The sequence below is a fragment of the Adiantum capillus-veneris genome, chromosome 19 (assembly GCF_014529385.1).
Source record: "Adiantum capillus-veneris isolate H3 chromosome 19, ASM1452938v2, whole genome shotgun sequence".
Classification (NCBI taxonomy): Eukaryota; Viridiplantae; Streptophyta; class Polypodiopsida; order Polypodiales; family Pteridaceae; genus Adiantum; species Adiantum capillus-veneris.
In genome coordinates, this window is record NC_140949.1 from 95,464,344 (window position 1) to 95,608,522 (window position 144,179).

At 43.9% G+C, this 144,179-nt stretch overlaps 1 protein-coding gene and 1 pseudogene across 1 annotated transcript; both read left to right on the top strand.

Moving 5' to 3' along the window:
• The first annotated feature begins 14,544 nt into the window (after nt 1-14,544).
• Nucleotides 14,545-15,495, top strand: LOC147434500 (GCN5-related N-acetyltransferase 4, chloroplastic-like; annotated as a pseudogene).
• Nucleotides 15,496-42,872: 27,377 nt separating this feature from the next.
• On the top strand, nt 42,873-116,664 carry ATE1 (ATPase E1). The gene is made up of 6 exons (XM_086490949.1): nt 42,873-43,049; nt 43,136-43,340; nt 45,846-45,914; nt 45,990-46,124; nt 115,651-115,914; nt 116,005-116,664. The coding sequence occupies exons 1-6, from the start codon at nt 42,873-42,875 to the stop codon at nt 116,211-116,213; spliced, it is 1,059 nt and encodes a 352-aa protein (XP_086347075.1). The 3' UTR covers nt 116,214-116,664.
• The last annotated feature ends 27,515 nt before the right edge of the window (nt 116,665-144,179 follow it).

Sequence of the window (144,179 nt, forward strand, 5' to 3'; positions counted from 1 at the left end):
TGCTCACACTCGTAAACCATTGTCTCCTTCGTTTAGGGTTCAAAGATAACATTTGGCCAAAAGTTATGTTAGCCTTTTGGTTTTGCACATCACTTACCAAATCATATTCTGGGTAGCCACGTAGTAGCTGAAAATCTGCTTGCTTGATCTTACGATGCCATCTTTTCTTGCTAGTTTTTGGTTGCTCCCTGGCCTCGTACACCTTCTCTTCACCTTTACGGGCCCTAATTTCTCACTTGGTTGATGTTTCCCTTTTCATTCTTGCCCTTTTGTTGGCCAAAACTTCAACGTCCTACTTATCCACACCAAAGATGTTCACCTTAGGGACTTCACCGCCATCCGGAGGAGCTGGCTACACTGGATTCTTGACCACCTATTCTCTCGGGCCATAAGGTTTTGCTTGACCTCTTCCTCTACCAAATAGAGTGTAGATACCACCTCTTTCCCTCAGCGGATGAGGACAATCTGGCACATAGTGCCCTTCTTCATCGCAATTATAGCAACCTGCTAGGCAACGGCGTTGCCTTGCCCTGCCCCTTGCCCCTCTTGGCTATCCTCTATCCATCACATTTAGCCATAATTCTTGCATTTGCTCGGACAAATCCTGTACAATTCACACCCAATTATGCAACATGATCACTATACCTCGGGTCCCATGGTTCTCCCCATGAGCAACATCCCTCAAACCCTGTGGTTGAGTAGGAACCACCACTTCATAGTCTGACACTCCCTGCTCAATATTCTTCTTGATTGTCTTGCTCTTTTCCTTTGCAATTTCCATTGCACCATTATAGTCTTTTGGGCTTTCAAAATCTACCTTTGATCTCACTTTAGGATGTAGGCATGCCATGAATTTGTCCAGCTTAAAGTAGTCGTCGTTAACCAACTGCATGGCTGCCGCTAACTTTACCCAACAAGGTTCAAAACGATCCAAAAACAAGCCAAACTCCTCACTTACATCTTGCATTAGTGCCTTAAGTTTGGCATCCATTTTGATTGGGGACGCTTGTTTACAAAATTCATGTAAGAACCGCGCCCATAGAGCCAGCACTTTGCCGCACATCACAAACGAAAAAGTTTGCATCTTGCTGTTCGTGTTCGACATCCGTAGTGAAAACATATACAACTCAAAATGCGCAATCCACTTGTCTGGACTCTATTCACCTGTGAAAATCAGACCATATCTTCGAGACGCCATCTTTATCAATGCAAAAAAACTGCTTTTCTTCATTGAATCGGGAGCAATCAGTGTGCTGCTCCATGGGTCACCAGAAGATGGAAAGGGGATACACACTCAGAACACACAATATGCACCTCTCTATAGCTCAGGGCAAACACGACACCCCAATCCACTAGATTCACCTTCAAAATTCACAAAATTTCACTTGTATACACTTCTTTTGTTGCACCAACACACACACACACACTTTACGGGAAGCTCTAGCACCTGTCACACACCCATGCCTTTATTCCACACCGTTCATCACACAAAACCTCTCTCTCTCTCTCTCTCTCTCTCTCTCTCTCTCTCTCTCTCTCTCTCTCTCTCTCTCTCTCTCTCTCTCTCTCTCTCTCTCTCTCTCTCTCTCTCTCTCTCTCTCACACACACACACACACACACACACACACATTTAGAGATCTCTCTTCAAGTTCATTTTGGTTGTCACGGCACCGTGAAAACCATTTTGGACTTGGGCTCCCCTTGGGCTCGTGGACACCGCCACATACCATCGGTCGCCAGCACCGCCAGAAATATACACGCCGCCGACATGCACTCGCACATAACACCCACAAAGGTTGCACCACCGACGACCATAGTCGTTCACCAAGAAAGCTCCCCTCTCTCTCTACTCGTTGCCAATGAAGGATGCATGCCTTTGTATAAATACCCACCCTCCTTCTCTACGTGCCCACATGTAGATTTATGGCCCCACCACATGGCGGCCCTCCCTTGACTGCACTCTCTAGGGGCCGTCAACCTCCAAAAAATTTCCCTAACTCTATACAAAAGAGCCTTTGTCCCTCCCCTATTTCCCCTGCTCACCAATTATTGCCTTGAGCTCCGATCCTCAAGCCGTAAAGCCATGCCCGTAAACCCAGTCCTCGACTTTAGTTTGTGCAAACCATGGCTCAATTCGATCTCCATGGTCCTATTAATCGAGGCCGTAAAAAAAAAACTCATCTGGCATTGCATGGCCGCCAACTGGACCAAATTCCATATGGCCATACCTCTCTGACCACGCATCCAGCTACTGAGCAGTCACTTTTTGCTAATTCCTCATGTTGAGCATTAGCCCGCAAACCTTGTCGAGCTTCAAAAACCAATTGATGGCACACTTTCCAAAGCATGCGAGTTGGCCCATAACTGGCCCCTAGCAAATACTCAATTGACCATATCTTTCCCCATGGAGCTTTGATTGACAATCTGAGAAGACCCGCATGCTCTACAACTCAGGCTCTTCAGTCTTATCTATTGGCACCGGCTCTGCCCACCTGTCCCCATCTGCCCTGCTCGTCGAGGATCTGCAAAGCCTTCTAACTTTGAACCCCAATATATTTTACACCGAGGCTCCATTTGAGGAGCCGTCGTGAGTAGCATCTAGAGAACTTTGAACACTACATTCTCAGGCATTAGAATGGCCCTTATTTCCCAATTGACCTTTCTCAAAGCCTTTTTGGCCCAAAAAACCCTTGCCTGCCTAGGCCTTACATACTAGCTTTAACACTTGGTCCCACACCTGTAGGCACCCTTTCCACTGCTTAGCACCACTTTTAGCTCGGACCAACTTTGCTTGCACCAACGGCGACCCGCCTTGCACCACGCCTTGATCAACATTCATTCACCTTGCAGGTCCCATGCTCTATAGCTATAGTGATGAAGAAGCTCATGGTATAGAAAGAGAAGGATATCACTTGATGGATCAATTAAATGTACCTGCAAAAAGCTCTAGTACTTTTAGGAGTTCACCGTTACTTAGTGAGAGAAAAAGAAGAAGAAGTAAAAGATGAGGGAAGCCATGGATGCTCTAGATGCCAACCTTGTGAAGTTAGAAGTGGACATTGAGAGGGTCAAAGGGAAAATTTTCCATGCACCAAGGCAATATGAGGAAGCTTGAACACACACACACACACACACACACACACACAGATGTGGGGTTCAATGCAGCGATAACTCAGAGAGAGAGTGATATGTGGGCTTCAATGGAGTAATAACTCAGAGAGAAAAAGATCATCAAGGAGCAAAGCAGCACCAAGAAAGCAACAATATCTTCTATGCAAGAAAACATGGAGACGAAGAGGTAAGCACACTCAAAGCCTGTGCTAAGAAGTAGGATACATGTGGATTGCAGGATATACTTAATACGGGTAGGGAAAAAAATCTTCGGGTTGTTTTCAATGGATGCAAGTGAAGCATTAATCTACATGCAATCACCTATGCTTGCATCTTGGAGGCATATGGCACTATGAAGAACACCCATATGGGCAATATAATTCATGATGGTATTGTTATTCAAGGATTGTTGAAACAAAATGTTGTGCATGGCACTGCCTTCGTTGACATGTATGCCAAATGTGGTGTACTTTAGAAAGTATGCTTCTTAACAAGCTTCTTGTCCGAAACATCATCTCTTGGAGCACACTAGAGCTTCTCTTTCGGAATGTCATCTCTTGGAGTGCATTGATTGGGTGATATGCTCAACAAGGACAAGGCCAAGAAAATCAGGGTTGTTTTTAGCAGATGCGAATAGTGGCACTGCCATGTTTGACATGTATGCCAAATGTGGTGTAATTTAGAAAGCACCTATGCTTCTTGTCCGAAACTTCATCTCTTGGAGCACACTACTGCAACGAATGAGCAACAAGGATCATGAAGCTGCAAAGCTCGCAAAATAGGATGGCTTCAATTGGCTATGGGGTCTGCACTATTTGCATATTTATGGAGTACATTGGTGAGTGTGTATGCCCAATGTGGTACTCTCACAAAAATACATGCAAGAAGTTCTCGATGGGCTTCTTTTCAGAATATCATCACTTCGAATGCCTTGATTACATTATATACTCAACATGGCTCCGGCAAGAAAGCACACATGGTACAAAGGAAAGGTCTCCCTCCAAATGCAGCTATGGCCTTATGCAAGGCGTTAACATGGGTAAGGAAATTCACGATGAGATTGCTAGTCAAGGTCTGTTGGAGATAGATGTCATGCTCGATGGAGCTTTGGTTGCTCGCGTAAGGGCATGGGTGACAATGCAACAACTAAAAGTCTTGGTTTACCTATATCAATTTCTACTTATAGAGTTTTGAAGCTCTCATTGCTCATCCTGAGGGGTAGATGGAAGACTCCATAAAGAGAAAACTAATCGATCGTAGACTCTTCGACGTGAAAATATGTAATTGTTGATGTGATGCACATATGTGTTATTGAGGCATAGGGGAGTGGGAATGAGAACTAAATTAATAATTAAAGCATTACATCATCATCCTGCAAAATCAAAACAATTTCAGTACTTGAACGGGTTCAAAACAGAATTAGGGAATTGAAGGAAAACTGAAGACTGAATACACAGAGAAGCATAGATTCTTAATGGCCATAGCCTTGCATTCATCACCCTTTTCCATACAACACGCTACCATTAGGTGCGAGGATAACTACTTAGGAAGAATGAAGAGGCACATAGCTCTTCCCCAATTACAAACTGAAAGTAAAACTACTAAGGTTCAAGAACAATTTACTGAAAGAATATGCAAGGCTAACACCTGGCACAGCCCGATGGCAAAAAAATTTTCAAAACCAAAAAAAAGACTTTTGACTTGTTTCCGAGCAATCCCTTGTTAATCAAAATCTAGTGCTCACAAGATAAAATAAAACAAAGTGTAGTGCCTGGAACCAAATCCAAGGTACACAAATGTATTACTATATCCAATGTAACACCACCCTTTCCCACCTACTGTTGAAAAACACTGTTGATCATTTAAACATCAGTTTCCCTTGGTAACTCCCTATTGGGCTCCTCCAAGGTAACTGTCTCATGATTCAATTCTGCAGAAATTGTTAAATCTGCAATGCCTTCTTCCACTTTTTGCTGATGATCAAGCATTGCCTCCTCTTTGTTGAAACCTGGAAATTCCTCAATGAATTCCTTGGTGCTCATGATCTCCCCCACAATTTCTGTCACTGCACCTGCTTCAGTTTGTTCAGATTCCAAATTCTGAAATGAATCATTTTTACTTCCAAGTACAGTATCTCCTACATCCATTGCCTCATGAGTTTCCATAGCACTAACCAAGGTATGAAAATCAGTATTGGATTTAGGATCAACTTCAGGACCTGTGACCATCTTTCCTTTATTGCCTTGTTCAGTTTTATATCCCTGAGTAAACCCTAAACTCTGCTGCATCTTCAACTGCTCAAAATCCTCCTTCAAGTCATCAAATTGCTTTTGCAAAAGAACATAATCTTCATTCTGCTCCTCCTTTGCATAGCTTTGATAGGGAATATTTACTAGGGAAAACACCGCAGCTGGTCACCCTGCTTTTTGACTTCATTCTTTAGAATTTCTACATCACGTGGTAAGAGGTACCAGCCATTCAATTCAAGGTCCTCCTCAGACATATCCCTGATCTTTGCTTCAAGCTCTTGACAAGCCTGGACTCTACTCAAGAGTACACTATTCTCTGACTGCAGTTTAGAATAGTCATGAGCTATGAATTCCATTTGAGTATTCAAACAAGACATCCACTGCTCTTTCCAAATCTGAATCTGTTCTGAAGACTTCTCCTTTCTCTCCAACTGTGATCTGTAAAAGTCAACAGAGTTTTTAACAGTAGCTAATTCGTCTCTGAGTTCATGAATGATTCCCTCCTGTTCCTCAATCAACTTGTTGTCATCTTCACTTCTTTTTGCAACATTTTGTAACTAAACCACTTGAGTTTGTAACTGAGATTTTTCCCGCTGTAGTACTGAACTATTCAGTTGTGACTGAGATGAAAAATTTCTCACTAGTTCAAGAGCTTTATAAACATCAGAGATTGCAATTTGCTCACCAAATTTACCAAATTGGATTCCCTCCTGCAAAATTGTTGTGACCTCTGCTATTGGGCTACTGAACTTCTTTCTTTTGAGTTTCAAAGAAGATTTAGGGGAAAACATTGTAGTAGTCTCAGCTTTCAATGTTGGCTTGGGAGTTTCAATGAAAGACTCCAGATCAGTTTCAAACTGATCACCCAAATTTCTCCATAGGTCTTCCTCCTCCTGTTCTATTGGGTTAGATTTCATGTCCTTCTCCTAAGGATCTGCTACCTTCTTCCTTCTGTTCTCTGCCTGAGAACTGCCTGCTTCATTGTCTTTGTTTCCCTCAAGATGACCTCCAAAAATAGAAACTTTTGGGGAAATTGTACCTAAGGTTGTCATACTCATTGCATGGATTTGTAAAGCAATCGAGAATGCTCCAATCTTGGTAGACCTATCCTTCCTCTTTTTCTTCTGAATTTTTTTTGAATAAGCCTTTGAGAAAGTAGCTTTGCCCAACCAATTGTTATACCACACTCTGCAGCATGCAAGAGTGCAAAATTCTCCTTTGAAATATATTCCAGCTTTACAAGAACACATACCTTCTCTAAAAACCATTTCACTTGTTGAAATCTAAAAGGATTCTGAAGTTTGCAGATGGGATAATATCCTCTTTCACCCTGAGCTGGACCAAATTCTTTGTTCATCAGGGCCTCAGAAGCTCTGCCAATTGAATTATCTTCCTCCAATTGAAGATAAAAAACTGTAGAGATCAGTTCAGGGCTCAGGGCTCAGCCAGTAATTACCAAAGATATTCCCCTTTGTGTCCTATACATGACTGAGCAAGGTCATAAGGGAATCATTGTTCCTCCAGTGTTTCCATGGAAGTCTTGCAAACTGAAGAAGGTTGATCTTCTGTAACCACTCCTGATGTGCCAACACATACTCTTGTCTCATCTCCAAAAAGGTGTAGCTAACAGGACCAGTAAAAATGTTGAATCTCCTATTTCTTTTGCTATCTGAAAAGGCCCCAAGTACCTTAACTTGAGTTTACCAGGTCTTTTGCCAAGTCTGTTGTTGTACATAAGTACCCAATCACCTTGTGCAAAGGATTTGTACTTAATGTTCCTGTCCACCCAAGCTTGTCTTCTTCTTTGAATTGCTTCTGTGATATATGCTGCCTAAATTCTACTCTCCTCTAATTTCAGTAATTGTTCCTACCTGTAAACTGAAGACTCGTCTTCTGACAATTTATACTGAAGTGCAATCCTCAAACTTGGAACAACAAATTCCATAGGGACTATGGCTTCCAGACCATACACCATCTTAAATGGTGTCATCCCTGTGCTAACTTTAAATGCTGTTCTGAATGCCCACAATGCTGAATCTAGTTTGGTATCCCAATCCTTCTTGTTTTCTGAAACAATCCTCCTCAGGATCCTCACTAGAGTTTTGTTGGTAGACTCTGCCTGACCATTAGCTTGTGGATAGTAAATTGTGGACTTCTTGTGGATAATCAGGTGATATTCAATAAGCTTCCTGATTACTTTATTGATGAAATGTCCACCCTGATTTGAAACTAATTCAGCTGGACATCCAAATCTGGTCATTATGTTTCTGTAAAGGAACTTGGCCACACTCTCTGCCTTGTTATCCTTCATTGGCTGTGCTTCTACCCACTTGGTACAGTAATTTGTTGCCACAAGAATATACTTATTACCTGTAAATTTTGTTGTTGGCTTCACAGGGCCCACAAAGTCTAATCCCCACTTCTGAAAAGGTTCAAGTGGTAGAATAGGCTGTAAAGGCATCCTATCAGCATTGAGAGGTCTATCATCCCTCTGACAAGTTAAACAGGAATTCACAAACTCGTGGGAATCCTTAAAAACTGAGGGCGCCCACAAACCTGCTTGTAATATTTTCTTTGCAGTAATCTCTCTTGAAAAGTGACCACCTGCATCACCTAAATGAGCTTCATTTAAAACTGCATATTGTCAAACTACTCAACACATATTCTGAGTAACTAATCAATTTCCTTATTGTACAAGACCCCCATAATTACTGTGAAGGACCTGCTTTGCCATGCAAGTTTCTTCCTCTGGGTAACCACCATCTGTCTTGGTAAAACACCATCAAGAAGAAAGTATAACATATCCACATACCATGAATCTTTGTCTTGAATGACCTTAACTGGAAACAGGTGTGCATCAAGTAATTCATCAATTTCCTGAGTGGGAACTTCACCTGTAGCCAATCTGCTTAGATAATTTGCAATAACCTGTTCTTGGCGTGGTTTATGAATGACTGAATAATCAAATTCCTGCATCAACAATACCCATCTTGCTAGTCTCCCTGACAAATGAGGTTGATTTACCAAGTAAACCAATGCTTGATGATCTACATGAATTGTCACCTGATTAGCTAACAAATAATGCCTAAACTTCTGTAGTCCAAAGATCATCCCAAGGCATTCCCTTTCAGTTACTGAATAGTTCCTCTCTGCAAAAGATAAAACCCTGCTCGCAGAATAGATTGGTTTGAACCAACCCTTCTTAGCTTCTTGCATCAAAACTGCACCAATAGCTGAATGAGAGGCATCCACAAACAAGTGGAATGGTTTTTTCCAGTCAAGAGGAATCAAGATAGGGGCAATTACTAGCATTTTCTTCAACAATGTAAAAGCCCTTTCCTGCTCTTCTTCCCATGCAAACTCCAATTCCTTTTTGTTAAGTGTGTCAAGGGTAAACACACATGAGCCAGATATCTGACAAACCTGGTGTGCCATTTAACCTGTCCAATGAACCTCATCAATTGCTTAACAGTTTTAGGAGCATGTGCTTTCAAAATAGCTTCCACTTTCTTAGGATCAATGGCAATGCCCTCTCTACTGATGATGCGTCCCAACAAAATACCCCTTTTCACTGCAAATGCACATTTTGCAGGGTTGAGTGACATCCTGAACTCCCTGCATTTCTGAAAACATAATCTCAAATGATGCAAATGTGCAGTCTTACTTCTTGACACACTGAAATCCAGAAAAACCTTCAGAAATGTTGTCAGGTAAGGAGCAAAAACTTCCATCACCCATTTCTGAAATGTTGGTGGTGCATTTTTAAGGCCAAAGTTCATAACTGCGGAAGCATAGACTCCCCATTCTGTTATGAATGTTTTTTTATCCCTGTCTTCCAAAGCCATACCAACCTAATTGTATCCACTAAATTATCCAAAAAGCTGTAAATCTCCTTCCCTGCAACTGCATCCAACATTGTGTCACAGTAAGGTAATGGGAATGGATCAGTAATGGTGGCAGCATTCAGTTTCCTATAATCCACACAAATTCTGATCTTGCCATTCTTTTTGATACCACCACAATGGGTGACAACTAGATTACTTTATCCACTGGATAAATGAAACCTACTTCTAGAAGTTTATCAATCTCCTCCTTCACCTGTTTTGCATAATTCGGGTTCATTCTATACCTTTGTTGCTTAAGTGGAACTGCATCAAGTTTCAAATTGATCCTATGCTGGCACACTGCTGGGTTTGCTCCCTTCATATCAGTGTAAGACCAAGCAAAAACATCTTTAAACTCTTTTAACAAGGTTTTTAATGATTCTTTGAAGCTCGGGTCCAACTTAGTGGACACTTTAACTATTCTGGGATCTCTGTCCTCTCCCAGGTTCATGTCTTCCAAATCATCTTCCCTAACTCTTGAGCTCTTTACCATTTGCTCATAAAAGATCTGCTATGCATGTTTAAGTGCTTCTAATGCTTCCTGCTCCTCTTGGGACTTTTTGTTGGAAGCTGAAATCCCTGAAACATTTCGCATGTTTATCAGTTTTGGATTTGGTGACTGGTCCTGATTCTGAACTGTGTCTGTAATTTTTTGAAAATCAACCTCAAAAATAGAAATAACTGTCTGATTCCTTTGAAGAAACTCTTCTTCCTCATCTTCTTCAACTGCCTCCCCCATATTAATACCCTCTGCATACAAAGGTCTAAAACCTAGTGGGATTGTTTTCCTGGGTATCATCTGCATCCTAACCTTTTTCTTACCCTGTTTGATCACAATGGTGTCTGCACCCCAAAGTTGCTGACTTTAGCTGCTCTTAACCATGGTCTTCCCAGGATCATTGGGTAGGAGCAGGTTGTTTCTTCAAGTCTGAGAATCACAAAGTTCACCACAAAAATTAATCCTGCAACACTGATGGTTTGATTCCTAAGAATCCCCAAAGGTTGTACTCTCCTCTGATCTGCCATTTTCACTTGAAATGGTGCAGGTGCCCAATTGGTTAATTTCAGTTTCTTACACACTGATTCAGAAAGAATGTTAACTCCTGAACCTCCATCCACTAACACATGTGACAAGTACACCTTCCCAATGGAAATGTTGATCACTGGAACTTTGTAGTCTACATCTATTGGTGCTACATCTCCAAGATCAATATGTGCTAGATGGATATGTCCCATTTCTTGCTGTGGTAGTGTCTTTCCTTTAGTTTCATCTGTCAGTTTCCTGAGGAACACTTGACTGAAGTCAGGGACCAATTTCAGGAGTTGTCCCACTTTGACTGAAATTGGGGCATCCATAAGAGCTTCATAAAGATCATCAGATAATCCTTTAGTAGAAGTTTGCACTAAATTATCTGGCGTCAAGAAATTTGGCAGTGATGCAGAATCTGACTACTTACTGTCCATCTTCTCCCAGATTTTTTTAATTGAATCTGTGGGCCAAAGATCTGCTTCTTTGTCAGGTTTTGATTATATTGGATCTCTTGTAAGACTCCTCTCCTGATCTTTTCCTGAGCTCTCCAATCAATAGGGTCCTTAGCATCTTTTCCTTGCTCCTTTTCCTGCAGTGGTGACTTTCCCTTGGATCGTGTGATGGCTAAAGTTTGTACTTCTTGTAGTTTGTCAAACACTTCCTCGATTTGAATACAATGAGAGCAATCACACTGAGAAGTGTGTATAGAATCAGTACATGGTTTGGGTAACTTTCCTCTTGTTTCCTCAGTAGACAGTCTGTCGTCAGGTTCTGATTATTGACTGCCCTGTTTTTCATCTGAAGTGTTAATTTCTTCCAAAAACACTGCATTTACCTGAGCTGGTGACTTCATTCTAGCATCATTGGAAGAACTAGTGCCGGCATTTGGGGAATTAAAATTCACAATTGGAATACCTCTCTCATTCCTATGCTTACACCACAGCTCACATGGAGGTCCTTGCATGTGTCCCATTGTACCACAATAGGTACATGGTTGCATGGAATTGGTAGTTTGCTAAAACCTTGGCCCATTTTGCCAACTCCCTTGCTGGAATTTCCTTTGTTGATTTGAATTCTGAAATCTACCCCTGAAGGGTTGTGGTGCAACCACATTAGCACATGATTCCATCTTTGCTAAAATATGTGCCGGCCTTCTGCCTCTAAAATTGGGATTATAATAGCAATTATCATACTCATGTCCAGGTCTTTGGCATACCTGACAAAATGGTGATCTAGCAGGGCTAGAAAATGATTGTGGCTGCATCTCCTTCAATTTATCCAAAATCTGTTTACTGATATCATTGGGTTCCTTAGATTCAGACTTACCATGCTTGGCTTTGCCTTTGCTTTTGTGTTTCTTTCCTTTCTTCTTGGACTTCTTCTTCTTGGCACTCCATGTGTCCTTTTTCTCATCCTCAAAATCTTCGTCCTGATCGGAATCTAAATCTATTTCTTCATCACCATCTGAATCTGAATCTGAATCCTCGTTTTCTAAATCAGAGTCTTGTTGGGACTTCTTCTTCTTACTCTTCTTTTGTTCGTTGGTGCCATATCTTCTTTCAGCTCTCATTGCTGCATCCACAATGTTTCTAAAATCTTGAGGTTGGGTAAGAGGAGCATGACCTGCAATGGCACTCTTCAATTGTTCCCTCAAACCTCTACAGGAATAGTCACCCAATTGTTCCCAAGAGGGTCTTTGATTGGCTTGCAACCTGTTCATCAAGTTCCTAAATTGTTGGGCAGAGTCTTCCACAAACAAATCCTTTTGCTTTATATTTCTGATTTTCCTTAGAACATCTTCAGGGGTTTTCTCTACCCTGAACCTGGTCAGAAATCTGATCTTTAAGTTATCATAATCAGGGAATGTTGTAGTACCATACCGCATGAACCAAGACATGGCTTTTCCCTGTAATGTTGCTGCAAAATGCTCTTTTTTGATAGAATCATTATAAAGGACATCATACGCAATAGCAGACCATCTTGTCTCAAACTGTCCTACATGACTGTCAGCATCCTTGGAGTCTTTCCCACTGAATTTAATTGCCCCTATTTTGGGGTTGAGTGGTGGTTGTGCCATAATGGGTACTTGTTGAATTGGTGGACCCCCCAAAGGGTTGAAGTTCAACAATGGTAAAAGTGGTGGTTTAGGAAATTGCAGTTGCCTCCTTGCCCTCAAAAATTGCTGGATTGTCTGGATACCAACTAACTGATGGATGACTCTTTTAGGAGTTGGGTTGCTTCCCTGCACTATTGGCTTAGGTGAAGATGTTTCCCCTTCCTCCTCTTGTTGGTCTCCACTTATGTTGCTGGTCTCTTCAGGTCCTGTTCCTTCAAGAATTGGTGGCAAACCTATAACTGCTCCTACTTCGGGAATTTCTTCTTCTGCATGACCCCCTGATCTTTGAAGTTGAGATTCCAGCCATGATTCATATCTTCTTCTTTGGAACCTGGTGCCATAGGAGAGTTTTGGTGGTTCATCCCCTGAATCACTCATACATGTCTCCTTCTACTTGTGATTTTGAGGAAAATCCTGAGTTGTCTACTAGTGCAGTTAACCAAACTGATTAGACCATTCAACCAACCCAAAAGGCAAAAATTGTGCCTTGTAAAATTGAAAAACCTTGGAAACAACCTAAAGCTTTAAATCACCGGGCAATTTGGGAAAATACTCCTGAAGGAAAATCAGGTTGTAATCTTCCTGTTCCTCCTCCTCTGACTTCCAATTAGAGAATGCGTGCAGGAAATTATCAGGTTCACAATCCCATATGCCCCAACTAGACCCCATTGCCCATTAAGGCCTTGATCAAAGTTTGCTCCACAATCAGCAGGATCGCCAAGTGTTATTGAGGCATAGGGGAGGGGGAATAATAACTAAATTAACCATTAAAGCATTACATCATCATCCCACAGAATCAAAACAGTTTCAGTACTTGAATAGGTTCAAGACAGAATCAAGGAATTGAAGCAAAACTGAAGACTGAATACACAAAGAAGCGTACAGTCTTAATGGCCATAGCCTTGCATTCATCACCCTTCTTCCATACAACGCGCTACTATCAGATGCGAGGATAACTACTTAGGAAGAATGAAGAGGCACATAGCTCTTCCCCAATTACAAACTGAAAGTAAAACTACTAAGGTTCAAGAACACTTTACTGAAAGAATATGCAAGGCTAACAATATGCAACAAGCTTTCCAACATGCATAGATCACAATGTACAACGGCTATGTCATGCTAAGGGTTTTTGTAGTACTACTTGTATGGTATTCTTGAGAAGTTGTGGCTAACCTCTGCTTTACAAAGTCATTCTGAGAAAGGCTTCTATGCCTGTCCTTGTCCAAATCCTAGAGCTTGCAAATTGTAGGATATGCCCAAAATGGTTGCGACAAATCTAGAACCCCTTGCTCTACAGATAGATAGTAGAAAATTCATTTAGGATGTCAGCCTGAGCCCAAAACTCTATGATTGAAGATCGGGTTAGACGTGATTGACATGACATAAGTATAAAAGACAAAGAAACCATGACAGAGAGGATGATAGTTACTCGTTGATTGCCTCCTTAGATACCAAAACAGACCAGTTTGAAAGACCATCTCATGTTTGAACCACAGTCATATACAAAGTTAATATTTCTTTAAATGGTTTAAATTTTTCATTTAAACAATATAAAGTAGATTCAAAACAACAAAATGAGGTGTGTCCCATGTCAATATATGCAGCCTGCTAATTGAGTCATTCTACTGTAATGATTGCAATGCCCACATTTATGAATTGAGAACTCATCACTATAGTAAACCCTACACCATCCCTAATATAGAACATAAATTTATATGTGCTCATCTTTAAGTTTAATATATCTCCTAGATCTTTTGTGTTTGTATTAACTCCTGTTTTGTGTGTCACAGAAAGAACATGTATTCACAACAGTGGACGTTTTGACTGCACAAGCACGACTTCGCCTCGACAACATTGTAAAGTCCATTATTTGCATCCAATTCCCTATGCCTATATGCTTGCTTGGTGCAACACATAAATGCTACGGGGCAAGGCACGACTTTCGTTTCTTATTATTTTTTGAGAGACCATAGTGCCAACTCTCCACCATACTTTTGTATGGCACTTCTGCATGACGTGCACTGTATACTTAGCATTTTCAATCTGTGTGTGGCGCTTCATTGCAAGATGAAATGTTTAACTTTACAAATTGGTTTTATGTAGCTCGACACAAACATTGTCCTCCGGCTTGGACAATTGGACGACACTCGTTCATGATGATCAGGTCGGTAGTGCAATTTAGCTACATGTTTTCCATACTAGTACATGCTCAATCTTGATCATCATATCAATATATCAAGTAGATACACACTACCTTTCTCATAGATGCTTGAATATTAGATGTTCTACAACAATGCTCACACTAGTTACTTTGTTAGCGTAGGAGGAAAAATTAAAATTCTGGCCGGAGGTTCTCCACGTGGCGACACTTTTTAACGGGAAAATGTTTATCAACTATCAGCTATTTTCATCTCCCCTTGGGTAGCCCTTCTGCACGCTTCTACTCGAGTACTCTCTCTCTCTCTCTCTCTCTCTCTCTCTCTCACACACACACACACACACACATACACACCCATTGATGCCCATCCACCTGCTAAGGGGCAGTGATCTGAACAGGGTTTAGCAGGAGCCATGGAGGCTTTGCCACGACCAGCAACTTGGTCGAGGTGATCTCACATGGTCGACCTACAGCTGTCATCAGCAATACTGTGCCATATGATACGGAGCATCCTCTCCAAATTGCAGTGAGAGAGGCAACTATTGCAGACTTCTGGGAGGTTGCAGATACACACTGTGGTGCTTTCCTTCCGGAGCTGGTTTTTCCTATGGATGCACTTATGCGATTGGACAAGTAGAAGCTCCTGTAGATGCGTCAAACTGTGACTATTACGTTAAAATCTTGATCATGGATTTAACAGCTTTGCGTACAGATTTGTGGCAATGGTTGGAGGTTTGACGGTGCCTCCAGGTTGTAGAAGAAATTTTCTGGTTGCAGTAAGTGATTGCTGGCATTCTAACCTAGTACATCGTGAGCAGCCTTTGGAGAATGAACCTCTAGCTGGTCTGGAGCTGAGCAGTGTTCGGGGGTACTAACTGTTGACACATTAGTAGACTTTCTACCCTGAAGGAAGTCAACTAGCATGCATCGTGTAGCAAGGTCGTAGTCTGTTTTCAACAGATGCCAAGCGAGGGCCTCTCTCCAGATGCAATCACCTACGTACTCCAACTGTAATCAACTGGCGTGCATCATGTAGCAAGGTCGTAGTCTGTTTTCAACAGATGCTAAGCGAGGGCCTCTCTCTAGATGCAATCACCTACGTACTCCAACTGCAATCCCCTATGTAGCATGGTGAAGGGCATGTGGCTCTACGCATGCATCTTGAAGGCATGTGGTTCTACACAAGATGCTGATATGGGCACAAAAAATTACAATTATATTGTTAATGAAAGGTTGTTGAAAAAAGAAGTCATTCTTGGCACTATCTTGGTCAATATGTATGCCAAATGTGGTGCGCTTGAGAAAACAAAAAAAGTGCTTGAAGAGCTTCCTATCCAGAACGTCGCCTCTTGGAATGCATTGATTGTAGGACGTGCTCAACGAGAGCAGGGCTAGAAAGCTCTAGGATGTTTTCAGCAGATGCAAAGCGAGGGCCTCTCTCCAGGTGCAATCACTACGCATGACTCTTGAAGGCATGTGGCTCTACTCAAGATGCTGATATGGACAGAAAACGTCACAATTAGTCCGAGACTGTTGAAAAAAGATGTTGTGCTTATTAAAGCCTTGGTCAATATGTATGTCAAATGTGGTGCACTTGAGAAAGCACAAATAGTGCTTGAGGAGCTCCCTGTCCAAAATGCCACCACTTCCAATGAATGCTATGATTCCGGGATGTGCACAACAAGAGCATGGCGAGCATCCATGTGGTTGTGCTCTTTTTTAATGTTTATCAGCTATCAGCTATTTTCATCTGCGCGCTCAACTTTTGCTTCCTGTTGATGAACGTCATGTGGCATGGACAAACAGTGCTTGAGGAGCTCCTTGTCCGGAATGCCACCACTTCCAATGAATCCAATGATTACGGAATGTGCACAACGAGAGCAAGGTGAGCTTCCATCTAGCTGTCCTCTTTTTCAACGTTTATTAGCTATAGCTATTTTCATCTGCTCACTCAACTTTTTCTTCCTGGTTGATGAACATCATGTGGTGCGCTTGAGAAAGCACAAAAAATGCTTGAGGAGCTTCTTGTCTAGACTGATTGCAGGATGTGCTCAACGAGATCAGGGCTAGAAAGCTCTAGGCTGTTTTTAGTAGATGCAAAACGGGGCCTCTCTCCATATGCAATCACCTACGTACTCCAACTGCAATCACCTATGTAGCCATGTTGAAGGCATGTGTCTCGACGCATTCATCTTAGAGGCATGTGGTTCTACGCAAGATGTTGATATGAGCACAAAAATTCACAATTATATTGTTAATCAGAAGCTGTTGGAAAAAGATGGTGTGTGTGGCACTGTCTTGGTCGACATGTATGCCAAATGTGGTGTGCTAGAGAAAGCACAAAAAGTGCTTGAGGAGCTTTATGTTCAAAGCATCACCTCTTAGAATGCACTGATTGTGGGATGTAAATGGATGTCGTGCTTGGCACACTATCTTGGTCGATATGTATGCCAAATGTGGTGTGTTTGAGAAAGCACAAAAAGTGCTTGAGTGTGGAATGTCACCTCTTGGAATGTACTCATTGTGGGATGTGTACAACAAGCGCAGGGCCAAAAAACTCTAGGCTGTTTTTAGCAAATGCAAAGCAAGTGTATCTCTCCAAATTTAGTCACCTATATTTTCACTAACCTCGCCTATCTTTACCATCTGCGTGCTCAGCTTTTGCTTGCTCGCTGCACATCAGTTTTTGTGGTTGATGAAGATCGCGTGGCAAGGAAGCACTGATGGCAGGATTGTGCAACAAGAGCAGGCCCATAACTCTCCAGATGCAATCACCTACATAGGCATCTCGAAGGCATGTGACTCTATGCAAGATGCTTGTGCACATTGTTATAAAAAGATGTCGTGCTTGGCATCGTCTTGGTTGATATGTATGCCAAATGTGGTGTGCTTGAGAAAACACAAAAATTGCTTCAAGAGCTTCTTGTCTAGACTGATTGCAGGATGCTCTCAATGAAAGCAGGTCTAGAAAGCTCTAGGATGTTTTCAGCAGATACAAAGCGAGGGCCTCTCTCTAGGTGCAATCACCTACGCATGCCTCTTGAAGGCATGTTTCTCTACTCAAGATGCTTATATGGGTAGAAAATTTCACAATTAGTTGGAGACTGTTGAGAAAAGATGTTGTGCTTATCACTATCTTGGTCGATATATATATCAAATGTGGTGCGCTTGAGAAAGCACAAACAGTGCTCAAGGAGCTCCCTGAAATGTCACCACTTCCAGTGAATGCAATGATTGAGGGATGTGCACAACAAGAGCTAGGCCAAAAAGTTTTAGGCTATTTTCAGCAAATGCATAGCAAGGGCCTCTCTCCAGATGCAATCACCTATGTCACAAGCTTTATTAATCGTAGGAAAATTGCATCGCGTAACTACCTCTGCTAAACTTGTTGTTGTGGAGAAGTAGTTAGGATTCAACGATATCAGCATGGATATTGTTGTCTATGCAGAGGTCCTTATGTCTGGCACAAAACTAAGGAAGATGCTGATATATGCACAAAATTCACAATTACATTGTTAAAAAAAGACGTTATAATTGGCACTGTCTTGGTCGATATGCATACTAAATGTGGTGCGCTTGAGAAAGCACAAAAATTGCTCCAGGAGCTTCTTGCTGGAATGTCAGCATTGATCGAGGGATGTGCGCAACAAGAGCAGGGTCAGAAAGCTCTCGGCTGTTTTTAGTGGATGCAAAGTGAGGGCCTCTCTGAAGATGCAATCACATAAGCGTGCATCTTGAAGGCATGTGGCTGTACGCAAGATGCCGATATGGGCTTAAAAATTCACTCTGAAATTGTTAGTCAGGGGCTGTTGCAAAAAAAATTTGTGCTTGGCAATGCCTTGGCTGATATGTATGCCAAATGTGGAATGTCGTCTTTTGGAACGCACTGATTGTAGGATATGCCCAACAAGGGCAGGCCAGGAAGTTTTGAGCTATTTTTAGTAGGTGCTTGAGGAGCTTACTATTTGAAATGGAATTAACCGATTGCGGGATATGCACAATAGGAGCAGGGACATAAACCTCTAGGCTATTATCAATGGATGCAAAGTGAGGGCCTTTGTCCAGATACAATCACCTACACGTGCATCTTGAAGGCATGTGGCTCTACGCAAGATGCTGGTATGGGCTTAAAAATTCACTATGATATTGTTAGTCGGGGCCTGTTCCAAAAAACTCCATGTTTGGAAATGCCTTGGTCGATATGTATGCAAAATGTGGTGCGGGATGTTGTCTTTTGGAACGCACGAACTGCAAGGCAAGGGCCTTACCAGGAAGCTATGGGTTGTTTTTGCCAGGTGCTTGAGGAGCTTACTACTCGAAACGGCATGAAAAGTGATTATGAGACACACGCAACAGGAGCGGGGACAAAAAGCTCTAGGCTGTTTCAATGGATGCAAAGCGAGGGCCTCTGTCCAGATGCAATCACCTATGCATGCATCTTGAAGGCATGTGGCTCTACGAAGGATGCTGATATGGGCTTAAAATTCACTCTGATATTGTTAATCAGGGGTTGTTACAAAAAAATTGCCTTGCTTGGCAATGTCTTGGTCAATATGTATGCCAAATGTGGTGCAGGATGTTGTCCTTTGGAACGCATTGATTGCAAAATATGCCCGACAAGGGCCAAGCCAGGAAGCTCTAGGCTGTTTTCAGCAGGTGTGTTAATTGATTGCAAGATACGCACAACACGAGTAGGGACAAAAAGCTCTAGGCTGTTTTTAGCATATGCAAAGTGAGGACCTCTATCCAGATGCAATCACTTACGCGTGCATCTCAAAAGCATGTGTCTCTACGCAAGATGTTGATATGGGCTTAAGAATTCACTCTGATATAGTTAGTCAGGGGTTGTTGCAAAAAATTTCGTGCTTGGCAATGCCTTGGTTAATATGTATGCCAAATGTGGTGCGGGATGTCATCTTTTGTAATGCAGGAATTGCAGGATATGCCCGACAAGGGACGGAACATGAAGCTCTGGGCTGTTTTCAGCAAGTTCTTCAGGAGCTTACTATTCAGAACCACATTAAATGATTGTGGGATACGCACAACAGGAGCAGGGACTGAAAGCTCTACGCTGTTTTTAGCGGATGCAAAGTAAGGGGGGCCTTTCAGATGCAATCACCTACGCATGCAGCTTGAAGACATATGGTTCTATGCAAGATGCTGGCATGGGCTTAAAAATTCACTCTAATATTGTTAGTCAAGGGATGTTGCAAAAAATTGTCGTGCTTGGCCATGCCTTGGTCGATACGTATGCTAAATGTGGTGCACTTCAAAAAGCACAAAATGTGCCTGAGGAGCTTTCAGTCTCGAATGTCGTCTCTTGGAGTGCATTGATTGCGGGATACGTGCAACAAGAGCAGGGCAAAAAGCTCTCGATTGTTTTCAACGGATGCAAAGCGAGGGCCTCTCGCAACATAAATGAAGCGTAGACATGAAGAGCATGATGAGGAGTCAAAAACATGGCTATGGCAAGAAAATTTTGGGGTGTTTTAACCAAATACGAAGGGAAATCCCACCCTGCCTCCAGTATGCACCTACCATGCTCAAAACCAGTATGCACCTATTGCACTTAAAATGGTCCTCTACCACGTTAAAAGAGTCCTCTTGGCACTTCTATACCAAAGCTTGGTAATGCAGCTTCAAGCTTTGCAATGTCTACTCCGTCTCCACTATCGTTTGTTTTGAGCAGTGCTCTCATACGAAAGCTTAAATGCAACCTGCATGCCTCGATGATAGTCAATCTATCACGCATTGAGTAACCATTACCATTTCCTTGATTTTTGGCACTGAGAATGCAGTTAATGAACGCACTGAAAGTTGCAAGCTGTTGTAGGAATGGCACGTTCCCTCGTATTATAAAAATTGGGGAGGACTGTGAAAACTCCCCCATGCAAGGAGACTTGCATGTTTTCTTTTTTCTTGAAACATAAGAATGGGACAACAAACAATTAATAACATTGACATCTTGTATGATTATGAACATCAAGATTGATAAAACTCTAACCCTCCTTGTGGTTTTTTGCGAGGTAAACCTCTGAAAGCGAAGGTCGATTTGATCTAGATTGTCTTGAGTAGATGCAATGTGAGGGTGTTTTGCCAAATGCAGTGACGTACGTTTGTGCATTGAAAACTTGTGTCACAATCAAACCTACGAAGTTGACTCATGATGACATTCTAAGGTAGCGGCTTTTGCAATGCCATATTACATTGGGTGGTGCGATCATGGACATGTAAATTTGAAATGTCATCTCTTGAAAAATGGGTTGATTATAGGATACCTGTTATGGTTGTGGCAAGGAAACACTTTGCTGCTGTCACTGGTGGATGGGAAGGGAAGAGATATCTTCAAATTCAAATCACCTATACTTGCACCTTCCAACCTTGTGGCCTTACATAAGAAATCAACATGGGTGAGAGAATTCATGACGAGATCACCAGTCAAGGTCTACTAGAGAAAGATGACAGGAAATGGCTCTTGATTAATTTGTGGATAATAGTTGTAGACTCCACCCAAAGCTGCTTCAAATGATGCTACAAAATTTATATGAATGGTGTTTCACCACCAAGATGAAGATTTCCTGACCGTCTTGTCCATGAGAGACATTTTAGATCAGTAAGCGATTGAGGGTTTCTCTTCAGACAAAGTCTCTTGGGTTGTTACAACGAAGTTTTGGACTGGTTTAAGGGAACGTCTCTCGCAAACACTTCCTCCAGTTCAGTCAGCTCCTTGAAAGTATGTGGCCTTACACAATGCCTTCAGAAGAATGAGAATCCATGATGAGATTGCAAGATATACCAATGGGAGCAAACAAACATCATGCCGACAAAGCTTTAGCCCAACATCATCGTGTTTGTTTACGACAATCAACAAATGGATATCGAAACAGAAGGGTACGTAAAAATACTTCAAATTCTATACTCATTCCTACTCACGTAGTACATCAAACATATTATGGGAATGGCACGTTCCTTCGTATTATAAAAACTGGGGAGCAGTGTGCAAACTCTTCCATGCAAGCAGACTTACATCATCACTGAATATGAATTCTAGCCCTTCTTATGGCTCTTTTGCAAGGTACACGGGTCAAATTGGGGCATCACGATCGTAACGTACTAGAGATGGTAATTATTAAGAAGCAACCAAACTTGCTTTCGTGAAAGGTATCAAGCTCTCTCTCTCTCTCTCTCTCTCTCTCTCTCTCTCTCTCTCTCTCTCTCTCTCTCTCTCTCTCTCTCTCTCATCCATTTTCTCCTTCAGGTATATATACTCTTGTTGAATCTTCAAATGACACAATCACACTCTTACACAAACGAGAAGAATGCACACAATAGAGCACGAGTGAATCCAAGAATTAATATGATCTAAAAACTAAGGGCATATTTAGTCAATATCAAAATTTGGACATGAAGATCATGGCATTGTAAACACATGACCTTGTCTAACTTAGGGTCATAGGATTTGTAGAAAACAAAGCATAAGCTCTCTCTCTCTCTCTCTCTCTCTCTCTCTCTCTCTCTCTCTCTCTCTCTCTCTCTCTCTCTCTCTCTCTCTCTCTCTCTCTCTCTCTCTCTCTCTCTCTCTCTCTCCCTCCCCCTTTTCCCTTCTAGGTTCTTATTACTTTGTTAGTATATAGCGAGATTCAAACATTTTGTTTTCTCTTACCCTCGAACTTCATTGTGACAGTGTAGCTCTGGAAGCGGATGCAAATGGAAGACTTTTCTCCAAATACATTCACCTACGCTTGCACCTTGAAAGTGGCCTTATGCAAGCTGTTGACATGGGTGTGAGAATTAACGAGAAGATATCTAGTCCGGCGATGTCGGTTAGCGTAGCAGCCTCTTTCGAATTCTCGAGCAGCTAACGTACCACTCTAGTCACTTCGTTAGTGATATATCCCCATTTGAAAATCTGCTTCCCCGTTGCTCCATGTGACAGACATGACCATTGATTTACATAGCCTACGTAGCGTCTTTACTCGTACCCAGCTTAATTTATCGATCGCGTGCATCAAATTTATATAACGAATCCGGAGAGAATGTCACCTACAACTACAACGACTTGGAACAACGTCATGCACAGGTTGCGGGATACGCACAACAGGAGAAGGCCCAATAGCTCAACTTTATACTAGATTCCATCCTAGTTCCCAAAGGCACTAATGCTGCCTGTTCCAAAAAGGGCCAAACTTTAGGACCTTTGTCCTGATGCAATCACATACACGTGCATCTTGAAGGCATGTGGCTCTATGCAAGATGCTGATATGGGCATAAACATTTAGGCTGATATTGTTAGTCAGGGGCTGTTGAGAAAAGATGTCGTGTTTTGGCACTACCTTGAAAGCATGTGGCTCTATGCAAGATGCTGATATGGGCATAAACATTCAAACTGATATTGTTAGTCAGGGGATGTTGAGAAAAGATGTCGTGCTTGGCATGCTTTGCGTGCATTCAAATTTATATAGCAAATGTGATCATGACTTTCACAAACAAGATCAGTCCATTAGTGTCAGCGTTGTCAGGAGTTTTTTGGAGCAAGGGATTGCGCATATGTACATACACATGCATGGTGCATCGAATAAAGGTTTACCCAATTTCCATAGCCCTGGTGGTTACGTGGGGCCCACATGTGTACAGGTAGGACACCATGTACATAGTGCATCGATTTTCACTATTACCAGTACTAGTGTGTTTTTTCTACAATAATGAGGAGTTGGTAGCACTTAAAACTTCTCGAGGAAGCTATCCGCGAGCCGACGACATGAGGTAAGCAGGTGCGTTAGATGGCATCGAGTGGCGTCAGGAGGCCGAACGGGGTCAATACTTGCACGTGGAGAAGTACGGACACGACGTGGGTGTTTTTTTGTGATACTTATGCAGAAAGGTCATCATGAGGACCACTTTTTGGGGCCACTTCACGTGGTTGCGAGATGCATTATTTGGAAAAACTGAGTGCCAGGTGTGCGGATGATGCAAAAAGGTGACAATTATGCACTGCGAGGTCAGTTTTTGGCCTGTTCGGGGTCCGTTTGAGGTCATCTAAAAGGCCAAGGATGCCCGACTAATATAGCTAAGTGTGGGAACTGAAAAAACTGAGAGAAGACCAGAAAAAACGTGGAGAAGAGAGGAGGAACAGCCGCAGGTGTGTTTTTGGGGTTTTTGGAGCCTGTTTTGGCCGTAAACTGCTCATCCGATGTCGGATTTGAGCACTTTGACATTGTAGACTGGGGTTTTGGGCCGTTCCGGACGCGATGGCGCTGTCCATTTTGCCAAATTCCTCCCTCTTTTTTTGTTGTTTTGGCTGTGTAAGTTTCTCCTATGAATGAAGCTTCTTCTCCAATTTGTGATTGTATCTGGCATATTTTACCCATATTGTGTGAGTTGTTTGCCCCATTGGTGTTGGCCCACCAACTTCATTTGTATCTAATTATCAGAAGTTCTCCTCTTTTGAGCTGAGTTTTTTGGGTGTGTGTGTGTGTGTGTGTGTGTGTCTCTGTGTGGATTGGGCAAGTGGATAGTCTCTCTCCTCTCACTCCATAGGTGTGTTCCTTGTCTCGGCCATGGGTGTTGTGTCAGCCGAGTGGTGCCCCCTAGTGTGTGTGTGTGTGTATCTTCCCAAGAGTGTGTGTCGGGTCGTTGTAGAGGCGCTGTGTGTGTTTCCATCCCGCTCACAGCATGTAGTGCATCCTCGCAAGCAACACGTCTACCCCCAATGCTCTTAGTGAAGGATTTCATGCCATGTAATGCTTTGCTTGATATGTATGCCAAATGTGGTACCATCACGAAAGCATGAAAAGTTCTTGATGGGCATTCTCTCCGGGATGTCATCACCTACAACGTGTTGTAAGGATCACTTGGAACAACGTCTCTTGGAATGCACAGATCGTGAGATACGCACAACAAGAGCAGGGCCAAAAATCTCTAGGCTATTCAAAGCGAGTGCCTCTCTCCTAACGCAATCACATACCAGAGCATCTTGAAGGCATGTGGATCCATGCAAAATGTGGATATGGGCATGAACATTCAAGCTGATATTGTTAGTTAGGGCTGTTGAGAAAAGATGTCATGCTTGGCAATGCTTTGAAAGCATGTGACTCTATGCAAGATACTGATATGGGCATAAACGTTCAGGTGGATATTCGTAGTCAAGGGCTGTTGAGAAAAGATGTCATGTTTGGCAATGCCTTGGTGACATATTTTATCCATCGTGTGCATTCAAGATTATATAGCGAGATTGCAAGATTTTTCCCATAGGAGAAAGATCTTCACTGTTTTCAGTAGCTGCAATCACTACGCATGCATCTTGCAAGATGTTGAGATGGGCAAAAAAAAATCTAAATTATATTGTTTGTTTGAGTTTGTTGAAAAAAGATGTCGTGCTTGGCATTGTCTTGGTCAATATGTATGCCAAATTTGGTGCGCCTGGGAAAGATGTCGTTCTTGGCAATGCCCCGTGGTGCGCTTCAAAAAGCACAAAAAATGTTTGAGGAGCTTCTTGTATGGTATGTCGCATTCCGAATACATCCCCGTTTGAAAATCTACTTCCCCATTGCTCCACGTGGCAGACAAAAAGTGCTCGAGGTGCTTCTTATCCGGAGTGTGGACTCTTGGAATGCACTAATTGTAGGATTTTCCCCACAAGAGAAAGCTCTAGTGTGTTTTCAGCGGATGCAAAGCATTAAAATGCAATGATCGTGGGATACGCACAACAAGAGCAAGCCAGAAAGCTCTAGGCTAATTTCAGCTTCCTATCCGCAGTTTGGACTCTTGGAATGCACTGATTACGGGATTTGCCCCACCGGAGAAAGATCTAGTCTGTTTGTAGCAAATGCAATCACCTACGCATGCATCTTGAAGGCATGTGGTGCAAGATGCCGATATGAGCAAAAAAAATTACAATTATTGTCTGTCAAAGTCTCTTGAGAAATTCATGCCGATATATGGGCATGTTCTTGCTTGCTTGCTGACTCAATTTATCGCAAATTGAAGTTTCCTCTTTTTTTTTGGTTTCTCTCTTTGTGGGTAGCAAAGCTGGGTTTCCTAGTTCTCGCAACATCACCCACAAATTATTGTTTGATGACAGATCAAACGGGCGTCCAACTGGTCGGACACAAAGTCGGACACTACATTTGTACTCTATTAGTTTTCCCAGCTAGTGTAGTAATACTCTGTGTAAATCCCAATTCCAGAGTAACAGTCAATCCCTGAATTGTAATTTTGTCATGTTATTTGTAAAGGTCCGTGTAAGCCGGCCACTAGCCATTTAGAATGCCCTAGGTATAAAGGTTGATAACCTTAATGTGAAAGGAGGCTTATCTTTAGAGGAAGAAGGGAGCTCAAAAAACGTACGCTCAAGCTACGAGCTGCTCCAAACTTGTAATCGACTTTTCTAATGATTGGGTGATCTGTTTTCAGATCTGAAACTTGCATTGTGCTCCTCTCTCTTTGCTCTTTAAATTAAGTGTAAGCATTGTCAGTTTTTCTGTGGTTCGCGACTACATGTCTGTGAGCCTTAATTAAAGATTTGAGTGCTTAAATCACTGTTTTTAGTCGTCTTGACCATAGGAGAGTGTTCCTAGACGATAGGGCGACCTTTCTGGTATGTTATGTTGCAGTTTTCAGGACATTTTTCATGATGGATCGTGATTTTGGTAACTTGTTGGATTGCGTCCAGATTTGCTAGGATAGTGCCCCTAGGTGTCCTAGATCTTCTCCTAAAGTTTCATTGCATTTCGAGTCCGTTCGAGTGCCGAAATGGCGTGATGACCTAGAGCTGTGAGAAAGGACATAGGCAGATTTCCCTGATCATTGAGTGTTGGTTTGCTTGTAGAGTTATTGTGTTTGCTTGTTAAGGTTCACTTCGTGAGATTGACAATCTCATAGAGTCTCCGTGCCCCATCCGAGTCACTTTCCCTGAGTATTGACATTATGTTAGTGCCAAAAAGCTATGCTGCAGACGTTTGTTGTGGCGACCCGCTAACATTGGTGCCGTTGCCGGGGATATGATCCTTAGATGGTGAGTGACCTAGTGCGCATTTAGAGCGTTCTTTTTCTAAGATTTTCCTTCCATTCCATTTACACCTTAGCAGTGAAGCAGCTAGACATGGGGTTTAGTGCTTGATAGAGTTTAAAAGTCGAGGACTTGCTAGATCTATTCTTGAGAAGTAAAGAGGGTTGTGAGTGAGATAGCCAAAAGCATTTCATTCTTCGATTTTTTCTATGCTTCCAGAGTGCTGTTTCGTTTTTCGTTGCGACTTTATTTTGTACCGTTTTGTTAGTTTTTGTTTCATGTTTCATTTCAGTACTTAGGAGTAGGGTAAGTAGAAACTACCACCATCAAATTTGGGCTAAAAGATTGAGGGAAAAAAGGGTGAAAACCATATTTTGGTAAAAACGACCATAACTCTAAAAGTATGAAAATTTGATGGTAGAGACCTCAAAAGTGATCCAAATTCAAAAATTTGTGGATCAAAGGCATCAACATACTCTCTAGAATCAATCTAGAAAGTTTGGCAAGAATTTGTGGAGAAACATGGATCGCGATCCATGTACTCCAAAAAACCATTTTTGGTGAAAAGTGACCAGTTACAGTGAGCATCAATGGAAAACTGCTCTGATCAAATTTGCTTGCAAGAAAAACTCAAAAATCACTTTAAAATTGGGTGTAAGGGTAAAAACACCAAAACAGGCATTGCAGACACAAGTTTGAGCAAATAATGAGATTTTGAGATCCAAATTCAAAAAGGGGTGAGATTTGGCTTCTATAGGGCATAAAGAACCTGCAGAACAAAATTCATGAAAAAATGATGCCAAACATGGATCGCGATCCATGTACCTTTTTGACATTTTGGGCTAATATTTGACAATAATATTCCTGATAACTAGTGGAACAACTTTGCCAAAAGGGACCGTGTCAAAAGATTGAATAAAGTTGGTCAAAATAGCCAAATACAGAAAGTAGTCAAAAACCGCAGGGCAGACACAAAAACTCACTTTTGACTAAGAAAAAGTTGGTGGGGAAGAGTATCATCATAACATGGACTACAAGCTGACCAAGTTTCATGTCAAAATGTGGTCAAACATGGATCGCGCAATCCATGTACCTCATGAAAAAATTTGAATTTTTTTTGGCTGAGATTTGAGCAGTAGGTAGCTGGTACCAATTGGAACAACTTTCTCAAAAGAACCAAATGCAAAAAAGTTGTGAAAAGTGGTCAAAAGAGCCAAAAACAGAACATTGTCAAAATTGTCATAACAGACTATAGAAGTCAGTTTTGGTTGGGCAAAACTGTTCCAAATCCAGAAATTTTTGTGGGGCAAGCTACAAACATCACAAGCTATCAACACACCAAAAAATTCAGATCCAAAAGTGGTGGAACATGGATCGCGATCCATGTACCTTTGAGAAATTTTTGGAAAAAAACTTTTCAAGCCTATAGCAGAGACCATTGTGAAAAAAGTCCCCAAGGAAATTTTGTCAAAAAAGTTCAAAAAGTGGGTGAAAAGAGCCAAAAACTGTTCAAGGTGAAAACCCTAAAACAGACCTGTGAATTGACTTTTGCTTGACCTAAACAAGTCCAAATCACACAAAAACCATATAGTAGGGATCAGGAGACCAAGGACAAAGCTGTGTGCCAAGTTTCAGTACCTTCTGACACATAGGTACATGGATCGTGATCCATGTTCCTTTGTCACAGACTGATACCATATTTTCACCATAGCTAGAGGACATCACCAGGAGTCTAGTGGTCTTTTCAAAAGTGAATTTGGATATCAAAAACCTGTCCAAGAACCCAGAACTGCAAGGTACTTTGAGCAAGTGCCAAAACTGACCTAACTTTCAATCCAGAGATCCATTTTCAAAAATTTTGATACTATAGGATCTCCTAATCATGCTGAATCTGATGGTACCAAAAAAAGTTAATTTGGGCTCCAAACATGGATTGTGATCCATGTACCCATAGTGACAGCTTGAGTTGAAAGTTTCTAGATCAGTAGTGCATACACAAGGAGACATATCCCCAAGTCTAATTTTGAAAAAAATTGAGCAAATTTGGGTCAAAAGGGAGAAAACAGGTGACAAACTGAAAACCGCTTTGCATACCTTGTATTGGCCATTTGACCTATCAAACCAAGTCCAAATCCAAAAATATTTGAGATTTAGCTTGTGGACATAGTCAAGAACAAACCCCTAAGAGGACAAGTCCTGCTGTGGTTGAACATGGATCGCGATCCATGTACCTCAACCTCAGAATTTGCTGAAAATTGGTATATAGCTTGCTTATGAACTTGTCTACACACAGTAAAAATTTTGAAAAATTTGGAGAAATTTTTTTGAAAGGGAACATGGATCGCGATCCATGTACCTCTCAGCATAGTGGGGGTATCTGACTTGGTGATCTTGTAGACATACTTGAGAACATCCCAAATCTCAAGTTTGAGATAAAAATACCTTCTAGAGACCTAGATACAAGCCAAAGTTCCTATGTTCTGGTCCTGAGATTGTTTTGAATGTTGTTTCAAGTGCAGTTCACTAAAAGTGCTCTAACTTTTGATAGACAACTCCAAATTGAGTCAGGTATAGCCAGGAAGAAAGCTTGCGGGCAATAGCACTAGGTTTTAGAGCTGAATTTTACTAGGTTTCCTAAATCAAAACTTTTAGGGTACCCCAAGACTAGTTTCCAGAGACCAAAAAGTCACAAATTCCTGACTTTTGAGAGACCTGATCAGAGGCAAAAAGGGATAAGTTGCACTAAGCCAAAGTGGACTTGTAAGAGACTATCTTGAGAGTTTTGAGTGAGCCTTAACCATGACAAATCATTCACCACCAGGGTTCTCTACTCCACTCAGAGACATGAAAAACGCAAGAAACATTGCAATGCCTTCAACAAAGGCATTGAGAGAATACATAGAGGAGGGGCATCCTCTGATCAACAAACCGAACGTGAGATTCATCAAAGCCAATGAATCCATGAGAGTGCTCACAGATTATGCTCATGAGGGCTTATATAGATTCACAAATGGGGATCCATACATCTTCTACAGGTGTGTAGAGCCCAATGCTAGAGATTTGACCACACATAAGAACCTCTATGCCTTCAGATATACAGATGCCAACGGAGTGCAAGTTTTGATGGTAGATAAGTATGGACGTGAGTACAAACTTGTTGATCCAATTGACTTAGAACGATACACATACAAGGGTACTCCGATCTCTACTTACTTTCAGCCAAAAATGATGCCAGAGTGCATATCAGAGAGGATTCCACCGAGATTCTCTCCAAGACGAGAGTAGAGAGTAAGAGACATCTTTCCAAGAGACCATGAATTGGTTAGATTGGTGACTGCACCACAACGATTAAGACCATATCAAGTGGCTCAATGTGTCAAGACAAAATACGATGGGTCAGGGGATCCATATGCTTATGTCTCACTCTTCAAACAAGTGTTGAGAGCTGAACAGATTGCGGATTTTCATACTCAGTACGAGGGATTTGGATTGACATTGGAAGGCACAGCTTTGAGTTGGTTCCAGCCATTAAATAGAGATGATTTTCCCAACATAGCACAACTCTTATAAGAGTTTGTAGAGGAATTCTTGAAAAGGGGAATCAAACACAACACAGTGTCCCAAATCTACGCTTTCAAACAAAAAAGGGATGAAAGAGTGAAGGAAGCTCTGCTTCGCTTCAAACAATACATTGAGAGATGTCTTGTGAGAGAGTTACCGCAAGATGAGAGATAATCAGTTCTCTTCATAGAGGGCTTGAGAAATGAAACTCTCAAAAAGGACCTACATCTAAAAGGATGCACAACATTTGAGCAAGTCACTAGAGAAGCTCTATATCTAGTTGACAATTGCAAGGCCTACGGAGAGGTGACTGAAGATACAGACAACACAACTAGTAGTGCCTCATCTCCAAAGAGAAAATAAACAACAAATAGAGATGTTCAAACTCCTTGGGAACCAATCATGACCAAGTGGTCAAGGGAGTGATTAGAAGAATAAACGAAGGCTACAAAGAAAACCTAGATGTACGACAGCCTCAATTGAGGATGTGTAATACTTGTGGATGGGATCACCCCACTCCATGGTGTAACACTCAGCCAAAGTCACAACGTATGCTAGGGCAACAACCACCACTTTTGAATGATGGGAGAGTAGTAGTCGACTACGCTCAACCAACGTATGTTCCACAACCCATGAGAAATGAGTACTCCATGGATGCAAATACGCTCATGTTCATAGCCAATCATCAGGAGTATGGTTCAAAGAACATCCTCAAAAGGCAAGAACAACCATTGGCTAGATCACCGGCTATGAAACAAGAAGGTCCATGCTATGAGTGTGGAGGTGATCATTGAGCACGAAGTTGTCCAAACAAGGGTCCACGAATCGAATTATTTGTATTTTGTGAACGTTGTGGTATAGACCATCGACGCCAACACTGTGCTAAAAATCCAGACTACAAAGGGAAAGCAACAATGAATGTTGTAGGCATGATGCCTTCTTCAAGCGGATCCGAGGTAGAACCCGCCATTCCTTTAAACGTGATGACTCGAGCTCAAGCTCAGGAAGCTGCTAAATACGCAATCGTTGAGGAGGAAGCCACATTGCCTGTTCAAATAGAAATTGAGAACATATCGGTGAGAACAAGAAGAAACTCGTGGAAAGCCAAAAGGGATAAAATGAAAGCAAAGAGGCTATAGGAGAAAGCTGCTTTGAAAACTAAATTGAATCAAACAAGAGAGCAGCTTAGACAAGAGCAAGAAAGGAACAAAAATGCAAAGGGACCTAAAGAGTCAAAGACTAACTCGGGAGGTTCAGTCTTAGTGGAAAAAGTCCTTGAACATTTAGATGCAATCTTGAAAGCTTATGAACCTAGGCTAAAACCCAACCAAACCCAAGAGGATAGATGGCTGACATATCCTCATCCAGGGTATGAAAAAGAGAGGTTGCAAATGTGCAAGGAGCTCATCCAAAAGGCCCAAGCTCTTATGAAACCACATGTTCCAGATGCTCCAAAAATGGAGGTGCTAATCCGCGATAAAGTCCAAGAATTGGAGAGCCAGGGTATTGTAAATAGAGACCAGGAAGAGCCGGAAGTTAAGGAACCTTTAGATACAAGGGAAGTAGCCAATACCACAAATGGGGTGGGCTCACAAACAGTGATGCCTATTCCGGAGGTAGAAAACAGTGGCCACAATCCTTATGGGAATCGATCAGAAACCGAAAAGATGGTAGTGCTACCTTACAGTCAGCACCTATCCCTGAGATAAACATGGATCATGACTTTTTCCTAGGAGATATACGATCTCTATACGGGGATGTCGGGTCTGTCGCATCTGGAGAGAGTAAACCACACTCTCTAAACACTTTGCCATCTTTCATAGGAGAACTCAAAACAAAATCAGAGGTTAAAATGGTACCTTCTCAGTGGAGAGCCACTCCAAAAATGATGGATACCAAGAGCTTGCATGAATTGATGTCTTCTCCTATACAATGCACACTTTATCTCTCAGAGCTACTGAAAATTAGACCGCATCTATGGGGCCAAATGGGCAAACACCTGGAAAACATGGGGTTGAAAATCCCTTCTCATGACCAACTTGTAGACAAAAACATGGATGACACCTCGCCGAAGAAGGGACATACAAAGCCAGTACCGGTAAATAAGGTGGGTGACTACTGTGAAGGAGACAAAGGAAACACCACCTTACCACTTGAGTACAAAGGAGTAAAGATGGTTGCTATATTAGATAGTGGGGTAGGAATTTCCATTGCAACCAAAGAGATATGGAAAAATTGGGAAAAGCTTGCTCTTAGGAAAACTCAAATGAAACTGCAATTAGTGGATGGATACACGGAGAAACCGATTGGAATATTAGAACAAATCATTGTATCCTTGTGTGGCATCGAGTATGATCATACCTTTGCCATAATGGATTTTGACAAGAGCAGCAACTTTGATATCATATTGGGTAGACCATTCATGCGTCCGCTCAAAATGGTACAAGACTCGGGCTATGACTATATCTACTTGAGACACAAAGAGGTCACAATGAAAATCAGTGTCAACGATCATAGTTATAAAGATGTAGTGCAAACCCCGGGGGAAGACTTAAACTCCACAACTGATTTGGAAAGCAAAGCCCATATTTGGATGTACGGAGCTCCTGCGAGTGGAAGTCTTAGAAAGGAAGATTGCATCCTAGAGTGCTCAGTAGAAGATGAGGCATATGTACCAGAATCTTTTCCAGAGGAGTTATTTGAACCCTTTGGATGGGATCAAATACTGGCGACTCTTGATGTGTGTGTGAATGAGGCGACCCTAACTAAATTTTGCGATGAAGATGGGTATGATATAACTTTACGATAAAGGTGTTGAAGGAAGCTAATGAAGTTTGTGAGTGTGAAAGCAGAAAAAGTGAGACAAATAGCTACGTCCTAGAGCATGGTTCCAAGGTGCAAACGAAGGAAGCAGAGCAACCACGAGAATATGTCATCATTGACATACCTGAAGAATCAACAAAAGCTGTTTCAAAGAAGTCCACTCCAAAAAAAGTGCAAATGAAAGTAGATGAAGGAGAAAAGCTTCCAAGTTCAACAGAAAATCTTCAACAAACGCAATATCAAAAGAAGAACAGGGACAAGGAAGAAGATCGACTATCTCCTACGATGATCAAATTTAGCATATGTGGAGAAACAGGAATCAAAATCACATGTTTAGTTGTGATGGATCCAAAAGCGACAAAGAATCTAATGACTTATGGAACGTGGATCATGATGGGAAAGCCACCAATCAATGAGCTAGAAGAAACAGTTTACACAAGTTTAAAAAAGCCGATTCCTAGCTTCGGAGTGACAGAAGCTGTACTCAAATTGAGTACCGGGGAGTATAAGGATACGTTCCACATAATTGACTCCCATCATGTCAAAGAGAGTCTAATCCTGAAAGAACGCTGGAGGAACATCTTCTTTCGACAACAATCAAAAGCTTCAACAAAGACAACGGTAAGACTCCAAGAAGCTTCTCAAATCAATGTAGAGAAGAAATCGCCAACCATCGCAGAAAAAGGTAAAGCAAAGGTAAACACTGAAGTATATCAACCTCGCCATACGACTTTACCTTCAACGAGCTTCCATCAAATTTCTCGTGAAGCCTCTACAACAAGAGCCACATCACCAACAATGCAATGGAAACCAAAGCAAAAAGTCTATCAACCAAAGTTTCCATCACAAAAAAGCATCCAAAAGAAGCCAAAGAATGTCAACCAAGTGTTGGTATCCAAAGAGAACATTAAAGTCAAAGACCCAGTTTGGATACATGAAGCACAAGTTCAACCACAACAACAAAAGGTGACAGGGTGGGTAGCATCAAATGAGTCAATCACTGCTCAGAGCTACTTCCAAGGAAATGCTAATGTTTGGGCCAAAAAGCCTAAAGTAACAGCCTGTATCTACTCGCCTCAACCAAGGAGTCCTACAAAGATCAAGACGAGCTATAAGCGCAAGACAAACAACTCAATCAGGAGAAAGAACTACCACAAAAGGCAAAAGCAAAAATCAAATCAACAAGGAATGCGACAAGTTTGGGTACCAAAGTCAGACCTCAAACAAGCTACCCAAGCTACAAAACCCAAACAAATGCAACGGATGATTCCAGTGAAGCTACTCGAAGCACAAGAATTTTATGAAGGTAACACACAAATATGGTTACCAAAAATTGTAGCTCAACCTGGAAACTTGAAGATCAATCAGGGAGCAAAGGGCTCCATCCAAAATCAAGAAAAGACAACCAAGAGCCAACAAAATCCAATCACAATTGAGGGTTATACAAACTCTAGGTGGATACCTTGATTCCAACTACACAAGCAAGGCTTCTACAATGGAAACAATCAGATACGGCTACCAAAGCCTAGTGTCCATCAAGTCATCGAGCAAAAGAATCAAATGCAAAAGACAGTCACACATGGACCAAAGACAAGGTGGGTTCCAAAATCGCTTGTGAAAACTCAATCTCAGAGAACCTACACATCTCAACAACCGCTTCTCATGGAAATTAACGCAAAGGCTACATCAAACCCTACAAGAGCTGAAGAATCACTTGTTTCACAAAGCAGTGTGAACATACAACAAGCAAGTTAAGAGGAGCCAAAATATGCCAACCTACTCGACAAAATGGTGGCATCCAAAGTCCAAAACAATGGAAAAGGCCTAAATTTTTCGAACTTATGGAATTGGGTTTCTGGCCTTGAACAGGTAAGTCCAAGTCGCCATTAAAAATACATGGCATAAAAGTCAGAGTCGGGCAGCTAAGCCACTAAATGAGCGAGGCGTTAGTCCCAAACCTTCATGTAATATTCTCTGTGGTCTAAGCGTCTTAGTTATTCTAGGTACTGCTCAAGCTGGAAGATTTGAGCATATTTATGTTGTGTCGCTCATGCTGGTATAGGTGAGCATAAGAGTCAAAGTCATTGTAGTATAGTGGTAAGTGAAGGAGGAAGTTCAAAAGACACTCACACACTCAACACAGTGAGGAATGAGTGGAGAAGCTTCTACATCGAAAACCCTTCTTGGAAACGTGGAAGCTATTGAGGCGTCCTTTGATGTCACAAGTGCTACATTTGTTCCTTGAAGCACCCATCAACTCCATCTCTTACACTGCATGCTTTTGTTGAACAAATCTCTCATGTGCATATAAAGTGTCCCATAATTGGCACTTGGCATTAGACACTCTTCCTTTGTTTCTCCAACGCACTCACCTTGCATGACAGGTACTTCAAGTCCAAATGCTCAACTCCTATAAGAGCGTATACCAAAGGCACTTTTTTCCACCGGGTTTTTTCCCTTTGGTCATCCAGGTTTTAAGACCCTAATCTAGAAACCCTCATCATCCACTTCTTGTATATATTCTTTCTACATTAACAATAAGGAAGTAGCTACCCAAATCAATCGACAACGACTTGGAGCAAACACAGCAGGTCTCCATATGCTTATCAAGAGCATCTTTTGTCTTCAAGGATGACAACAAAGCTCCATCAAACAATGGCAAGTCAAAGAATGGCCTACAACAACAAGCAATGAGAAATTCAGCAAGCGAGCTATCCACACCAACCATACGTAGCTCACACAGTGCTTCAACATCGGCTACCTATTATGGAAAACTCAAATTGCAGTGGACCTTGAAAGAAAATCCATCATAAAGTCCACGCAACAAAGAGGATCAATTCTACAAGCTCAAACACATCAACTTCCATCTCTACGGCGACTCAAATTGGCAACGAAGCGGCGAATGCGCAATAAGAAGAAAAGTGGCCGCAACAATCAAGCTCAAATCACGAATCAACAACACAACAGATATGAATCACTCAAGGAAGGGGGGAGCATCATCAACGACAAAGAACTTCCCAAGCTGAAGTCCAACCTTGAAGACAAAGCTGAAGACAACCCTATGACAAGACTGCACAAGGTCGTGTCAAGGGATGACACGAATTAGGAAGGGGGGAATGTTTGATGACAGATCAAACGGGCGTCCAATTGGTCGGACACGAAGCCGAACACTACATTTGTACTCTATTAGTTTTCCCAGATAGTGTAGTAATACTCTGTGTAAATCCCAATTCCAGAGTAATAGTCAATCCCTGAGTTGTAATTTTGTCATGTTATTTGTAAAGGTCCGTGTGAGCTGGCCACTAGCCATTTAGAATGTCCTAGGTATAAAGGTCAATAACCTTAATGTGAAAGGAGGCTTATCTTTAGAGGAAGAAGGGAGCTCGAAAAACGTACGCTCAAGCTACGAGCTGCTCCAAACTTGTAATCGACTTTTCTAATGATTGAGTAATCTGTTTCAAATCCGAAACTTGCATTGTGTTCCTCTCTCTTTACTCTCTAAATTAAGTGTAAGCATTGTTAGTTTTGCTGTGGTTCGCGACTACACGTCTGTGAGCCTTAATTACAGATTTGAGTGCTTAAATCACTGTTTTTAGTCGTCTTGACCATGGAGAGTGTTCCTAGACGATAGGGCGACCTTTATGGTATGTTCTATTGTAGTTTTCACGACCTTTTTCATGATGGATCGTGATTTTGGTACCTTGTTGAATTGCGTCCAGATTTGCTAGGATAGTGCCCCTAGGTGTCCTAGATGAAGGAGTACGAGCGGAAGTGCGACGCGAGAGAGAGTGCGAGAAGAAGAGCACAACAATATGGTGAACTCGCTCTACTGTAATGTGTAGAGCATACTGAGTTCTTATTAGGTTTTTACAAAAGAATATGTGTACATACCTGGCGGCCCGCCCACTTACCTGGGCGACCACATTGGGCTTTATACCCCAACAACCTCCCACTTAAAGTCCAATGTGGTACTTTAAGTGTGAGAGAAGCTACTATACAAGCTAATATACAAGAGATGTAGAGAAGTGATGTACTACGCTACACCTAACTGCTTGCGAAAATGCGCAAAGCTCTCTGAGGGAAGTCCTTTTGTAATTAGATCAGCAGGATTTTCTGTGGTGTGAACTTTGACAAGCTGAAGTTGATTATCCTCGAGCATTTCCCTGATGAAATGATACTTCACATCCACATGCTTTGTCTTTGAGTGATAAACTGGATTGCGAGCCAATTGTATAGCACTTTGACTATCACAATATAACACAGGCATCTCTTCTTTGATTCCCAAATCTGTTACTAGTCGATTAAGCCAAATTGATTCTTTGCATGCCTCTGATGCTGCAACATATTCAGCCTCTATAGTAGACTGAGTAACACAATCTTGTAATCTAGAACGCCATGATACTGCTCCACCAGCCAATGTAAAGACATACCCTGACGTAGACCTTCGGTTGTCTAAGTCACCTGCATAATCTGAGTCTGTAAAACCCTTTACACTTAGCTCCTGACTCCCATAGCATATACGCATACTCTTTGTAGCTTTCAGGTATCTCAATATTCCTTTCACTGCCTCCCAATGTTTCTTTCCTGGGTTTGACATGTATCGACTTACTACTCCCACTGCAAATGAATGTCTGGGCGAGTCAAACTACCCACTGCAGACGCATATGGAATCTTATCCATTTCAGCCTGTTCTTCCTCAGACACAGGACAATCTTGTTTGCTAAGTTTCACATACGGTGGCAATGGAACACTCAATGCCTTTCCCTTCTCCATATTGAAACGTTGCAAAACCTTGTCAATATACTCTGTTTGAGATAACCAAATCAACTTCTTTGATCTGTCTCTCTCAATGCGCATACCAAGTATATGACTTGCCTCACCCATGTCTTTCATGTCAAACGATTTTGCCATCTTTGACTTCAAAGCTGAAATTTCTTCCAAGTGCTTGCCAGCAATCAACATGTCATCCACATACAAAATAAGGATCAACCAACTACCATCCTTAGCCTTCTTTGTATATAGACAGTGATCGAACTCACTATGTTTGTAGCCTTGAGAAAGCATAAACTTGTGGAATTTATGGTACCATGCCCTTGGTGATTGTTTTAAGCCATAAAGACTCTTTAACAACTGGCATACCCAGTCTTCCTTGCCTTTCTCAACAACCCCTTCTGGCTGTTGCATGTAAATTTTCACATCTAAATCACCATGCAAGAACGCTGTCTTGACATCCATTTGGTGCAACCCCAAATCTAATATGGCAACCAATGCAAGAAAGCATCTCAATGTAGTCATCTTGACCACCGGAGAGAAGACTTCATCAAAGTCAATGCCGTGTTCTTGCTTAAAGCCCTTGGCAATGAGCCTTGCTTTGTACTTTGGATGACTATCATGAGCGGTGATCTTATACCTGTAAACCCATTTACAAGGTAGAGCCTTTTTGCCCTTTGGTAATTTAACTAGCTTCCATTTCTTGTTTTTATGCAGAGCTGTCATCTCTGACTGCATGGCCAATTGCCAATTCCCGGAGTCCTTCATTTGCACTGCTTCCTTGTAACATGAAGGCTCATTGCAATCAGTCAACATGACATAGTTCAAAGATGGAACAAACCTATCAGGAGGTCGCGTGATACGTCCAGATCTACGCACAATAGGTGGCTCAGGCTCCAGCCACAACCTGTGGTTCCACTCTATCCTGTCCTTGCTCCTCTTGAGCCCTGACATTTTGTCTTGCACGTGCAGGTCCATCTTCTTGGAAGACAACTCTTCTAATCTCCTCAACCCTCTCTGGTTTAGAATGATATTTGGCTTCATTAAAGTGAACATCATTGCTGCGGACAACCTTTCTGGATTCGGGATCCCAAAGTCTGTACCCCATCTCACCAGAATTACCATAGCCTAGAAAGATGCACTTTCTACTCTTTGGCTCAATTTTGTTCCTAAATTCCTTTGGAACGTGAGTATATGCCTCACAGCCAAAGACTCTGAGATGCTTGTATGAGGGAATTTTGCCTGACCATACCATCTCTGGCACTGAATCCTTCTGCAAAACCTTGCTAGGAGATCTATTTACAAGATGAACAGCTGTTGATACAGCTTCAGCCCAAAACCCATTTGGCAGATGTGCATTAGACAACATACTTCTGACCTTCTCTTGTATGGTCGTATTCATCCTCTCAGCAACACCATTTTGAGGAGGATTGTAAGGAGCAATAAGTTCACGTTTGATACCTTTTGACTCACAAAAGTCCTGAAAGGCCTTTGAAACATACTCTCCACCATTGCCAGTGCGTAAGCATTTAAGCTTCTTGCCACTCTGATTCTCCACAAGTGTCACAAACGTTTTGAAAACACTAAACGCTTCATCCTTGTGCTTGAGAAATTAAACCCATACTTTCCTCGAGTAATCATCTATAAATGTCATAAAGTAAGAAGCTCCCCCTAGGGATAGGTTAGGCATAGGTCCACACAAATCACTATGAACAAGTGCCAACTGTGTATCTCTTCTACTGCTTCTATGCTTATGTGGCTGCTGTGTTTGCTTACCATACAGACAATGTTCACAGAATTCAAAATCATTAAATGAAAAGCCAGGCAAATAACCAGAACGAGACAAGATTTCCATTCCCTTCTTGGACATATGTCCTAACCGGCTATGCCACAAAGAAACGTTCGGCTGCTCGGTTACATTGATTACATTTTTAGAGACATTTGATACATAAATCATGTAAAGTCCTCCAGACTTTACTCCATGTGCTACTGTCATAGAACCCTTGGATATCTTCCACATGTTCTGTCCAAAAGTGGTGACGTAGCCAGCATCATCAAGTAAACATGTGCTGATCAAGCTCTTTGTAATTGCGGGAACATGTCTCACATTCTTCAGCGTGAAAGAAGAGCCATTCTGAAACTTCAATTGAACATCTCCAACACCTAAGATCTCACATGTCTGCCCATTGCCTAGCCGAACATGATCTTTAGTGGTCACATAAGAAGTAAACCACTCCTTGTTTGGAGACACATGAAGTGATGCCCCTGAGTCTATAATCCAGTCACTCAGTTCATTTCCATCAGATGCTGTAAGAAGAGCTGAGTCCATTGTATTCTTCAAGAAGTAGATGTCTCCTGGCACTAGACTGTCATCCTCTGCAACAGTGTTTGTCATATTTTTTTCTTGAATCTTCACTGAGGACTTGTTCTTCTCACCATGGTCTTCAGCTTTCTCTTTTCCTTTTTCTGCTTTCCATTCTCTGCAGTCTCTTTTCATGTGACCCTTCTTGCCACAATGGTAGCATTCTATGTCACTCTTGCCTTTAGCACTGCGGGACTTGCTACGAGACTGATTCCTCTTTCCACCTTTGTACTTTTCTTTGGCCCTTCCCCTGACAACTAAGGTTGTTCCTTTGCCTTTGTCCATTGTCTGCCTTCTACACCTGCTATGGTCAAACCATCTGGAGGTGCAAAATTACTCAAAGCTGTGCGAAAAGTGTCCCAACTTTTCGGCAATGTGATCAACAGGAACATAGCTCTAACAGGTTCATCAAACTTGACACCTTGAGCTGACAACTGACTGTAGATGGTGTTGAATTCATTTAGATGATTGGACATAGGTGTCCCTTCTTTCATCTTCAAGTCAACAAGCTTCTTAAGCCAGTATACCTGTGAAGCTGCACTCTGCTTCTCATAAAGATCACTCAGCTTTAACCATGCTTGATAAGCCGACATCTCGTCTGCTACATTGAAGTAAACGCTTTCTACCAAAGTCAGCATAATGGTAGAAAGTGCCAATTCATCCATTTCGCTCCATTCATCTTCGTCCATATCTTCTGGTTTTATCCCCTTGAGATTTATAGGTTTTATCTGCTTCTTTTGTACCAACACGTGCCAAATCTGCTTCTTCCACAATGGGAAATTGGTTCCATCCAGCTTCTTGATATTGTAAAGAGTAGTGTTCTGTGATCCAGCCATAGCTACGCTTCACAGTAGTTTACTTTCCTGGGAAAAGTTCGGCAGAGTTTCCCCTGTAAACTGACCTCTGAACCAATATCAACTTGTCAAATGAACCAAGAAAGCTTCAGATTCTGCATAAATTTCGGCAGAGTCTCCTTTGTAAAATGGCTCTGGTGTACTCAAAAACAGACCAAAAAACAGCTCAAAAACACTGCCTCTCTGACACTGTAAGCTGTGGGTAAACCTGTCCTGCACCTGTACTGTCTCTGACTGTCTCTGACTGTTCTGTCACTGTCCTGTAAGCATAGACTGCGACTATGCCTCAACGGCAGTAAAGCAAAGATGCAATCCCAACTGTCTAACTCACAGTCAATACATCCTAGCTGCCTATCTAAGGGTGCTCGAGGGATCGCTCCAAGACCTGTATCACCGAAAGGATCTCAACATTCGAGAATCCCCCAGCTCAATAAAACCTCACTCGACCCTCAACAAAGGCTGCAGTAAATCTGACAGTACATAGACTTCCCACAAAGTCATACATCCACAAATTTCCCACTATATGTTGTAACCGCTGCGGCAGTTGTTTGCTGCGTGACTCACAGCCAGCAAACCCTCAACAGACATACATCATCTCTGACAATACATCCCATGTGGAAGTACCTGCAATGTCAGGATGAAATCTGGAATATCAAGCAACAAACACAAGCTACCTGATGAACTAGTGGATGTCGCCTACAGTCTGTGTGTAGATGCGTCCGTGTCGTATGTGACACGCCTCCAAAAACTGTGAGCCGTCCTTCGATGTGTAGACATCCACAAATCAACACTCTGGGAGTGTCGATATCCTCAGCACCTGCAGTCGTAGGCCGAAAACCCCAAATTTGCAGGGTCGGATCTGCACCCGTCGAGACCACGTAGTCGAAAATGGCCTGCGTAGACCTTTGTCGAAGCCGAACGGTGGCCGAGATGACCTCAGAATGAAATTCTGAGCACACTTAGCCCTACGGGCTGTCCCACAAGATTTGGGGCCGTGTCTTTGCCTGTCGAATTTCACTCCAATCTGAGCTGGTGACTCTAGCCTCCTGCAGTGCTGCCCCGAGCCTCGATCTGAGCTCTGATACCAGTTGAAGGAGTACGAGCGGAAGTGCGACGCAAGAGAGAGTGCGAGAAGAAGAGCACGACGATATGGTGAACTCGCTCTACTGTAATGTGTAGAGCATAGTGAGTTCTTATTAGGTTTTTACAAAAGAATATGTGTACATACCTGGCGGCCCGCCCACTTACCTGGGCGACCACATTGGGCTTTATACCCCAACACTAGACCTCCTCCTAAAGTTTCGTTGCATTTCAAGTCCGTTCGAGTGCCGAAATGGTGTGATGACCTAGAGCTGTGAGAAAGGACATAGGCAGATTTCCTTGATCATTGAGTGTTGGTTTGCTTGTAGAGTTATTGTGTTTACTTGTTAAGGTTCACTTCGTGAGATTGACGATCTCATAGAGTCTCCGTGCCCCATCCGAGTCACTTTCCCTGAGTATTGACATTATGTTAGTGCTTGAAAGCTATGCTGCAGACATCCGTCACCGCGACTCGCTAACAATTATTTTGACAGAGGTTCAATGTCTTGGAGAGTTACCAGCTCACTCTCTGCAGACGTCTCAGATTAGGTCATGATAAGGATGCCATTAATTTGTTGCCTTTGTTGCCTCTTCTCGAGTAAGATTGCAATTCACAGGAGCCCACCACTCTTGTGAATTGCAATCTTACTCGAGAAGAGGCAACAAAGGCAACAAATTAATGGCATCTGACTGCAGATTGTCAATTCAAAATAATTTTTTCAGCCTTCGAAAACAAAAAGTGAGTGGTGTTGGCCTTCGCTTCAATGAGCATACGTAACCTTATTTGTTTACCGACTATTGACTTTTAATAATCCCACACATCCAAGGAGACGCAAAGATGACCGGTGTCCTAGTCCAATGAGGGCATGGTTCCTCAAAATGTCAGAACAACTTCATCTTCCTCATACACGGCTACTCCCCCACCCCTGCTCCCTCCTCCTCTCTCAACGCCACATTCAACTTCACCAACTTCAACCATAGAAGAGGACTCAAAGGAGTCGGTGCCATCAGATTTTGATGACCCTTCAAATGAACAGATAGAGGTATATCCCTTGGCAGAAGATGAAAAATTAGTGGAGAATGTTGTGGTCAGCTATGAAGAAACCAGTGAGACCTTAAATGCTACTAGAAGGCTTTTTTATCAGAGCAGAGTGAGAAGGATCCTCCTGATTATGGCAGGCAATTTGAGGCAGGATCATGCAGTGGAAATGCTGTGACAATTGCAGAATGTACTGGTGTGGGGCATGGGGATTCACAATTGGAGGCTGTTGTGTTGTCAATAAATGCATGTAGTGAAGACCAAAGCAATGCTGAAGGTTTTCCATTACCTTCATGTAAGCCTGATGGAGGCTCTGTTTTTTTAGTGGTTCATTCTCACATGTACAGGGTATGTCAATGAATCAACCATCATTTGGTGCAACTGAATCTGGATTGCAGTGGTCAAAGGTTACTGCTAGTCTTCCTTTGTCCACTCTCTCATCCTCATTAGTCATAATTCCAAGCTCCCCACGGGGAATCTGGGGCTTATCTCTTGCATTTAGCTCAATCAAAACAGCAAGTGGATCCTCTTGCAAGGGTGGATGAGTGTAAAATCATCAAAGAGCTTCATCTCCAAGGTCGCAATGGGCCCATAAGAAAATGAGAGAGAGAATGAGAGAGAGAGAGAGAGAGAGAGAGAGAGAGAGAGAGAGAGAGAGAGAGAGAGAGAGAGAGAGAGAGAGAGAGAGAGAGAGAGAGAGAGAGAGAGAGAGAGAGAGTTCGAAGTTGAAATTAGACGCTCAAAAGGTTTGGAGGTGCAGAGGATGACTGAAGATGGGAACTGTCTCTTTCGTGCAATAGCAGATCAGGTCTATGGAGATTTTGAAAATCAATCACCTATAGTTTTGTCTTGAAGGCTATGCTTACATCTTGAAGGCATTTGGATCTACGCAAGTGCTTGAGGAGCTTCCTATCCGGAGTGGATACGCACAACAGAAGCAAGGCCAAAAAGCTTTAGGCTGTTTTCAGTTGCCTATCTAGAGTGTGGACTCTTGGAATGCACTTACTGTAGGATTTGCCACAAGAGAAAGCTCTAGTCTCTTTCCAGCAAATGAAACCACCTATGCATGCATCTTGAAGACAGCCTTCGCACAACTTCAGCCTTCGCCTTGGCCACTCCACCTCCAGTATGCACCTACCACGCTCAAAATGATCCTCTACCACTATAAAAAAGAGTCCTCTCGGCTGTTTCATACCAAAGCTTGGTGATGCAGCTTCTGGCTTTGGAAGGTCCACTCCGTCTCCACTATCGTGTTTTTTTCGAGTAGTGCGGTCATATGGAACATTAAATGCAACTTGCGTACATCGACGATATACATTTAATTGCAGGGTGAGTAAGCATTACAATTTTTTCATTTTTGACACTGAGAACACTAATAATGAACACGCTGAAAATTGCATGCTGTTGTGGGAATGTCATGTTCCTCGTATTATAAAAATTGGGAGGACTCTGCAAACTCCCCATGCAAGGAGACTTGCATGTTTTCTTTTTTCTGAAATATAAAAATGGAACAACAAACAATTAATAACATTGACATCTTCTATGATTACGAACATTGAGCTTGACAAAACTCTAATTCTTTTTGTGGTTTTTTGCGAGATACGTTTTTGAAACATTACGATCGGTATCTCAAACACACTCTCAGGTAAACAAAATCTACCACGCTTTGATAAAAAAATTATCTCTCTTTCTCTCTCTCTCTCTCTCTCTTTGTGTGTGTGTGCGCGTGCGCGCTTGCTTTATTTTAATGTCTCTCCTTCCAGTTAGTAAATATCTTAAACAATTAATAGCATCAAATAATAGAACTTCTTGAATTTTTTTTAGTTGAAGAGTATTGAAATGGCATATACAAATTTCCAGTACTTGCTCGATCTCAATTTGATGCGAACACACCTAACGAAGCACTCTAGTAAGGGGGGCCCAATCATGTTAAATGCGTTAATAAGCAGAATCTCCCAAAATACCTAGCAAGGCTGCCTGGAAATAACGCGACGAGCAGCCAACAGAGGAAAGCCGCGATGGCAAAGTAGCAAGGATTTGATCATTGAACGACGAAAGATGGTTGCCATGGCTGCTAATAGGGAGCTTAAGCGCATTGCGGTGCCCCCAAAGAGAGAGAGAGAGAGAGAGAGAGAGAGAGAGAGAGAGAGAGAGAGAGAGAGAAGGGGGGGGGGGGGGGGGGGGAGGGGGGGGGGGGGGGGGGGGGGGGAGTGGTGTTGTTATGTAAGTGTAAAGGGCGCAACATCTACAGCGTGGGCATCTGTCTCGATGGTTTATCTCATCTCGCAGAGATGTTGCGTTCTTGTGAGGGTGAGAGTTCAAGTCCCTTATCGCCTTTTGTGAGGGTAAGAGTAAGAGGGAGAGAGAAACTCCAGGAGGTTGCAGTGGAGGAATCTCGCTAATAATCGAATAAAATATAAGAGGAGCCAGTATGTCCCCACGATTTTCAAAAAATCATGGAAGGGTAGTATTTAGGAAAATGCTCATTGGAAAGCGAAAATCAAGGGAAGGCAAAGGATGGCTTGAGTTCAATGGAAAAAAAAAAAAACTGCAGCACTGGGGGACAGCGTTCGTCGCTAGCAGCCTGGAGGGCGAAGGGCCTCGTGCGCCCGCAGACACCTACACCCAGCTCTGCACACACGTTGCATGTCATCGTAAAGTTGTTTTTTTATATTGCACGACGCAACCGGTAGACATCACCAAGGTGTTGGTGTGATGGATAGCAAAGAGTTGAAGGGCGCCCATCATCACGTGTACAGATCAAACCCATCATGAGTAAAAGTTTTACTCTGGATTGCAGACGACATCTGGGAAGATTGTGTAAAGATGGCATCTGCGAAGATTCGAGCGATTACAATCCCGTCAGTAGGTATAAGTAGTTTCAAAGTTGTAGGGGATTAAAAATAAATAAAGACTGGGAGTGACGACCGCAGAGTCGGCGCAGACGTTAACTTGCTGCTCTCGTGCGGAGCTGCTGAACGCGTACACATCTGTTGTTTCGTGCCTCGGCACGTACCAGCCTTCAAGATGCTGATGACAGGCGCAGCAGGACCCAACCCAAAGACAACGCTCTACGTCGGTAATGTTCTGAAAGCTTGACCTTCATTTTATTTGCTTTTTAGCTGTGGACATATTTGTACACGCGCTGCAAGGGTTGTTTATCTGCTTGTCACATCTCTAGAGTTGAGGGAGACACAATTTTTTTTACATGTAGTCATACACCCATACCTGCATAACCAAGTGATCACGTGAGCAGTACCCGTATAGCAACCCATTGGGAGAATAGAAACATTCACCAAGTGCTTCTTCGTGATGTGAGGATGGAAATCGAAGTTCAAGTATCATCCTCCATTTTTAGGGCACGAGTCATGAAACATAGAGAAGTCTGTCATAGGTTTACCTTCAAGATGCGTCCTATACAACTCTCCTGCTCTGTTTTCATAGCATGCATGGACCTTTTTTTTGGGGGTCATTCCAAGGGTCAGAGACAGTGTAATAGGAAATGGGCAGAACACAGCCCAAACGTTCCGAAATGGCGTTCCAAACGAGTCCCGTTTCCGAAACGGAGTCGGGAATAGAACAGCGTTCCGGAAACGGGGGAACAAGGCGGAACGCGGGGCGGAACGAGCAAAAGTAGGCATTTGGGGGCAGAATTGGGGCTGTTTGGGGGGACACGCTAGTGTTTTTGGGGCAGCCAACCGCCTGCAAAGGAGGGTCAGCCCAACGTTTTCCTTGGGCAGTAGGAGCAGTGCTCGGAGTTCATCTCTACGGTGAAGTTACACCTCAAGGCAGCCTTGCATAGCCCTTGTGACCATGCAGTGGCAGGTTTCCTCGACCAAGATCTTGATCCACATCTAGATTTAGTCGAGAGAAGATGCAACAGACCTATGCTCTCAGAGTTTGTTGGAGGTGATGTACATGTCGAGGCCGTGCCAGTGGTCTTGTGTGCAGGAGCAGTTGGCAGTGTAAGTAGTAGTCACAGTTATGTGTGCCTCAGGTCTATCCATGGGGCATGTCAGTTCTATGCTGGATCACCCTTCGTCACTTGTATGAGCATATTGGTATCAGCATGGAGAGCCTTTCCCAAAGATCTCTCTCTTTCAAGTATGCCTTGTTCATGTGTTTGGCATTGCAAGTGTTCTAGATCGAAGTCGAGGTACCCACCGGATTACGAGCGAGTTCTTGTCTTCATTGCATCTTCCGCTGCCACCTTTGATACCTCGGACATTGTTCTTTGTGAAGCATTAATAATAAAGAAACACCGAAAGGGGCGCCAGTCTTGGGGCCAATCTCTTTGGGAGCGGAACTACGCCGCGCCGTGTCGTCTCTCTCTCAGTTTTGTTTAGTTCATTTCTTTCAGTTTGCTCTGGTGTGTTGTGGTAGATTCTTGGCTTGGAGTGTCCAAGTCTGTTACACTGGTATCAGAGCTCAGTCGATTCTTCTTCTACGAAGGATCTGATCCCTTTATTCAGAGCACCTATGGATTCTATCGACGAATCTCGTCAAGAGGAAATTCTGGCACTCAACCATTCCGGCTCGGGCGAGAACAAGGAAGATTCTAACGGAGATCGTCCATCTTCTGAAGATTTGGAACAGTACGGGTCATCTCCACCTACTGAGTACGAAAGGATGGAGATGTAGCGGCAACAATAGATGAATGTACTCATGCTCTGATCAAGTGTGTATAGAGTGTGTGTGCGCGCCATTTAAAGGCTTGTGTGTGTGTGTGTGTGCGTGCACCATTTGAAAGGGTGTCAAAGAAGTAAGGTCCTCAATGCACGCGTGGGACTTTCTGCTTCCCTAAGGTTTTTGAGGCACATGGCCTATAAAGCTTCTCCCCCCTTGGCTGGCTGTGCCTACCCGGCTGCCCAAAGCTGATGGTTTGGGGGTATCAGAGCACTGTCACAAGACGGGCACCACGTGCCGATAGAAAAGAACAGACTGAACAAACTTTTAGCACTTCAATAAGAGCTAAACTGAGAGAGAGAGAGTGACGACACGCGACACGGAGTGGCGGAATTCCACCCCAGAGAGTATTGGTCCCAAACCTTGTTCCGCTTTTGGTATTTCTTTATATTGCATCAACACAGTACAGGCCGGTACTCCAGACTCTGCACCTTCTCCAGGAAGCATGCCAGCAGAGAATGAGCCCATGGCCTCGTATTTAAAGGCTTTAGGCCTTAAAAGCAGTTTACATGAAAAGCCTTCAAACTCAAAAGCTTCTGGTCCAAAAACAACGCCAAAAAGCTGCCAGCGTAAATCACGGAATTTTGTATAACTGCCATGTTAGCACTATCAACGCGTTTTGCAGAAATCTTCTATGTCAGCATTGTCGGTGGATTTTTAGGCCTGTCCGGACTCCGTACAACTGCCATGTCATCAGTCCACGTGTGTGTGTGGGTCTTGCTTTATTTTGAATGTCTTTGTCACTTGGGCCCCATCGAACGGGGTCCCATAAGTTGGTAGGACTTCTTCTTCTTTTGCTGTTGCTTGCTCTTCTTAGGGTTTAGGCCCCTCGGCCGTGATATGAAGGTTGGCTCTGCTCTTCACAGACTTGACACGTCAGCAGTTTGTGACAGTAAAGGCTGTAGTAATCCTTGTGCCTAATGCCTGACAAACTTGACCTTCTGGCATACTAAACAACTGCGAACAAAGTCGTCCACATCCTTCTTGAGTTTGGGCCAAAAGAAATAATGCTCCATTGTAACAAACTGTTGATGTGTCAAAGCCTAAAGAATGGAGCCTACTTGCAGATGTTAGCCGAGGGGCCTAAACCCTAAGAACAAGTAACAAAAGAAGAAGTCCTACCAACTTATGGGGACCCGTTCAGTGGGGCCCCAAGTGACAAAGGATTAAAATAAAGCAGGACCAACACACACACTGAAGAAATTGTGTAGCTATTGATGATGTGGTAGTTTTCGAAAATTGCGCTGACATGATGACGTGGCATGCTGTATGGTTTTTGTGTTTTGCGCTGGCTGATGACGTGGCAGGTCGTACGGATTTCCGTAAATTATGCTGACAGCTTTTGGCTTTGCTTTTTGGACCAGAAGCTTTTGAGTTTTGAAGGCTTTTCACTGTAAGTGCTTTTCAGGCCAAGGGCCTTTAAATATGAGGTTAGGGCTCATTCTCTGGCATGCTTCCTGGAGAAGGTGCATAGTCTGGAGTACCGGCTGTGTTGATGCAATATAAAGAAATACTGAAAGGGGTGCCAAGGTTTGGGGCCAATACTTTCTGGGGTGGAATTTCGCCACTCCGTGTCGCGTGTCGTCTCTCTCTCTCTCTCTCTCTCTCTCTCTCTCTTCGTTTAGTTGTTATTGAAGTGCTAAAGGTCTGTTCAGTCTGTTCTTTTCTATCGACATGTGGTGCCCGTCTTGTGACAGTGGTATCAGAGCATCAGGCATGTGCTTTTTTAAAAGCATACCGATCCTACAAAAGAGCAGACAGAGCTTTTTGGAATTTTATGTGAGTTATCTTCGCCCTCCAACCCGGACTTATTAGCCACTCCCACCCTTACTTCATCATGCATCGGGCGTGCTCCCATCTTCATTGCAGTGTCTTATAGGGCATAAGCCATAAAGAACCCAATACTTGGAATTCATGGATTCAACAGAATATTTGCAGTTTCTGCTCAATGAGCTTCACGACATTCTTTCGCGGCATCCTCAGCAGAATCTTCCGATGTTGCAAAGTTTTCAACAATTTTTGAACTACATGTTACCCCCTTTGATGCCCCAGGTGGTACCTCCTCTTGCGGCACCAGAAAGTACGAGAGCTTCCAACCGGCAACCTTCTCAGCCATCTGTTCCAATCGGGGGAGTCTTCAGGAATATGGTGCAGCCATCTGACCCTGACCCATTGCAACCGCCTTTGCCACTGCCATTGCCTCCATCTCCACCACCACCACCACCACCAGGCTACAATGGTTGGAGCCCATATGGATACCCTTATTATCCATACTTGGGATATGCGCCTAACCAACCCAAAGACACGACAATGAAATTTTTCACTTTTTTCGGGGTGAAAGATTGCAAGAAAGCATTGCAGTTCCTACAACAATTTGACAACATCTATGCTTTGGGGAACTATACAGAAGAATCCAAGATTTCTTGAGCAGCGGAATTTCTTAAAGATAATGCTATGCAATGGTGGAGTTCAATCGTGACACAACATGCTCCAAGGACCTTGCAAGCTTTCAAGACAGTTTTTGCACGTAGTTACATGACTTTGATGTTTGAAGTCCGGATTTTGGCAGAGTGGGGCAACTTGAAAATGCTTGCCACCGAAACCATGGACGAATATAACCAAAGGTTTCTTGACGTGTACCTTTTGGTGTCCTTTAGATTTGTTCCCTTGGAGGCCCAGTGCGAGCGATACACCATTGGACTACCATCACCATTGCAGGAATATTGTCTATCCAAGCAAGTCTCTACCATGCAAGAACTTATGGACCATGCCGCGGTCGGCTACAAATTGATTAAGGGAAAGCTAGAGTTTACCACAAAAGAATCTGTGGCGGCTAACCACAACTCTCGGCAACAACGAACAAATTCTCGAGTGTCTCGTGAAAATCAACCGCAAAGGCCTCGTTTGACGTCTCAACAACGAGACACCTTACTATAAGAAGGCCGATGCTTTGGATGCTTTCAAATAGGGCATAATCATTCTAATTGTCCCAAACGCACTAATAGACCTGAGGAGCCGACGCGTGCACCAACGGTCGATAGAACCCCAGCGCCACTTCCTGCTAAGAGAGCTAGACCCGCTATTGGTCTAGTTCCTGATATTTATGGCATACGCCTTGAGAGTACAAATGAATTGTGTCGAGCATATGGCAAAGTCAATGGCTTCAAAGCCCTTATTTTCTTTGATCCCAGAGCTACAGAGAACTTCATCCATCCAGAATATTTAAAGCAGATGCACTTTGATTATGATGCAGAGGGTGGAGAAATTAAAGCTGAGCTAGCCACGGGGCAAACTTAGAAAGTAGTATCAGTCGTCCTCAAAGTTCGGTTGTCTGAACAAAACCTCGAATAAACTCTCCCTATTTGTTTTCTTTATAGCTAGAAAGTAATGTTCGAAAATTTATTTGAAATGGAAAGTATCTGTTTTGAACTTGTTTTGGTGCCGATTTGAGATGTTTTGACTTTGGTTTTAATACTGGTTTCAATGATTGGTGATTTTACTCCCAGGTGGAGTAGTGAGAAATGTTGTTTTGCTATTGTTTGAACCTCCAAACGACACAAGCGGGATGTCTCGGGAGCGTTTGGTTGTATGCTTGTAATATAATTGTTGTCGTGACTCCCGGCCCAGACCTGGATGGTTATGCGGGAGGAGTATTAAGAAGTCTGAGCAGTGGTTACTCTCAGCACCTCCAAACGACGCAGGCTGCGGTCTGGGGGGTGTTTGGTTGTAAAAGGCCTCTATATCTCCCGGCTCGGACCTTTTTAGGTTATGCGGGAGGAGTGATGAGGGAGTCGTTGAATATCTCCTGGCCCGGACCTTGTTAGGTGATGCGGGAAGAGTGTTCATCGGCGGCTTTATGTTTCTATGTCTTGTAACATGCATATGTGAGCATTTGTGTTGCATTGTGATGTGCCAACCACTGAATATTCCTAATTGGACGAGATTGCCTGGGTATGTAATTTTAGTGCATAAAGACACCCGTGGAAGATCAGTATGGTCTGGGTGTGATAGCTAATTTTACTACACCGGAATATCAAGAGTTCCGATCCGGACGAAAGGAGAAGCTAACTCCTTTGATCAAAAGAGCCGAAAGGAGAAGCTAACTCCTTAATAAAAAGAGCAAACTGATTGTGTCACGAGGACGTGTCAATTGCTAACTTGAGTTGTTGGTTTCTTTCCGATGATTTTTGTTTATTGCAAATGACTGGGCATTGCGTGGCCAGTGTGAAACGGTCGACGGCCGAGAGTTTCACCCGCAGTCGGGAAGGGCAAGTCACCACGAGTTGGTCGGGCTAATCGGCACTGGAATCTGAGCAGTAAAAGGGTGTCTAGGCTCAATTCAAAGTCATTCAGGCCCCTCGCGACGCTTATAAGTTGTGGATACTAGGGAATTAACTCAAAAGAGGCAAACTGGACACTTGGCGGCTCTTGATGCAATTGCCAGAAGCATCAACAAGAGGGGGCGCCCATTTCAAGAGAGGGGGCTGATTTCAGCCCATTAAGTGCTATAGTGTGTGTGAGTAGTGGGTGCAGGTGCTCACAGCTTTAATGGAAAGCGTGCCTTCTCCCTTGCTCTATGTAGCGCGATGATTTGCTCTCGCGCATCTCTCTCCCCTTTGCACATATGGTAATGCCCCACTAGTTGGGATACTCAAATGACCATGTACAGTTCTGGGGGTTTATGCGCGTTTACCAAGGCAAGACCGGATTAGCTAATTGCTAATCCCCTTTAGGTACGCACAGTTCCATTGCGAAGGAATGCGAAAACAGAGAGTTTTCTCGCGTGAAAACTCGTCCGATTTACAGGGGAACTGTCCCATTGCGTGCTGAAGCATGTGAGACACGCGTAGGCGTGCTCGCTCCGCTCGAAACGGTCCAAAACAGAGAATTACAGCCTGCTGTGTTTTTCTGCAGGTTTAGGGTTTCGCACCTAAACTGCAGGGAATCGTCAGGGGAGTCTCGGAAAGGCCTTGGGATGCGTGTACAGGGCAGCAGGCACCTAAAAGTGGCAAAACAGAAAATTACAGCATGCTGAAATTGACCATAGCTCACTGGAAAGCTTCCATACTGCAAGGGAAAGTGTCCTTGACGTGTACTTTTGACCTACAGGGATATTTGCGTTGTTATGTTGGCGAAATTGGGTCAAAAACCTGCAATTACAGCCATGGACAGGTTTGGACAGCTTGGTGAGGGCTAGGTGCAAGGGTTTGGATCGTTTATTTGTTAGGGGAGCCTCGGGAAGGCATTGGGTGCTTGTACATGACATTTTAGAGAGATTTCTCGTGAGGAATCTCGTCTAATTCAAGGGGCAAGTGACCCTACAAGTGCGAGAGCTCGAGGGTTACCCAAAAAAGTGATTAGCACGCGGATCGGAGCACAAAACAGAGAATTCAACGAGCTGCAATTTCTCGCCAGGTTTTGCAAAGAGCTCTAAAGTGTGTGGAAAGTCAATGTTTGCTTGGGATTTTGTCCGTGGAGACTTCTACTGTGGTTATGTTGCCGAAATCCGGTTGGAGTAGAGGAATTTCAGCCCGATAAAAGTGGGACATGTTGTGGAAGTTTACAGGTTTTTCTCAAGTATAATATGAATAAAGAAATACCGAAAGGGGCGCCAGTCTTTGGGGCCAACAGGGTGTCGGCGTCTGCTCGGGTCATTCTAGCTTCCTAGCCGTGTGTGTACTTAGGTGTTACTTCCCGTCACAGGTTTCCTTTGCACGTTCTCTCTGTGTAAAGAATTTCGGGTGAAAGCCAAAGCTTACCGCCCCACGGGCCGGTTTCAAATTGCCCCTCGGAATGTCCCTCTAAAATTTTTGAGCTAACTTAGTTGTTTTGTAGATATGCTGTAATCGCGGACGATTACTCTCTTTCAAGAAGGGGAGATGTAACAAACTGCTGACATGTCAAAGCCTAAAGAATGGCGCCAACTTGTAACAGACTTGGACACTCCAAGTCAAGAATCAATCGCGACAACACCAAATAACCACTTCAAAACAATTCACAGATCACAATAGATTTGCACTGGCACGGCGGAGTTCCGTGCCTAGAGATATTGGCCCCAAAGACTGGCGCCCCTTTCGGTATTTCCTTTTATATTAATCAATTCAAAGTACAAGAGAGTGGGTCGGGATTCACTCTCAGACTCTGTGTCCAGATGCTCTGAGAAGTGAATGCCCAAACCACTTATTTAAAGTTACAAGGGATGCCCAAAAGCAGAGCCCCAAAAGCTTGAAAGCAAAAGCCTAAAAGGAAAGCAAAGGCTCTTTCTCTCTCTCTCTTGCTTGTAAAAAAGCAAAGAGGCTTTCTCTCTCTCCAAAGCGTAGGAAAAAGCAGAAACTTCCGTATGGCTGGCCGCAAAACGCCCCGCAAATCACGGGTTGTTGCCACGTGGCACTGTTTCCAGCCAGAGATTAGGGTTTGCTGAAAATTAGGGTTTTCCGCCAGAAATTAGGGTTTGCTGAAAATTAGGGTTTGCTGAAAATTAGGGTTTTTTTGGGCAGATTTTAGGGGTTGCAGGAATTTTAGGGTTTCTGGCAGAAATTAGGGTTTCTGCTGTTCGTAGCCACGTCATCACTCTTGAAAGCATTGTAATCGACCGCGATTACGCCTGCAAAACCGACAAAAGCCATAAACCATCTTAGGAGACACTGATTGTTAGTACCTACGTACTAGGAACACACATCTAGCACATGTACCAAATCGACAGTCACATCACACGACATCACCGGACATCACCAGACATCACAGGACATCACATGATATTCCACATTCATTCGGATCTTAAAGCATGATTTATCGGCAATGTAGCTAGCAATCACATCTAGGTCCAATCGGGACCTCATCGATGTCTGATTGACTAACCCCTATTGCAACCATGTCTATTCGAGATCAATCAGACCATAATGCTGCAGTCATTTCGTCTATCAGTTCCTGCACTTAAGAGAAGTCACGAACAAATCAGTATCATAATCAGGAATTCCATTTCATTAAAGTCATACAGTAGAACACTGTCAGCTTTCAATATCCCTGAAGCTCAAAGAGACATCAGTGACTTTAGTATCTAAATCAAGGCATCTGTTGACAAAGGAGCGGAGCGACTCTCCTCTTGTGCATCCCACTGCACCAGATCTCCGGCCAAGCTGAATTTTGGGTTCCATTTGGAGTAGACTATGCTAAACCAAAAGCATCGAGGTAAAGTTTCACAATCTGAGGAGTATCTGCTAGGTCCTCCTCCTCCATCCACTTCGCATCCAATGCTGGATAGTTCTTGAACTTAACCAAGAACCGCCTTCGGACTTTACCTTTAGTCTTCGTATCCTTATGTGCCAAAATCTGTTCAGGAACAAGGATCTCCTCGTTTTCTTCCACTTCGGGTTGCTCATCAGCTCCCCATCATCAGACACATCACCTTTAAAAGGTTTCAAGAGACTCACATGGAATGCATTGTGAATCCTCCAAGTATTTGGCAGTTTCAATCGGAAGGAGACATCATTTATCTTTTTAGTGATCTGGAAAGGTCCGTAGTATCGCATACTAAGCTTTGGAAAAAGCCTCTCCTTTCCCTTTTTCTTTTGTAGGCGTGCCTTCTCAAAACGTAAGAGCACCCAATCATCCTCCTTCAATTTCATGTCGCGACGATGGCGATCCGCTGCCTTTTTCTGTCGTTCTTGAGACTTCTGCAAAGTCTCGCGAACCTTGGCAAAAGCCGTATCCAAATCTCGCGTATATTCATCCGCTTCAAAGATCTTATCTTTCGTGCTCAGGAAGGGTGGAACCTTCGCAGCACCTTCAACAATCTCAAATGGCTCCATTCCCGTCGAAGAGTGTATCGTGTTATTGTAGGCAAATTCCACCAAAGGTAAGTATCTTTCCCATTGAGTCTTCTGATATGAGATGTAAGACTTCAATAAATCTAGAACCACTGAATTTGCAATCTCAGATTGCCCATCAGTCTGCGGGTGGAACGAGGACGAGAACTGCAACCGCGTGCCAATGTTCTCCCAAATTGCCTTCCAAAACAAACTCGTAAATCTGGGGTCTCTGTCGGAGACAATCGTCTCAGGCATGCCATGTAATCTGAAGATCTGGGCCACAAACAGTCTCGCTAAGTGATCTGGCTTGACTGTTTTCTTCACTGGAATGAAATGAGCCTGTTTGCTAAATTTGTCAATAATAGTCCAGATACCATCGTGACCACTCTGTGTCCTCGGGAGATCAAAAATGAAATCCATCGCAATACTTTCCTAGGGGTGGGTGGGTATGGGTAAAGGCTGTAACAATCCCTGTGCCTTATAAATGCTTGTCAAACTTGACCTTCTGGCATAATAAGCAACTGCGCACAAACTCTTCCACATCCGTTTTGAGTCTCGGCCAAAAGAAGTATCTCTCTACCCCCTTCATGGTGGTAGCAATGCTGCGGTGACCCGTAAAAGGTGGACAATGGCATTCAGTCATAACCTTTTCCCTCAACGGCTGTGTAACGCACAACAGTCTTTTTCATCAAGTAGCCTTCCCGAAGGGAGTATCCAGCTACTGTCTCCCCATCCCGTATTTGTGTGAAAATATCTGCAAAATCTGTATCTGTGGCATACTGTTCGACCATATCCCCGAAGCTCCTATGATGTATCGCGGAAATAGCCAGAACCAACGGTTTCCGAGACAAAGCATCTGCCACCACATTCTGCTGTCCCTGAACATGGACAATCTGGAAGTGAAACTGTGACAAGATGTTCGTCCACCGCATCTGCTTTTCCGAAAGCTGCTTCTGTGACAAGAAGTAGCGCAAACTCTGATTGTCTGTAAAGACAGTAAAATCCACTCCGAGTAGGTTATGCCGCTACTAAGTAAGAGCATGGATAACCGCCAAAAGCTCTTTCTTATATATCTGTGCTGTCATCTCTGGCCTAGAGAACAATCGGCTCTCGTAAGCAATGACATGGCCTTCTTGCATCAAGACCGCACCCAGACTACGACCACAAGCATCACAATATACTTCAAATGACTTCTTCAAGTCCGGCAAAGTCAAAACTGGTCCCGTAGTCAATTTCTCTTTCAAGGTCCGAGAAGCAGTCACCTCTGTGGATCCCCACGAGAAAGGGACTCCTTTCTGTGTCAAGATATGCAGAGGGGAAGCAACCTCTGCAAACTTTCGTATGAACCGCCTGTAGTACGAACACAGTCCCAAGAAGCTTCTAACTTCATGGACATTCTTCAAATCGGGCCAATCACGGGTAGTCTCTATCTTGGCCGGGTCCATTTGCACTCTAGCTCTGCTGAGACAATGTGTCCCAAAAAGTGTATCTCTGATAGGAAAAATTCACTTTTCTCTGCATTAATCACTAACTTGTGATCTCGTAATGCCTGAAAGACCTGAAGCAGATGATCTCTGTGTTCTGCCTCATTCTTGGAGAAAACAATGATGTCGTCAAAGAAAGTGCCAACAAATGGTCTGTACTCTCGAAAAATCCTGTCCATCATCCGGTTAAATGTCGCAGGAGCATTGGTTAAGCCAAAAGGCATCACCAAAAACTCAAATAACCCAAAAGTAGTCCGAAAGGCTGTCTTGTAGACGTCTCCCGGCGCGATTCGGATCTGATGATATCCACTCTTCAAGTCAATCGTGCTAAAGCACGAGGATCCCTGTAACTTGTCGAGTATATCATCGATCCTAGGAATCGGAAATCTGTTCTTGATGGTGATTTTGTTGAGAGCTCTATAATCGATGCACATCCTCCAAGATCCGTCTTTCTTCAAAACCAACAACAGTGGAGAGCAATACGGTGAAGTACTAGGTTGGACAAGACCCTTTTCCCAGAGGTCTTTCACTTGGTTCATAATCTCTTCATTCTGTGCTCGGCTCACACGGTAAGGTGGCCGGTTCGGTGGTGTGCTTCCAGGTATCAGATCAATGGTATGATCTTCAGGACGAGCAGGGGGTAACTCTCCTGGTAGGCCCTCTGAGAAGCAATCGGCGTGAGGGTGGAGAAAATCTTGGCATTCTTTATCAAGTTTACATATTTGTCCTATCCTTATCGCTCAATTCTTTCATAAAGATTGAGTAAACAAACAGACTGGATTTCATGAATTTTGAAATGGCCGAAGCCGATACAATAGGGACAGACTCGCCCTTCAGTTTAATATCAAGTACAATTGTTTTGCCCTTTTCTGTAGTCAAAGTCGCTTTTCTCACCAGATAATCGACCACAGCGTTGTTCTTGTGGTACCAGGGAATCCCTAAGAGAACATCACAACCCTCCAAAGGCATTATGAAGAAGTCCTCATGCCCCAAATACCCTGACAATGCAACCGAAGTTTTCCAATGACATGAGTAATGGCTACGTCCCTGCCGGGTGCCACTAGAACTGCATCTGCAAGTGGTCCCATCCTACGGGAGTAATCTTGAGCCACGCCGCCAATTCCGGTGAAATGAAGTTGGCCTTGGCTCCTCCATCAAAGAAAATCAGGGCCTCTTGATCTTTCACTTTGCCCCAAGCTCGGCAAAGTTCTGTACTCTCATCCATGGTGTCGAGATCTGTACCCACACAATCTGGAACCAGTCCTGTTTTCATCTTGCCTTTTCGTCCACGTTCCTCCGCTGCTCTCGAACTCTCAAGGCTGTCTTCGTCCTTATCATTCTGTTCTTTCTGTGCCTTTTTAGGGCACTTCGCGGAGATGTGTCCTTGTTCCCCACATCCAAAGCTCTTCCCCTCTTTGATGAATCGAGCTCACTCCTGAGGAGTAAGCTTGGGTCATGCATCCTTTTTCTCTGGGTTGCTCTTTTTCTTTCTACTTTCATTCCCAGAAGTCTGTTCGGCTCGCTGTGTCATGTTCTCATTTGTGGGGTAAGTCAGGCTGCTAGAGTGAATGGCAAAGCCCCGCTTCGCATGACTCATCAACTCCTGAATAGAAGTTGACTTTTGCTCCAAGCAGTGATCTCGGATCTCTATAGGTAGACCCAAGGTGAACCGATCAATCTGTTCTCTGAACGTGGTCTTCTTGAATGAAGAGGCGGGTAGAAAAGAGCTCCAGAATCTTTCATAGTGGCGCAAGTGATTGCCTTGAAGGAGATTGTGCTCAGATGAAAGGTTGTTAAGAGACCGACGTTTGCGGCATATATTGACTTTGAAAAGGCGTACGATACAGTGCCACACGAGGCGCTCTTTTTAAAGATGGAAGCCATAGGGATTGGAGGTCGCTGCTTGAATTTCTTTCGAGACTTGTACCAATCTTCCAAGGTTAGAGTGCGGGTTGGAGCGAAGTTGAGTGAGGAGGTCCAAATCGCCTGTGGCGTGCGTCAAGGGTGTCCCGTGTCGCCTACTCTCTTTAATATATTCATTAATGACATCCTGGATGAGAGTGTGACTGACCTTGGGGTGGCTATTCCAGGCCTACTCCTGAAGATCCAGGGCCTGCTTTTTGCAGATGATTTAGTTTTATTTGCGGAGTCTAAGGAGGAGTTGCAGGCTAGTTTAGATAGATTGCATAGTTGGGCGGAGAAGTGGGGGATGAAGTTCGGCATAAAGAAATGCCAAGCGACCGTATTTAACGGGGACCTTGAGGAACTTATTGCCTTCAAGCCTCACATCGGACCTGAGGAGATTCAGGTAGCCTTAGAGTACAGATACTTGGGCATACTAATAGACAGCGAAGTCTCGATCGATACTATCCTTAAAGATAGGATTGAAAGTGCACGTAAGTCTCTGTATGCCCATAAACATCTTTTGTGCTCTAAGAAAATTCCGATGTGGTCAAGGTTGGCCTTTTTCAAGGCGTGCGTCTTCCCAGTGGCGACTTATGGAGCGGAGATTATGGGTTCACATGACATGAGGAAGTTGAACCCATTAGAGACGCTTATAGCAACTGGAATGAGGTGGGTAGTCGGTAAGGCCGCGAAGTCGAGTTTTGTGGCAGCAGCAACTCTTCACCGGGAGTTAGGGCTCCCCCCCGTACCAGCTTACTGTGCAGGGCAGAGGGTACGAGCTTTTACCAAATACGCAGGTCTAAAGACTTGGATTGCAGATTTGGTTAACAATATACCAGACTGGAACCAATTCAAGAAGTGGACTTGGTGTAGAAGGACAAAGTTTTGGGGGGAGAGGTATATCAACGGCGCTTCTGTTGAAACCGCAAGACAGGAGAGCTGGAAGCTCTGGGAGCACTCACATCAATGTGTCTCCCTTGATCCTTATATTGAGAGGAAGTATGAGGACACGCGTGGATACCTCTTTAGGCAGAGCATTGGAAAGAACCCCGGTGGGATGGAGGAGAAAGTCTTGTTACTAGCAAGAGTGGATGGCTTAATGCTTAAGGATAAGATTGAACGGGCGCAGTCGAGGACTTGCCCGTTGTGCGGAATGGAAGAAGGTTCAAGGTCACTACGCACTTGTTGGTACAGTGCCTTGAAATGGACAATCTCAGAAGCTCAATACGACCCTGTTTGGAACATGCTAGACGGTTGTTAAACAATCCCAGCGGTGAAGATACCGAAGTGTTACTCCTGGGAGGGGAGATTAGCGGAAAGCGATTGCCAGGTTGGGTTGTCCCTCGTGGGGCCCATAATGGTCGTCGTGGACCGCAACTGAGGAGTGCCTATGCGGATAACGTTGCAGCATTCCTCTGCGGGGCCGTACCGTGATACTACAATGCTCTGGCCCATGAGGGTGTTTGAAGCTCGTAGGGCTTGTAGTTATTGCGTATGGTGCGGTCTCGCCTAACATGGTCCTGGGGCTTTCCGAGCGGGCCTTGGTGACCATGGTTGGCCGGATCGAGATGCCTCCTTTGAGCCGACGCCCACTTTGGGTATGGCAGTCCTACCGGACATCCGTTGGACGGGGGCCTTTTTCTACCAGGCGAAAATCCTGGAGTACCTGGGCAAGATTCAGCACGGTCTGTGAGTTACAAGGGTTTGTCCCTCTCTCTCAGCCTTGGTCCTGAAGTGCATCACTGAATTCGTTTGGTGATTTCCCGACGTTACCCTCGGGTGGCATGATTAACAAGGGAACATGGACTGACTAACATGGCATGAAAAGACTTTTTACTCCCTCGAGGGGGAAACTTGTTTCCATTCCCCGTTGACATGCCACGATACGGCATGGAGGCGCTTTTCCCCTTGTCGGCAAGTCCGCAAGATAACTTGTCTTTGACTCGTTTGCGTGCACGCGAAGCAAAGGCAGTTTCTTGCCGGCTTGCCGGCTTTAGCCCAAAAAAGTAAAAAGTAAAAAATAAGCATTGATTGTATCTTTCTTGGTCATCCTAAGATGGTTCCAAGTAGCTCGTATATCTGGTTCATATTCTTGCGTCAACCAAGAAGAAATAAAAAGCTTTTTGAATTTCAGCCATTTAACTGGCGCAGTCTTGTTTAAAAGAAGCGTGGACCACCAAGTACGAGCATTCCCCTTAAGGTAAGAGGTAGCTCTCCGAATCTTGGAGTGCTCTGAATAGCGTCCTCCCGTGAAAGCAATGTCAAATTGCTGTATAAAAGACAACGCCTTCGAAGCATCTGAGTATCTTGAAAAAGTATCAAACTTGATCGAGTGGCCACCTTCCTTAAACTCTCGGACTTTCTTGCTTTTATCTTCGAGAAAGTCATACTGGTTGGCTATGTAAAAATTCTTCTTGTTCGCATAGAAGTTTCCATCATCAAAAACTGAGTTGTCTGTAGATGAGTCCTCAAGAACTGTCAGGCTCTGGACGAGATTTAGCCTTCTTTGCCTTTATCTTGCCCTTTCCGAAGCTTTGTTTCTTGCTTCGCTTTTTACCTTTTCTGTCTTCTTCGCTCGAATCTGAAGAGCTAGAAGAACCGTCATAAGAAGGAGAAGAAGAAGAACTGGGTACTCCTTCAAATCGAACACGCTTCTTTTGTTTCTTTGCCTTGTCAAAAGTCGATTGACGACCCAATTATCCAGGGAAGTCAGTGCTTTTCTTCTGCTTTTTGCCGTGCTTTTTGGCTTTCTTTTGCGCGTCAAAAAGCTGAGCAATCCGTGCATCAACCACCTCGTGTAATTCCTTCTCTGAATACTGTTTATGATCAGAAGGTTTCTTGAGAGCGGGTTTCAGTGGTGGTGTAGTGGTTTTCTGCCACTGTGCATGCACTTCTTGAAAAGAAGTCTTGCTCATATATTTTGCCAATTTCGGATCCTTCGCAAAACTGAGCATCATCTTTGTTGCATCGCCGACCAATTGACGACGCTTCATCTCTCTTTGTTCCGCCTGAGTAGGCCGAGACGGGCCATACTCTGTCAGAATCTTCATTGTGATCCTTGCTCGCATCTCAAGATGCAGAGGGAGTCGATTGATCCTTGCGTGAAGCCATAGGTGCCGTGGAAAAAAATTCGGATTTTCCGTAGAAGAGAAATCGGCCATGCTCTGATATCACTGTAACAGACTTGGACACTCCAAGTCAAGAATCAATCGCGACAGCACCAAATAACCACTTCAAAACAATTCACAGATCACAATAGATTTGCATTGGCCCGGCGGAGTTCCGTGCCTAGAGATATTGGCCCCAAAGACTGGCGCCCCTTTCGGTATTTCTTTTTATATTAATCAGTTCAAAGTACAAGAGAGTGGGTCGGGATTCACTCTCAGACTCTGCGTCCAGATGCTCTGAGAAGTGAATGCCCAAACCACAAGTTACAAGGGATGCCCAAAAGCAAAGCCCCAAAAGCTTGAAAGCAAAAGCCTAAAAAGAAAGCAAAGGCTCTTTCTCTCTCTCTTGCTTGTAAAAAAAGCAAAGAGGCTTTCTCTCTCTCCAAAGCGTAGGAAAAAGCAGAAACTTCCGTACGGCTGGCCGCAAAACGTGCCGCAAATCACGGGCTGCTGCCACGTGGCACTGTTTCTGACCAGAGATTAGGGTTTGCTGAAAATTAAGGTTTCTAGCAGATTTTAGGGTTTGCAGGAATTTTAGTGTTTCTGGCAGAAATTAGGGTTTTTGCTGTTCGTAGCCATGCCATCACTTTGTGACACAACTTGCAGATGTCGGCCGAGGGGCCTAAACCCTAAGAAGAACAAGTAACAGAAGAAGAAGTCCTACCAACTTATGGGGACCCCGTTCGATGGGGCCCCAAGTGACAAAGGATTAAAATAAAGCAAGACCCACACACACACTGAAGAAATTGTGTAGCTGTTGATGACGTGGCAACTTTCGAAAATTGCATTGACATGATGACGTGCCAGGTTGTACGGATTTCCGTAAATTACGCTTGCAGCTTTTGGCTTTGCTTTTTGGACCCGAAGCTTTTGAGTTTTGAAGGCTTTTCACTTCAGGCCAAGGGCCTTTAAATATGAGGTTAGGGCTCATTCTCTGGCATGCTTCTTGGAGAAGGTGCAGAGTCTGGAGTACCGGCTTGTACAGTGTTGATGCAATATAAAGAAATACCGAAAGGGGTGCCAAGGTTTGGGGCCAATACTCTCTGGGGTGGAATTCCGCCACTCCGTGTCGCGTGTCGTCTCTCTCTCTCTCTCTCTCTCTCTCTCTCAGTTTAGTTGTTATTGAAGTGCTAAAAGTCTCTTCAATCTGTTCTTTTCTATTGGGACGTGGTGCCCGTCTTGTGACATCCACACCTTTCAAAGTGGTGTCGATGCCGCGGTGACCCATAAAAGGTGGACAATAGCACTCAGTCAAAACCTTTTCCCTCAACAGCTGTGTAACACACAACATCGTTTCATCAAATAGCCATCCAGTATGGAATACTATCTCCCCATTCTGTATCCGAGTAAAAACATCGGAAAAATCCGGATTGGTGGCGTACCGATTGACCATATCCTCGAAGCTTCTATGGTGAATCGCGGAAATAGCCAAAACTAGGGGCTTCCGAGACAATGCATCTACCAGCAAGTTTTTCTGTCCCTGCACATGGACAATCTGGAAGTAAAACTGTGACAAGATGTTAGCCCATTGCATCTGCTTGAAAGCTGCTTCTGTGACAAGAACTAGCGTAAACTCTGATGATCAGTAAAGACCTTGAAATCGGCTGCGAGTAGGTAATGTCGCCATTGAGTAAGAGTTTGGATCACTGCCAATAGCTCTCTCTCATAAGTCTGTGTTGTCAATTCTGGCCTTAAAACTAATCTGCTTTCATAAGCAATCACATGGACATCTTGCATTAAGACTGCTCCCAAACTACGACCACAAGCATCACAATATACTTGGCTTTTGCAAGTTTGGCAAAGCCAACACTAGTCCAGTAGTCAGTATTTCTTTAAGTGTCTAAAAGGCAGTCACCTCTATCGGTCCCCACGAGAAAGGGACTCCTTTCTGAGTCAATATGTGCAAAGGGAAAGCTACCTCTGCAAACTTCCGAATGAACCGCCTGTAGCAAGAACACAAGCCCAAGTAGCTTCTAACTTCACGAACATTCTTCAAATCTGGCCAATCGCAAATAGTCTCAATCTTGGCCGGGTCCATCTGTACTCCTGCTGCAGCTGAGACGATGAGTCCCAAAAAGTGTATCTCCAACAAGAAAAATTCACTCTCTTTGGCATTGATGACTAATCTGTGATCACGCAATGCCTGAAAGATCTCTAGCAGATGGTGTCGATGTTCTGCTTCATCCTTGGAGAAAACTATAATATCATCAACAACGAAAGTGCCGACGAAAGATCGATGCTCTCGGAAAATCCTATCCATCATTTGGTTGAAAGTTGCTGGAGCATTGGTAAGTCCAAAAGCCATCACCAAAAATTCGTGAAATCTTTTCTTGATAGTGATTTTATTGAGAGCTCTATAATCAATGCACATTCTCGAAGATCCGCCTTTCTTTAATACCAACAAAACCGGAGAGTAGTAGGGTGAAGTACTCGGCTAGACAAGACCCTTTTCAAGAAGGTCTTTCACTTGGTTCATGATTTCTTCATTCTGGGCTTGGCTAACAAGGTATGGAGGCCGGTTCGGTGGTGTGCTTCCAGGTTTTAGATCGATAGTATGATCCTCAGGACGAGATGGGGGTAACTCACCTGGCAGGCCTTCAGAGAAACAATTAGCATGTGTGTGGAGAAAATCTTGGCGTTCTTTGTCAAGTTCAGACATGTTCATTCAGTGTTCATCATTCAACTCTTTTAAATAGATCGAGTAAACAAAAAGACTGGATTTCAATAATTTTGAAATGGCCGAAGCCGATACAGTAGCGACGGACTCGCCCTTCAATTTTACATCGAGTACAATTTTTCTGCCCTTTTCATTTGTCAAAGTTGCTTTTTTGGCCACTATCGACCACGGCGTTGTTCTTATGGTACCAAGGGACTCCTAGGACGTCACACCCTTCCAAAGGCATGATATAAAAGTTCTCGTGCCCTAAATACCCTTGGCAATGCAAACGAAGTTTGCCAATGACAGGCGTAATAGCTACATCCCGTCAGGGCACCGCTAGAACTGCCTCTGCTGGTGGCCCTAGCCTGTCGGGCGTAATCTTGAGCCGCGCCGCCAATTCAGGTGAAATGAAGTTGGCCTTGGCTCCTCCATCGAAAAAGATAAGGGCTTCCTGATCTCTCACTTTGCCCCAAGCTCTTGCCCCAAGCTCGGCAAGGTTCTATACTTTCATCTATCTGGCTTGTGTCGGTTCCCATGCAATCCGGTACCAGTCCCGCTTTCATCTTGCCTTTTTTGCCACTTTCCTCTACCGCTCTAGAACTCTCTGGCCTGTCTTCGGACTGTCTTTGCTGTGCCTTTTGGGGGCAATAGGCGGAGATGTGCCCTTGTTCCCCGCAACCAAAACACTTCCCCTCTTTGAGATAGTTAGCCGTTTCTCCAAGAGTCAATTGGGGTCGTGTATCTTTTTTTTCCTTTTCTTGGGGACTCTTTTTCTTTCTATTTTCATTGTTCGATGTCTGTCTGGTCCTTTGAGTCAAGATTTCATTAGTGGGGTAGATCAAATTCCCCGAATGTATCGAGAAAGCCCGTTTCGTATGACCCATTAATTCTTGAATAGAGTCCGACTTTTGTTCAAACCAGTAATCTCGGATCTCTGTAGGGAGTCGGCAGCAAAACCGCTCAATCTGTTCCTCAAAGGTGACCTTCTTAAATGAAGAGGTCGGTAGAAAAGAGTCGCAAAACCTCTCGCAATATGCATCCAAAGAAGCTCCCTTGGTCATCCGAAGATGATTCCAAGCGGTTCTTACATCCCGTTCGTACTCCAAGATGAAAGAAAGAGCTGTTTGAATTTCCACCACTTGACTGGAGCTTCTTTCCTCGGAAGAAGAGTGGACCACCATATTCGAGCATTTCCTTTTAGAAAAGATGCAGCCCTCCTTATCTTGGAGTGTTCTGAGTAATGCCCTCTAGAGAAGGCTATGTCAAACTGTTGGATGAAGGCCAAAGCCCTCGGAGCATCTCGGAAGGATTCAAATTTTATCGACTGTCCACCCTCTTTAAATTCTCTTGTCTTCTTGCTCTTGTCTTCGAGGAAGTCGTATTGGTTGGCTCTATAGAAGCGCTTCTTCTTTGCATAAAACATGTGGTCGTCGGAGCCCCAACTGTCAGAGGATGACTCCTCCGTAGAGCTATCAAAAACTGGTCGGAATTTGAGTTTCATTGCCTTTTTCTTGCTCTTTCCGAAACTTTGCTTTTTGCTTCGCTTCTTGCCCTCTCTGTCCTCCTCAGTCGAAAGAGCTAGAAGAACTGTCAAAAGAGGAGGAAGAAGAACTAGGTAGTCTGTCACAAGATGGGCACCACGTGCCAATATAAAAGAACAGATTGAACAAACTTTTAGCACTTCAATAACAACTGAACTGAAAGAGAGAGACGACACGCGACACAGAGTGGCGGAATTCCACCCTAGAGAGTATTGGCCCCAAACCTTGGCGTCCCTTTCGATATTTCTTTATATTGCATCAACACAGTACAAGTCAGTACTCCAGACTTTGCACCTTCTCCAGAAGGATGCCAGAGAATGAGCCCTAACCTCATATTTAAAGGCCCTTGGCCTAAAAAGCAATTACAGTGAAAAGCCATCAAACTCAAAAGCATCTGGTCCAAAAGCAATGCCAAAAAGCTGCCAGCGTAAATCACGGAAATCCGTACAGTAGTCGGTGCAAAACACGGAAATCCGTATAGCTTGCTACGTCATCATTCCAGCTCAATTTTCGAAAATCTGCCACGTCATCAGCAGCTACGCAATTTTCAAAAATTTGTTGTTGCTTCTTCTGTTGCTTCTGCTTCTTCTAGGGTTTAGACCCCTTGGCCGGTAGCTCCGTTCTTCAGTAGGTCGACACGTTAGCAGTTTATTACATAGTCCTTCAAAACGCATACGCTTCTTCTGCTCTCTTGCAGATGCAAAAGAAGATTGACGACCCAAGTAACCAGGGTAGTCAGTCCCCTTCTTGTGCTTCTTCAATTGCTTTTTCGATTGATTTTTCGTGTTCATAAGCCGACTGATTTGGACCCGAGGCACCTCTTGAAGTTCCTCTTCTGTAAACATCCTTGGAGTAGGAGGTTTCTTGATTGCCGGTTTAATTGGTGGTTTGGTGGCTTTCTACCACTGAGTATGCACGTCACCCATGGATTACTGAGTCAAAAATTTTGCAAACTGGGTATTTTTAGGAAACTGAAGCATCTGCTTTGTGCACTCGTCAATGTGTTGTCGACGTTGCATCTCCAAAAGTTCTTACTGTGTAGGCCGAGGTGGCCCGTACTCCTCTTCTGTTGAGTCGTTTGAATCTTCTGCGTTGCCTCCTCCCGCCTCAGCGGTTGCAGAAGAGGTCGAATGATTCTTTTCGAAATTGATAAGTGTTGTGAGAAAAGGGATCAGACTTCCCGGTAGAAGAGAAATCGGCCGTGCTCTGATACCACTATAACAAACTTGGACACCCCAAGTGAAACCGGCCCGTGGGGCGGTAGGCTTTGGCTTTCACCCGAAATTCTTTACTTTAGACACACATAGAGAGCACTTCTGAAAGGTAACCTGCGACGGGAATTAACACTTAAGCACACACACGGCACAAAAGCTAGAATGCTCCGAGCAGACACCAACAACCTATAGGCCCCAAAATTGGCGCCCCTTACGATATTTCTTTATTCTTTAAGAGGTAGCTTACAAAGTAGAGTCTTGGGAATTCTTTACCTGTATCCAGCTAGATACCACCTGTTTTGGCAAAATTTTGGCAGCATTACAACCCAGAAACTTGCTCGAAACCAATTCCCCTGCTGGAACTCACTTCCATTGGCATAAACCTTCTGATTCTTGCCCAAAAACAGTAAACTCAGTTCGCTGTATTTACTGGTTTTTGCCCTGTTTTCAGCCTTAAACAGTACTTGAACTGTCCTCTAGCAGTGGGGCACTATTCCCAAGGGTTCTGGCGTCTGTATGGCTGAAAAACAGTCAAAATACAGCGCATAACCAGCGCTGAAATCGCACCTGTACGGTGAGGATATCACCCTCACCGGTGCCTGCTTTTGGAGCAGCAGCTCGCTGTATTTATTGGTTTTTGCCCTGTTTTCAGCCCTAAACAGTCCCCGACCGTCCTCTAGCAGTGGGGCACTATTCCCAAGGGTTCTGGCGGTATGGCTGAAAAACAGTCAAAATACAGCGCATAACCAGCGCTGAAATCGCACCTGTACGGTGAGGTAATCACCCTTTGGAGCAGCAGTCAGCTACTCCCGTTCTTGCTCAGGGAGGCTCTTGCCTCAACAAAAATCCATGTAACCACACAGCTGTACATGAGTCAAATGAAGAGCCCTCTTGTGGGGCATCACATTACTGCACGTAGGGGGGAGGGAGAGAGTAGTATAGAGTGTGTAGGACATCACTTCTTGCACTACACTGTACATGAGAGGGAAAGCTTGCAACAATAGCTCTCAACCTGTGGCAGTTTGCAAAATGAGGCCTCTCAGCTACAAAAATTAGCGCCACTTCTTCTTGCATGAGGAAAGTCTCCACCATTTTGTGCCACTTGGCGCATTTACAAGCAATTTCTCGTTTCGGTGTTGCCGCTTAAAAATTCCCGACGGGTTGCTCAGTTGACTTTGCGGAAGAGTTGTAAAATGTTCCCCTTGTCATTCGAGAGGTAATGAAGCGAACAGATTTCATGGCCCAAAATAGCAGTTCCCTAATTTTTAGGAGATGCTTCCGTTGGGCTCCCACTGGTCTTTTGACCATCTATGCCCATTGGGACTGCATTGCAATGTGGCCCACCTGTTGGGTACTTTTCTTTGGTGACCCACCTTAGCTTTATGTCTTTTGAGTTCACTTCCTCTACCAACTTCCCGCCTGCGGGTGAAATTACCATTCACATTGGCCATACAGTGTCCGACCATTTGCAACTTCAAAAAGAGGGTCTCAAAAATAAAACAAAAATCATTGGAAAGAAACCAACAACTAAGGTTAGCAGTTGCGACGTCCTCGTGACATAGTTAACAGTTGCGACGTCCTCGTGACACTAAGTCAAGATTTTGTCGCAAGACAACAGAGATTCACTTCAAAACACTTCACAAAATTAAGAGAGGTGTTTGGTTAAAGGCCCAAATGTATGTACATTTTTAAAGGTTACTAACCTTTGGCCAAGTTCACATCGAACTTGGCCAATGTGAACTTGGCCACTAACTTAAAAATGGTCCTATACTTTTAATAAAGGGAATGTGAGCCAATTTGCTCACTCACTTATTCCCCTTTACAAATTGAGAAGCGCTCTCTCTCTCTCTCTCTCTCTCTCTCTCTCTCTCTCTCTCTCGCGTTCCCTAGCGCCCCCTTCTCTGCAGGCCATAGCCACGTCTCCAAGCACAGCTCCTGCACATCTCCTCGTACTCTATCACTTGCACACACTGCCGCGCACTCATCAACCGGTATCAGAGCCAACTTAGGGTTTGCTCCCAAACCTGCAAACGTTGATTTTCAGCCATGGAGGTCAACTTTCATGCGAGATTTTGCAATTTTATCGCCAAAGGACTCGTCCCCGGGCACTAGAGGCCTCCCGGCAAGTCAAATTGACCTAAAACAGGCTGAAATTAGGTCAAAATCAGCAAATTACAGGTTATGACAGCAAAATACAGGTTTTACAAATCATGTATTAAGGTGTGGGAACATCTTTACTAGGTCTCCTCTACCCGAAAACAAAGAAATTGTCGAAAAACAGGTCCCAAAACAGGTGTTTTCAGCAAATTTCAGATTTACGCAGGTTTTTGTAAGTGTATTTTTGAAGCATCTACATTAGGGAAAGTGCAAATTGATAGAATCTATGCACATTTGACAAGTTTTGGCTATGTATGACCATTTGTGGCTCAATTCTTGCAATTTGATGCTACAAATTGGGGCTTTTGCCCGTACATGCTTCTAAAGGCTGTGCATTAGCCTTATGTATGTTCTGTGAGTCTAAAAACAACTAAAATTGTTGTTTTTGAGCACAAATTCACTCGCTGAAATTTCTTGCGTATAAATTTCAGAAATTGTTTTTTGTGCTTAAATCGACTCATTTTGCCCCAAATTGCTCCTGTGACCATTTGGAGTTGTAGTGCACACTTCTGTGAAGTTATATTCTGGTTTTGCCGCATTTTTTTCTAAAATTCAGCGTATTAGCCCTCTTATTCGTGCAACTATGGCCTCATCTTCTTCAGATGTGAAGAATCTCTTTGAGATAGGAGGTTCGATGGAACAGATTTCGACCTTTGGAAAGACAGGATCCAGGGAATCCTATTTCTTAAGGATTGTGAAGGGGCAATTGAACATGTAAAGCCACAGAATATATCGGATGAAGCATGGGTTAGCCTGAACAGGAAGGCAGTTACATACATTAAAATGACCATGACCGATGAGACAGCCATTGATTTGAAAGGTCTCACAAATGCTTTTGATGTGTGGGAGAAGTTAAAGGCGATGTACGAGAATACAACGCTTGTCAACCAAGTGCATTTGATGCGAAAACTTGTTGGCATGCAACTAGATGAGTCCAAGAGCGCTGCAGAGCAAAGGCAAGGGTGATGTGACTTGCTATCAATGTGGCAGGAAAGGTCACAAGAAACCCAATTGCAGGTACTACAAAGCCGAGTTAGAATGGAAAAAGAATGGCGGACTCCGGAGACAAAAAGAAAGAGAAGAAGGAAGTCAAGACAGATGCACAGGATAGTTCAAAGGACAAAGAGAAGGCCAATGTGGCTTCTAGTGTTGTGATTGAGGAGCTGTCAGATGTAGAGGACATCTTGTGTGCCACTTTGTCAGATAATGATGCTCATGACCTTGATACCTTTCTTAATGTTCATACACAGGACATGCAGATCACCAAGAGTGATCTTATTGATGCTTTGTTGACTGTCAATGATGCATTATCCCAGACTTGGATAGTTGATTCCGGTGCTTCATTTCATGTGACTCCTATCAAGGAGTGTTTCTCTACTTTTGATGCAGGCAAGCATGGCTATGTATACCTTGGAAACAATCATGCATGTTCCATTGAGGGTATTGGCACTGTGCATCTCTCCATAGATGGCACAAATGAGCTTGTTTTTCATGATGTTAGATATGTGCTGGGAATCAAGAAGAGTGTGCTTTCTGTTGTCAGATGGATATGCATAGTTATAACATCTTGTTTGAGAGAGGATCATGGAAAATGATAAATGTAAAGGGCACAAAGAAAGGGACACTTTTCTGCATGCATGGAAAGGCCGTGTTGGGCAAGTTTATTGCATTGGCTGAAATTAACTCACATGGAGTTATGGCACAAGAGGCTTGGCCATACGAGCCAAAAGGGCCTTTCTAAGCTTTGTACTTTGAACAAGCTTGATGCTAAAGGCACAAAGCGTGACTTTTGTAATGAATGTCAATATGGCAAGCAAGTAAAGCGTTCTTATTACTCCGGTGTCTCTTGTAAATCTTGTGTGCTTGATCTTGTACATTCTGATGTATGTAGCATGCCTACTAAGTCTATGGGAGGTGCATGCTATTTTGTCTCCTTTGTTGATGATCATTCCCTGAAGAGGTTTGGTCTGGCAAGTCTGCTTCATATGATCACTCACGCATTTTTGGTTGCGAAGCTTTTGTGCATATTAGACCTGAGTTGAGGAGCAAACTAGATGCCAAGTCCATTAAAGGCCTTTTTATGGGATATGGTGAAGAAGGCGAAATGGGTTACAGGATTTGGTTACCTCAGCTCAAAAGGGTTGTACGCAGCCGGGATGTTGTTTTTAATGAGGCAAGGCTGCTTCAAAACAATTGTGCCTCAAAGCATGACCATAAAAGGGTCAAATTTCAGCATGACCAGTCACCTGTTAGGCCTATTCTTGACCCTCAGGATGCACCACATATGGCTGAAAATGTAGATGATCCAGTGGTGTTTGAGCTAGAAGATGTTGGACAACAAATTGAGGCTCCTGAAGGGCATTTGCAGCCACGAAACAATGCTGAAAATGGTGCTGAAAATGATGTACAGCAGCCCATTGTTGATGATTTTATCATGTCACCTGATGTAAACTCATTACCGAATAATGTGGATCATTGGGTGAGGCGGTCTACTCGTCCAAGACGGACTGTGAGTAGATATGATCCCTCCTTGCATTAAATTATGTTGACAGATGAGGGAGAGCCTCCTACGTATAGAGACAAAGACATGTGAGCACAACAACAAGTGGGAGCTCGCTATGCAGGAGGAGATTAAAGCTTTGCATGCTAATCATACCTTGGATTTGGTGGAATTGCCCAAAGGAAGGAAGGCTATTCCTAACAAATGGGTGTATAAAATCAAAATAGTTGATGCAAAATCCAAGTGTAAGGCAAGGCTAGTTGCAAAGGGATATGTTCAAACCAAGGGCATAGACTTTCAGAAAGTGTTCTCCCGTTGTGAAGATGACCACTTTGCGTGTATTGTTTGCCATAGTGGCTGCCCTTGATTTGGAAATGGACCAAATGGATGTACATACCGCTTTCTTGCATGGTGATGTGGAGGAAGAGCTTTACATGAAGCGACCAGAGGGTTTTGTTATTCTTGGCAAGGAACATTTGGTTTGTATGCTCAATAGAAGCTTGTATGGGCTGAAACAATCATGTAGACAATGGTACAAGAAGTTTGACCGCTTCATGCTCAAACATGGTTACAAAAGAAGCCATGCAGACCATTGTTTTTATACCAAACGTGGTGAGGATGGCAGCCCTATCATTCTTGTGCTCTATGTGGATGATATGTTGATAGCTGCAAAGAAAAGAAGCACTGTTGATGCTCTTAAAGGGCAGCTGAAATCTGCATTTTCAATGAAAGACCTTGGGGCAGCTGAACATGTACTTGGAGTGCGTGTTAGAAGGCAAAGGGACCAACGCATATTGTATTTGTTGCAAGAAAAGTACATTGAAAAGGTGCTGGACAAATTTAACATGGCTGAAGCAAAGCCTCTTGGTGTGCCATTACAACCATATGTCAAAATCTCCAAGGAAGATTGCCCCAAGTCAAAGGAAGAAGCCAATGACATGCAAGCTGTGCCTTACGCTTCAGCTTGTGGTTCACTTATGTATGCTATAGTTGCTACTAGGCCTGACATAGCCCATGCAGTGGGAGTTGTGAGCCGGTTTATGGCTAATCCAAGCAGGTTGCATTGGGATGCAGTGAAGTCTATTATGAGGTACTTGAAAGGGACTAAAAACAAATGCCTTTGCTATGGTAAAGGACCATTGGAGTTTAAGGGATTTTGTGACTCTGACATGGCTGGTGATGTGGATACACGGAAATCCACAAGTGGCTATGTGTTTACTCTTGCAGGAGGTGCTCTTTCATAATGTTCTAGATTGCAAAAGATCGTTGCATTGTCTACGACAGAGGTTGAATATATTTCAGCCACTGAGGCTTCCAAAGAAGCCATTTGGTTAGCACGTCTATGCAGTGAATTTGGTTTACCTAACAAGGCACCTATGCTTGGATGTGATAGCCAGAGTGCCATATGTCTGGCAAAGAATGCCATGTTTCATGCACGCACAAAGCATATTGATGTGCGATATCACTTCATTCGAGAAGTGCTTGAGGATGGCCTTATCACATTGGTTAAGGTCCATACATCACAAAATCCAGCAGATGTCCTTACTAAGTGCTTACCCAAAGCACAACATCAGCTATGCATACAGATGGTGGGAGTCACGTAGCTTAAAGGCTAGTTCCGTGCAAAGAGATACTGGCCCCAAAGACTGGCGCCCCTTTCGATATTTCTTTTATATTAATCTTTGAGCAAAGTACAATAGCCACGGGTGCTCGCTCTCAGACTCTACGGTCCAGATGCTTTGCAGAGTGAGCCCCCTTGGGTTCAATTTAAAGGTTACAAGGGTTGCTAAAAGCAGAGCCCCAAAAGCCTTAAATTCAAAACCAATGTCTCCCAAAAGCTAGCTGCAACAGACTTGGACACTCCAAGTCGAGAATCTACCGTGACAGCACAAATAAACACTTCAAAACAGTTCACAGTTCAAAGTTGATTCGACACTGGCCCGATGGAGTTTCGTGCCTAGAGATATTGGCCCAAAGTCTGGCGCCCCTTTCGGTATTTCTTTTTGTATTAATCTGTGTTCAAAGTACAAGAGTGTAGGCAGGCGCTCACACTCGGACTCAGTGTCCAAATGCTTTGAGTTGTGAGAGGCCTACGTGCTTATTTAAAGATTACAAGGGATGCTAAAAGCAAAGCCCAAAAGCTGTTCCCAAAAGCATTCAAAATTAAAAGCTTTGAAAAATAAAGCACGAGAGGCTTCTCTCTCTCTCTCTCTGAACCTCTTGCATCAAATAAAGCAAACAGGTTCTCTCTCTCCTCTTGCATAGGAAAAGCAGCCATGCCAAAAGCTGGCCAAAAGTCCTGCTGCAAAAAGCGTTGCGATTTGCGGACGTCCGTACAGTTGGCCACGTGGTAGATTTCGGCAAGCTGTGCCGTATTTTTTGGCAGCCAGCCATTTAGCAATTCTAGCAGCCACGTCACCATTTCACGCCAAGGAGTCCTTGCCGGTGGATGTATGTGTGTACTGGGCAGCCACGTCACTAGTTTGTGACATACCCCGCTCTTGAAAGCATTGTAATCGCCCTCGATTACGCCTGCAAAACAGACAGAAGCCATAAACTGCATTAGCAGACATTGACTGTTAGTACCGACGCACTAGGAACACACATCTAGCACATGTACCAATCGACAGTCACATCACAGGACATCACTTGACATCACATGACAAATCACATTCTACATTCATTCGGATCTTAGACCATGATTTATCGGCAATGCAATTAGCAATCGCATCTAGATCCACTCAGGACCTCATAGATACCCGATTGACTAATCCCTATTGCAACCATGTCTATCGAGATCAGTCAGACCAAAATGCTGCAGTCATTTCGTCTATCAGTTCCTGCACCAAATCAGTTTCATATTCTGGAATTCCATTTCATAAAGTCATACAGCAGAATACTGTCAGCTCTCAGTATCCCTGAAGCTCAAAGAGACATTAGTGATTCTAGTATACAAAAATCGAGGCATGTATTGACAAAGGAGCGGAGTAACTCCCCTCTTGTGCAACCCACTGCACCAGATCTTTGGCCAAGCTGAATTCGGGGTTCCATTTGGAGTAGACTATGCTAAACCAAAAGCTTCAAGGTAAAGTTTCACAATTTGAGGAGTATCTGCTAGGTCCTCGTCCTCCATCCACTTCGCATCCAATGCAGGATAGTTCTTGAATTTAACCAAGAACCGCCGTGTCTAAGTCGCGCGTGTACTCTTCGGCTTCAAAAATCTTATCTTTCGTGCTTAGGAAGGGTGGAACCTTCACAGTACCTTCAATAATCTCAAGTGGTGCCTTCCCCGTCGAAGAGTGTATCGTGTTGTTGTAGGCAAATTCCACCAAAGGTAGATACGTTTCCCATTGAGTTTTCTGATCTGAGATATAAGACTTTAATAAATCTAAAACCATTGACAATCTCAGATTGCCCGTCAGTCTGCGGGTGGAAAGATGACGAGAACTGCAATCGCGTGCCAATATTCTCCCAAATTGCCTTCCAAAACAAACTCGTGAATCTGGGTCCTTGTCGGAGACAATCGTCTCAAGCATGCCATGTAATCTGAAAATCTAGGCCACGAACAGTCTCGCTAAGTGATTCGGCTTGACTGTTTCTTCAGTGGAATGAAATGAGCTTGCTTGCTAAATTTGTCAATAACAGTCCAGATACCATCGTGACCACTCTGTGTTCTCGGGAGATCAAAAATGAAATCCATTGCACTACTTTCCCATGGGTGGGTGGGTATGGGCACAGGCTGTAACAATCCTTGTGCTTTATACTTGTCAAATTTGACCTTCTGGCATACCAAGCAACTGCGCACAAATTCGTCCACATCCTTCTTGAGTCTCGGCCAAAAGAAGTATCTCTCTACCCCTTTCAAGGTCATAGCAATGCCGCGGGGACCCGTAATAGGCGGACAATGACATTCAGTCATAACCTTTCCCCTCAACGGTTGTGTAACGCACAACATGGTTTTTCTCATCAAGTAGCCATTCTGAATGGAATATCCCGCTACTGTCTCCCCATCCCGTATTCGTGTAAAGGTATCTGCAAAATTTGGATCCGTGGCATACTGATCGACCATATCCTCGAAGCTCCTATTATGTATCGCGGAAATAGCCAGAACCAACGGCTTCCGAGACAAAGCATCTGCCACCAAATTCTTATGTCCCTGCACATGGACAATCTGGAAGTGAAACTATGACAAGATGTTCGCCCACCGCATTTGCTTTTCCGATAGCTGCTTCTGTGACAAGAAGTAGCGTAAGCTCTGATGGTCTGTAAAGACAGTAAAATCCGCTCTGAGTAGGTAGTGTCACCACTGAGTAAGAGCATGGATAACCGCCAAAAGCTCTCTCATAAATTTGTGCTGTCAATTCCGGCCTTGAGAACAATCGACTCTCGTAAGCAATGACATGGTCTTCTTGCATTAAGACTGCACCCAGACTACGACCACAAGCATCACAATATACTTCAAATGACTTATGAAAATCCGGCAAAGTCAAAACTGGTCCCGTAGTCAATTTCTCTTTCAATGTCTGAAAGGCAGTCACCTCTGTGGGTCCCCACGAGAAAGGGGACTTGTGATCTCGTAATGCCTGAAAGACTTGAAGCAGATGTTCTCTATGTTCTGCCTCATCCTTGGAGAAAACAATTATATCGTCAAAGAAAGTGCCAACGAATAGTCTGTACTCTCTAAAAATTTTGTCCATCATCTGACCGGTTAAATGTCGCAGGAGCATTGTTAGGCCAAACGGTATCACCAAAAACTCAAATAACCTAAAAGTCGTCCAAAAGGCTATCTTGTAGACATCTCCCAGCGCGATTCGGATTTGATGATATCCACTTTTCAAGTCGATCTTGCTAAAGCACGAGGACGCTAAAGTTTGTCAAGTATATCATCGATTCTAGGAATCGGAAATCTGTTCTTGATGGTGATTTTGTTGAGAGCTCTATAATTGATGCACATTCTCCAAGATCCGTCTTTCTTCAATACCAACAACAGTGGAGAGCAATACGGTGAAGTACTAGGCTGGACAAGACCCTTTTCCAAGAGGTCTTTCACTTGGTTCATAATCTCTTCGTTCTGGGCTCGGCTCACACGGTAAGGTGGCAGGTTGGGAGGTGTGCTTCCAGGTATCAGATCAATGGTATGATCTTCAGGACGAGTGGGTGGTAACTCGCCTATATCAAGTTCAGACATATAATATATTTGGCGTTCTTTATCAAGTTCAGGCATATAATATATTTGTTCTATCCTCATTACTCAACTCTTTCAAAAAGATCGAGTAAACAAACAGGTTGGATTTCATTAATTTAGAAATGGCCGAAGCCGATACAATAGGGACAGACTCGCCCTTAAATTTTATATCGAGTACAATGGTTTTGCCCTTCTTTGTGGTCAATGTCGCTTTCCTCGCCCGATAGTCAATGTCACCAGCGTGTGACTACTATCTATCCTTTTTGTTGATTTCTTTCTTATTATCTATTTACTTTCACTTTTTGGAAACACCCCTCGGGAAATCTAACTGCCCTGCATTGCATAGCTAGTGTGGAACTGTCCAGAGGGAGTCCAGGCCTGAGGGCAAGAGAGCACTAAGGTTGGACAAGGACTATGGTTAGCCAAGTGGGGTCATTGACTAGCCAAAGTGGAATCCTTTGCTACAGAGGCTACATTTCAGTTTTGGATGTGGCCGCAGTGTACAAAGAGGGTCGGATGACCTAGAAAGATACAATGGCAGCATCTCCTAAAATTTAGGGAACTGCTATTTTGGGACCTGAAAATGTCTTCGCGTCATTACGTGCAGTTTGACATGGGGATCATTTTGTTACTCTGTGGCCAAGTCAACAGAGGCTGCAGGTGAGATATTTTTAGACCCGAGGGTCTAAAGCGGGAAAATGCACAAATGAGTGACACTTGGCACTCTGAGGCCAGTTTACTACTTATAGAGAAGGCAAAAACGTGATTTATAGTTGGGAGGCTCATTTTGCAAGTCTCTGTCACAGGTTAAGAGCTATGGAGTGCTTGCTTTCCCTCTTATGCACAGTGCGGTGCCAGGAGTGATGCCCTGCACGCTACGCACTGCCCTCTCTCTCCCCTTTGGCAGTATGTTATGCCCCTCTAGTGGGCTCTTCATTTGACCAATGTACAGTTGTGTGGGTTCATGCGCGATTGCCGAGGCAAGAGCCTCTTGCACAGGTACTGGATTAGCTAGCGGCTAATCCCCCCGCAGGTACAGGTGAATTCGGAGAGGTTTCACGCCAGAAATCTCATCCGATTCAAAGGGCAAGTAGCCCTACAGGTGCGGGAGCTCGAGGACTTGCTAGGGATGCGACCGGCACGCGGAACGGAGCCCGAAACAGTGAATTACAGCCTGCTGTGTATTTTTGCAGGTTTAGGGTTTTGGCCCTAAACGGACCCTAATACCCCCAGGAGGTTCGGGGACGCAAGGGGACCGCTGTACAGGCGATCTGGCGTATTTTCAGGGCTGAAAACAGAGAATTCAGCGTGCTGCAGATTCTCGCCAGGTTTTGCAAAGTGCCCGTATGCGTCGGGAAAGTCAGTCAATGCGTGGGAATACTGACCGTGAAGGGTTCTAGTACAGTTATGCTGCCGAAATCGAGCTGGAACAGTGGAAATTCAGCCGAGTTTGTGCGGGGCAGCTTGTAGGAACCACAGCGTTTATTCCCTCTTTTGAACAATAAAGAAATACTGAAAGGGGCGCCTAAGTTAGGGGCCAATCTGGTGTCTGTCCACTCATACAGGTGCAATCTAGCAGCCTGTATCCCTCTCCCCTTTGTTGTGTCTTGAAAATACAGGTAAAATAGACGACTAATAATGGGTGAAAGCTAAATCAAGGTTTAAAGTAAAGTCTACCGCCCTTTTTGGATTGAACAGGCCGGTTTCATGGTTCCATCGACGGGATTAAATCACTTTTTCCCATAGAAGTGAGCCTTGGTCAGTTTTCGGCTTGAAGACACAGGGATCATAGACCAGACACAGGGAATTGTAATTATGGCTGACAGACCAGATGATGTGACTGAAGAGGTTTCCTCTTCACAGGGTCAACAGACACATGAAGTGGGTGAGTCCTCAAGACCACCACAGACTGATGATGATATATTCAGGACCCAGTTGGCTACTGCTGTGGCTATGTTCACACAAGTAATGCAGAACCCAAGGTTTTTAGCCTTTCTGCAACCTCCTGTTCCGTCTCAGCAAGTTGGGTCACTGGATCATATTCAAAAGCCTGTTAAGGCTCGAGCACAGGTGATTCATACCGCACAGTCAATGGAAACACCTGTACACTTGACGGAGAACATGCAGTCTCCACAACCTGTGCCTAAGGTGCAAGAACAGGTGGCTGAGATGCCAGTCTTTCAAGCTGTACCAATTCAGCCCGCCACCTTTCAACAGCCTATAGCTGGTTCTAATGGGCAGGGAAGCAACTTACAGGCTATGCAACAGGTCTTCCCACCACCTTCAGTACACCCTGGCTATTTTGGAGGTGGATCCGTATTCCAAAGCATGGCTGGTCATGCACCTGGAAATCAATTTTATACGCCAGGAACAGTGTTTGCGGGTGCTCAAACGATGATGCCTAACCCCATGTACAGTGTCATGGGTATGCAACCAGGGTTTCAAAGCACTCAGGGACAATTTGGGATGCCACAAGCAAATTTTGGTATGGCTGGAATTACAAATCAGCAGCCAAATATGGCATTTCCAGGTCAAGTTAATAGCGGCCAAGGAACACAGATGAACCTTAATAGTGTTCCCATGTTTCAGTCACTTCCATATGACAATTTAACGCCGCTGGAGAGGCCAACTCCGTACAAAGAAGGTGGCAAAGGTGTGTCATTCACGACCTTTACAGGGTTTGATGACAGGAAGAAGGCTCTTTCATTCCTCCAGCAGTTTGATAAGGCCTATGCAGGGGGAAACTTTACAGAGGCTTCAAAGGTCCGCAAGGCAGCCACTTTCTTGACAGGGAATGCGGGACAATGGTGGACAACTTTATTGCTTCAAGGGCAAGCTCCGTCCACATGGATTTACTTCAAGCAGATTTTTGCAGCAGCATGGTTATCTGATGATTTCGAAGCAGATGTCATGACAGAATGGCACCAGCTTAATGCTGCCACTTGCAGAAATCTGGATGATTACAATCGGAAGTTTTGGAAAGCTCTACTTCCAGTAACTTCCTATAGGTTTGTGCCATTGACAGAACAGATTGAAAAATACTGTTGTGGCCTACCCAAAGGATTGAGAAAGTACTGCACGAAGACAAAAGTCACTACTTTGACGCAGCTCATCGAGGTAGCAAACACTGGCAATGGTTTGCTCAAGGGAGAAGATTGTGAATTTAACACTGGCGTCAAGGCAGGATCAGGCAAGAAAAATTCAGCCAAGAAGCACGTTCCCAATGAGGCTCCTAAAGGGACTCAGGAGTCGGCCAACGCAGGGAAAGACAAAGCTACGGCTGAATCAGAAAAAGGACCAGCAAAGAAATGGAAAAGACGTTTTCCTCGCAAGTCAGAAGAGCAAAAGAAGGTCCTGAGGACAGAGAACAAATGCTTTATATGTGAGCAGCCTGGCCACATTGCTTACAACTGTCCTACAAAGAAAAGGCCAGCTGATTCTGAAGACAAGGAGGACAGGAAGGGAAAGAAGCCCATGGCTGGTCTAGTGCCAGATATGGTGGGCGACAAGCCAAATTCAGATGCAAGTGAGCTTTGCAGAGCATGGGGAAAGGTTAGGGATCAAACAGTGCTTATCTTCTTTGATCCAGGTGCCAAAGCCAACTTTATTTCCCCAGAATTGGCTTCAAAGTTGGGAATCAGACCTGAAGAGATGGGGTATACAGCAGAGGCAGGTTTGGCATGTCCTGGCCATACAGAGGCTGTGACACCCATCATTGGAAAGTTGCGTCTACATATCCAGTCCTATGTAGATGCTGAAGAATTTTACATCATGCCACTGGACGGATGTGATGTGTTGTTAGGTATTCCTTGGTTGTTTCGTGTACAGGGAATCATGGATGCCTACAACAAAAAGATCACTGTACAGAGTAGGGGAAAGACTCACATTCTGGATGTAAAGCTTAAAGGGGAGTCTATTCCTACTGTATCAGCTTCTGCTATTACTTCTGTAATGAAAAAGCATCTTTCTGCGTACTTGGTTTTTGCACGTGAAGTGTCAGATTGTGATGAATCAAATTTATCTGTGCTAGATAAAGAAAGGTCAATGTTTTTACAACAGTATAGTGACTGTTTTTCCGATTCATTACCGTCTCAATTACCGCCAGAGAGACCCGAGGACCATGCGATAGATTTGGTGCCAGGCAGTAGCCCACCAAACAAGCCTCCGTACAGGGTTAGTGCGGCTCAGCAGAAAGAGATAATGGGCCAAGTACAGGAGCTGTTAGAAAAAGGGCTGATTCAGCCCAGTTCATCTCCATTCTGTTCTCCAGTATTGTTGGTGCAGAAAAAAGATGGCTCATGGCGTATGTGCATCGACTACCGTGCACTGAACAAGAATACCATCAAGAATAGGTTCCCTATACCTAGAATTGATGATATTATGGACAAATTAGAAGGAGCAGCTATGTTTAGCAGGATAGATCTAAAGAGTGGGTATCATCAGATCCGCATTAGATCAGAGGATGTGCACAAGACTGCTTTTAGAACAACGTTTGGCCTTTACGAATTTTTAGTGATGCCCTTTGGTCTCACAAATGCTCCTGCTACGTTTAATAGGATGATGGACAGAATTTTCCGTCCACACCAGCAGTTTGTTGGTACATTCTTTGATGACATGATAGTCTACTCAAAGAATGAAGAGGAGCATAGGCATCACTTGGCCATTGTGTTCAAAGAGCTACGCAGTCATAGGTTGCTCATCAATGCAAAGAAAAGTGAGTTTTTTCTGGAAGAGATCCACTTTCTAGGATACATTGTCTCAAAGGATGGTGTCAGAATGGATCCTGCAAAAGTTGAAGCGATCAAGTCATGGCCAAATTTGAAGACGGTGCATGATGTCCGAAGCTTTTTGGGACTATGCTCCTATTACAGAAGGTTTATCCGAAATTTCGCTGAGATTGCTTCACCTTTACATGCTCTTCAAAAGAAGGCAGTCACCTTCAGATGGACACAGAAAGAGATTTCAGCTTTTAATCTCTTAAAGGAAAAGATGACTTCAGATCCAGTCATTGTCTTGCCAGATCTTAGGAAGTCATTTGTTGTCCAGTGTGATGCCTGCGGTAGTAGCATTGGTGCAGTGCTAATGCAAGATGGCAGGGTAGTAGCCTATGAGAGCAGAATTTTGCAAGGGCCAGAGATGACCATGCAGGTCTATGAGAAAGAGTTACTGGCTGTGATTCATGCGCTCTTAAGTTGGAAACACTACCTGCTAGGTGCAGACTTTGTTGTCCAAACGGACCATCAGACCTTGCGATACTTCTTGACACAGACAAAGTTATCTGAAAAGCATATGCGATGGGCAAATATCTTGTCCATGTTCCATTTTCAGATTGTGCATGTGGAAGGCAAGAAGAACGTTGTGGCTGATGCCTTGTCAAGGAAGCCACAAATTTCAGCTGTGTCGATTCCTTATCATCATGAACTTGATGATATGAGAGAACAGTATGCAAATGATGAAGATTTTGCAAGGGTCTTCGAGCAACTAATGGATGGACAACGTCATGAACACTATCTTCTTAAAGACGGGTTCATGATGATGCATGGCAGATTGTGTGTCACAAAGCCATTGCGACGCAAAGTTATGGAAGAGAGTCATGTCCCACCGTATGCAGGGCATCGTGGTATCGATGCTACAGTTAAAGCGGTAGAGACATTCTTCTATTGGCCTACATTGAGAAGGGATGTGGATGCCTTTGTGCGAGAATGCCTAATATGCCAAAAGGTCAAGTTTGACAGGCAAAAGGCACCAGGGTTATTGCAACCACTACCTATTCCAGATAAACCATGGGAAAGTATTGCTATGGATTTTATCTTTGATCTTCCAAGAACGCAGACAGGAAATGATGGTATTTGGACCATTATTTGCAGATTCAGCAAACAGGCTCATTTTATTCCTGTCAGGAAGAAGATAAAGCCAGATCAGATGGCACGCTTGTTTATGAGCAATATTTTCAAGTATCATGGCATGCCACAGTCGATTGTTAGCGACCGTGATCCACGCATGACTAGTTTGTTCTGGAAAGGCTTGTTTGAGAATATGGGTACCACGCTCAAATTCTCTTCGTCATTTCATCCTCAAACAGATGGGCAGTCAGAAGAGGCAAATTCTACTGTCCTAGATCTGCTGAAGTGCTATGTGTCAGAGCATAAAGGAAGGTGGGAGCAGTATTTGCCATTGGTGGAGTATGCATACAATAATACAGTGCATTCATCAACTGGCAAGGCACCCTTTGAGATAGTTGAAGGTGGCAAGAAAGTTCCTCCCATACTGCATACAAAGGACAAGATATTTGAAGCAGATAAGTATGTTCAAGACATGGATGAAATGTACAAGAAGGTCAAAGTGGCCTTAGAAAGGACTCAGGCAAAGCAAAAGAAAGCAGCTGATCGTCACCGTCGTGAAGTGGTATATTCACTTGGTGATTGGGTGCTTTTACGCTTTGAAAAGGCAAGGTTAAAGAAGATGAAGGGCAAGGAAAGAGTGTTTCCAAAGCTCAGCATGCGTTACTATGGGCCTTTTCAAGTGTGCGACATAATCAGTGATGTTGCATATAGGCTGAAATTGCCTGACAGTTGGAAGATTCACAATGCGTTTCATGTGAGTCTTCTCAGACCCTATGTGGGTGATGTGCCAGAAGCTATTCTAGCTGAAGATCAGCCGGAAGTCGAGGAACTTGACGAGATCTTGGTCCCTGAACAGATTTTGGCACACAAAGAAAGGAAAGTGAAAGGCAAGGTTGCTAGGCGTTACTTGGTAAAGTTCAGAAACTATCCACCAATGGATGCTAAGTGGATGGAAGAAGGTGAACTTGCAGAGTCACCAACTGTGTTATCACTTTACCTGGAAGCCTTCGATTTGCAACCTACCTTGACCCCTTGAGTTTCAAAGCTACATGGATTGTCAGTGTGACAATGGCTTCTGAAACAAATGATGTACATGGTATTTAAAGTGAGCTCAAATCAAATACCTGTTACATGAATGTTAGAGCTGTACAGATTGTCAGTTTGGCAATTGCTCTTATGGAATGTCCAAAAGTTTGATTAGTGCTATAGAAGTGAGTATTTCTTGTCAGTTTGTCAAGGATACAGTGATTGCTTCTATTGAAGAGTACATGTGTAACTGCATTCTTAAACTGTCGGTTTGGATATGCTCGAAAGTGTTACGGGATCCAACGTGTACTATAAGACAGTGGCAAAATGTGCAGCTACCATTTTGTCATTGGAAAGTTAGTGACTCAAAGCAATGGCAGAGTGCGAAGCTACCACTATGTCATTGGGACAGGGTTCACACGCAGGCAATACATGAGTCGACGAGGTGTTGAATACACCAGGGTTGACAATGAGCATGTATGTGTCGTATATGTGTCGACAGGTGTTGACAGTAAGCATGTACGACATAGATGCAAACGAGGACGTTTGAGATTTCAGGAGGGGGGTATGTCACCAGCGTGTGACTACTATCTATCCTTTTTGTTGATTTCTTTCTTATTATCTATTTACTTTCACTTTTTGGAAACACCCCTCGGGAAATCTAACTGCCCTGCATTGCATAGCTAGTGTGGAACTGTCCAGAGGGAGTCCAGGCCTGAGGGCAAGAGAGCACTAAGGTTGGACAAGGACTATGGTTAGCCAAGTGGGGTCATTGACTAGCCAAAGTGGAATCCTTTGCTACAGAGGCTACATTTCAGTTTTGGATGTGGCCGCAGTGTACAAAGAGGGTCGGATGACCTAGAAAGATACAATGGCAGCATCTCCTAAAATTTAGGGAACTGCTATTTTGGGACCTGAAAATGTCTTCGCGTCATTACGTGCAGTTTGACATGGGGATCATTTTGTTACTCTGTGGCCAAGTCAACAGAGGCTGCAGGTGAGATATTTTTAGACCCGAGGGTCTAAAGCGGGAAAATGCACAAATGAGTGACACTTGGCACTCTGAGGCCAGTTTACTACTTATAGAGAAGGCAAAAACGTGATTTATAGTTGGGAGGCTCATTTTGCAAGTCTCTGTCACAGGTTAAGAGCTATGGAGTGCTTGCTTTCCCTCTTATGCACAGTGCGGTGCCAGGAGTGATGCCCTGCACGCTACGCACTGCCCTCTCTCTCCCCTTTGGCAGTATGTTATGCCCCTCTAGTGGGCTCTTCATTTGACCAATGTACAGTTGTGTGGGTTCATGCGCGATTGCCGAGGCAAGAGCCTCTTGCACAGGTACTGGATTAGCTAGCGGCTAATCCCCCCGCAGGTACAGGTGAATTCGGAGAGGTTTCACGCCAGAAATCTCATCCGATTCAAAGGGCAAGTAGCCCTACAGGTGCGGGAGCTCGAGGACTTGCTAGGGATGCGACCGGCACGCGGAACGGAGCCCGAAACAGTGAATTACAGCCTGCTGTGTATTTTTGCAGGTTTAGGGTTTTGGCCCTAAACGGACCCTAATACCCCCAGGAGGTTCGGGGACGCAAGGGGACCGCTGTACAGGCGATCTGGCGTATTTTCAGGGCTGAAAACAGAGAATTCAGCGTGCTGCAGATTCTCGCCAGGTTTTGCAAAGTGCCCGTATGCGTCGGGAAAGTCAGTCAATGCGTGGGAATACTGACCGTGAAGGGTTCTAGTACAGTTATGCTGCCGAAATCGAGCTGGAACAGTGGAAATTCAGCCGAGTTTGTGCGGGGCAGCTTGTAGGAACCACAGCGTTTATTCCCTCTTTTGAACAATAAAGAAATACTGAAAGGGGCGCCTAAGTTAGGGGCCAATCTGGTGTCTGTCCACTCATACAGGTGCAATCTAGCAGCCTGTATCCCTCTCCCCTTTGTTGTGTCTTGAAAATACAGGTAAAATAGACGACTAATAATGGGTGAAAGCTAAATCAAGGTTTAAAGTAAAGTCTACCGCCCTTTTTGGATTGAACAGGCCGGTTTCAGTCAACCACGGCGTTGTTCTTGTGGTACTAGGGAATTCCTAAGAGAACATCACAACCTTCCAAAGGCATTATGTAAAAGTCCTCATGCCCCAAATACCCTTGACAATGCAACCGAAGTTTGCCAATGACAGGTGTAATGGCTACGTCCCTGCCAGGTGCCGCTAGAACTGCCTCTGCAAGTGGTCCCATCCGATCGGGTGTGATCTCGAGCTGCAACTGCGGTGAAATGAAGTTGGCCTTGGCTCCTCCATCAAAGAAGATCAGGGCTTCTTGGTCTTTTACTTTGCCCCAAGCTCGGCAAAGTTCTGTACTCTCGTCCATCATGCTGGGATCAGTACCCACGCAATCTGGAGCCAGTCCTGTTTTCGTCTTGCCTTTTCTTCCACGGTCCTCAGCTGCTCTCGAACTCTCAGGCCTTTCGTCGTCCTTATCGTTATGTTCTTTCTGTGCCTTTTTAGGGCACTTCGTGGAGATATGCCTAGTTTCCCCGCATCCAAAGCACTTTCCCTTCTTGATGTAGCGAGCCCTCTCTTGCAGAGTAAGCTTGGGTCGTGCATCCTTGTCTTTCTGTTCTGGGTTGCTCTTTCTCTTTCTACTTTCATTTTTCGAAGTCTGTTCGGCTCTTTGCGTCATGATCTCATCGGTGGGGTAGGTCAGGTTGCTAGAGTGAATGGCAAAACCCCGTTTCGCATGACTCATCAACTCCTGAATGGAAGTTGATTTTTGTTCTAAGCAGTGATCTCGGATCTCTGTAGGTAGACCCAAGGTAAACCTCTCAATGTGTTCCTTGAACGAGATCTTCTTAAATGAAGAGGCGGGTAGAAAAGAGCTCTAGAATCTCTCGCAATAAGCGTCCACTGTATCCTTCTTGATCATCCGAAGATGGTTCCAAGTAGTTCGTATGTCGCGTTCATACTCTCGAGTCAGCCAAGAAGAAATAAAAGGCCTTTTGAATTTCAGCCATTTAACTGGCGGAGTCTTGTTTAATAGAAGCGTGGACCAATAAGTTCGGGCATCCCCCTTAAAGTAAGAGGTAGCTCTTCGAATCTTAGAGTGCCCTGAATATCGCCCTCCAGAGAAAGCTATGTCAAACTGCTGTATAAAAGACAAAACCTTCGAAGCATCTCTATAACCAGAAAACGTGTCAAATTTAATTGACTGTCCACCTTTCTTAAACTCTCGGACTTTCTTGCTTTTGTCTTCCAGAAAGTCATACTGGTTGGCTGTATAAAAATTCTTCTTCTTTGCCTAAAAGGTGCAGTCATCAGAGTCCGAACTGTCTGTAGACGAGTCCTCTGTAGAACTGTCAATCATGGGGCGAGATTTAGACTTCTTTGCCTTTTTTTGCCCTTTCCGAAGCGTTGCTTTTTGCTTCGCTTTTTGCCTTTTTTGTCTTCTTTGCTCGAGTCAGAGGAGCTAGAAGAACTCGAAGAAGAAGAACTGGGTACTCCTTCAAATCGAACACGCTTCTTTTGCTTTCTTGCCTTTTCAAATGTAGACTGACGACTCAAATAACCGGAGACGTCAGTGCCTTTCTTCTACTGCTTTTTAGCTTTGTTCTGCGTGTCAAAAAGCTGAGCAATTGGTGTATCAACCACCTCTTCTAATTCTTGCTCTAAGTACATCCTTGGAGTAGGAGGTTCCTTTAGGACCGGTTTGTGGGGTGGCTCTGTGGTTTGCCGCCACTGCGCATGCACCTCATCGAAAGAGGTCTCGCTCATATATTTTGCAAATTTTGGGTCCTTAGCAAAATTGAGCATCATCTTTGTTGCATCGCCGATCAATCGTCGACGCTCCATCTCTTTGAGCTCCACCTGAGTAGGCCGAGGCGGGCCATACTCGTGTGAATCTTCGTTGTGATCTCTTCCCGCATCGCCGGATGCAGAGGAAGTCGACTGATCTTTGCCTGAAGCCATAGGTGCCGCGAAAAAAAAAGGGATCGGATTTCCTGTAGAAGAGAAATCGGCCGTGCTCTGATACCACTGTAACAGACTTGGACACTCCAAGTCGAGAATCTACCGTAACAGCACAAATAAACACTTCAAAACAGTTCACAGTTCACAATTGATTCGACACTGCCTAGAGATGTTGGCCCCAAAGTCTGGCGCCCCTTTCGGTATTTCTTTTTGTATTAATCTGTGTTCAAAGTACAAGAGTGTAGGCAGGCGCTCACACTCAGACTCTGCGTCCAGATGCTTTGAGTTGTGAGAGGCCTACCTGCTTATTTAAAGATTACAAGGGATGCTAAAAGCAGAGCCCAAAAGCTGTCCTCAAAAGCATTCAAAATTAAAAGCTTTGAAAAATAAAGCAAGAGAGGCTTATCTCTCTCTCTCTGAACCTCTTGCATCAAATACAGCAAACAGGTTTTCTCTCTCTCCTCGTGTAGGGAAAGCAGCCACGCCAATAGCTGGCCAAAAGTCCTGCCGCAAAAAGCACTGCGATTTGCGGACGTCCGTACAGCTGGCCACGTGGCAGATTTTGGCAAGCTGCACCATATTTTCCGGCAGCCAGCCATTTAGCAATTCCAGCAGCCATGTCACCATTTCACGCCAAGGAGTCCTTGCTAGGGGGGTGTGTGTGTGTACTGGGCAGCCACGTTGCCAGTTTGTGACACTAGCGCTGCCCAAAGCAACCAGTGGAAATCGCGGAATTCTGTACAGTCAGCTCACGTCAGCAGCCAGTGCGTTTGGCGGCAGTCCGAACAACTAGTGTTTTTTCTTGACGTCCGTACAGCAGCCACGTCAGCATGCTTCTTTGCTTTAAAAAAAAAAAAAAAAGGCACCTAGGCCCCTCGGGATGTCCATAAGTTGGACATGCCACGTCATCGGTTTGTGACATAATACTTAGCTTGTAAGTTGCTCCATCATTCTAATCAATCAAGCAAGTTCATTTTCATTGTATTGAGTACACTATCTCTAATCCACTTAGTCCTGATTGTTATGAATCTCCTATTATAATGAATGCCTCGTTGGTCTATCCACCTTAGGCATTACATAATCAATGAAGTAGCATAACCAGTTTTAACAGGTGCAATAGTAAAGAGCTTATCCCAGGAAGATAGGTTTTGAGTTCCACTCTTTGTAACCTGATTTGTATTGGCCCTCAGAATTGGCACCATTTAGGCGTTCTGAGGGGCTTTTCAAGTATTCGAAATCAGCACTCAGCCCCTTTTCAGAGAGAGAAATGAAATGATATTTTAACGTCTTCAAAAGGCCAAAATGACCTATGAGACCATCAGATACAAAGTGGTGAATCTAATACAATGTCTGAAGTACAAGTACAAAAAGTACTGAATGTAAAATGTGAAAAATGAAAAATGAAGTGTGAAATGTGAAATGTATAATAGGCCCTCAATGACACTCTGGGTGTCGTGCTAGAATGCCTCTGATCCTCTGCTGGAGTCTCCATCAATGGAGTGTGCTCCTCTGTCTCGGTCGTGGTCGTCTCAATCTTCCGAGCTCAGTCGCCCTGTCAATGAGGGTGCCTCTGGTATGAATGTGGGTACAACTCTGTGCTGGTGGTTGGTCTCCTGGCTCCCTCGATCCAAAGAAATCTGTGATCCGTCTCTGTGTGACTGTCGTACTCCATGTCTCCTCAGTAGACTATCTCTATGTCGATGTAGCTCAAGTAGATATAAGCCAAGGCATCTTTGATCCTGATACCTCATGACTCTATCTAGGGGTCCAAAACCCTCCCTGAATAAGCAATGGAAGGGCCCTCGTATCTCATAATACACAGTGCAGTGGCATATGTAGTGTAGCTCTGTCTCTGGCTCTCTATTGCATAGTTGGCATATCCTATACTCCGGTGGTATCCCTCTAAATCTACCCGTCTCAATCTCCAGCTGATGTGAGGATGTGCGAATCTGACCAATAGCACATCGTAGACCATGAGACAAATGAGTGTCCATGTAGCTCGAACGAATCACAAACCCATCTCTCGAAAGTTGGAGAAGATGCTCTTTGTAGAAAGCTATCTTCGTGCCCAACTCCTGCATCGGCTCTACCCATGTCCTCCTGGTGTCCAACTGTATAAGATCCTGCCGAATGAGTCTAGTGATCTCCGTCCGTGTGGTTGGCAGTGAGGGTGCATCCAGGGAATACTGAAAAGGAGGTTGTCTATCCATGCTGAAACCATGCCTCTGAAACCATGAGGTCATCTGCGCATACCAACATGATGCGTCTCCCTGCATCGCTAACTGTCTAGAAGACTCAAGAGCCAATCTAGTATATCTGCCTGTATGTGTATCCCATAGACTGTGCATAAAGGACACTGATCTGGGAAGAGCCTCAATCTCTATAGGAGGGGCGGCTACCTCCGCTCGAATAATTGCATGTGGTACGGAGGCCTTGGCTCTAATCATCCGGGATATCATAAATACCAAGGGTCTCTCCATGCTCCTCCAACTATCATGATTCACAGATGGTCCCCAAACCTGGACCCTATAAAGCATAGCTGAAGCAACCAAAGTATCAAAGAGCCATAGCTTTGTTCGTGGTTCTTGAAACTGAACCTGCGAACACATCCTCTCTAGCCCTCCCAATGCCGCATAGGCTTTGGACAGTCTAGTCTCTGCTGCTCTCCTCAGAGTAAACCTCGGTCGTGTGAATAACACCCCCAGATATGTATATGCATCTGTGTACTCCACAGTGTCCTGGCCATATACGAGTGTAGGTGCCGATCTCTTGACCCACTGTGGTGTGGTGTTAAACACCATAACCCTGGTTTTACCAAGGTTCACAAACAATCCACTATCCTCTGCAAAGCTGTGCAATGTATCCAACTGTCTCTGCATGCCCTCTGGTGACTCTGATATCAACACATTATCATCAGCATATAATAACAAAGGGATTCATGTCCCTGCTAGCTGAGCACCTCTGTCGCCCTCTCTGTCAATGTAGTTAGAAACCTCATCTACATACATACCAAATAGTGTAGGGGACAAAGGACACCCCTGTTTCACTCCAATAGTGGAATGAACAATGTCAGAAATCCCCTCAAGAGTGCGTAGATGGCCAGTCACTGAGCCGTATAAAGCTATGATCCCCCATATGATCTCTGTGGGTAGCCTGCGCATCAATCTGGCCCTCGGCACTGTGTCAAATGCTTTGCGGAAGTCCACAAAGCAACAATACATCCGTCTCCCATGTGCCCGACCCTCCTCAATAATGGCTCTGAGTGTAAGAATATGGTCTGAAGTGGAGAAACCCCTCCTGAATCCAGCCTGTCCTGCTGCTCGTATGCCCTCATTTTCTACCCATTTACTCAGTTGCTGTTCAAGAATGTGAAACTAATTTGACTATTTAGAATTAGGACTTTAATAAGAAATGTGCACAAGTTAACTAATAAGTTAAGGAATCACAGATCTGTAAGAAAAGCCATCAGGAAACAGACGACTCTGGTGTGTCATATAGTGGGTGACAAGAAGCACCGTGAAGGAGTTGGCCTGTTAGTTCGGTGGAAGAAGACCAGGTAATGGTGGTCCCTGATGAGTCACAAGATGGGTGACAGGTTCATCGGTAAGGGGACACACTAAGGGTATAAGGATGAAATCCGAACTGAGTAAGAAAGTACGCGTAAGAACGCAAGCACAAGAATAAAGATGGGTTCAATGAAGCTTTTTACGAAAAGCAGGAACAGTCGCGGGAGGGCAGATGCTTTCCCGTGAGGAGTCTGTGTCTGCATTGCATCTGTGTCGTGTCCTGCACCCGGGGACGCCTGGAATGTGTCCGTGTAGCATTGTTTTCACTAACGGAGTGAGTTTTTAAAGTTTGAACAGATTCACACTTTATTTTATAAAGTGACCGGTCTCTTTATTAATAAAATAAAGCAGCCACTTAGAGGATAAAGCAACAAAACCAGCCAGCGAATTCTCTCTCCCTATTTCGGGTAGAACAGCGGAAAAAAAAAAAAAAAAAAACCGGGCCGCGATCTCTACGCGAGCAGTTATTCGTGCCGTGGCCAGGGAGCTATAAAAGCACCACATGCCCTCACTCACGGGGGGTACCAACATCAGCAAGAGAAGACTCTGCCGCAAGAGATCGCGAGACTACGAAGCACGGAAGTCGCTTTTCCCGCACAAGAGCGACAGGTATATATTGTGGATTCGCCATACGAATTGTTGTCGCGTGTTTGTGTGGTTTGTTTTGCAGGAATCACCCGTCTTACGGGAAGGCCCTTTACGGGAAGTACGGCTTCGCGCCTAAGTCCCTTACGGGAGGGAACGGCCTTGTGCCTAAGTCCCTTACGGGAAAGTACGGCTTCACGCCTAAGTCCCTTACGGGAAAGTACGGCTTCGCACCTAAGTCCCTTACGGGAAGGAACGGCCTTGTGCCCAAGCCCTTTACGGGAAAGAACGACTTTCGGGTCTAAGACTACAGAACGGAGGGGTTTCCTCGGGTTCTTGTGCTTGTAAAAAGATTCTCCCTAATAAAGAATTCTCTTTAAGGGGGGGGGACCAACCCATCTTCTGGTCCCCAGTACTGTGTCGATCTTCTCACTCTCTCTCCCTTCTCTCATGTTTCCAAAGAATTATAATTTTCAGATTTTCTAAGTGCTCGTGTACGCTCCCGTTTTGTGACAGTGGTATCAGAGCATGGTCTCCTCTCTTTCTCTGTAAAGGAGGACGACTCTGGGAAGATACGGGAAGAAGCCATGACAAGCCAAGAGAGAAGTAAGCAGGGGGAAACCTAAGTCCTGCAGGAAAAGCTTGTAGAGTTGGGAAATTTTTTTTTCTCTCTGCAAGAAGTCGACAGAAGACTTGGGATTCTCTGAGAAGGCGACAAGAGCATGATGCTCAAGAAACTAGAGAATCTGAGGAGGGGAATGCTCAAGACACTTCAGAACCCAGAAGATATCCATGAACATCAAACCATAACCATAGCCAAGAAATCCCGTCATTTCGGGAAGTATATGAAGGTCTTTAGACCTAGGAACACTCCAGTCAAGTTTGATACTTTTGACGGAAGGGAAGATGTCTTGAAAGCTACTGCTTTCATTGGACAGCTTGAAGTTGCCTTTGCAAACAGCAATTTTTGAGAAGCGTCGCAGGTGAAGCATGTGACCAAACACCTCAAGGGGATTGCAAATACTTGGTGGTATACCAAAGCTCTGCAAGGAACTTATAACAACAATTCAAGGCTGAATTCTCCGACAATTTTTTTTCCTCTACACTTTGAGGAAGGCATTCAAGAAGATTGGGATTGGTTTGCCCAATAGGAACACGAGCGAGTCAAAGCAAGTAGTGGTTCACTCTTGCCCGAATTTTGTAAACCCATCTGCAAGATACTTTGCAGCAGATGGTGGAGTCAGCAATAAAAGCTAAAAGTGTACACCTTGATGTACATAGAATACAATCCCCGCAGTGGGACGAGAACCATTGAACACAGAAACAACGAATTTTTGTTACCTCTCCTCGAAGGATACATTGCTATCCGGAGAAAGTTTGGAGTAACGGAACTCAATCTAACTCTTGAATTTTTGACCCTCAAACTTTAAGTGAGAGGGCAGATCTTTGATCAAAGTTAAATCTTTGAGGAACTCATAAAATGCGTATTGCTTTTATGCACGACATATGCACGTGTCTAACCAGGACAATCACTCTCGAGTCTTTATGAGAGTAGGGTTGAGTCAGAACATTGTTTTATACGATGAACTGCTTTGCTTAACCATCCGGAAGGTCCATGATTGATCTGGTATCCGGTAGTTCTCCAACAAATTGCCTACTAGTGCGGGTAGGAAATTATGAAGGAATGATTCTGTAACTAAGTCAGACTTTGTAAATAATTAATTTATTTACGAGAAAAGATAATTAGTTGTGTGCACACCAGAATAGACCTAGCAGTTCTAAGGCCTCAGGTGAGCCTAAATGCGGGCTAGAACACCTCAGAGGGACCTTAGCAGAAATTACCCTGAAGCCCTAGTGATTGGGAAATCGGGTCTTCAGAAAGGGGTAAGCAGTAGCCTCAGATTTTAGGCTCAGAAAAATACGCGCGTCAGTACAAGCACATGATGAGATGGGGTCCTTAGAACAGTGACCCTAAGGCTAATAAAGCTAAAAAAGCCTTAGGGTAAATTTCGTGAAATTAAATTTAACGGTCCGTGCCCGGGCGGGCGGCCGGACAAGTGTGAACAGGTAAAGGCGGTGCAGTGCCCGTGCGGCATTGCGCCGGCAGATCTTTGGTGTTCTCATAAAAGAATCATTGGTAGCAGTTGTTAGTTAGTTGCATATTTTTAATTAATGAGCTAGAAGTTTTTAAAGTCAAAAGTTGAATGGTTTTTAAGTTTTTAAAGTAAGTGTGCCAAGTGGCACACTTACCAATGCAAACTAACTCTCTCTCACTCTCACTCTCACCCTCTCTCTCTTCCTAGCACCCCCTCTTCTGGGAGGCTATAAGAAAGCAGCCCCTCCCCCTCTTGCCAAGTTGGCAGTGCACTACCCCCCCCAAGTTGATCATCCTCTACGCAGTGAAGCTCTCCATTGAAGCTTGAGAGCAGCACCTTGTGGTGTATGTGGAGCCTCTGAGCACCCATCACCTAGAACAAGGCCTCTCATGGTTGCTTGCAGCTTTGGGAGAAGTTTCATCGCGTAAAGTAGTGGAAAACTCTTTTTCTCCCTTGTCTAGCTGCTTCAAATTCCCTGTTTTCAGCCCCTAATCACTTGTATTAGGGTGAATTTCAGCAAAGTCTTATTAGAATCTCATTCCCCACTACCTACTCTACACATACACCAAGTTTGGAGCATTTCCATCGCGAAAAGGACCTCCATTTTGGCATTGGAACGCGCTCAGGTAACAATTTCTGGTTATGTGCAGAAAATTACAGCAATCGTGCGTGTGTGTGTTTGGCATGTTTCTGTGGTTGGTTAATTGCAGGAATGATTACGTCCAAAGGGGCATAGTTAGCGGAAGATAGACCCTCATTCGTGAGAGCTTCCGATGAGTTTTGTGGAAGGTAGACTCTCCCCTACGAGAGCTTCCCAAAATCTCACAGAAGAGGATAGATCCTCTCAGTAGTCAGAGAGCAGTTTTTCTACTCTCTCAGTCAGAAGCAGAAAAAGGCCAAGAAAGAATAGAGGACGGGCTTTCGCCCCGTTCCTGTGCTTGTAAAGATTCTCCCTTAGTAATAAAGATTTTCTCTTTATGGGGGGGGACCAGCCCATCTTCTGGTCCCCAATGAAGTGTCAAGTTTTCTCGCTCCCTCTAATTCTCTTGAGTATTTGAAGTGCAATTAAACGTCAGTTTACGCTTCCGTATTTTTGTGACAGTGGTATCAGAGCAAGGTCCTCTCTCTCTTCCTGAAGGGATTGACGACTCTTGGCAGACTGCAGAAATGGGAGGACGCGAGATAGAGTTATCTCTCCTTCAACAGCAGGTGGAAGAGTTGCAGAAAGCTCTCTCCCATCCAGAAGTCCAAAAGATTCTCCATACTCTTGAAAAAGGGAAGGAGAAAATGCCGATGGGATCGGGAGAAATCCCGCAGAACCCAAAGGCGCCACAACCAAGAAAAGATCCTTTGATTGGAACTTCCCGCATGCACGAGAGGCATAAGAAATCTCCAGAACGTCATGTGCGGTTTAATCCAAAAGTTCAAGAGCAGGATCCCCCTGATTCCCCTCAGTTTTCTTTCATGAAGGATCTGGAAGACATAGTTTCTCCGGAAGACATGTTTCTCGACGATCCGTCGCAGCAAGAAGTACATTCAAGGGAAAGGACTCCTGTCCCCAAGGAGTCTAAGCATCGAAAGAAGGAGCACCATAAGAAGAAGCACCACAGGCAGAAAACATTCAAGTCGGGAGATAAAGATGTGAAATTCGACACCTACAATGGACGGCGTGATAATGACAAAGCTTTGGCTTTCATCCGCCAATTTGAAGTTGCATTTGCTGAAGGGAATTTTAAAGAAAGATCCAAGCTTCGCCATGTTAGTTTGTACCTGAAAGGCACCGCAAGCAATTGGTGGTTAACCCTTATCTTGGAAGAACGCAAACCCCAAGATTGGACCGCTTTCAAGGAGGAGTTCTACGCACAGTTCCTTCCTCCAGACTATGAGGAAGAGGTAAAGAAAGAATGGGATCGACTTTCACAGTCAGAGAACGAAACCGTTCCACGCTATGTGGATAGGTTTTGGGACGTTCTCTTGAAAGTCACTCCATTCAAGAAGATTGACGATTCGGAGAAGATGCGCAAGTTTGAAGCAGGTTTGCATGAAGCCTTGCAAAAGGCTATGAAGCTTTACCCTCGAGGTAACTTGCAGATACTTATGGAATCAGCCCGCATAGCTGATGGAATGCATGACAAGGGTACTCCCAGGAAGATGGAGCAAAGCACTTACCATGCCAAGCAGAAGGCTCTCCATGAGCAGCCTACCTCTTCTACTTCTTCTCAAAAGAAGAAAAGAACCGCCTCCGAAGCAGAAGCAAAGCCAAATCAGCCCAAGAAAGGGAGATATCTCTCTCCTGCTGAGTTGCGAACATACATTAGTGAAGGAAGATGCTTCAAGTGCGGACAAGTTGGTCATATGAAGGGTGACTGTCCTACCAAACCTCCACAACCACCCTCTTCCAATGCAGTCCCAGATGTACAGGGAAATACAACCAAGGATGGAAAAGAAAGAGCTCTTCTCAAAGCATGGGGTAGTATCAACAACCAGCGGGCTCTTATTTTGTTTGACCCTGGTAGCACAGACAACTTCATCTCTACCAAGCTAGCTGACGACCTGAACCTGCAGCCCAATCGTTTCGGAGTCTCTATTCAAGCGCAATCTGCTTTCAAAGGGCAGAACTCAAACTCTACTCCAATCATAGGGAAGTTGAATCTAAAGGTCGACGACTACAAGGATCAAGAGTCTTTCTTACTAGCTTCACTTGAAGGATGCGATGTTATCTTGGGAATGCCTTGGCACTACAAGATGCATCCCATTCCTGACTATGTTCAGAAAACCTTATCTTTTGCTCATAAAGGAAAGGAGTATCTTGTACTTGCAGATGCAGGTGATTGGCGTATTCCTATCGCCAACCACATTGCCATCAAGAAAGAAATGAAAAAGTGTGTTTCAGCGTACTTGATTTTTGCAAGAGAGAGAGATGTGCCTGTTTCACAACTTTCTTCCTCTTTAGAGCAAAAAAGACTTAAGTTAATAGAAAGATATAAAGATTGTTTTGCAGATGAACTTCCAAATGAACTCCCACCTTCGCGACCTGAGGATCATACCATTGATTTGATCCCAGGAAGTTCTCCTCCAAATCAGCCCCCTTATCGAGTTAGTCTAATGCAGCAAGAGGAAATTCTCAAGCAGGTTAACGAACTTTTGGAGAAGGGCTTAATAAGGCCTAGTACTTCTCCATATTGTTCACCTGTCTTGCTAGTACAGAAAAAGGATGGCACATTCCGCATGTGCATAGACTATAGATCTCTAAACAAGATCACAATCAAGAATCGATTTCCAATCCCTCGGATTGACGACATTCTTGATAAGTTACAAGGAGCCAGAGTCTTTAGTCGTATAGACTTGAAGAGCGGTTATCATCAAATCCGCATAGCTCCTCAGGATGTGCATCCTGAGGAGCAAAGGGGCACAGTTAGCGGAAGATAGACCCTCATTCGTGAGAGCTTCCGATGAGTTTTGTGGAAGGTAGACTCTCCCCTACGAGAGCTTCCCAAAATCTCACAGAAGAGGATTACGTCCAAAGGGGGCACAGTTAGCGGAAGATAGACCCTCATTCGTGAGAGCTTCCGATGAGTTTTGTGGAAGGTAGACTCTCCCCTACGAGAGCTTCCCAAAATCTCACAGAAGAGGATAGATCCTCTCAGTAGTCAGAGAGCAGTTTTTCTACTCTCTCAGTCAGAAGCAGAAAAAGGCCAAGAAAGAATAGAGGACGGGCTTTCGCCCCGTTCCCGTGCTTGTAAAGATTCTCCCTTAGTAATAAAGATTTTCTCTTTATGGGGGGGGACCAGCCCATCTTCTGGTCCCCAATGAAGTGTCAAGTTTTCTCGCTCCCTCTAATTCTCTTGAGTATTTGAAGTGCAATTAAACGTCAGTTTACGCTTCCGTAGAAAACGCCTGTAAAGCTTCTGTATGAGTGGAAGATTCTATCCATCATTCTGTTGAATGTAGCTGGTGCATTAGTGAGCCCAAAAGGCATCACTAGAAATTCATACAACCCGAAGGTTGTTCTAAATGAAGTCTTAATCTTCTCAGAGACGGAAGACGAACACTATAAGCATCTCGCCTTAGTGTTTGAAGAATTACGCAAACACAAATTATTTGTGAATGCTAAGAAGAGTGAGTTCTTTCTAAAAGAAATCCACTATTTGGGCCATATAGTATCTCACAACCAGGTGAGAATGGACCCTGATAAGATTCAAGCAGTTGTAGAATGGCCTACGCCACACTAAGTACATGATGTACGAAGTTTCCTTGGCCTCTGTTCTTATTATCGGCGTTTCATTCGAGCTTTTGCTGCGATAGCAGGTCCCCTCCATGACCTGACAAAGAAGCGGATTCCATTCCATTGGGGGTTTGGACAAAAACAATCTTTCGAAAAGCTTAAGTATCTACTCAGTCACGGACCTGTTCTCACCGTCCCTGATCTTCGCAAACCTTTCGAGGTATACTGTGATGCATCTGGAGATTGTGTAGGAGCAGTTCTGAACCAAGAGGGTCACGCGATAGCCTATGAAAGTCGGCGCCTTAAAGATGCAGAGTTGCATGCCTCCATATACGAAAAAGAGCTAATGGCAGTAATTCATGCTCTTTCCATTTGGAAACACTATCTATTAGGAGCTGATTTTATTATCAAGACAGATCATCAAAGTCTTCGCTACTTTCTCACACAGAGAAAGTTATCAGAAAAGCAGATGAGATGGGCCAACTTTCTTTCAATGTTTCATTTTCAGATTTTACACACTTCTGGAACAAAGAATGCAGTTGCAGATGCTCTCTCCAGGCGTCCAAAGATCAATGCACTCACAACAATTTATCATGAGGAACTAGAATCTCTCAGCGAGATGTATCCTCAAGATCCAGACTTCGCCACAATTTGGGCAGATCTTCAAGCTGGTCACTCAAAGCCACCTTATTCTATCAGGGATAATACACTCTATCGTCAACAAGCAATATGCATAGCTCAGCCCTTACGACAAAAGGTGATGGATGAAGCACATAATTCTCCTTATGCCGGGCATCCGGGAATTGCTTCCACCACTAGTGCCCTCGAAAGGTATTTCTTTTGGCCAACACTCCGTGCGGACATTGAAAAACATGTACGTGAGTGTTTAGTATGCCAAAAAGTGAAATATGACAGACATAAAGTTTATGGCAAGCTTCAGCCGCTCCCTGTGCCTAACAGGCCATGGGAAAGTATTGCCATGGATTTTATTACGGATCTTCCTCGATCCAAGAATGGAAATGATGCAATCTGGACTATCGTAGACAGATTCAGTAAGCAAGCCCATTTCCTTCCAGTAAAGAAGACGATCAAAGCTGATCACATGGCTAGAATATTTCTAGCTCAGATTTTTAAACACCATGGATTGCCAAAGACTATTGTGAGCGACAGAGATCCCCGCATGACTAGTCTATTTTGGCAGGCATTGTTTGAAAACTTGGGAACTAAGCTTGATTTTTCATCAGCTTATCACCCTCAAACAGATGGTCAAAGCGAAATCGCTAATGCCACTGTTTTAGATCTCCTCAAGTGCTATGTTTCGGAACGACAATCCGAATGGGAACAGTACTTACCAATACTTGAGTTTGCGTATAATAATACCATACATTCCTCAACTGGTAAAGCCCCCTTCGAAATTATTTACGGGAAGCCACTCTTACTTCCTATTATGGTGACCAAAGAAAATATCTTCGCCGCAGATGAATTTGTGCGCAATATTGATATTGCCCATCAACAAGTAAAGCAAGCGATTCTTCGTACTCAAGAGCAACAGAAGAGAAAAGCAGACAAGCACAGAAGGAATCTCAATCTTGAAAAAGGACAATATGTCCTGCTTCGGTTTGAGAAAGCTAGATTGAAAAAGCGGGTCGGCAAAGGGAAAGTTGTCAAACTTTCCCATAGATTCTACGGCCCTTTCAAAATTACAGATAAAGTCAATGATGTGACTTTCAGATTGGATTTGCCTTCTCACTGGCGCATCCACAATGCTTTTCATGTCAGTCTCCTCCGACCATATGTTGGACCTCCTCCAGTGGCGCCAGTACAAGAAGATCCTCCAGAAGTCGAAGAGACTGAGGAAATCCTTCAACCTGAACAGATAATACACCACTCGGAGAGACAACTCAAGTCGGGGAGTCTACATCGAAAGTATTTAGTCAAGTTCAAGAATTACACTCCTTTAGATGCAAAGTGGATGACTGAGTCCAATCTCAAGGACTACCCTGACATCTTGCACAGTTATGTTGACGCTCTACAGTTGAGGTCAACTGTTTAGAACCAAGAGGGATGTAACTAAGTCAGACTTTGTAAATAATTAATTTATTTACGAGAAAAGATAATTAATTGTGTGCACACCAGAATAGACCTAGCAGTTCTAAGGCCTCAGGTGAGCCTAAATGCGGGCTAGAACACCTCAGAGGGACCTTAGCAGAAATTACCCTGAAGCCCTAGTGATTGGGAAATCGGGTCTTCAGAAAGGGGTAAGCAGTAGCCTCAGATTTTAGGCTCAGAAAAATACGCGCGTCAGTACAAGCACATGAATGAGATGGGGTCCTTAGAACAGTGACCCTAAGGCTAATAAAGCTAAAAAAGCCTTAGGGTAAATTTCGTGAAATTAAATTTAACGGTCTGTGCCCAGGCGGGCGGCCGGACAAGTGTGAACAGGTAAAGGCGGTGCAGTGCCCGTGCGGCATTGCGCCGGCAGACCTTTGGTGTTCTCATAAAAGAATCATTGGTAGCAGTTGTTAGTTAGTTGCACATTTTTAATTAATGAGCTAGAAGTTTTTAAAGTCAAAAGTTGAATGGTTTTTAAGTTTTTAAAGTAAGTGTGCCAAGTGGCACACTTACCAATGCAAACTAACTCTCTCTCACTCTCACTCTCATCCTCTCTCTCTTCCTAGCGCCCTCTTCTGGGAGGCTATAAGAAAGCAGCCCCTCCCTCTCTTGCCAAGTTGGCAGTGCACTACCCCCCCCAAGTTGATCATCCTCTACGTAGTGAAGCTCTCCATTGAAGCTTGAGAGCAGCACCTTGTGGTGTATGTGGAGCCTCTGAGCACCCATCACCTAGAACAAGGCCTCTCATGGTTGCTTGCAGCTTTGGGAGAAGTTTCATCGCGTAAAGTAGTGGAAAACTCTTTTTCTCCCTTGTCTAGCTGCTGCAAATTCCCTGTTTTCAGTCCCTAATCACTTGTATTAGGGTGAATTTCAGCAAAGTCTTATTAGAATCTCATTCCCCACTACCTACTCTACACATACACCAAGTTTGGAGCATTTCCATCGCGAAAAGGACCTCCATTTTGGCATTGGAACGCGCTCAGGTAACAATTTCTGGTTATGTGCAGAAAATTACAGCAATCGTGCGTGTGTGTTTGGCATGTTTCTGTGGTTGGTTAATTGCAGGAATGATTACGTCCAAAGGGGCACAGTTAGCGGAAGATAGACCCTCATTCGTGAGAGCTTCCGATGAGTTTTGTGGAAGGTAGACTCTCCCCTACGAGAGCTTCCCAAAATCTCACAGAAGAGGATAGATCCTCTCAGTAGTCAGAGAGCAGTTTTTCTACTCTCTCAGTCAGAAGCAGAAAAAGGCCAAGAAAGAATAGAGGACGGGCTTTCGCCCCGTTCCCGTGCTTGTAAAGATTCTCCCTTAGTAATAAAGATTTTCTCTTTATGGGGGGGGACCAGCCCATCTTCTGGTCCCCAATGAAGTGTCAAGTTTTCTCGCTCCCTCTAATTCTCTTGAGTATTTGAAGTGCAATTAAACGTCAGTTTACGCTTCCGTATTTTTGTGACACATTCTGAGCTTTCAAGCAAAGAACAACTTTTATCAAGCTTAAGTACCCTACGAACCAACACTCCTTACCCGGTAAGGGAAGATTAGTTCTTGCAAGAAGGAGCTGCTGCTGCAGAGTTGGCCCGCAAAGAAGACGTTTTCCGGTGATGCCCATGACTCTCCCAAGTGTACCAAATGTCGCCAACGTGAGTTCCCTCGTGAAGAAGTGCCTACGGAGCGTGGTTCCATCGCGACAAGCTGCTGTTTTTCTCTGTTTTCAGCCCATAAACGTCGTAGACAGGGCTGATTTACGAGTAGGAACCCGAGAACACACCTCTTTTGGGTGTAGGATTGGAAGAGAGGATTATTATGCAGAGATCTCTTCCGGGAAATTGCTTTTTCGAGAACCGAGTTGCGTTACGAGCGTCATGACTTTAAAGGTACGATTTTTATGTTATGATCTCTAAGTATTTGATTGCAGGTGTACTTCCTCTTCGTGAGGGAGTAGGAGCAGAGGAAGGCATGAGCCTCTGCAGGATAAAAGTGCTATGAGGAACTAGAGCCAGATCAGTCCAAGGGTTTCATACCCAAGTTCGGGAAGCAGATCCACGGATTGAAGAGAGGTAGACTCTCAAGATGTGATCCGGAAGTTGAAATTCCCAAAGAAAGGACTTCGTGTCCAAGAAAGCGGAGTTATAGTCACACGCTGGTGACATTGCGTGTGACTGTTATTCTGCAGGAACGACTCAGGAAACAGAGTCGGAAAAGAGTTGTAGGGATGCCATGCCCTGACTAGGACGGCAGAAAGGAAGGAACCATTCCGAGATTCCAAGCAAAGAAAAGCTTTCATTAAGCTTGAATACTCTTTAAGCCCACACCCCCCTACCCGGTCAGGGAGGACATGGTAGTGCTTTTCGCACAAGTGAATGAACACTCTCTTTATGAGAGAAGGAACAAGCGACGACTACGGCCTGTGCTCGAGGAATCCAAGGATTGAAATCCTAGTTATTTAATGAGCGGGTTTTGCTCTAAGATCGAGCCAAGGGATCGTCAAGTTGAGCGTCTTCGCTCTAAGGATCTTACGAAGGGAAGGTAATTTCCCAGGTTCACCAAAACTCTAACACAGCTTAAGAATTATGTACACCTTTGGGTACATGGATAACACACGAGGATGCAGACCTATGCCAAGGAACTGGACGAGAGTTTGTTATACTCTCTTGAGCGCCTTTTTATGCGCAAGGATATTCCGACACGAGAATCTCTATTTGAAATGTGTTCGGTAGAAGGATTCTCTACAGAGAAGAGGTTTTCTGATGGTCGTTGATTATTGAGTACGCTATGTGCTTTTATTATTACAGTAGCAACTTTTGGTTGCGGTATATGTTTCTCCATGAGCAGGTCAAGTAGCATTTACACGTTGCTGGAATAAATTCGAACTATTATGTTCGTAAGAGTAAAATTCGCCAACCATTTTAAAATGGTAAGAATTACCTTAACCACATATGGGAGCACATCCTTGAGATCCAAAGCGAGTTCACCATTAAGTGGGCCAAGTTTGAACTTATGTTCACAGAATGATATGGCTAGAATTTTATCTGCCTAAGATTTTGCGAGGAGTCCTAGATGCTTGCAAAGATGGCGTTTGCAAGAAAGAGACGCTAATGGGTGTTAGGCAAACACTGCTAGTGATAATAACTTGTAGGAGGAAAAGATTGGAAGGAAGTGCCGCCGTGCACAAGGAATCTTCGGACTGGAACCATTCGCCTACCTTGAGCGATGTCCCGAAACAAGAACCTTCTTTAAGGTGATCGCAAACTTTGTTTGTGAAAGAAAGACATCGAGCTTTTTTTTTTTTTTCCGAGAAAAAGATCCTTCTATTAGTTAATGAAAGCTGCCCATAGGGCTACATCCACCTCTGCAAGAGAGGGCTACAACAAACATGATGGGGAGACTCTCCCAATGAAAAAACAGCATATATACAATAGGGCTAAATCAAGAGATGGGAGGAGGGAAAAGCCACACAGGTGGACAGTAGTGCCATCTGAGCACCCCCTGGACCATGGAGTAAAACGGCCCAGGGCGCCAGAGACGAAGGAAAGCCTCGCGGCGCTCCCGCATGCGGTCGGAGCAGCCCTGTAGTCCCTCAAGCTGTCCTCTGAGAGTATGGATCAGCTCTAGCCAAAAGTCACGAACAGTCTCTGCTGGTGGTACAAGGCGAGCCTCAAAGATGCGGAAACAACGGGCCCGCCAGATGAACCAGAGAGCTAGGCCGCTGATGAGCTCCCAACACTCCGCTCTCTCACTGCTCCACTCCTGTGGAGTAAGGTCTGTAGTAGGCTGGAGTGTAGGTCGACCCCCCTGTATCACTATCATCCTGCTGGTGGAAGATAGCTCAAACTGAAGTGCCGGGCCCGTGAGGGTGGACCAAGCCGCCGCCCCCCAAGTGAACTGTCGAGCCGTGTAGAGGGCAGGCATCAGCCGAAGAACTCGTAGCCACACCTGCTGGGCCGAGGGACAGTCCCAAAGACAGTGTCGCTGACTCTCTACCAACTGGTCACAGGCTGTACATGCGGCCGAGAGACCACAATGTACAAGCCAGCTCCCTACTGTTGTGGCTCTGTGTGCAACCAACCACTGGAACAAGGTGACGCGCCTCGGCTGTCTGGAGTCCCACAGCCTCTGCCAAAAAGCTGCCAAGAACTCAACTGTGAGACCCTCCTCCTGCCAATGACGTGCTGCAGCGGGGCGGGCCTCTCTCTGTGCTGCAAGTATATGACGTCCAAGCCGAACAGTGTACTGAAAGAAAGGGACTCCTCGGCGGTCTGCAGAAGAGAGTGGGTCCCTCCATAGCCACTCACCAGGATCCCATTGTACTCGTGCCAGTGGACAGCACTCCCAAGCCCATAGCCTCCAGTGTCCTGTCTCAAGAGCTGCTGGGTCAGGGTCTATAACGCAAGTCCTCCCACAGATGCCCACAACTCGGATCCTCTGGAAACAACACTCTGCTACCTGCGGGGCCTCTACTGCAACTCTCTGTAATCGTCCCCCTCCCTGAAGCTCGAAGAACAGGGCTGGGACAGTCTCTGAGCAAGCCCTGACTGAAATGAGAACCTCCAGTCGTGTGAAGGCTCCCATCCACCGGGGTGCTACTGGCTCGAGAGGCGTGAGCCAATCAGCTGGAACTGACTCTGAGATGTCCTGACACATGCTCTGAACCCCTCTCATGCCCTGTAGCTGGACAACCTGCACCTCCTCTGACAGACCTGTGAACTCTAGCCAGTCACCTAGAGAGCGCGCTGGACCTGCTGCCATGGGACCCCAAGAAACATGAGGCCTACTCCCAACCAAGTGGCCTCTCTGAGTGCTAACCATGGGGTTCCAGACGAGGGGCTGCCGTAGGCGCTCCTCCGTGCACGTCGGCTGTCGCTGCTCTAGGCCACGCCGCAATAGCTCCCAAGACCAAAGCAAACTCACAGCGAATTGGTCCTCCAGTCTCCTGCTCAAACCAACCCGGCGCAACTCTGTAAAGATCCATCTGGTCGAAGGTTGCCAAGGGCCTCCTGCCTGAGGCACCCTGGCACGAAGCCTCTGCAACAAGAACTCCTTCCAGGGCTCCTCGCCTGGAAGAAGTCCTCTGACGACGAACTTCCCAAGAAGGGCTCTGCTCTGCTGTGCTGGATCAATGATCCCAAGCCCTCCCTGAGAACAAGGAAGTGTGATGACCGACCAAGCCACCTTGGCTCGGGCAATCTGAGTGTCGCGACCAGACCAAAGGAAGTTCCTGATCAGCCTCTCTACCTGGCTGATACAAGAACTCGAGAAGATCCAGCAAGAAGTGATGTACCACATAGTCGCCAACAACACCTGGTTAGCAACTACTACTCTACCAGCCAGCGAAAGTCGTGCTGAGCTCCAATGTAACAGCTTTCTCCTGATGGACAAGAGAAGAGGAGCAATCTGCTGCTCGGGGGACAAATCCAAACCAACCTGACAACCCAGGTACCGAACTGCAGACCCTGGAGGAATCCACCTGAAACCCTCTCCTGGCATCCAATCTGGCACAGGAGCACTACCAACTGAGAAAGCCACTGTCTTTCTCCAGTTGATCAGTGCGCCCGATGCACAGCAGAAGGTCTCCAAAGCCTGCCCACATCTGTGTAAATTGGCCTCCTGGCCCTCTAAGTACAAGGCTGAGTCGTCGGCAAACTCAGCGTCCAGAAGCTCATCTCTCCGTATAGGGAGTGCTAAGCCCCTCAAACCAACCTGCTGTGACACCAAAAATCTGCTCATCGCCTCCGCATAGAACAGAAAGAGAAAGGGGGCAAGAGGACAACCCTGTCTGACCGATCGTGTGAGCATGAAGCGCTCACCTCTACCTCCTGCCAAAAGCACCTGACTGTGGGCCTGTCTGTACAAAGCTGACACCCCTCTGATCCAAGCCTCTGAGAAGCCCATCCTACGTAGCGTGCCCTCTAGAAAGTCCCAGTCAACTCTGTCGTATGCCTTCTCAAAATCGAGAAGAAGAATCACAAGGTCCTCCCCACGGAGCCGTGCAAGGGCAGAAGCCTCCCAAAAAGTGAAGATGTTGTCAAGGATACTGCGTTCCTTGACAAAACCTGTCTGAGTCCCATGTATAAGGCTCTCCAAAAGTGGCTGAATCCTCAAACTCAGAGCCTTGGCAAGAATTTTGTAGGCTGAGTTGAGAATGGTGATGGGACGCCACTGTCGAATCTCATCCAAGGAGCCACCCTCCTTAGGAATGAGGTAAATCAGGCCCTCACTCATGCTATCCGGCACCACTCCTGTGTGCAGAATGTACTGAAAGGCACTACAAAGATCTGGGCCAAGCAGGTCCCAGTACTCCAAGAAGAAGCTGGGAGTCAGCCCATCCTCACCTGGACAGCTACCACGAGGGAGGGCCCTAAGAGCCGTGTGCAGCTCCGCAAGCTGAAGAGGTAACTCAAGCCTCTGCCGCATCTCCTCAGTCACAAGACAAGGCATCTGTGCCCAAACCTGCTCCCTGCATGCATCCTGCCTCTCTGACTCTGGCTCAGCCGACAGAAGCTCCCGGTAAAAGTCAGTAGCAACTGCACGCATATCCTCTGGCTCGCAAACAACTGACCCATCGGGTCTCCTCAACTGATTGACCTTGGCATGCGAGTGCCGAGGTCCCACTGTCTCAAAAAAAACACCTGTCACTCTGTCACCCACCTGAGTCCACTGAGATGCATGCCGGTGGAAGGCAAACTCATGGCGCCTCTCCTCTGTGCAAGCAAGCTCCTGTCGAGCCTGCTGAAGCTGCTCCTCCAACCATGGACTGTCTGGATGCTGCTCCTGCATCCTCTGTAGTGAAGCAATGCCTCGTCTGAGACGCTGCTCCTCCTCTCTCGCTGCAGCCCGTCGAGCCAGAGACTCCTGGAGAAAGAAGTGGCTGAGCTGAGCTAGGCCTGAGGCCACTCTGTCTGCAGGTAGAGCCTGGCTGTCCATGCCCTCTGTCCATAGAGCCTCGACCCTCTCTCTGAGTGCTGAGTCCAACAAGACCCGCTCTGGGATGCGAAGCATCGTGCTCCCACTCCTCTGCCTGTCTGCCACTGTGAGGATCACTGGTGCATGGTCCGAGAAGGATGTCCCTGCCAGGATGCCCACTGATCCCCCCAAGTCACTGAAGTGGTCACTAGTGTAGAAGCGATCTATGCGCGATAGATTCACTCCTCCCACTCGGCGGTCCGATCTAGAGAAGGCAAGACTCTCTGGAGGCCTCACAAAGCCAGAATGCTGCCATGTATCCGAGACCCTCAACGTCATACAAAACCTCTCCCAAGCTGCTAACTCGACTCCATGCACCGTAGCATGGCTGCCTCCGATTCTGTCAGAAGGGTCCTCCAACATGTTGAAGTCCCCTCCTACACACCACTGGTCAACCTGTGGCAAAGACTCAACCAACTGTGACCAAAACTCTGCACGAGCACTCGCCACATTGGGCGCATAGATGTTCAGGAAACCCACAAGGCTACCCTGAACCTGCATAGTAATCCACTGAGCCCTGCCTGGTACAATAATCCCTCTGCCCACAATGGCCTGTTGTAATGAGTCCGCAATAGTCATACATACCCCACCTTGGATGCCTCCAGGTCCAAAAGCAGCTGACCAAAAGGTATCATAGCGTCCACGCAAAATCTGACCACATCGCCGAATGCGGCTCTCAGACAAATGGTGCTCCTGAAGCATAAGGAGATCAATCTCTCCTCCCACAAGGCATCGCTGAAGCTCCTGATGCAATCGGCCCCGCTGTCGCTGAAACTGGGGCCCACCGAGTCCCTGCACATTCCACGAGACGATCCTCATGGGGAGCGAGAGAGAACAGATGCTGCCGCAGCAGCAACACGAGCTATCTTCGAAGCAGGCTTGGATGGGGAGTAATCCGCATCCGAGCGTCCTCTAGATAGGCGAGACTGCAGTGAGTGCCTGGTCCAAGCCCAAGTTGAGTGAGCCGTGCGTAAAGCAACCTCCTCTGTCCAGGAGTCCTCATGAATGAATACATAGCAAGGCAAACACTGCGTATCAGCAAAAAAGTACACCACAATGTGTCTACATCCTGCTGAATCTGGGGGTGTCACCGCAAACTTGGCCAGAGGCCACAAAGTCTGCAGCAGATCTGTAACGCCAAGTTCTCCCATGTGGTGAGAGAACTCGAGAACCTGTGTATGCAACCATCCCACCACTGAGTCGAGGGACCACTCTGTCTCAGTCCTGCCACAGAGGGGGAAGGAGAAACCAACTGCTGAGTCCAAGGCCTCTGTCCCCCTAGCGGCGAGGAACAGAGCGTGAACTCTGAAGCAGGCTGCCTCGTGGTCTGCTGCGGAATCGCCAAGAACGAGTAAACCCGTAATCGAAGAAATCCCAGCGGCGTCGGAGGTCAAAGCTCGTCAAACCACGAGGGATAGCTGCAAGAGGAGATGTCTGAATCTGCAGTGGGGGCCGCAAGAAGGGCTGACCCTCTCTCGCTAGGCGACTCGTGGCGAAGGCGCTGCCAAGAGATCTCCTGGCCGCCGGCAAGGGTCCAGTCTCCAGAGCCGACTGTGGTATTGAAGCAGGAGGAGGGGGAGAAGGGGCTGGGGGGGGGCAGGGGAGAGGAGAAGCGGGGTGGGGCGGCAGAGACATGGGGGGGGCGAGGTGGGGAGAGAGCGGTAGCAGAGGGCCGGGGAGGGCATGAGGAGGAGGAGGGGAGATCGGAAGGCGGAGCGGCTGGCGAGGGTGAGGCGGAGGTGGAGGCTGGCGTAGGGGGCTCCTCCTGCTGAAGAGGACCAAAGCGGTTCCCCGTGGGAACCCACTGCTGCTGAGTAGGCACCTGGGGGCCACTCTGACTGCCAGGCTGTCGCTGTGGCCCCTGGCGTCGACGGCCACGGGCCTGCTGCCACCCCTCCTCCGCTGGAGCCCCAGGCTCGGAGGGTGGCGCTGGATCTGTGCTCTGTGTCGCTGGCTGTGGCTGCGGCCCAGCTTTGGCAGGCTGGGGCAGAGGCTGCGGTGCGGGTCGTGGTCTCCTCCGTGGATAGGCCTTCGCTAGGTGGCCCATCTGTCTGCAAATGAAACACTGGTTCGGGAGACCCGAGTACTCCACACTCTGTCTAAACCAACCCCCACTCACCCGAGGCAGAAGGATGACCTTCGGGAGCGTGTGGGTATCTCTGACCAAAACTCGAACTGAAGGGATGCCAGCCGCCTTGGCAGCTACTGATGCTGCCGTACGAGGTGTCTCCAGGACAGTTCCGATGGCGGAGCCAATCCTGGAGAGAAGTGGAAGGTACTCCCTCCGTAAACCCGGAAAGCAAACTGATATGGGGATGTCCGCCTCCTCTACTAGCACATCCGAAGACGGGTCAAAACCATGTCGCCACTGTCGAAAGTGGGCGCGTGCTGCTCGGATGGCCAATGGACTCATAGCTATGACCTTGGAGGCCATCTCGGAACTCTCGAACTCAATCTGGTAGTACCCCCGTCCGAGAATCTGGATATCCAAGATCTTGCCCACCTCTGCGAGGAGGCGGGCCTGGAGAAGATCTCGCAGCTCTCCTCTGCTGGGACGAGTGCCGAGAACCTTGCAGATGACAGAAGTCGCCTGCAAGCGTTCTACCTCTGTGGCAAGGCTCGCTTGCTCTGCCGGCGTAAGAGCAAGTCGAATGGTGGGCTCAGCGGGGTCGGGCGAGGGGGCTTCAGGCGAGTCCCTCTGAGGTGGAGCTGGAGCCTCCATCTGTGTCTACTGCTGAGTCTAAGAAGCGGGCGATGAAGAAGATCTGCCAACGAGTACGCCAAGCACTTGTCCAAAGAGAAAGCGTTGCCGAGCCAGGTGCAGAAGATCTTCGGGAGCAAAGAGGACGGGGGGGGGGGGGTGGGGTGGGGATGGCAACGCGAGAGGAGGGCAGCGGGCAGCCTGTGGGGCAGCGCGAAAACAGGGGGGGGCAGCGGGCGGTCAGCAGCGCGCAGGGGCAGCGGGTGGGGGGGGGGGGGGGGGGGGGGGGGGGAGAGGGCAGCGATGGCGCAGCAAGGGGGGGCGAGCAGCAGTAGCGAGCACTCAGTCAAGTTCAAGAATTACACTCCTTTTGAAAGACATCGAGCTTAATGCTCTATAACTTGAGCATTCCCTATGTGGGAGGACACAAGAGGTTTAATACCCTCTGGACTAACAGCGCAGGATTATGCGCAAGGACAGATACCTAGATTGATTTCTAGGAAGATTATTCTTCTCGAATTTGAGAAAACGGAATCAAGTTAACAGAGTCTCGGATAACGAAACTTTGGATCAGAACAATTGGCCTACCCAAAGCAAAGGCCCGGAATAAGAACTTACTTTGGTAAGGTGGCACACTTACTCTGCCAGAGGAAGATTCACATGAGCTTAATGCTCTCGACATGCCCTATGCGGGAGGACACAAGAGGTTTAATATCCTCAGGACTAATAGCGCAAGATTATGCACAAGGACATAGATCTAAATTGATTTTTAGGAGGATGATTCTTCTCGGGATTGAGAAGGTGGAATTGAGTTAACAGATTCTCAGATAAGGAAACTTCCAATCTGTTTGAAAGACGCGAATGACGAGTTCTTACATAGCTCGTAAGTTTGATGAATGGTGAAGGATATCCTCGAGGTACTAGAGGAAGGACATGAACCGGTAAGGTAAGTATTGAATTCTTGAATTTTATTTAATTTTTAAGTTCTCCTTTGAGAAAGGACTAGCTCAACTCACCATTGAGTAGGATTTGGAATCTTTTCGGTTTCTCCCCGGCAGTTCAGTTGGACCTCTACAGTTGAGGACAACTGTTTATAAGTGAGAGGGATGAAACTAATTTGACTATTTTGTTTCTAATTTCTATTTTCTAGAATTAGGACTTTAATAAGAAATGTGCACAAGTTAACTAATAAGTTAAGGAATCACAGATCTGTAAGAAAAGCCATCAGGAAACAGACGACTCTGGTGTGTCATATGATGGGTGACAAGAAGCACCGTGAAGGAGTTGGCCTGTTAGTTCGGTGGAAGAAGACCAGGTAATGGTGGTCCCTGATGAGTCACAAGATGGGTGACAGGTTCATCGGTAAGGGGACACACTAAGGGTCTAAGGAGGAAATCCGAACTGAGTAAGAAAGTACGCGTAAGAACGCAAGCACAAGAATAAAGATGGGTTCAATGAAGCTTTTTACGAAAAGCAGGAACAGTCGCGGGAGGGCAGATGCTTTCCCGCGAGGAGTCTGTGTCTGCATTGCATCTGTGTCGTGTCCTGCACCCGGGGACGCCTGGAATGTGTCCGTGTAGCATTGTTTTCACTAACGGAGTGAGTTTTTAAAGTTTGAACAGATTCACACTTTATTTTATAAAGTGACCGGTCTCTTTATTAATAAAATAAAGCAGCTACTTAGAGGATAAAGCAACAAAACCAGCGAACGAATTCTCTCTCCCTATTTCGGGTAGAACAGCGGGAAAAAAAAAAAAAAAAAAACTGGCCGCGCTCTCTACGCGAGCAGTTATTCGTGCCGTGGCAAGGGAGCTATAAAAGCACCACATGCCCTCACTCACGGGGGGTACCAACATCAGCAAGAGAAGACTCTGCCGCAAGAGATCGCGAGACTACGAAGCACGGAAGTCGCTTTTCCCGCACAAGAGCGACAGGTATATATTGTGGATTCGCCATACGAATTGTTGTCGCGTGTTTGTGTGGTTTGTTTTGCAGGAATCACCCGTCTTACGGGAAGGCCCTTTACGGGAAGTACGGCTTCGCGCCTAAGTCCCTTACGGGAAGGAACGGCCTTGTGCCTAAGTCCCTTACGGGAAAGTACGGCTTCACGCCTAAGTCCCTTACGGGAAAGTACGGCTTCGCACCTAAGTCCCTTACGGGAAGGAACGGCCTTGTGCCCAAGCCCTTTACGAGAAAGAACGACTTTCGGGTCTAAGACTACAGAACGGAGGGGTTTCCTCGGGTTCTTGTGCTTGTAAAAAGATTCTCCCTAATAAAGAATTCTCTTTAAGGGGGGGGACCAGCCCATCTTCTGGTCCCCAGTACAGTGTCGATCTTCTCACTCTCTCTCCCTTCTCTCATGTTTCCAAAGAATTATAATTTTCAGATTTTCTAAGTGCTCGTGTACGCTCCCGTTTTGTGACAGAATGGATGCATACAACCGTGCCAATGTGTGCCCTATCATAATAGTACGGTAGTTCCCTGGCACCGTGGGGTCCCCTGCCTTGAAGAGAGGTACAATAGTAGATAATCTCCAAGACTCGGGTAGTCCCTCACACATGACATGGTTAAACAACCACGCAAGAACCTCTGACAGTAAATCTCTAGCATATATCAAGTGCTCTGCCACCAAACCATCATGATCATATGCTCTCCTAGTCCTCATCATGTCAATGGCGTTCTTCACCATCTCAGTGGTAAAGAAGGTACTAGTGGTTGGACATGGCTCTAGAGGGTCTGGTAACGGTGGTTGCCCAGGTATTGTATATAATGATGCTGCATACTGACCCAAATCTCGGGAGAAATAATCACTGGAGGAGGTGAGTGCTCATGGAGGAGACGCCAGGCCTTACCTGAATCTCGACTCAAAAAGAGCTGATACAAATCACGTTCCATTTGGGCTAAAAAGGCCCGCTTCTTTTGTCACACTAAACGCCGAAGAGCAATCCGAGACTGTCTGTATGTAATGACTCCAAGTATAAGCTTGCTCTGAATCTGAACTTTCATCTCTCTGCACTCCTCATCATACCAACTACTCTGAGGCCTGTTCCCAGAACGTCTTCTCTGATCTGGTTGAGTGTGTGGGTATGCCTCTGCTGCTGCCCCATGAAGATCTCCTTCAATAGAGTGGTGATCTCCTCCACGGTATATACAGGCTCGGCTGCCCTCATCCGACTGTCAATCTCCTCCACATAAACTAAGTCCGTCTCTGGTGTAAAAGTATACCGTGTGTGTGCAATCCTCCGTGGTGTCTGAGAGGCACTATACTGGAAAGAGACTGAAAAAGTCAAGAGAGCATGGTCCACTGCTACTCCAACAGGTCTAGGTCCCACATTGAGATCTTGAATACTAGAGATGAAGCTCGGTGAAGTCATGACATAGTCCACTGTGCTGGCCCCATGTCTGTGTGGAAAGCATGTGAATCCCCCAGACGAAGGAAAAATCTCTAGACCATTAAGTATGGCCAAACCATGCGTAGTCGTCATCTCCATGAGATATCTCCCATACTCCGTGTGCTCTTGATCCTGTGAGTGTCTGTCAAGCCCCATCTCCAATATATCTATCTCTCTAAGCATCTCCTCCGAGGTATCATAAATACCGTTTGGGAGTTGGTCGTCTTGGCATTAAAGTCTCCCAAGAGAATGATATCTCCATCTCTAGAGAACTCCCATATGTCATCATCAAGTATAGAGAAAGGGGACTGCCCTCTAGGTGAGGTATAGACTGATGTGCTAGGGGGAAAGTAACATATAGCAATGTATAAGAATCTGCCCGTCTCAGCTCTCAGTCTCACCCACATGTATCTCGCCTGGTCATCTCTCCTGACAATCTGTAATAGCGGCTGCAACTCCTCCCTGAATAAGACTGCTACCCCTCCTGAACCTCGACTCCCATGCTGGGATCTAGTGTCTGGCCGACAGGCTGTCTCCCATGAATAACCAGTCACACGTGGATCAACTGTCCAGATTTCTGATGTGTCTCTGAGTAAAAGACAATGTCTCTATCTCTGAAGCTATCCTCAAAGGCACCACATCGAGCCTATATGATCCATTACAATTCCATGCCGCCATCCGGAGTGTGGTCCCATATGTCTCGCACCGTCATGCTGTGCGTCTTTCCAAAACCACTACTTTCCCTCCTCTATAAAAGGCAATTTTTCCCTTCTCCCTTGCTGCCTTGGTCTTTGGCATCAACTCTTGCATATGTGCTATTTGTGCTAACGTAAGGTCATCCCCCATAATATCCCAGTTTTCTTAAGTGCTGGTCTCTTCTTCAGGAATTCCTTCCTTGTTTCCAAAGTCGGGAAACGCAAAATAAGTGCTCTCTCTTTGACGTTTCCCTTCTCATCCACTCCCTTCTTTCCTACTCTCCAAGCACCTGTGTGCATAGGTTCCGGGATGCCCATGCGCTGCAAGAGTTCCTTCTTCTTCTTCTACATTTTCGGTGTCTTTGATACCTGTAATACTCACATGGAGGGCTCTATTCCTCCTCTTCTGTTCCTCCTCAATGGTCATATTGATGATGGTAGAAGTCTGTGCGGCTTCTGGCATCCAAGCCTTCCCTTTCTATGCACCCTCAATCCATTTTTCTGCTTTGTCAACCTTCTCCCATGTTTTAAAAAGGCTCTCAGCCCATGAGGTAGCCGCTTTCGAGTTTTGTTCTTCCCCTTCGCGTAGAGTTTTCACCTGCTCCTTAATTTCTTCGAGCTCCTTTAACAATGAGAGCTGATTTCGCCCCTCCATTTTGGGCATAATTTTGCAAGCTGCAAGTTCCCCTTTAAGCTCTTCAATCATTGCATCCTTTTCCTTCATGTACTTTTCCACATTGGTTTTCCAAGATTCAAAGCTTGCAATTGCCTCATCCAACTTTTTCCGCATAATACATTCCATTACATTCACTTCTGCCTGCATTAGAGCCTGCATCTCCCCTTTCACAGATAGATACATCTCATCATGCTTACTAAGCATCGCTTTATCCAATTCTTTCCTCATATCTGCATACATAGAATTCTTATAACTCTGTGTGTTTGCGTACATCTCTTTCCTGATGTCATCTCTCATAAAGCTGAGCTCCGATTTAATCATCACTTGAACCCTCTCCATCATTAAATCATCCTGGACTATGAGAGAGAGAGAGAGAGAGAGAGAGAGAGAGAGAGAGAGAGAGAGAGAGAGAGCACATAAGGTGCTAGCTTGAAAATTATGCACAATCTTGTTTCTACAGGTGGTCTTGAAGAAAATGTTACAGAACCAATATTACATGCTGCTTTTATTCCTTTTGGAGACATAAAAGATGTAACGACACCATTAGATCAATCTACGCAAAAGCATAGAGGTTTTGGTTTTGTGACATACCTGGAGAAAGAGGATGCTGCAGCAGCTATGGACAACATGCACAATGCAGAGCTTTATGGAAGAGTGTTGACTGTCAATTATGCTCAGCCAATAAGGATCAAGGGTGGCGAACAAGGATGGGCATCTCAACCACGTATGCTGCCGATATTTAGAGTTAAAGATACAGATTTTTACTTAACAAATGGTGTTTTTTTAATTTTTTCTTCTGGTGGATTTTGTTTAGTCTGGGCGGATGCGGATACTTGGTTTGAGCGGCAACAACAAGAAGCTGAGATGCAACGGCTGCAGGCTGAGCACTTGGCGACTGCACGAGCGGTAGAAGAGGAAGAAAGGAAGAAGCTAGTGCAGGAGAAGGCTGGAGAGACAGAAGAGGTAGAGGCATCGGAGGATCCTATGGCAAAGGCAGAAGCAGAGGCAGACTCCAGAGGCTGATTCAAAGGGGTCCATTCACTGCTATTGGAATTTAGAAAGGCCAGAAGACAAAACATCCTTCACAATCTTACACAAATTGTGGAGACTCTCACACAGTCCAATGAGCCATGTAATAGTTGCTGGTTTGTATCCTTGAAACAGACAACTGCCAAACAATGTCATCCGCTCATCAAACACGCATGTTTATTCTCAGAATGCCAAAAGGGTGCTTGTTTTGGCGCACGGCTTGGAGCTACCGGTGTGAATGTCCCATCCTGGCGAAAGAACAATCAGAATGAAAAGATATCTTTTAGTTTATTTTCAAGATTCTGCAACTAAAAGTCCATGGGCTTCATTTTTTATTTGGAGTGTAGCATTGTAAGGTTGTGCAAATTTTCTCATTTTACGGACCTTTTTTGGCCTCTGTATTCACAATGGTTCAATTGTTCAATTTAGTTGTTGTCTTACAAGATGATGCGTGTGGATTGCCAGCAATGCTGTTGCAGGTTTTCCAACATATGCTTATGTTGCTTTTAGTTCATGTTCTCTTCAATTTGTCGTCATCCAAGAGGAATTAAGTTGGCCAGGAATGCTTTCGGATCGTTTTCTAAGTGAAGCAACTTGCGTCATCTTCATCATTTTGAACTACTTGACCAAAAGCTGACAAAGGGTGGTCTGAAGTCAATCCATGTCACAGCTTCATGCTTGGATGTTCATAGTGACATTTTTTCTTTTGTACATGTTCAAGGGCTTGTCAGAGGGTTAACAAACTCAAGAGGCGATCTTTTACGCCTGTAATTTTTACTTTTACATGATGGCTTGTTTTCATTGGATGCAAAGGAAAGGGTCAAGTCTATTTTCATCAGGTGCAATACAAATACCTACACTGGCATCTCGATGGGAAGTTGCATTATGCATCCTCTATGCTTGCATCTTGAAGGCATGTTGCAATTCGCAAGAATTTGAGGGATTTGTCGACGTTATGCAAGATGTCACACATTTTCAAAGCAACAAAATGTTGTACGAGCTTTCCATCCAAGGTGCAGTCTTTTAGGATGCATTGGTTTGCAAGTTTAGTGAGGGAGGGATGTGAAAGAGCCTCTCGGATTGCCGGCTCTTGGGTCTCTAGCAAGGGAAGGCTGATGAAGTTATGGGTTGTTCTCCATCAGGTACGAATTAAACGGTTCTCTCTAGATGCACTCAGCTATGCTTGCATCTTAATGGCATCTTGCATTATGCATCACCTACACTTCTATCTTGAAGGCATCTAGCGTTGCTCAAGAATTTGATTTTCGAGACCTCCCTGTCCAAAATGCGGTCTCTTGAATTGCTTTGATTAGAGAGAATGCCCAGCAAGCGAAGGGCGAAGAAGCAAGCATTGATTGGAAGATATGTCCAGAAAGGAAAGAGTGAGAAAGCTCTTGGGTTGTTTTCATTAGATTCAAAGTGATGGTTATTTCCATCGGATATAGAGGGCTACTCTTTAGGTGTAATCACTTATGTGAAGCAGGTGTGTGGGATGCGATCTCTTTGGATGCATTGATTACAGGATATGCTCACCAAGGCTCTTCTTCAAATACAATACACTTCTCTTCGCACCCCGAAGACATGTCTCATTCTGTAAGAAGCAAAGAAAGTCACGATGAGGTTATTAGTACAAGCCTTAAGCTGTTTTTGTGGAATGTGAAGCAGCTCTGCAGGATGCGGGATGCATTGATTTGAAATGTCTGAAACAGGAAGGGTAAGAGCTTTGGACCTGATTTTATCAGATGCAAAGCAAGAGCTTCTCTCCCCATGCAATCAACTATGCTTGGAACTTGAGTTGCGGTCAGAGGGGATGCATGGATATATCCTGCAAGGAAAGGTTAAAGAAATTATAGACTGTTTTCATGGGATGCAGCTACTGTTCGAGTGCAACCACCTATATGAAGCAAGTGCATGGAATGCAGTCCATTGGTATGATTGATTTGTGAAGATGTCCAGAAAGGGAAGACTGAGAAAGCTTTAGGCTGTTTTCATCAGTCGTGAAGCCAGGGCTAAAAGCAATCACCTATGTTTGCGTCTCGGGTTGCCGTCTCTTGGGATGCGGGTACACAATATGTCCAGCAAGGGAAGGATGAGGAAGATGTATTCATCGAATGTAGACCAAGGCTTCTCTCTAGAGGCAAATACCTATGCTTGCATCGCGGGTTGCCCTCTGTTGGGATGTATTAATTGCAGGGTATGTCTATGTCTAGCAAGGAAAAGATGAGAAATCTTACATCTTGAAGGTGTCAAGCAAAGGTAGGGCAAGAAAGTTCTAGCTATTTTCATCAGATGCAAAGCAGGAGCTCCTCTCCAGATGCAATCACCATTCTTGTCTCCTGGGATGCATTGATCGCACGATATGTCCAGGAAGCTACGGAACGTTTCCCATCAGATGCAAAGGGAGGGCTACTCTTGAAATGCAATCATTTACAAAAGGAGGTGCCCAGGATGTGGTGCTTGGGATGCATTGATTGTAGAATATGTTAAAAAGGGAAGAAATGGATGGGAAGCTAGGGTTTCTCTCTAGATGCAATCGCCTATGCTTGCATCTTGGGCCCTTTTAAGATGCTTTGATTGCAAGATATGCCCAGCTAGAGAAGGATGAGAAAGCTTTCATCTTCAAGGCATCTTGATTTGTCTGTGAGCTCCTTATATGATGTGTAGTCTCTTGCAATGCCTTCATTGGATAATATACCCAGCAAGAAAAGGAATGGAAGCTCTCTCTTTAGATGCATTGAATAGAGGATGCAGATCTAGAATAAGAAGGGTGAGAAAGTTCTAAGCTGTCTTCATTGGATGTGAAGTAAGGGCTAATTTCAATGGATGCGAGAGCAAAGAGCTACCCTTCCGCTGTAATCACTTGTGTGACACAAGCATCCAAGATGCAATCTCTTGGGATGCATTGATTGAAGGATATGTCTTGCTGTTTTTAACAGATGCTATGCAAGGGCTTCTAAGTTCTCTCAAGATCCAACCACCTATGTTCACACCTTGGGTTAATGCGCTCTCATGGGATGGATTGATTGCACAATACTCTTGGCACAGGAAGGTTGAGCAAGCTGTGGGCTGTTTCATCTAATCTAAAGCAAGGGCTCAAAATATATAAGGGCTACACTTACATATTTTGAGGTGAAACAACACCCCCCCCCCCCCCTCTCGTGCCGGGGGGCGGTGAAAACAATTGAAAGAGTTGAGAGCTTTCTTGGCCTTTCCGTTAGGACATATCCTTGCCTTGCTGGACATGTCTTGAAATCACCTGAGTTCACTCAGATGGGATTTTTATATTTCAAAGAGTTACTTAATTACATGTACAAGAGGGGCTAATAAATGAAAGTTTCAAAAAAAGTTACAGGTTGGATGCAATCACCTATGCATCTTGCGTTTCAAATTTTTGGAATAGATCGGGAGTTGTAAGATGTTTTCATTGGATGCAATCAAGTGCCTAGGATGGGGTCTCTTATGATGCACTGATTGGAGAATACGCTCACATAAGGGAAGGGTGGGAAAGCTATGGGCTTGTGAAGCAAGGGCTTCTTTCCAAATGCAATCACCTCTACTTGCATCTGGAACTGCAGTTGTAGGATATGCAAGGGTAGCTGTATCATCAAAGACAAAGTGATGGTTTCTCTCATGATGCATTTGTTGTCTCTTGGGATGCTTTGATTGCAAGGTATGTCCAGCAAGGGAATGATGAGAAAGCTTCCTTAAGGCATCTTGCATCATGCAAGAATTTAATTTTTATCATGAGCTCTCTATATGATGTGCAGTCACTTGCAATGCACTACACGCAAAGGATCATTAGGAAGCTCTCTCTTTAGATGCATTGATCAGAGGATATGTCTAGTTGGCATAGTTACGAAAAGCCTTGCATAGTTGCATATAAGACAAATAACTAGTGCACATGTGACCATGCATGAGGCATAGTTATTCCTTGAAGTAACAAATAACTAAGCATTTCATGGCCATTACCTTAATGCGAGTTTTCTTTTTCCAAAGGTTAGCCTTGGCTACAAAGGATCCCTCAACTTCCTACACCAACGATGCAAGGGGCCTCATGCTCTTTGGTGCGACATGCAAGCGTAAAAGTTCATATATTTGTTCGAAGGTCTTGAACTTCAATTGTCCTGACAAAGGGCTCCCAAAATTTTGCATAGGGTTTTGGCTAGAAAGGGGGTCCTAGGTGGATTGATTTAAACAACATTGCATTAATAATAGATCCTTTTTTTTGGTTGTGTATGAGAGTTTGCAGTTCATGGAAATTAGAGCTGAAGCTTTGGTGTATTAGAAGTCCTTGAATGAGTGAAATGTTGTAGTACTAGTGCATGGTGTTTGATGAATGTGTTATCGATGAGGTCTCCATGGTTGTGAAGATGATGATATAACGATGATGTCATTTATGGTGAGGTGAATGAGCCCGATGTGTGCCAAATTTAACTCTAAATTTCAACAAACATAGTAAGAAAAAAATAGTGGGTTTTTCTAGATGTATTAGTGTTTGTGATATTAGTGTGTTAGTATTTGAATGTTTTAAGACCATGTATTAGAAGATAGTCAAATCCATACATATTGTAATCGATATTGCTTCAAAAACATGATTTTCTAGCGTTGAATTTCTTCCATTATGGGAAGTTTGAGGTCTCTGTTTTGCCTTTTAACGTTTATAGGAGAGAGTGCTCTAAGCCAATGAAAGAAGGGCTTTTGTTATGGAATCTTCTATTTAAAAATTGCATTTGATTTTCTTTATGAGCCACAATTTGAGGTAACTTTCAAGTACGTGGTTTTTTTATTTCAAGGTCTTTTTCACTGACCCAAAAGATTTTTTGAATCTTCTCACGGCCTTCTTTTCCCCTCCTATTCCCACCTCTCTCTGTCTCACCACCTCCCTCTCTCCTCTTTCTCTTCACCTTCATCTGTTGTGCATCATATTCTCCTCAAGCAATGGAGTCCACCCGGTCTTAACGCCCTAGCACATCCATTGAAACCATCTCCATTTATGCCACATTTGACGAGCACAACCAATGGATCGCAATATCCAAAGCCAAGGGTAGCTGGATTATAATACATTAGAGAAAGAGAATTAAAGCCTCATCTAAAAATCCATTCTTGTCATGTTGGAAAGGAAGAGTGAAAGACTTCCCACTTGTTGGAGCCAAGAAGACAATGAAAGATCTTTTAGTGCAGCATGTTTACATGCACAAGGAGCTTCACCTCCATCCCGGGAGCTAAAATCTTGCTCTACACAATGCTAACTATAAGTGATTCATATATCCACACTATCTTATTTCTGCTTTGCTTTGGCTTGTTTGTGGTTCTCTGCTTGATTGTTATATTTTTTGTACATGTTTTGTTCTATGCTCATTATAGATTGTATTCCTCAAACATAGAGGAATGGTAGTTGGTGACTGTGTCATAGATATTTTGGATGTATAGCATGGTTCCATTGGTGAAGAGATTAACAAAGAGAGCTTATGGGTGTGTGGCAAAAAAGGATATTTTTTCATGATCCTTTTTATTTTCCATCAAAATCCATGAAGGATCGGGGTACTATCTCCAAGCTTGCCCTACCTGATTTTAGAAGTGGAAAGTGGCCACTACCAAGCTCAACAACAAGTGAAAGCTATAGGTGCAAGATTTTTTATGACATCCAAAAATGTTTAAAGGCCAACATTGTAAGTAAGCATAACAGAGTTTCAATTTTTATGCTCATCATTGTATTTGTCGATTTTTTTTGCAAAGGTAGATGTGAAAGTGTCTAGAACACTGATGTCAATTAAGTGCTTTGATAGTAAAGATGTATCAAAATTTTTGGATGAAGGTTGGGCTCAAAAACAGTGAATGGATTTCTTTGCAAAGTGTAATCTGGCTCCATTACCTGTAAATACATTATCCATACCTAAAACTTCATTATATCATTTTTCTATTGTCAGTGGCATCACGTGGGGAGTGACTCAGTCCCTTCAAATCAAAACATGGATGACTTTAATGAGAACCCCATCCTCCAGGACATTGATGTATGGATGAACAATGAACACCTAGCAACGTTGAAGATAAGAACCAAGTGTACATTGCACCAAGTGAGGTATGACTTACACAATGAGGAGATAGATTTGCCTATAGCCTTTGCTTTTCAGATTTGCCTATAGCCTTTGCTTTTGTGAGTCATAACCTTACTTTCCCTATTTTTCATTACGGCTTGCAGGTTATGGAGGATTGAAAAGAAATTTCTATGCGAAGAAAGGGATTGTACATCTTCTTTCAAGCTAAAGCCTGCTCCGTATTTAGAGCCCTAATAACCTACCAGTACTATTGGCAGATTGTATCAGTTGTTTCTTACAACTGCCATTTTGTACTATTGGCAGATTGTATCAATTGTTGCTTACAACTACCATTTTGTACAAAATATTTTCATATCAATGACAAATACTTGTTTGGTGTAAATGTCTCATCTTGTTGGTTTTCATTTCTATTTGTTTGGTTTAAAAGTTTCATCTTGTTGATTTCCATTTTCATTCGATGCCATTGTCATGTCTTCAATATTGTATGATTTTTGTATGTTCAAAACAATAAAGTACAATCTTGTTATCCACTTGCTTCACAACACTATAAATAGGTCAACCTGGTTTAGGACATGCCAAGAGATATGGGTAAGGATTCTGGATCCTCTTCCTCACTCCTTGTGAGCAAGAAGGAGAAGAAAAAAGAGAGAAAATCCCATGAACAGGAGAAGGTAGGGACATACTTTGAGTCAATTTCATTATCTGCACTTACTTAACCTCCCCTCCCCCCCGCCCCACCCACACACACACACGCGCACGCACGCACACAATTACAACAAAATCTAAAAGATATATTGGGAGCTACACGAGTGCTAGAGCCAATGAAAATTGTAGAATTTAGAAGAGATGTAATGTTTGCTCTTTACAAAAAATATCGGTTCTCAAGGAGAGAATACGTTGTTTACAAAATGTTTGCTATCTACAAAATGCTAGTTCACAAAATGTTTTTGGGAGCTCTAGGAGCCTTATGACTCTTTCTTGTGGTGGCCTCCTCTATTCTTCTTGGGTTCTTTTTGTTACCATACACATGTGGTAGTGATGTGTGTGAACACACTTAGGACTGTCGGGGCATTTTTTCCCTCACTAGGAGGTTTCCCCCCCCGTGCATTGTATATACGCCCATCATTCTAGAGCTATCTATCTTTCCGTTGCACACTAAGTAATACACTCTTTGTTGTGTGCCTCAAGCTTCCTTCGTCTTCTTCAAGATTTGTGTGTTTTCCTGCAACCCTAATTCCAACAATTGGTATCAGAGCAAGTTGTGTCCTCCCGACCCTAGTCATAGGCTGCTCCAGCACACGCCTGCTCACTGAGTCCGATTTCAGTGAGCTTTGGCAAGCGTTTGCAGGTTGACAATGTTTTTGAGAGAGCTTAAAGATCTTAGTCTGCTCAGATTTCTGATTCGGGATCATTTCGGCCTCCGTTTCCACTATAGGTAGTACTGCGCAGGCTATTTGGTCATTTTGTGCAGAATTTTTGTCAATGCCGTTTTCTTCATAATAGGTCCCTTACAATCTCTTACGATTTGTGCTATATAGTACGTGTTGTTCCCGCTTTGTTTCTCCTCTTTTTGGACAGTTTTCACATCATGTGCATCATTTACCATGGCTGACAACAACACAGATGTGTTCAAGATGTTTGTTGCTAAGGACTGATTGGATGGGGACAATTACCCTATGTGGACTTATAGGATGCAACATGTTCTTGTGTTGAAGGGCATTAGGAATATTGTGCAGGGCATTGATGTACGTGTTAGCAGCAAGCTAACCCATGTAATATTTTTTGGGAGATTTATTGTAAAAGCACTTATTCTTTTGATAAATCGAGAATATTGTAACTCCTATTTTCCAAGTGGATTATTGTAATCTATGAGCCGGAGCTATAAGCTTCCAGATTGTATCAATTTATCCTTAGCTAGAGCTCCCAAAAGATTAGTTTTTGACCAAAATAACCTTGACTAAGATATAAAAGCCAATTTTGTAAAGCTAATTTTAAGTTTTGGATAAGAAATACACAGCGTGAGCTAATGACGCTCACTTCTCTCCTTCTTGTGCTTCCTTCTTCCTTGCCGGTTGTCACATTGCAGTGCTGTCTGTTGCGTTGCAACCATAAGTAAGAGATCTACGCATTGACGTAAACATGTCATGGTAAATTGTAGCTTTTGGCGTCGCAACCGGCAGCCTAATTTCATCCTAAGTAGGAATTTAAGCTAGGAAATCACAAAGTAAGCATAGGTGGGATATTGGGGCATCATTGTAAAGCGTTTAGATGCATTCGGGGTCAGAAACGACTAGGCCAAAATCTCCCTACTGTTAATAATCGCGTTTTTTGCACTTCATCAAAAGTGAGATTTGAGACCAGTTTTGTTTGCCGATTAGTGACTAGCTTTTGATGACTTAGGTCATTTGAGTGTAGCTTGTGTTAGATACGAGTTGTCTGTTATTTTCCAAGAGATTGACACCCTCTTGTAGCCTCTATGCACTAGTGGAGTCAGCTTCGTCTCATGGATTGACAATTATGTTTGTGGTTCTCGCTATGTCTGTAATAAGATAAGAGTGAGGTTAGGAAACCCATCCACATTTGGCGCCGCTGTCAGGGACGAATAGACCTAAACTAGGGAAAACAAGTAGACCTAAACTAGGGAAAACAAGATCGTCTTGTGTAGTTGTCCTTTAACTTCCTATAGGACCACTTAGAGTAAACTTTCTCTTTAAAACCGCATAGCTTAAGAGTGTCTTCTTTTGTTGTGTAGAGGTAACTTGGGAGTAGATTGTACTTGTTAAGTACCTTGTAGGGCTGTAGGATTAGGTAAGGATTTTGAGAATGATTGATGGACAAGACAAGTCTTAACATCAAGGCTCAGAAAACCATAAAAAACAAGAAAACAAGTGTTTGTGAACACCTTTCATAACCCAATTATAGCAGGACCTAGGAGTAGGGTAAGTAGAATCCGAGGTGGGATCTCAAATCATTGCTCACTCCAAAAGAATCATCTGTGAATTGTTTATGTGAAGTTGCAGAATTTCAGGTCTACGGTTTGAAACAGCACCAAAAGACTGTCAACCATTGAAACCGACTGGAGTTATGCTCATAAAAGTTGTATGAACCAGTGGATAAGCATAAGGTCCAAGGATGCATTTGAGGTAAATTTTCAAGAGTTTGCAAAACCTCAGATTATTTATATTTTCTTGAGAATTTAGGCCAAATTAAGTTTTGACTTGACTCAGAGGCATAAAACATGTTACAAAAAGATTGACCATTGAAAAAATTGCAAAAAGTATTCATTTTAAGCCAAAAGTAAATAATCACGATTATTTACTTTTAGCTCAAAATTGACCAAGCTTGATACTAGAGACTCTATGCATGATTATAAAAATCTTTTGATAAAAATTAAAATTTGTACTGATTGTCGAGAAATTGAGTTTGACTTGATAAATCTTGTTCAAATTTAGTGAAACTTGACTCAGAGGCTTGATTTAAAGTGCTCAACATGTGTGTATGCTTAGATAATAAAAAATATTTTAAAATTTGTCAAAAATAAATAATCACAATTATTTACTTTGTCCAATTTTCACACTTTTTTGGACAACCAAGGATACCACAAGGTCAATCATGTTGTATTGAGCACTCATATCAAATTTAATAAGATTTGGATCTTTTAAATGGAAAAAAAGTCAGTCTGCAGACACAAAACTGTTGACAAATTGAGCAGAGTTTATCCAAACTTGGCTAGGGAGCTTAAGTTGAGTTGCTTTACCTGTTTGTATCAACATTTTGACAAAAAGTTGCTAAAAATTTTCCAGAAGTAAATAATCTTGATTATTTATATCTGCTCCAGAATTGAGAATTTTTGCACAACTGAGTATACCACAAGGTCAAGCATATTAAGTAGACTATCCATATCAAATTTGGTGAAATTTGGATCACAAAAGTGAGACTTAAGCCAGATTCTGGAAAACTAAGTCTGCGGACACTAAACAGTTGATAACTTGGATAAATCTTGTTCAAACTCAGTGAAACTTGTCCAGAGACTACAACAAGATGTTTATAAGGAAAAAAAATTCTATGAAGTGAGAAAGACAAAGAAAAGTAAATAATCATATTATTTACTTTTGAGCCCAGAGACAAGATTTTGGACTTTTGAGCTTGTACAGTGTTAGAACGATATAATACAAGGCCGCTGGTGAAGTTTGGATTCCATCGGGTCCAAATTAGTACATGTTAATTCAATTTCCAGGTTGTAGATTAGTCCTTTAGCTCTTTGTAAGGGTAGAATTTGGAAATCTCAATTGCTGACTCACTTAGCTCAAATTAAAGTGATATACAAAACCAATCACAATAGTTAGCCAAAATTGTACAGTCTTTGAGAGAAAACAACTAACTTGGTTAAAACTGACACAAGAACCAGGTTGGAGGCAAATAATTGGGAGCCTGACAGGAGTTGAGTTCAAGTCAAGTGGAAAAACGGATAACAATTCAATCTGCCGGTAAGTACTCTATCTAGGGCTTATCAAGTCTTTATGAACCTTAGATCGGGTCCTATACTAGCAAATCAAGGCATATTTAGAGAGACCACTTGTAGGGTATTCACCGAAGAGAGTGTGAATCAAGATGACCACTTGGGAACTATCTTTGAAGAAGTCCCAAACACTTATTCCGACTCAACATCTGAAATGTCTTCCTACTCGACTCAGTCAAGAGATGTCGATATAAGCACTTACTCACCTTTTATAAGACTAATGTCCATGGAGCTCAAGTTTACCTAGATCCTAATGATGAGTATGCCATTCATATTGATGAGCATGACATAGAGTTTGAAGAGGAAATCACGGCAAACAAACAAGGAGAAATGTATATGGATAAAAACCGGACTCAGTATGTAAAAGTTGAAAATCCTGATGTAGATAAATGGGGGTGAATACAATAATTTTGGACATGGCAGCAAAAGAAGGTCCACCGACTTTAGAATTTGAGGGATAGGATCAAGTTGTTTTGAAACCTTTGAAACGGCTTAGCACTGATAATCCTAGGATTGGAGTCTATTGTTGGGAGGATAGGAACGTCAAGGATCTTTTATGGACCTATCATGCCAAGCCAGGTCAGTCAACACCCATGAAGATCATCTATATCTTCAAACAAAGACAAGGTTCAATAGATCTACCATCTTACCTATTTAGGGATTGTTTGTTGTTATAACAATAACTTTGTTATGATGAGTCATGAGGAGGTAGAACATACCAAATACCAAGGATACTCTATAAGAGATTGGATATTGGGACAAGGACCTGATCCTATTCCAAGAGAGGAACTTCGCAAGAGATCTTTTGGGGGCAATGTCAAAAAACCCGAACCTATCTCATCACAAAGAAAACCGAGTGACATTAGAGGCAGTGCAGGGCTACATGAGTCACTATTTCCAATAGATTGGTTTGAAGGACTCGAGACAGGACCAACTGCCAAAAGAGTTGGAGCTGAGCCAAACAGACATGTCAGACCAACTGATTTTCAAAAATGGGTAAGAAAATACAGTGGATCCCTAGATCCATATGACCACTTAGCTAGCTTCAAGCAAGTGCTAAGAGCAATTCGCATATTTGATTTCCACACTCAATTTGAGGAATTTGGAATGACATTAGAAGGAAAAGCTTTGACATGGTTCCAAAACATTCCACCAAGGTCAATCATGGATTTAAATACATTAGCTCAGGGATTTGTAGCTGCATGTTCCAAAAATGGGACCAAACATAATACGGTAGCTCAAATATATAGCTTCAAACAGAAACAAGGTGAGTCTATTAGGGATTGTGCAACTAGGATGAAGCAATACATTGCAAGATGCCCATAATTAGAAATACCAGCATAGGAAATATTAGTGTCATTGTTTCTAAAAGGATTGCTCAACAAAGAACTACATGCTATACTGTATAGCAAGAAGCATATGACCCTAGAAGAGTGTGTATCAGATGCTATTGACTTGGGAGACAATTGTGATATTTTCGATGAAGAAGATGTCCCTTAAGGATACTCAGAGTGAGAAAACAACATCCACAAAACCAACACAAGTGGGAACGGCTGCTACAACACTACTGACAACCATAGAAGACATGCTCAAAAGGATGAACGAAATGATGAATAATACGCAGAAAGCACCTATGAGAGGAGTAGGGCAAGGGATATCTCAACAGGGACAACCGATTTGGCCGCAAAAATGGTGTGCTATTGAGGGTAAATGGACCAACCATGAGACCAATAAGTGTTATTACCGATCAAAGTACAATGAAAATGTTCAATATGTGCCTATGAGACCACAAGGACAACCTATGTACAGATATCAGCCTAATATGGCCCGAGCACAAAGACCACTGATGGGTATGGAAAGACCACAACCAATGCTGGGTCAACATATAAAGTACATGCATTCAGAAGGAGTCATGGATGAACAAGCACTAGAGCCTGTTACCCCTTATGCTGAGCCTAGTCCATCTACAATAATGGTAGAAGGAGTGATATAATTCACATCCACCTTCAATGGAAGAACCTGTGACTTTTGCTACACTAGAGCTTACACCGATGTACTTTTTAGCTAATCAAGGTGTTAGACCTCCAATGGTAAGACCCATGATTAAGCTAAAGACTGAAAACTGCCATAATTGTGGTACAGATGATCATTGAAAAAATGAATGCCCAGAATTTGACAAGAATATTAAGCTAGTTGAAGCTCTTTGTACACAATGTTGCAAAAAGGGTGGACACTTCCCAGAAGACTGTTCAAAAAATTTGTCAAACAAAGGAAAAGCAGTGTTGAATGTAGTCCAAGTGATGTCTAGTAGCTCTTTGTAAATTGAACCTATTGTTCCGATCAAGGCAATCACTAGAGCTCAAGCTAAGAAAAAGAAACATAACTTCTCTGATGAATCAGAGATACTAAAAATTCGTCTCAAAAGACCAAGAAAAGAAGAGGTATGAGATGAGAAAACAAAAACAAAAGGACGAAATTGAGAAAAAATCCAAGAAACTATTCCAGGAAAAAGTGAAAGAAATTAGGAGTGAAATCAAGGAAACCACAATAAAATCTGGAGGATCAATTTTGGTAAATAAATTTTTGAGCCCATAATGCAGCCTTGGAAGCTTTCCAAGTGGGACTTGAAGCAGGACAAAACATGGAAAACAAATGGAAAAACTATCCTTCTCTAGATATGGAAGCAGCTAAGCTTGAAGCTTATCAAAATTTGGTAAGAATTACTCAAGAAATTTTGGAAAAACAAAAACCGAAGCTTGAGAGTATAGCAAAACCTGAGGATCTTGTAATAGAAACCAATAAAGAGAAACCCCAAGTGGTGTAGCCTCACCTTGAAACTAAAGAGCCAAAACTCATAGTGCCTGATAGTGAAGATGCTTTAGATGGAATTCCGTTTGTGAAGGAAGATTGACCAGGACATTTATGGAAAAAAGTAAGAGAGGTTAATGATGGGAGCATAACTTCGAAGCCAGCTCCTATAGAGGAAGTTTGGCTAGACAATTTACCTCATGATATGGACATTGGTATACAATCCTTGTATGGGTATTGCGGCTTGTTGGGGTATAGGCGTCTGTGCCTTGCTCGGCCGCCCAGAGTCTGGGCGCCCACTGACTTGTATACCTTATACATAGCATAAGTGTATAGGGGGCTGCTCACTCTTTGAGTCTCCCCACCCACATCGTGTGTGTGTCTCCTTCTCTCTCTCTCACTCTCCGTCTGTGGTGCTCCCCGATCCCCTTCAATTGGTATCAGAGCGTAGGTGCGGAGGGAGCGCGTGTGTGCACAGTCACAACGACAGCGGAGAGCCAGTTTCATTCCCGAAATCGCGTCTGCGCGCGCGCGCACTTTCAAGAGTGCAAACAGGGTTTCGACTTCGGCATCGGTAAATTCAGCTTTCCGAGAGCGTTTCCACTAGGCGTCCTGATGTTTTACCCCCTTTTGAAGCCATTCAAGCCATCAAAAACTTCATTTGAGCTACGTTTGAGGAGCTGCATTTTCAGCCCTCTTTTGGCAGTTTATGCTGCGTTTTTGGGTCGAAATGGAGATTTTTTGGCATAGCTTTCACACCCAGACTCAGATACATGTGATCCAGGAGTCTACCTTGGGGTTTTGGCATGCTCCGGACGCGCTCGTCATATCAGAAAATTAAAATTCTGAACGCTGAATTTTCTGCAGCAACAGTTGTTTATTGTGTGTTGAGGATTCCACACATGGTTTGCTCTCAAATGTGAGAGTGATATTTGCTGCAAGTTTCCTCACAGGTGGGAGGATACGATGTATGCCTTATGTGGTTTGATACTCAGGGAGACTAATGTGATTGCATTTTGAGCTCGGCAATGTATGCTTCGAGCATGTTTTTTGGCAGTCACAGGTAGAGCAGATATTTGTGTACTAGATTTGCAGGTGTTTGCAATGATGTATGCAAAGTGTGGAGATTGGTGCATGCATTTGGAGTGCGGTTTGATGCGCTCATGGTTTTGAGCGTGCAGTCAGTTTGGTTACTGGTTTTGTGGCCGTTTTACTGACGAAACTCTGGCGAAATTTTCCCAGGAGTTTTATGCGCATCATTTATGCGATCTAGGTAGAGATTGCGGGTTGCACTCAGCATTTGCGTGTGGTGTTCTCTGCAAGTGGGAGATTTGTGCGTGTGTATGCATCGATATCGCATAGTGTGGGCTTGGTGAATACCACACAGTGTGGGCTTGGTGATTAGCTCACGGTTTTAGCTCACGGTTTGACAAGCGTATAGTTATCTTGGCACACTCACAGGAGTGAGTATTGTGATGTATGCTTGTGTGGCTACGAGCTAGGTAGCCGGATTCGAGCACTAATGGCTTGAGGTTTTTCAGCAGGTTTCAGCTACAGGTTTACAAGTTTACAGGCAGGTTTGAGGGCTTATTTGGGCGCTGAATTTTCAGCCATTGTTTCCTCTTTGCAGGTGTCCATGTATGACTCAGTTGTAGGCTGATTTGGGACACGTTTGTGACTTGTTTATGCAGCTGTTTAAGAGCTGAATTTTGGGACTGATTTGCAGCCATATTTTACAGCCATATTTGTAGACTTTTGTTGATGCGATTCGAGCCAGTTTAGGGCTGATTTGGTTGACATTTGCTAGTAATTTTTGGTTGCTCTTTTGCGAGCATTATGGCTGATTTTTCATTTGACTTCCAACGTTATGGTCTGACACAGTTTGATGGTGCAAATTTTGTTGCTTGGAAGGAGCATATGCTTATTGCATTGGCGGATTTGGGGCAGGATAAACCCTTGCGTGGTTTATCGGCGAAGCCCAAGTTTATGCGTGATGATGATTGGCAGGATCTTGATGAGTTAGCCATGTCTACGATTCATTTGCATTTGGTTGAGTCTGTTTACTGGCAGGTCTCGAGAGAGACTACAACTCATGCTTTATGGCAGAGTTTACATGCTATGTACGCAACATCCATGTCTACTGGGGAGTCTAGTCCCACTTCTATGTCCATGGGAGAGATTGGTCCCACACGCAAGTCTCGACGGCATAGAGACTTGACATGTTGGCATTGTGGACATAGAGAGGGCACATTAGGCGTCGATGTTTCAGGCGTTTGAGACAACGGAGGCGACAGATGCGTGATGCAGATTTGGGCACGATAGATGCTAGTGAGATTAGTACGGTGGTTACTGAGTATGCTTGTGACGGCGATGTCACGTTGACATCTAGCTTGTCTTCAGACGATCTTATGTCTACAGATTGCATATCGGATTGCACATTGTCTTCACATTGGTTACTAGATTCAGATGCTACTTTCCATGTCACGTCGCATCGTGAGTGGTTTAGCACGTTTTCTAGTGGGAGACTTGGTTGTGTGTACATGGTTGATGGTGTTGTGTATGACATTGAGGGTGCAGGAGACGTATGTTTGTGCTTGCCCAGTGGTATGAGATTTACCCTGTGTCATGTGCGTTATGTGCCAGATCTGAGACGGGATTTGATCTCAGTCAGACAGTTACGGGATAGTGGATGTCGGGTATCGCTGCTTGAGCGATCTTTTGCGTTGCATTTGGGTTCGCTAGTGATTGCGAGAGGTGCCAGGAGTGGTACAGGTTACCCATTGCATGTGGATCACGGGAGAGACGGTGTTGTCTCTGTGATCATGCAGCCAGGTAGAGAGCGAGAGAGCAGGCGAGTCTCTTTTGCTTGTGGGTTGCAGGATGCTTTGCATGGAGTGCAGAGCAGTGACTTTGTTGTGTAGGTTGCGTCTACGGATGCACATGTAGAGCGGGACAACTCTAGTGAGTCACAGCAGGATGAGTCATCAGAGGTGATGACAGAGATGACTCGCATGGATGCTGAGATGTCGACTATTGTGGAGTCATTTCTTGATATGCTTATGCTAGAGCTTGATGCAGATTCAGGACATATGGATACTCTTGGTACACATGTGATATGTGGTGGGCACGAGGAGTCACTCCAGAGCTCGGAGTCAGAGTGCCATGGTCTCTATAATAGGGGACAGGATTGCCATGAGTTGAGTTCTGAGTTGGAGGTGGCAGAGATTGCCAGGGTTGCATCAACGTTCGGTGTCCTCATGTACGAGATGATGATCTCGAGGCCCGACATAGCAGCTGCAGTGGGAGCATTTGCAATTGGGGTTGTCAGTCGTTTGTTGACTGATGATGGTATAGTGCACGAGGGAGATATGCAGGTATTGCATACATACTTGCAGTACGTGTGCGGTACGTCTAGTGGTGTATGGACTTACACGGGAGCAAGACAGCCGGATGCACACGATCACAGCCAGCCAGTGGGCATCGATTGAGAGCGGTTTTCTCTCACCTTTTGTAGTCTTTAGACTAGGTTCCCTTGCTTAAAGACATAGTCGCCTTTAAGTGGGAGGTTGTTGGGGTATAGGCGTCTGTGCCTTGCCCGGCCGCCCAGAGTCTGGGCGCCCACTGACTTGTATACCTTATACATAGCATAAGTGTATAGGGGGCTGCTCACTCTTTGAGTCTCCCCACCCACATCGTGTGTGTGTCTCCTTCTCTCTCTCTCTCTCTCACTATCCGTCTATGGTGCTCCCCGATCCCCTTCACGGCTCTGAAGCATCAAGAATGTCTAAACCAACGACTCTAAAAACACTACCCTCCTACTTAGGAGACAACGAAGATGAGTCCATAGTGTGTAAAACCACTTAGGTAAAAAGAGCGGAACAGACCCTAGAGGTAGAGAACATCCATTCAATCATGTCAACGTCCATTCAATGTACTCTTACCTTGGGAGAACTATTAAAAATTAGACCATATTTATGGAATGATTTACCAAAAACTCTAGAGAAGGTGGGGATAACATTGACTAATAACAAAAAAATTGGGTAAATTGAAACATGAAATCGATGACAAAGAGATTAGATCGACCTATAAACAAACTTGGAGAATACTACAAGGGGGAAGAAGGAAAAACAACCCTTTCAATGAGATATAATGATGTAAAAACCATGGCAATATTGGACAGTGGAGCTGGGATAGCCATAGCTACAAAAGCAGTATGGGAATCATAGGGAAAACCGGCCATTAGACAAATTTGAATGAAATTACAATTGGTGGATGGACACATAGAAAAACCCCTAGGACTACTTGAAAAAGTGATAGTTAGTTCTTGTGGAATTGATTGTCAACATACTTTTGCGATAGTGGACTTTGAAAAGAACCTTAACTATGAAATCATCTTGGGAAGGCCATTCATGCAGCAACTGTGTACGGATTCCTACGACACAAAAACGACCCTAGCGGCCTGTCAGCTCAACTGAATTGGACAAGACTTGAAATGTAGCATGCCCCTAGATAGTAGAACACTTTCATATCATTAGATGACCATTTGGCAGGGGTCGAGGGGGTCCCCAAGTAAATAATCTAGGTTTTGGCCACATGCCAGAATTGAATTTTGACTCCACTGGCAGCTATAGACAAGGTCTATACACAATGTACCTAGATGGTTTCAAGGAAAAACTCGAGTTAAGCTCTCTAATAGCAGGAAACAATTCGAAGACTACAAAGTGTCAAATTTGACATATTAAACTGACTCCGAATGAGCCCATCTAGACGAATAGTATTAGGACTATGTAGCGGACAAGTCCATGGCTTCAAAAGTAACCAAACAACTCTACAGACCAAGTAGTAACAAAAACCAATGATTGAAGAGTTGACAAGAGCATGAAGTGCTGCCGACACGACCAAATCTTACCAAACTCATTTTAGGACTGGTTTTAGATGTAATGAAGATGTGTAGGTCATAAAATTGTCTTTTCAAGCAAAAAATACAATTGTTGTTAATAATCATAATTATTTAATTTTGTGCACAATTGGCTTGAAAATCATCATTTTGCTTCACCTATCACTTGTACACATCTATCTCATGCTACATGTCAAATATGAGTCCAAAAGATTAAGAAAATTTTAGATTTTGCCAAAAAACGTACTAAAGGCTCTTCTATTCAAATTTTGAGTGAATTGTCATATGTTTTGATCCAAAACATTCCATATCTCACACAGAGGGTCTATAGCATGTTTAGAACCAATTTGCAATAAAAAATTTCCAATTTGATGAAAATATTAATAATCACGATTATTTATATTTTTGCCAGAATGAGTTCAAATTTCAACTTGACCTTATGGGACCAAAGTACATGATGTGACAAGTCCACTTATCAAGTTTCATCAAATTTGGATCTCAAAAATCCGAAATCCCTTCATATCTAATGTTTCACATTCTGAAGACTAAATCTGGCACCATTTCCACCGTGTACACTCAAATGAGTCCACACCTCACTCAAAGTATCTAAATCATACGTTTTTCAAGCCTATGAAGTCAAAAGTGGAAAAAAATTGAAAAATTCCATCGCTGTACATTATCACAATTATTTACTTTGGTTGCAAATTTTGCCTGGATTGAGTGGTTTTGATCTTTACATGTTTTTATGCATCTATGCATGCTCCAAAATTGATTTGAAGCAAAACGGACATCATTTTCCAGCAATTCAAACATAGGGCATTTCAGAGCAAAATTTGTGGATTTTTCTAACTTCAAGCTGTATTCTCCTAAATAGGTGCAATGCAAGCCGCTGAGAAAGCAAAGAAGAGGATGACCCAAAAAGAAAAGCTGCAAGAATTTCCACCATATAAATTGGAGCCGAGTTCAGTGAAAGCGGTCAATGTAACCTACCTATCAAAAGAACAGCTTGAAGAACACAACACCACAGTCTTCACCGACAGATTCAAGTGGAAATCAGGTAGAGTTGCGGATGCTATCCAAAGAAGTTTATGATGTAGCCATGTTGGGGGTCTCCATCGTTGCATAGCTCGAATGACCAACAAAATCATCAATCCGGAGAGATGAGCTACCTGGCTAGGGCATGGAACACTCACATGATTAGTGAGCTAATCATGGAAACATGAATGATGACTCTACAAGGTGAGCTTCTCGGCCTATGGAGGAGCTAAGCCACAATGGTTGGCCATATCCACATTCACATCCACTTCCCTTCACCTCCAATCAACCCAATCACACACACTAATGATTGCAAGACGCACACAACACTAATGATTGCAAGACGCACACAACACTAATCCTATCATGCAACACACTAATCACAAGCACGCACACACATATATCTATCGAGCACCACACTCCAATCAAACCTACATGCACACACAAGTAAGAGAGGGAAATTACACAAGATTAGAGAGGGATTAACCACTAATTAGTTAAGATCTAGCTAATCAAAACATCATTAGCAGTCATAAGAAGCATGAGAGAGGCATAGTGAAAGAGAATTAAGCATTTATTAGTTAATCAAGTCACATGAGCAAGGAGAAGCTCAAGGAATCCATAGCCACACACCTCAAGAGCTCTCACCAAAGAGTGCTCTCAACAAATGAGCTTGAGAACCCTAATTTATTTTACACACTGCCTTATATACCTAGGGTAAAAACGTGCAATGTCCGGGCATCCAAGGCCTTTAGGGCTCCACCATTTACTAGATTTGCAACCTATGCACACTAACTGACCTGCTCTTTACATCTTGTAACTCTCGTAACACATTAAAAATATTACAATGTCTTGAAATAAATCGAGAATTTACAATACGTGATCATTTTGGGAAAACGTGAAAAATGTGTAACTCCAATCTTTGCTGCTTCTTTGTATTCATTTTTGATGTGAATCCATACGTCTTCGGTCTTTAGCAGCCTCTGTTAACTGACGTTGACTCAATTAACATTCCCTCCTTCCGATTTTAGTGCCCATCCCTCGGGAACTGTTGAAAAGTGCCCGTGGAGGCTGTGGAAGGTTTTTGATTGGTTGTTGATGGGCTGATCGTCCTCATTTGTCGTTGGATTTGTTGATGAGATTCAATTTGCTGCAACATCTTGATTGGTCCAAATATGTCTGTTGTGAGAGATGATGTTGCATTTGTCCATTGTAATAGCATAATGATGAGGCTGCTGTTTATTTATGAAAAGTATGTACAAGGGAAGTAGAATGTTGAGGTTCTAAGTTAGGGTCTAATACCTGGATGACCAAAGGGAAAAAAACCAGTGGGAAAAAAGTGCCTTAGGATAAGCGCATTATTGGAGTACTTATTAGCATGGAAATATTAATAAAGTACTCAAGGGATTATTTGCTGATAAATATGGAATTAAAAAGGCAGCAAATATGAAAGGGTAGCATGATGGAACATTGGTTCGCCCGTTGTAGTCCACTCAAGGTGCATAGGTGGAAGCAAAAAAGAGTGTCTAATGCATATGTCCAATGATGGGACATCCTATTTATGCAAACATAGAAATTCATGGAAAACAATATGCTGTGCAAGAAAGATTTTGAGGGGTTCTTCAGAAAGATGGTGTAGCTATAAAAGCATATGATATGGATTTGTAAGTTGGCACCCCTTTAAGAATGGTTTTCATTGATGAGGATATGTGCTCTCATCTTACTTTGCAATGTGCGTGAGTTTTGGACTCTACGACACTCCACCAATTGTAAGTTAACTAACTTCAACTATTATGCTCATCTCATCCAGCATGAGCGACATGACTTAGATATGCTCGTCTCTTCCAGCTTGAGCGTAAGCCACTTGATATTACCTGATTTGATTTAATCTCTTTTGCAGTTCTGTGCGATGGAGGTGAATCATTTTTAATGAGATCTGCTTTGATATTGGCCTCCATTTTAGCAGTGCTTGAGGACCTTGTGCTGTCATCCGTAGGTGACCAGTCTTGGTCTTTGTTCTTTGTTGTCTTTAAAGACTGCATCTTTATTGAACTTTGTATCTCTAGGACCTTTTGGGCCAATGGCATTCCCATTATGATGTCGTTTGGCATATCCTTTGCTGTTACCACATGAAATTGAGCTATGATGATTTGTGGACCTACTTGAATGGAGGTGGAGACGTTTCCTCAGCATTCTGCTCATTTGTCTTCATATATGCTCTCAAATTTAGGAGCATCTTCCAGCTGTGGTTGGCCACATCTTTTCCAAATGCGAAAGGACATGAGGTTCTTGTGTGACTAGAAATCTAGCTTTACTTCACTTGGCAACTTTTCTTTGTTTTCACTGGTGATGTTGCACTTGATCGTCTCAGGATTTCTTTCTGTAGTGATTGATTCTGCTATGGTAGTGTCCTTTGGTTGAGCTTTATCTGCATTTTCTTTGCTTTGAACACCTGGTTCCATTGATGTCGACTCGTATGACTGTGATAGTGCACTTTTTGTCTGCAACTGATGAGCATTATCTGCCTGCATTTGAGTAACCTTTGATCTTAATAGATCCACTGTACTTTTTGGAAAAATCTGTCTCTTCGAAGGAGATTTTGGTGGTGACCTTTGTGTAGATTTCTGGAATTTAGCTCCCATTGACTTTGACTTTTTTTGTCACTTGTTCTGGCAGCTTGAGGCTTTGCATCATCTTCAAGTAGTCTGTGACTCCAGTCGGGCCATCCGTATGGGTTTGTACAAGATCATGAACTTGCTGGTATTCATTGCCATCTTCATCTTGGTATGCATATGGGAGCTTGGTCATATATAACTGTTTGAACACTATTGGATATGTCGGTTTTTGACTTTGAGAATCAGCTGAAACTTCTATCCTTGATGATCTTCATAGAGGGGTTTATCTATAGACTCTGATGGAATTTGGGTCAATTGGAAACTTCCAACAACCATATGATCTTTCAATGGTTCCTGCCTTGAAGGGGTCTGTTGGCTAAAGGCTCTAGGGCTTCTAACTGGTGTAGCATTTCCTGGTACATAAGCTGAGCTTGATGGATTTACAGCTCCCCCCTTCCTAGGGTGATCACGATAGCCCGCTTCATTGTGAGAATTCAAAATTGTTTGGCTCTGGTTTAGTCTCACCTTTTGGGATTGTGAAGGCACACTTTGGGTAGCATTGTTGATGTTTGGCATCTGTAAACCTTCTGCATAGTTTCCTATGTATCTCCTTGAAACATGACAAATTATTCCCCAAGTCAAGCTGTATATAGCGTTATCTTTGCCCTGATATTGTCTATCCCAGGGGTCTCCTATGATATGAGCTTCTGTGGTTTTAAGACCCAAGGCATCATAGATGCTAGACTCTCATCTATATCTACGACTATTTTGGTCAAAGTATATGCTCGTTTGGTTACAATGTTGATGCTTGATTTCCGATGGAGGAGAGTTTGGCTCTGAAAAGATTTCTGCGTTCACTTGGGTAATATCATTCAACTCTAGATAGGATGGGCTATATTAGACTCTTTCCTCTAAAATGAACCATCCTTTCTGATCTATCATTGGACGCACTTCTATGAGCTGGTATGTGGGCTGTTCAGACACTGGTTGATCCTTTTTGTACAGTTTCCCTTTTTGGTCTACATAGTGTGCATATGAATTATGTGTACCATACAAAGCTAACATCATTCTGTCTGATGTGTCCCTTAGACTCATGAATGATTGCACACTTGTGGCAGTGGATGCAGAATCATTTACAAATTTAACAGTCTTTTCAACATTTGATGATATCTGGACACCTTGACCAAATTCATGCAGGAAAGTGTTGTTCAAAGAATCAATTTTAAGCTTTTCACGTGCTTGTGCATCTTTATGCTAATTTTGAACTTGCAGTGTTTTTACCGGTGCTTCTAACGATAATAGAATCATCTGATTGCATTAAAAGTGATGAGCTAGATGCACTTACATCGAGATTCGCATTTCCAATTTGCTATGTGCCTTGCTTGGCGGTAAATGTGTCCCTGTTGTCTAGATTTCTTGGACAATCTTCAGAAAAATGTCCACCTTTTCGTCCACAATCTGAGCAATACGCCATGACTGGTGGTATTTCATTTGGCTCTGTCATATCAAGCTTTAGCTGAGAAATTTCTGCTTCTATGCTGCCCAAGTTGTTGGCTTCTTCTTTTAGAACACTGAGCATCAAGTTGTAGAATGCTCCATCTTGACCTTTGTACCGTCTTTGGCTTGGTTCTCTAATTAGATTGGTTTCAATTGGTTGATCTGTTGGATCTTGAAACTCTGGTTCTCGACTATAGATCTGACCACTGTAATCCATGTACAATGACCCTGATTGCATATGCACCAAGCCTATACTTATTTTATGCTTTTTAAGCTTAAATTCATACTTATGATGAAATCAGGCCACGGGTCGGCGAAGACAAAAGCTATGGATTACCATGAAATGCTTACGTCAATGCATGAGCTCTTACTTGCAGTTGCAACGCAACAGACGGCACTGCAATGTGACAACCGAGAAGGGAGTAGGAAGCGCGAGAAGGAGAGAAGTGAGCATCGTTAGCTCATGCTGTGTTTCATTATCCAAAACTTACAAAATACTTACAAAAATTGGCTATTATACCTTAGCCAAGGTTTCTGTGGTCAAAACTAATTATCTGGGAGCTCTAACTAAAGATAGGTTGATACAATCTAGAAGCTTGTAGCCCCGACTCATCAATTACACTGTTTATCTGGAAAGTGGGAGTTACAATATTCCCAATTCATCAAAATAATAAGTGTTTTTACAATAAAAGCTCGAAAAAATGTTATCCGAGTTAGCTTGCTGCTAATAGTGTGAGTCTCACTGAGTGTATTGAGGGCTCGTCTCTTTCGATCCAATGTTCTCTTCATAGTATCCATGTCCCTTATTGTCTATTTCTTTTCTTCTTCCATATCAGCATTGTCCACTGTCAGTGTCTCTATTTATCGCTATTATGAGATTATCAGGCGCTCATCCCTATTCTCGTTGATCTTATGTCCAAAATTAGAGATCGTAATTTATTCATTTCCTACTTTGTCTCTTCAACTTCAGCCTTTGCCTTTTGGAGGTCTTCTTGTATAGTGAACTAGGAATTAACCACTATACCTCCATCATCTGCTCCATAGCCTTCACTATCATATTCCAGCCTAATTGGAATATGATAGTGATTGTGTAGCTACCATCCAGCTTAATTGGATGGTAGCTACACAACCATTTGTGATTGTGTCTCTGTCAGTCTGATTGGTTTCATAAACCATTACACGAGTGTGATGAGGCATTAGTGTTTTTTCATAATCAATCTCCCCTTCAAAGGCCATTTCTACAATCGTTGTAACCTATCCAGTTGAATCGGCTGAGCCGATGTGTATAACATATCAGTTTGAGCCTGAGACGCGCTCGTAGGTTCACTGTCTTTTCCAACAATATTCTTTGTATCTGTCAAATCCTTGGTCGTACTTACTGGTTCACTATGTTTTTTGTTGCTACTACTAGGTTTATCTATTTCTGCCATGCCCTCTCGTGGGATGTTGACCAAGTCAATTATTTCTCTGTTGAAATGCCCTTAGAATGGTCATCATCCATAGTTGGTGTTTGCACTCTTGCTTGGAGCTACTCCAATAAGGCTATTGTTTTAATTTCTTTTTAGATGGGCTTGCCTCTAACTTATCCGCTCGTGTTTTGGATCCAATCACTGCCAGCTCTTTTCCCTTGTTCTCTGGAGTCTACTCTATCTCCTAATCTCTTGAAGTTTGAGGTTGACTAAGTTGCTTATTTCCAATAAGCTCTCCCAAATCCTTCTTCCATATCTTTTAAACATTGACGTGGGTTGGTATGCAAGTGCCCTTTCCAAGCATACCACACCTGGAAAAAATTGTGTGTCTTTACCTTAACGTTTTGTTCCACAAGGCTGCTATACAAGAAATGATTGATATTGATCTTAGCCTTGGGATTCTTAATTCTTGCTAGTAGAATATTGAATAAAGTTTTAGAAACTTATGTCAAGTTGTTCTTGAGGCTAATGACTTCAACAATGAATTTGTATACTGATTTGCATTCCAGTGCAGCTACCAGAATGCCTTCTCCACCTTTCTTGCACTTCTTTCTGGTTGAGGCATCTTTGTTTAAAAACTTGCTAACATTATCCGGACCGATGGTGGTGTAGGTTGAGTAGAAAAGGGAAAATGTAACATATGGGACAACTTTCCTGCCATCGTCTCCATTGTCTTGCCATGAATTTCATCAATCCCCTTGTCTGGGTTGAAGATATCCACTACTTGTTGGGATGATCTCTGCATCAAAGGGCACCTTTGTGGCTTCCAGCACCACTTCCAAATTTCAAAGCTTGGGGAGTTGTTGTTCTTTATGATGGGGAATGTATTTATCAATCTTGTGATGTGATATTGAGCACAAAGTTTATGCCAGTTTGCTCAAAAGTGCTTGTGTCTGCACAGTCATCTCATCTATGGTTTCTTTCATCTTTTCTGACGTTTTTTGTTTTTGTCTTCCCATACAAAAATCTTGCAACAATCTTGAGTGGAGAGAGAGTACTCACTTGTTGATGTGGCCGAGTCAAAGCACAAACACTTTGATTTTTTTGGTAGCAACATCTCCTATTGATGGAGAAGGTGTAAGCAAAGATGAAGGTTGCTGTGTTGAGAGTGATACCACACGTGAAGGACCAGGAAGCTTTGCAAGCCATGGAGGTCGTGCAAGTTGTTGAGGGTAAAGTCAAGGATCATGCTCTCTTTGCATAGTTATATGCACTCATGCCATGAATTCTCCTTTCCTACCTCGGGTTTATGTGTACTATTTGTGATGTAGCATTCATGTAGTGGTTGGTCTTTATAACCATTAATGGCAAGATTCTCTTATTGATTTTATTTATGTCTTGCTAGTGACCATTATGTGTTTCAGACCCAACTAATGACCTCAAAGATTGAGTTTGAACTAGAATCGTACCCAAATAGTGTACTGGTTTTGGTTCCTAGAAATCAAATACCTGTCTTGCTAGTGACCATTATGTGTTTTAGACCCAACTAATGACCTCAAATATTGAGTTTGAACTAGAATCATACCCAAATAATGTACCGATTTTTGGTTCCTAGAAATCTAGTACCTGTAGTTCCACTAGTCTAATATATGATAGATACATAGCCTGACCTGAATCTAAATTTGTAGCATGACACCAGTCCAAATCATTATCCATCTTACCCCAATCCAAAACCAAATTATCTTTGTTATCAATGGTTTGATGTATAATTTCCTAGTCATTGTCCTATGGGATTTCTAAAACACCGTCATCCAAGCTACTGTTCTAAGTGAGCAAGGGGATTGTTGCTTCATCACTGCCCTCATCTGAACTACTATTGAAACACATATGAACTTGAAACTTTTGTTTTACCAGAGATTGACACTTGTGCGCACACTGAATTCTTGGAGTTTTGATGTCTGACCATCCAAGTTTAGAAAGCTGAGTCTTAGTTGGTAACCCTCGATCACGACTACCGCACTAGTTTTCACCCTTTCTCCCTCGCATGTGACAAGTACATTCCCTTCCTTATGGATCATCATCACCTCCTCTGAAATGAGTGTCACCATCTACTCGGGAGTTTCCCTCACCCGTGGAGCTAGTGCATCCTCCATCTACAATAGGAGATGCAGGATTCTAGTGTTGTGATCCTGGTAATGCCTCTAGAAACCTCATCCTTCTTTGGAACGTACAATTCCATATCAATGTCAGACATGTTGGGCTATAACTGAACTGGGAACCAATGGGCCAATTGCTCACTAGCTATGTATTCCTTTTTGCAGGTAAGACCAGGCCTTACAAAAATGACAAAATGGACCATTCTTCATCCAATTTGTTTCCAGTATTTACAACTTGTGATGATAGCACTGTCAAACATTCTGATATCTTTACTTGGAATCAAAATCCGACACTCAATCACAAGAAAAATTAGATGATTTGTAAAACTCCGTTCATACTTGGATATCTTTATCCCATTGGTTCTCGACTTGTGTTGAATATCCACCAAAGTCTAAAGAATCATATATGAACAATCTTCGGGATTTGAAACCTTGTGACCCCTGTTTTGACAATGATCACACACCTTCCATGGTCAAATATTCTGAATCAAATAGTGTTTCCACCATTCCTTGACAACTTGCAATATTGCCAAGAGATCTTCATACGAACAAACATGATGTCTTTGAAAGGATCTCCAATTATTGTGTTTTGATGGAGCAATGGTACTTTGAATGATATCTAGAATGAAAATACTTGCACTTCCAAAAAGGTTTGGATAAAAAGTTAGTCCATATCTGAAGAAAGTCTGCATCAATGGTCATCCCCATCCTTTCTCCATTCTGCACTATGCTTTGAGCTGCTCATTGAGGCCTAGTTAATCCACAACGCCTATAATCTCTTGATAATTGCTATCATCAAAATGTAATGATATCAAATCCATAGTTTGTTTCATTATCAAAAAATCAATCTTGAACATCAGTAAGTCTCCTCGAAATTGTCCTCCCATGTTTGTTGGTCTGCTTGGGCCTTTAAAGAAGCATGTCTCCCTCAACAATAATGTGGTCGATATGCAATGAAAGGACATAGC

Coding starts and splice junctions, on each gene's coding strand:
- ATE1 (XM_086490949.1), top strand. CDS start 42,873: ATGGTTCCTCAAAATGTCAGAACAACTTCATCTTCCTCATACACGGCT. Junction 43,341..45,845: donor AGGTTTTCCATTACCTTCAT/GTAAGCCTGATG, acceptor TCTGGATTGCAG/ACGACATCTGGGAAGATTGT. Junction 46,125..115,650: donor AAAGACAACGCTCTACGTCG/GTAATGTTCTGA, acceptor TTGTTTCTACAG/GTGGTCTTGAAGAAAATGTT.